Source organism: Pipistrellus hanaki (genome assembly GCF_964339955.1).
Source record: "Pipistrellus hanaki genome assembly, chromosome: 8".
NCBI classification, from domain to species: Eukaryota; Metazoa; Chordata; class Mammalia; order Chiroptera; family Vespertilionidae; genus Pipistrellus; species Pipistrellus hanaki.
This window is the reverse complement of record NC_140510.1, coordinates 34,927,264-35,038,972: the sequence shown is the minus strand read 5'-3', so window position 1 is coordinate 35,038,972 and position 111,709 is coordinate 34,927,264. Positions and strand designations below refer to the sequence as shown.

The following is a 111,709-nucleotide window of genomic DNA, read 5'->3' as shown; positions in this document are numbered from 1 at the left end:
AATTTCCAAACAACCACATCCAAAGATTAGTCATTTTCAAAGTTCAGTTATTACACACACTTATTTGTCTTATTGTTTTGGAATGCTATTCTGCAAATGTATCAGATCTTTTTAATCTCAGGTCCCTATTTTTGATTTCCTTGCTTATGTAAGAGTTACTCACCCAAAATCTGTTCTGCTGATGGGTTATGAACTCCTCGATTATTTGTTGTTGAAGCTTGCTTTTGATTATGAGAATTCAGGAGTCATGATGTATTGTTGCTATGGTAATGAATATGTATAAATAGATGATTAAGGGTGGGGGGAGGTTAAATCTTGTGACACATTAGCATGTAAATTTCTTTTCAGTGAAATAAAAAAGTCTCAAATGTAAATTTTTCCTGTTACATATACAAAATGCAAAAGATGTTATATCACATGCATTGGTATTGTTTATATTAAATAACAGAAGTTAGTCAATATACTCTAAAGAGTATTTTTTAAATAATATTTCATTTAAAATATATTGGATTAAGATTGAGTTAATTTCCATGGATTTATGTGTGTATGTATAAATAAATTATACTTTTAAATAAAAATTGGGGCATGTTATAAGGATGAAGATTTCTTGGTTGCCATAAAGGTGGCCTTAAGGACTCAAGGATATAGAAATATTTATAATTGCCAGATAATGTCTTTTATCTTCCAAGCTTCTGTGGTATTGATGTTGGAAGAAGAACATGCACAAGAGGACAGAGGGAAATTGTTTTTGAAGACCTAGTTTAAAATACTCCTACAAATTAAGAACTTGGATTTTTGACATATTAACCTTTTTTTGTTGTTGTGGTGGTGTCACAGAATTTTGTACCCAGAATTCATGATTTTTTCATTGGCTGGCCATATACTGGCTGTCAAGGCACTTAATGATTCTTTTGGTGTTTTATACTGAGCTTAAGACAAAGATCTTTGCTATCTGATGAGGATTCATTAGACCAGCACTGCCCAATTGAGGTATTATATAAACCACCTATATAATTTAAACTTTTCTAATAGACATATTAAAAGTAAAAAGAAATAGGTGAAATTCATTTTAGTAATATACATTATTTAATCCAATATGTTCAAAACATTTTTATTCAACATGTAAAATATATAAATTATTAATGACATATTTTACATTCTAATTTTGTATTGTGCTTTTAAATTACAGCATGTATTTTATACTTACAGCACATGTCAGTTTGAAATAACATGTTTCTAGTGCTCACTATCCACATGTGGCTACTGAAGACCACACCGTGTGGCCAGCAGATACCGTAGGCACAATGCACCCTTAGACTAAGAGGCAAGTGTTGAATTTGCTAAAATATTGAAGTTTTTCAACAGCAGAATTCTCTGGATAATAACCTTGTTTTCTTGGAAGACCAGAACTTTTCAACTTGCAGGGATGTTATTGTTTTCAAGAGACAAAATAAATATGTGGAGAGTAACTACCTGACATTAGTGTTTATTGATGCCTTTTGGTTTGGCATTGTGGTCACATTCATTCCCCTTGTTAATCCCGGTCATGAGTCTGAGAAAGAGAGGGTGGGGGATGCAGGCTCCATTTACTTTTGAGGAAGCAGGCTCATGGAGGACTCTACCTCCAGCTCTTGGAGCTCCAAACCTCTCCATCCAACCATAGGTTACAATCTGGGGTACAGTTACCAAATAATGAGCAAGCCCAGTCAGACAAAACGTGTCCTAGCAATTTGTTGCCATTTTTTTCCCCTTAAAGCATCTGTTTTGTGGGTGTCTGAAAGGGCTCAGGCTTGTCCCACATCTTTTTTTTTCTTCCCCTTTGTTTACTTGGATCCAGAATAAAATGGATCCAGCAAAGTCTCTTAATGCTTAGGAATGTTTTGACTTAGCCAAGGTGATGGTGGTGGTGGTGGTGGTGGTTGAAATCCTCAGGACTGTCACCATGACTCATCAAAGTCCAACAATTATCCCGCCCCAACACTGTGGGGTCCTTGTATATATACTCCACCATAGGTCTTTCACAGACCTCAGAAAGAGATTATTTCGAGCTGAGCTAGGTGAAGAAGCAAGTAATCTCCCTTACTTCGAAGCAACTCATTTATATGACAATCACTTTTGAAGGTGGCCCGTAACAGTAGAAATAACATCGGTACGGGATTCTTGGCTTTTGGTGGTTGTTGTTGAGGTTAAAATAACACCATTCACGTCAATGTATGTATAGGGTTGAATTTTTAGGCTAATTTTTATTAATTGGTAATATTGCCTTTGTATTTTCAATCAATCCACATGGAAAGCACACCCATCTATACTAATAAAAGGGTAATATGCCAATTAGACTGGGACACCTTTTGGGAGACCTTCTGGACTTCCTTCCGGACTTCTTTCCAGACAAAGCCACGGTGGTGCCCAGGCAGAGGCAGTTAGGGGCAATCAGGCCAGAAGGGGAGGGCAGTTTGGAGCAAGCAGGCTGGGGGGGTGGGGGGGGGAGGGGGGAAGAGCTCGGACAGTTGTTGTTGGTCAGGCTGCGGGGGCGGGAAGGCGGGGGAGAAGGCCGGCGGGCAGGTGAGTGGTTAGAAGCCAGTGGTCCCAGATTGGGAGAAGGTGCAGGCGGGGCTGAGGGACAACCCTCTCCCCCCCTCCCCCCCCACCACACACACGAATTTTGTGCACTGGGCCACTAGTTACATAATAAGCTCTAGAGATTTAAACAGCACTTAAAACAAGTTTCTAATATATTACTTTAAATCATTCTTCTCTTCCCCTTAATCCTTGTGTATGATGTTCCCCCACCCTCATTTTTTTAATTGCTGAAAACTGTAGCTGCTGGAGATTGGTATTCTAGAGTGAGTCCTCAACCTCATCACCTGGCGCAGGAGGTCTAGCTTGAGTGTCGTTTTATTATACAGGGATGGGAGTGTCGCAGGAAATCATCCCACAAGAGATGAAGTTTGTGAAACTAAAGCAAAGGGTGGCCAGTGCAGTGGAACCTTAGGTTATTTCCGGGCCTGAACAGAGAGGGCGCTCTTCCACAGACCTGTGCACAGCCGGACCCGGTGGTGGGACGAGCCCGGCGGGAGTACTCGGGGGGTGTCTCAGGCTCAGTGTAGCTGGAAAACCCCTAGGGTACCGGGCTACCAACAAATGCCCTGAGACCTGGACGGGTGGGCTTTCTGTAGCGAGCTGCAGAGCGGACCACCAGAAAGCAATCGCTGCAGGGCTTAAGTTCTCCTAAAGTCTCAGCAGGGCTTTCCCTCCTGTCCGGACTCCCACCTCCAAGTCCAGGGGGCTCCAGGCCACCCCACTTCCTTGCTTCCCCCTCCCTCCCCCACCAGCTCTGGGCGGTCTCTGCCAGCCCGCCCGCCCCGCAGCGCCAGGCCCCAGGCGGCTCCGAGGGCGCAGGGGGCGGAGGCGCGGCGGGGGCGGGCCCGGCACCTCCTCCCCGCACCTCCCCTCCCCCCCCCCCCCTACTCCCCTCCGCCCGGCCCGGGTCAGTGGCAGGAGCGCCGCGCACCGCCAGCCACGAGGGGCGAGCGATGGGGGAGGCCGCGGAGGGGTGCGCCCTCGCGGAGTAGAGCCAACCGCGCACTTGGGAAGGCGGCGGGGCTGCGCGTCCCTCCGGCGCCCCGGGAACTTCAAAGCGGCGGGCGCTGCCCGGGCGCCAGTCCGCTCCGCCCGGTGGCCATGACCCGCGCGCTGGGCGCCGCGCTCCGCCAGGCTGTGCTGCTGGCCGCGGCCGCCGCGCTCTCCGCAGGTACGGGGGCGCCCCCGCGGGGCGGCCGGGGGGGGGGGTCGGGGAGGGTCCGCGGGTAGAAGTGCCAGGTGCTGGGAGCAGACTGACCTTGCACGGGGCGGACTGGGAAGCGCCTGTTGGATCGAAGGGGCGCTGAGTTGGGCGCGGGCACCTGACGCCTGGCAGGCGTAGGGGCAGACAGGTGTGCTGGGGACGAAGCCACCGGGGGAGGGGAAACGCAACAGGGTCGTGGGGGGGGGGGCGGTTGGGTAGCGCGTGGGGTGTGTGTGTGGGGTTTGGGTAGTGCACTAGGTAGGTGACAGGTGGAGGGGCAGTTCGCAGAGGAGGGAGCGTGTGTTTCTGGGTGCGCGCAGCGCTGGGAGGTGAGTGGCACCACGAGTTCAACCCGCAGGTGCCAGGGGGACGCTCCGTGCTGAGCTCCCGCAGGGCCGAGCTGGGAGGTGGGGGGCTGCGGAGAGGTGGGGGCGATTCAGACCGAGTTTGAGGAGGCCAGGGACACCTCCAAAGCCGCTGCTGCCAAGCTACGTAGGCGGGAGTGGGAGCTTCAATCTGCGTGGTTTGCAACACACATTGCTTTCGAGGTATGATCTTTACCAAGAGTTACAGGGGAGAAAAAAAAATATCTGGCAAGCGTCCCGGCGTTTATAACAGGTCTGTTTCTTGATAGGCTAAGTAACCCCAGCTAGAAACCAAACTATTTCTTTAAAAGGTTTACTAGAAACGGGCACACGCGTCTTTGGTATGATAAAATCGTAGTGTGCTGAGATAAAAAAAACCGCATTTATAATTCAGAAACTATTTTGGTTATAACATTATCCTGGGTTAAGGAGACTAAGAGCAAAGGATTCCTTGCTAACTCATTCTTGAAACATTTCAATCAGACATTTAAGACATTTGCACATAAACACCTGTTGTGTTTCTGTAGAACTGCACTTTGCCTGGAGCTGACTTTGATGCATTGTTGTTTTCCCAGATGACAATGTGTTTTGACGTGAATAGCGATGCTCTAGGGTGGGTGGTTTTCCTCTTAGTGACAATTCAGGAGAATGTTGTGAATAGTATGATTGCTGCATGTACAGATGTCAGTGCTTCAGATGGGCTGAGAGAATCACTACATGCATTTAAGTGAAAATTTGATTATTGGGAGGGATGAATTAGGAAAGCAGTTACCCAGAAGTTATCAGGAAAATGATGAGAGAAAGTGAAATATTTTCCATCAGAGGCAGTAAATTCATCAGTAGGAAAAAAAAAAAACACTGACTGTGGAGTCTTTATAAGAAATGGGTGGGAACTCTGTAACTTGGAAGGAATATTCAAAATACTGATAGAATTTACCAAAAAAAAAAAAAAATAGTCTTCCAGATATTTTGACTAGACACCTGTGAAATTGCCTCCGCAGGCTGTCCATTCAGCTTTATTTATTTAGGGGAGCTAATAGCTTAGCTGAAGAGATTTAAGAAAGACTCAATTATCTTTTTATGTCGCTTGAAAGGTTTGTTTTATTCTATGACAGAATCTTTTAGAAAGTTTCAGGGACCCTGGGTATAGCAGCATGGCAAAACAAGCTCTGTTACGTTCTGGAAACTTTTGACATTGAAATGTACAAAATAGAAAAAAAGAAAAAGAATATCCATTCAAATTTGATTGTTTCCTCAAAGCCTGAAGGCTAAGAAAAATGCCTGATGTGGAGATAATGTGTCACTATAGTAGAAAAGTGCTTACCAAACTTGAATTTTACAATGAACTTTTTAATTATTTTTAAATCTCTTAAAGAAACTTTATCCTTCATTGTATCCCACAGAAATGTGTACAAATCTTTCATTATTTGGTCAGAGGTTCAAGGTTATTTATTTACTTATTTATTTGTTATTGTTGTTAATCCTCACCCGAGGGTATTTTTCCATTGATTTTTAGGGAGAGGGGAAGAGAGAGGGAGAGACAGAGAAACATCAATGTGAGGGAAACACATGGATTGGTTACCTCCTGCAGGAGCCCTCACTAGGGCTTGGGGGGAGGGGAGGTAGAGGAGCGTGCAATCAAGGTATGTGCCCTTGACTGGAATCAAACTTGGGACCCTTTGGTCCACAGGACGACACTGCTGAGCCTAACCGGCTAGGGCTTATTTATTTATTTACCCTTCTAAGTTGTTTTTTTTTTCATGTGGTTACCTGGTCACCTTTACAAATTACATTGTTAATGGTATTGGCCATTTTTGAAAATGTACGTGCCATTATTGGCATGTTATATGAGAAGCTGCTATTGACAAGGTGATATAGCAAAACTGCATGACAGAAAACACCACCTTCCAGTTTGGCTCTGCTGAGCACCAGACGTAGGACCTTAAATATCTAAGGACATTGATAAACCAATAAAACGCTTTTTGCTTTAGCTGTTCTTCGCAGCAGCTCTGTCACCTCAGATCTGTCATGCATCAACAGCATAATAGAAACTATTGCTCCTGGATGAGAATATCAGTGGGTACTCACTGATGAGAATTTAGAGAAAATATTTATTGGTCCGGATTGGCTAAAAACGAGGCTCCTCTGCGTTCCTCTAATTATCTAGTTACTGGGTTTCTTCTGACATGACCTCCCAACAGTTATCCTAGGTACTAAACAAAGAATTGGCAGAAAATATCTCAAATTAAAGTTGTGCTTTGGATATTACATAGATTCACACATTCTCCACTAATTTTATGGAATTCCTTGGTCTTCTGGTTGGGAAAGCATTACTAAACTGAAAACTGTTCCATTTAATAACCAGGATGGAGGTTAAACAACAGATAATTTTTGAGTACATGTATGTTCCAAATGTTACACGGGACATACATATATTCAAAATTAATTGCTGTTTAATTCTGCTTTACTTGGTGTTCTGTACTTTTATATGGCAATCCAACATTAAAGAAATATTGTGGTGAGATGACTAGCTTCTGAGTAGCATAGTATAGTGGTCTTTCAGATAGTGAGATTCTTACCACACACACCACCACCACCCCCTACACACCCACACACACACCCCTCACTACCACCAACAGCTATCCCTTCCCACTATACCCTTTAAGCTTTGCTGGATGTGAAAGTGAACACCTTGGATTGACTGAGTATATAAATGCTAAAGGTATTGTCACCTTTGCCCTTCTTTAAGCACAATCATTTGTTGGTTGATGGACACAAATGTGGCAAGAGGCTCTCTGTTTCCAAGGAACAAACATTTCTAGCCCAGAAGAAACTCTGTGCAGAAGTCCTTGGGGGCAGATTTCTTCACTGACGATAATGCTTCAACCCGTTTTCTAGCCTCAGATGTACAAAGTGTAAAACAGAGAGTCCCCTGATTCACTATAATCATAGAAAATAAAGGATTTGTGGTATGAGAGGAAGAATTTTGACCCAAGCAATGGAAGAATAGACCCTTATGTGGGTTGAGGCCTACTGCAAGAGAATCAGGTCTGGAGACAAGAGAACAGTGCAGATTTGAAGCCCAGTTTTGGTTATGTTGCATTTAAAATGCTTATTAGACATTGAAGTAGAGATATCAAGTAAATAATTGGTTTTATGCACCTAAAGTTAAGGTTATAAAACTGGTCAGAAGATTAAAAAAAAATGGAGCTAAGGGCACTTATAGATAATTTTAAAAGATACATTAAATAGAGTCACAGGTCTAGCAATCACAGAACATCCAGTTAAATTGAATTTCGGATAAACAACAGATAATTTTTGAGTACATGTATGTTCCAAATGTTACACGGGACATACATATATTCAAAATTAATTGCTGTTTAATTCTGCTTTACTTGGTGTTCTGTACTTTTATATGGCAATCCAACATTAAAGAAATATTGTGGTGAGATGACTAGCTTCTGAGTAGCATAGTATAGTATAGAGTAGTATAGTCCTATTTTCTAGTCGTTATCTCTTAAAACTTGTGTTCTAGTTCTGCTACTGCCCCATAAGCATCTCTGAATGGGTCACTGCCAGCTCTTTGTACTATCTCCACTGCTTCTGAGTCAGCCTTTCATGAGTAGCTTATTAGGAAAGGATGAGTGAAAAAGATAAGATTAACTCTATAGACTCCCTGCAAATGATGGTTAGTGAAAGCAGTTGGTTTTGCCCAAATTTATTGTCTCTTGAGTGTGATTGTTATTTTCAAATGCATTTTAAGAATACTTTTCTTTTGAATAAACATTTATGTTTTTCTTATAGAGGAACTGAGATCCAGTTTGTTGACATTCTTTAGGCAGTGCTTGCATCACTTACTGTAAATAAGAGAAGGTTAAGAAGAGAGGTGAATGGATAGAATAGGGCTAGAAAAGGCTTGAGCCCCACAGGACCTGATAATCAGACACAGTTCGAGGTTTAAGAGCCTGTTCCTAAGAAAGCGGTTGCAAGCCCTTTGGGAGAGGGGCAGGGACATTTAAATGTCAGCCAGAGGCTGTTTAGCTCCTGCTGTAGCTCTGTTTTAAGCTGCTACCAAATGACTTGCATTGGCTTTATTTTGCGATTTGTAAGGGAAAGTGTTCTATGAATGAATAACTATAGGCCTGGGTCATTACAAATCTCAAACATATTTATATGTTTAAATATAAAGGGTTTGTTTTAATAAACATTTAAAATGAGAGCTAATTTTTAAGTACAAATAGAAATAAACGGGGGGGGGGGGAAGGGGGGGAAGGGGGGGAGGAATTCCAAGCACAAAGAATATACAAGGAATGTGCCATTCCTTATAATTTATATATGTGAGGTTTCTTCTGGATTTTCCATTGCTTTGGCCTTCTGTGTCTTAAATTTTTCCCAGCTGATATTCAAAATCTCAAGGTTTCTTCTTACATTGCTAACGAAATTTGGATAATATTAGGATATGTTCATAAGTGATATAGAAATGCTACTTTTGCTATGGGACCTAGGAATACCTAAATATGACTTTGGCTCAGTTGTTCCTCACCTCTAGTCTAGAAGAGGTTACTAGGGGATGCCTAGAAAAGGGAGGCAAAATAAGGCAAAGTAATTGTTTTGTTACCTGGTATTTTAATCCTAAATTGCATGGCAGAACTCTACTATACTCCCCTTTTATAAACTTTTTCAATTACTAAAGAGCCTAAGGATAGAGAAAGAAAGTGTGTGATAAATCAGAATCTAGAATCCTGACACTGATACAGTCAAAAAATCTATGCAGTGTGCCTGGCAAAATAAAGCCAGAGTGCCAGAGCACCGAACCTCTGCTTTAATACCTGACCTTAGACCACCCTCCATGTCAGCTCTGAAAAGAGTTCTGGGTGATAAACTCAAGGGTCAGTGAGAAAAGTCATGAGTCTGTGGAGAAAGGTGGTTGGGTCTCTTCTATGAGGAAGAAGGTCCTGTTATTCCCAACTTTCTATAAAAAGATGCAAAAGAAGGCATCATAATCATGAGTCCTGTGCTTTTTACATTCTTTGAAAGCTGTAATTGGATCCCTAAGGCATGTGGACCTCTTGGTTCCCTGGAATCTAAACAATACAAATCATTATTCCTCTCAATTGGGGATCCAATAAAAGTAAAAAGGAAGGATTAGAGAGATTCAAGATGGCAGCAGAGTAGGTGGAAGCTACAGGCACCTCCTTTCAGGATCAACCTGAAATTACAGCTAAGTTACAGAACAATCATACTGAATAACAAACTGAAGACTAGCTGAAGAGAAGTCTTATAGCCAAGGATTTACAGAAGAAGCCACATTGGGTCAAATTCCATTTTATTGTGCCAACATCTACACAGTAGGTTGCTTGCCATGGTAGGGGATGAGCCTCACAGTTAGTCAGCCTGAGGGTCTGACTAACATGAATGGGCCAGGAGCAATCAAGATTCAATTACAATAAGAGGACTCACATAACACACACAAGAAACATTCCTAAAGTATAGCACAGGTGATCAAGGAGACTAAACCACTGGAGCCCAGAGGACTACTACATAAATCCATCCCATGAAACTGGGAGTCATAGCAAATCTAATACATAGAAAGAAACCCAAAGATGTAGCCAAAATGGGGAGACAAAGCAGGCCCCAAATGAATAAGATAAATCTCTATAAAAAGAACTAAATGAAATAGAGGCGAGCAATTTATCTGAGTTCAAAGTAATGATTAAAAGAATGCTGAACAGAATGAAAAGACATAGAAACTATAGAAAAAGAGGACCAGACAGAAATGAAAAATACAATATATGAAATTAAGAAAACACTAGAAGGAATAAATAGGAGGTTGGATAAAGCAGAAGATTGGGTCAGTAGTTTGGAAGACAAGGTAGAAAAAAAAAAAAAACCCACCCAATCAAAGCAGAAAAAGAGATAATAATTTGAGAAAATGAGCATAGTTTAAGGTACCTTTGGGGCAACATGAAGTGTAACAATATCTGTATCATTGGGATACCAGATCTAGAAGAGAGAGAGCAAGGGATTGAGAACCTATTTGAAGAACTAATGACAAAGCTTCACTAATCTGGTGAAGAAAAAAGACATACGAATCCAAGGATCACAGATAGTCCCAAACAAGATGAACCCATAGAAGCCCAGGCCAAAACATATTATAATTAAAATGGCAAAGTTAATGATAAAGAAAGAATTTTAAAAGCTGTAAGAAAAAGAGTTAGTTACCTATAAGGAACCCTAGTAAAACTCTCAGCTGATTTCTCAGCAGAAACATTTAAGGCCAGAAGGCATTGGCATGAAATATTCAAAGTGACGGTAGCTAGAACCTACAACCAAGACCACTTTACCCAGCAAGGTTACCATTTAAAATTGAAAGAAAAATAAAGAGCTTCCTAGACAAGAAAAAGCTAAAGGAGTTCGTTACCACCAAATGAGTATTACAAGAAAAGTTAAAGGGCCTATTTTAATAATAATAAGAAGAGAAACAAAGTAGAGGAACATAGTTAAAAGAATAAAATGGCAATAAATACATACCTATCTGTAATTATTTTAAATATAAATGGCTTAAATACTCCAATTAAAAGACACAGGGCAGCTGAATGGATAAGAAAGCAAGACCCATATATATACTGTCTACAAGAGACCCACTTCGGAACAAAAGATACACACAGACTAAAAGGCATGGAGAAAGATATTTCATGCAAATACAAATTTAAAAAAAAGCTGGAATAGCGATATTATATCTGACTAAATAGACTTTAAAACAAAGGCTAAAGTAAAAGACAAAGAAGGATATTACATTAAGATTAAGGGAGGAATTCAACAAGAGGATAAAGTGAAATAAACCAGTCAGAGAAAGACAGGCATCACATGAACTCACTTATATGTGGAATCTAATAAACAAAATAAACATATGAACAAAAAAGATCCAGAGACATTGGAGTATGGAACAGACTGATGTATTTCAGAGGGAAGGTGGGGTGATAGAAAGACATTAGCCAATGAACTAATATGCACATATGCATAACCCATGGACAGATAATAGTGTGGGAAAGGCCTGGGTAGGGGATGATGGGAGTGGGGTGGAGGAGGTCAAAGGGGGAGAAGAGGGGACATCCATAATACTTTGAATAACTTAAAAAAAGGAAATAAAAAGGTTATAAACCTCAATATTTTTGCACCCAACATAGGAGTACTTATGGGCCAGGAGCAAATGTAAAATTTTGATGGACATAAAGGGAGAGATTGACAGTAATATAGTTATAATAGATTTTAACACCCCACTGACATCAATGGATATATCTTCCAGAGAGAAAATCAACCAGGAAACAGTGGCCTTAAATGACACACTATATAAGATAGATTTAATTTATATCTTCAGATCATTTTACCCCAAAACAGAAGAATATACATGATTTGCAAGTAGTAATGGAACATTTTCTAGGATAGACCACATCTTTATGATACAAAACAAGTTTCAACTTTAAGAAGACTGAAATCACGTCAAGCATCTTTTTTGACCATAATGGTATGAAACTAGAAATCAATAACAAGAAAAAAACGTAAAAAACACACAAAGCATGGAGGCTAATAATATTATTATATTATTATTATAAACAACGAATGGGTTAACTATAAGATCAGGAATGAATAAAAAAAAAATACCCTGAAACAATTGAAAATAAGAAAAAAAACAACCCAAAATTTATGAAACACAGTGAAAGCACTTCTAAGAGGGAAATTCATAGCATTACAGGCCTATTTCAAGGAACAAGAAAAATCTAAAGTAAACAACCTAACTTTACATTTAAAGGAACTTGAAAAAGAACAGCAAACTACACCTTTATAGTCAATATTTGACAAAGGAAGCAAAATTCTACAATGGGTTAAAGATATAGTCTATTCAATAAATAGTGTTAAGAAAAATGGAGAGATATGTGCCAAAAATGAAACTATACCACCTTCTTCCACCATACACAAAATAAACTCAAAATAGATTAAAGACTTAAATGATAGACTCAAAACTATTAATATTATAGAAGAAAAATATGAAGTATTCTTGGACATTTTTCATAGCAATGTTTTTTTCTGATATATCTCCTTGAGTAATGAAAGAAAAAAATAAACAAATGGACTTCATCAAACTACAAAGTTCTTGCACAGCAAAGAAAGCCATCAACAAAATGAAAAAAGACAATCCATTGAAAGAAGATATTTGCTGATACATTTGATAAGGGGTTAAAATCCAAAATTTATAAAGAACTTATAAAACTCATCACTAAAACAAACAATCCAGTTAAAAAAATGGGCAAAGGACCTGAATAGAGATTTCTTCCAAGAAGACATACATATGTCCAGTAAACATGAAAAAATGCTTAATGTCACTAATCATCAGAGAAATGCAAACTAAATTTGCAATGCAGTATCACTTCACACCTGTCAGATTGGCTATCATCAATAAATCATTAAGTGTTGGTGAGAATGTGGAGAAAAAGGAACCCTTCTGCAATGTTGGTGAGAATGCAGACTGGTGCAGCCACTGTGGAAAGCAGTATGGAGCTCTATCCAGAAATTAAAAATAAACTGCCTTGTTACCCAGCAATTCTACTTCTGGAAATATATCTAAACAAACCTGAAATATTAATTCAAAAGAATATATGAACCCCTATGTTCATTGCAGCATTATATACAATAGCCAAGATTTGGAAGCAGCCCAAGTGTTCATCAGTAGATGAGTGGATAAAAAAAGCTGTGGTACATTTACATAAAGAATACTACTTGTTAGTGAATAAGAGGGAAATCTTACCCTTTGCTGCAGCATGGATGGACCTAAGACATTAATCCCTCCATTGTCTCCGTCCATTGCCACTTAGAGTAAGACAAGTACATGATTTCACATATATGTGGAATCCAATAAACAAAATTAAGTAATAATCAAAATATAGACAAACTCATAGAGAGCAGGTTGACAGCTATTGGGGCCAGGTGAGGCTAGGTGTGTGTGTGTGTGACAATGGAAGGATTAATTAAAAAATTAAAAAACAAGAAAACTTATGGACATGTACAACAGTGTGGTGATTGGGGGAAATAGAGGTTTGGGGTAGGTGGAGTTGGGTATAGGAGGGGTAAATCGTGATGGATACTTTACTTAGAGTGGTGAACACACAATACAGAGTACAGATGATTTGTTGTGGAATTGTGCACCTGAAGCCTGTATGACTTTGTTAACCAGTGTCTCATCAATAAATTTAGTAAAACGGGGAGGGGGAAGAAGAAAAGCTAGCAAGAAGGTGGCTAGGAGTGTGAAATAGAGAAGGAATACTTTATCTCCATAGAAGCCAACACTGAGCTATTCTCAGGAGATGCTCCCTTGTCTTATCACATGGCTCTTGACTTCACCCATTTTGATTAGTCAACCAGGCTAACAAGGTTATGCACTGCCCTGATTCTTCCCTTTTTCTCCTCTGGACTAACTCTCTGTTCCTGTTCTCTTTTTCTTCTTTCTTTTTTTGTTTTTGTTTTTGTCTTATTGTTGTTATTGTAAGTATGTGAAGATACAGTTTCTTTGCAACTGTTTTAAATAAATCCCCTTAGGAATTCATGGGTGAATCATTTAGTATGACTCAAGAACTTGGCTTATTATTTTTTAAAACAATTTAAATGTGCCAGGGACTTAAGCATCACAAATTAGATCAATCTACTTTTTCATTAAACTTTTCACATCAAGAAAATTATTAGTATACTAATTAGTATACTTTCTAATTTTGAAAGTGAAACACATTTTCTCTTGATCTGTTTTACCATCCTTATCTCATGACAAGGTAAAATGACAAAGATAGATTCCATATCCCTGTATATTGATTAAGTTTCTTAGACATTTTTGTTCAAAGCCATAATTGCTTGAAATAAATACGCTGTGGTCAAAAACAGGAGTAGAAAACAACCTAATCCATCCAGAACTGGACTATGATCATTTCATCTTATTATTTGAAATTTATCTTTATTGTTGAAAGTATTATAGATGCCCCATTTTATCTTCCCATTGACCCCCTCTCCTCCCCTCTCACCCTGCCTCAGGTCTTCACTGCACTATTGTCTGTCCATAGTTATACACATATACATATCAGTTCTTTGGTTAATGATTATTTTAATATAAAATATTTAGTTTCATAAATGCATGCCTATCCAAGAGATATTAACTCAGAGGGTTATAATCCAGATTAACAACTTTAAAGGTTATTTTAAAACAGAACCACAATATATACTAAAGAGTATTAACTAATCGCATCTCTCAGTTTTATCTGATGACATTTTCCTGACCTGCTCCCTTAAAGGTGGGTGCTTTTTGTTGTCTTCATTCCCATTATTTCTTTTCAGAAGAGTAAAAAGCTAATCTGAACATTTGCCTGCTCTAATCACAGGGAGAGATTGTTCTTAGTCAACTTCTATTTACAATCTGTAGTCTGTATCTCCAGAAAATAGACAATACACTGTAAATCTGAAACACTGAATAAAGAATAATTATGTAATTAACAGGAGATTCCTCCCAGAATAATAAAATGCATAACTTAATGAAGATCTCTCCTTTTTTTTTTTTTTTTTTAACCTTCCTTTCCTATAGTTGTTCTTTAGCTGTATTAGCTATATTATATTAAAAGGCATTGCTTTTTTTGCACAGGGAAGAAAGTTGACTTTGTCAAACAAATAGACCTTTTTAAAAGGAGTAACTGTGCTAAATCAAGAGGAAAACTCTCCTTTAGAATTGCTTTTACTAAACTCTGCTTTTGATGTTGCCATTATCATAAATTTTTTCATAATATTTCTTTATTATATTTTTAATGTCTGTAGTATTTGTAGTGCTATCCCTTCTTATGTTCCTGCCATTGGGAATTTGAATTTTCTCTCTTATTATCTTGATCAGTTTAGCTGGAGGATTATCACTTTTATTGATTTCTTTCAAATAAGTAATGTTGGGATTTATTGGTTTTATTATTTTTTTAAAACTTGTTTTCTGCTCTTATATTTATTATTTCCTTCCCCTACTTACTTTGAATTTAATGTATTTTTTTAACCCAAGCTTCTAAAGTTGCTACCTTAGATTAAGAGTGGCAAAATTTTTTTAAAGGGTCACGTAGTACATATTGTAGGCTTGTGGGCCATACAGTCTATGTTGCAACTACTTAATTCTGCCATCCTAATAAAAGAGTAATATGCAAATTAACCATCACACCGTGACAAAATGGCAGTGCCCATAGCCACAAGATGGTGGCCCCCAGTCCTCTCAGCCATGCCAGAGTCCCCCAGTCTCAGTGAGGGCTGCCACTGAGAGCCGGCAGAGTAAGAAGCCTGGCAGAATGCTGCCCAGAGGCCCGACAGACCCTTCACAAAAAGCAAAAACAAATTCACTCCCCACAGTGCTTCCCCCTCCCAGTGGTGGTGGCCTGGGGTCTCAGCCTCAGATGAGTACACACCCCCATAGTGCGGTCCCCTAGTAGCAGTGCAGCCTGGGCTGGGATTACAGCTTGGGAGGAACACACACCCCCATGGCGCGGTCCCCTCACAGCGAAGGCAGCCTGGGGTCTCAATCACTGGGACACACCAGCCAGGCATATATGGAAAAATCTTAAATGTTCTTTTTAAAAAAAAAATATATATATATTATTGATCTTTTACAGAGAGGAAGGGAAAAGAATAGAGAGCTAGAAACATCTATGAGAGAGAAACATTGATTAGCTGCCTCCTGGACACTCCCCAGTGGGTATGTGCCCCCAACCAATGTAAATGCCCTTGACTGTAATAGAACCTGGGACCCTTGAGTATGCAGGTTGACACTCCATCCACTGAGCCAAACTACTTAGGGCTGTCCAATATGTTAAAGAAAAAAACTTATCTAATAAAGAGGGTATATGCAGGGGAGGGCATTTGGGGTGACTGGGTTGTCAGGGGAGGGCAGTTGGGGAGGATCAGGCCAGCAGGGGAGAAGTTAGGCATCAATCAGGCTGGCAGAGGAGTGGTTAGGGGGTGATCAGGCTGGGAGGCAGAAGCAGTTAGCGGCAACCAGGCAGGCAGGTGAGCAGTTGGGAGCCAGCATCCCGGATTGTGAAAGGGATGTCTGGATGCCTGTTTAGGCCTGATCCCTGTGGGATTAGTGGGACACCCCCCGAGCAGTCTTAGACTGGAGAAAGTGCAGATTGGGCTGAGGGACACTCCCCACCCCAGTGCACAAATTTTCATGCACCGGACCTCTAGTTGTAGTGTAAAAGCAGCCAGAGGTAATACAAAATTAAAGGTGTTTCTGTTTCAATAAAATTTTACTTATAAGTGGACCAGCCAATGAGCTGTAGTTTGCTGACTCTTTCTAAAATCATTTGTTTAAGACCTTTCTTCTTTTCTAATATAACCATTTAAAGCTCTGGATTTTCTTCTTGGTAACTGCTTTAGCCCATTCATAAGTGGTATTATGCCCTAACTGGTTTGGCTCAGTGGATAGATCGTTGGCCTGGGGACTGAAGGGTTCTAGGTGCAATTCCGGTCAAGGGCATGTATCTTGGTAGGGGGCACATCCCCAGTAGGGTGTGTTGCAGGAGGCAATTGATCAATGCTTCCCTTTCATCAATGTTTCTAACTCTATCCCTCTCCCTTCCTCTCTGTAAAAAAATCAATAATATATATATTTTTAAAAAATAAGTGGTGCTATGTTGTGTTTTCAACTTGAAGGTGGATCAATAGAAATTACCTTATAATTATGTAATTATACTATTATAAAATCATTACACTAAAGCGGGCACTGTCAAGAGGTAAAGAGGGAAGAGTGAAAAGAAGCTAGACAGAACATCCAAGAGGTCTGAGACAATATAAAGTGATATAACTATATGTAAATGCAATCCTAGATAGATGTAATAAGAATATTTTAAAAGGTACTGGTCAATATTTCTCCAAATACAATGAAAGATATCAACTTAGTGGAATAGAAATAGACTCATACATATATGATCAATTGTTTTTTTCTTTTTAAAAAGGAATAAAGACAATTTAATAAAGGATAGTCTTTTCACCAAATGATGCTGGAACAGGAAAAAAAAAAACCCTAAAAACATGCCTTGCATGTCTATAATTGTTAATTCAGAATGACTCATAGACAAAAAAATCTAGAAAACTATAAAAACTTTAATAAAAATATAGAAGAAAATCTTTTGATCTTGGGTTAAGAAACATTTTTTAGATGACAGTACCAAAAGCATATTCCATAAAAGTAAATACTGATGTTTTGGACTTCATAAAAATGGAAAGCTTCTATTTCTTGATAGATAATGTTAAGAGAATGAAAAGACAAGCCATTGGCAGGAAGACAGTATATGAAAAATACATATTAGATAAAGCACTGAATCAGAATATATAAAAGATTCTCATAACTCAATGAGAAAAACAAAGAACCCCAAAGAAGAATGCAAAGCAATAGGTATATGAAAAGATGCTTATCATTACTAATCATCAGACAAATGCAGATAAATAACCACAATGAGATATTACCTCATACCTGTATGGCTATTATCAATAAATCAATAAACAACACGTGTTGATGAGAATGTATAGAAAAGCGAACCCTTGTGCACTATTGGGAATGCAGATTGATGAAGCCACTATGCAACACAGTATGGAGTTTCCTAAAAAAATTAAAAATAGAAGTACTTTTTGATTCAGCAATTCCATTTCTGAATATATAGATCCACAGAAATATAACACACTAATTTGAAAATATATATGTTCGTAGATGCATTACATTTAAGAACCAGGCTATGGAAGCAACCCAAGTGTCCATCAATAGACAAGTGAATAAAAAAGATGTATATTTATCCAGTGGAATATTATTCAGCCTTAAAAATGAATGAAATTTCACCATTTACAACAACATGGATGGACCTGGAGAATAGTATGCTAAGTTAAATAAATCAGTCAGAGATAGACAAATAACATATGATTTCACATATGTAGAATCTAAAGAACAAAATGAACAAATAAAACAGAAATTGACTTATAGATACAGAGAACAAATCAAGGTTTGCCAGATGGGAGGGTGGTTGGGGGAATGGGTGAAAAGTGAACAGATTAAGAAATACAAATTGGTGGTTGCAAAATAGTCATGGGGATGTAAGGTGCAACATAGGAAATACAGTCGATAATACTGTAATTACTATGTATGGTGCCATAGAGGTAGTAGAATTATTGGGGGGATCACTTTGTAAATTATATAAATGTCTAAAAACTGTGCTGTACACCTGAAAATAATATTGAATATGAACTATAATTGGAAAACAATAGCACTGATAAAAAGGAGGAGGAGAATTGGGCAAAAGTTTTGAACAGATAAAGAAAATACATGAATGGAAAAAAACACCCAAAATGCTCACTATTATTAGGCATAAAGGAAATGCTTATTAAAACCACAGTGACATGCCACTGCACACCTATTTGAATGGCTAAAACAGAATGCAAATAATCCCCCAGCAACAAACAAGTAAACAAAAAACAAAGTTATAGTAACAATGCCAAGTGCTGACAGGAATGCTAAGTAATAGGAATTTTCATACATAACTGGTGGCCTGTAAAATGGTACAACCACTTTAGAAAACATAAATACACACTTTCTATCAAACCTAGAAATCCCACTTTTAGGTTTTTAATGAAGAGAAATTGAACTTGTTTCATATAAAATCTGTATATTAATATTTATTACAGGTTTATTTTTTTATTCTTTATTGATTAAGGTATCATATTTGTCCTCATCCCCTTATTCCCATCCCCCACTCCTCCCCACTCATGCTCCCATCTCCCTGTTGTCCTTGACCACTGGTTAGGCTCATATGTATGCACACAAGTCCTTTGGTTGATCTCTCCCTTTTATCCCCACCCTCCCTCTGAGGTCAACAGTCTGATCCATGCCTTCTTGCCTCTGGGTCTATTCTTGTTCATCAGTCTATGTTCATCATTTCCCCTAGATGAGTGAGATCATGTCCTACTGGAAATACACTTATAAGGACCAAAAATGAGACAAGCAATAATGGTTATGCTGAAAGGCAAACGAATCAGTCCATAGTGTGTTTCTTTCTGGGCCAATAGTTCTTATGAGACCCAATTTCAATGTCAAACAATATACACATAATGTTTATTCTTAATCTGCAAAGCCTTGGGAAAAGACCAAACATTCTTTAACTAGTGTATGGATTAACAAACTGTAGTACATTCATGCAATGAACTACTGATATGTGCAAAAACATGAATGAATCTCAAATACCTTAAGGCAATGATGGAAGCCAGAATCAACAGGCTGCATTCATTTCTCATTTTGGTAAAGGGAAACCTATGGAAACCAAAAACATCATTTCCTGCCCGGGGCTGGGGTGGCAGGAGGAGTTGTTTAAAAGAGTGTATGAGAAAATTTTGGGGAACAGGTGATTGAACTGCAGCTGTCAAATCTTATTAGACTATACACTGAAAAGGATGAATGTTATCATATGTAAATTATATTTCAACTAGAGGCCTGGTGCATGAAATTTGTGCACTTGGCGGTGTGTGTGTGTGTGTGTGTGTGTGTGTGTGTGTGTGTGTATGTGTGTTCCCTCAGTCTGGCCTGAGGCCTCTTGCAGTCCGGAGCCCTCGGGGGATGTCTGACTGACAGCAAGCTCACTTCTGCCCCTGCTGCTGCTCTCACCAGCCATGAGATGAGCCTGGCTTCTGGCTGAGTGGTGCTCCTCCTGTGAGAGCACACTGACCACCGGGGGACAGCTCCTGTGTTGACTGTCTGCTCCCTAGTGGTCAGTGCACATGATAGCGGACATTCTGCTGTCTGGTAGATTTGCATATTGCACTTTTATAATATAGGATAAACTTGACCTCCTCCCCAAATTGAAGTGCATGTGTGTGAACTAAGTCTTATATAATTCAGGAAGTCAGCAGATAATATTTCAAATTGGTTTAATTAATAACAGCAGTATATTTTTATGTCTTAAAATGAGGAAATGTCTTAAAGTCCTAAAGAACAACAACAAAAATAGTTAAAAGTGGGTGCTTCTAGGAAGTGAGACTTGTGTGTAGATGTGGGTCACTAGGCAGATGCTTTACATTGTCACTCTTTCTATACTATTCTTTTACCATGTGCATTTGTGATACTGATTAAACAACCAAATAGAAGTATTTTTTAAAATTACAAATATTTAATTTACTTTTGTTGTATAAGTTTTAGATAAGTAATTAAGCAAAATCTGTTTTGTGTATATAATCTTCAATCTGTAAAATGGCATCAAGTAGATAGAAATGAAACAAAGTAGAATATTAGACTGTGTTTTGTTCAATGGAGTGGCAGTTTCTTCTCCTAGCAAAGGAAATTACAACTGAGGGACATTATCCATACATAGCTAAAGCCCTTTGCAAATGCAGCATTACTCACCTGCTCTTTTAGGTTAAAGCATTTGGTTAAACTTGAAAGGTCATTTATCACCTCAAAGGGAGCACTTATGGGCTGTTTGGGCCCTTTTAGCTGGTTTACTATAGCATTAAGCTTGCTTATGGAGAGTTTTGCTTGCATCTGCAGTCTATACACGAGCTCATTAATGCATTAAGAAACCTCATTTTGCTGAGTCAGGTTAGAGGTATCCCTTGTTCAGTACAGTGTCATGCACACAGTGGGCAATCAGCACTTTTTTTTATTGTCTTTTTCACAGTCAGGGAAAGTCACTATGCCTGTTTTGACTCAATTCCAAGACAAATTACAAGATGAGATGAAAGGTTATGGGAAGGTCATTAAGCTAGGCTAATCTGTTGGTTTTGGTCTCCAGTGTAGTGTGGAAGTCATACTGTGATACTCATGAATTTTTAGGATCAGCCCTGCTTTCAAATATACTAGCCTCTTTTCGGACTACAAATTACAATTTTAAATTTGAATTTGTGTTAAAGAAGTGACTTTAACACAATAATGTAGCCATTAGTTTTTGATGATTGCATTTATATGCATTCATTATATGAAATTAGGGAAAAGTGTTGAAAAATGTAAAAATCATATTTAGTTTTGTACCTCAGAGATAGCCACTATTAATATTTTGCTATGTTTCCTTCCAGTTTTTATTTCTGTGCATATATATATATATATAAATTGAGATTATATTATGGGGTCTTCTATGATCCTACTCTTTTTCAAATTTACAGTGAACAATTTCCACTCTAATTAATTATTATTAAAAACAGGATATTATGCCATCATATGGATTTTCAAAATTTATTTAAATGTGTTGTTGATTTGGAGACATTTAGGTTATCTCCATTTTTTACTTTTGTAAATAATAACTCTGCAATGGAAATTTGAAATAAAATTTTATCTTTTGATTATTTGATATAGAGGAAGTAGCAATGCAACCCAATGATCATAAATATTTTTAGGACTCTTGAGACAAATACATAACATTGTACTCCTAGAAGTTTATACCAACTGGCACTCCACCAACTGTGCGTAAAGTGAAATTTAATTGATCCTCCCCTGCCATTTCTGGGTGTTACAACTTCCAGTTTGGCAAATGATTTGTATCAATTCTCTGTTTTGATTATTAATAAAGTTAAAGCTTTTCATGCTGATTGACAATTTTCCTCTTTGTTCATCTACTTTGTCCATTTTTCTGTTGACATATTTGTCTTTTCCAAATTTATTTGTCAAACTCAAGAGGTGATTGAGAAGTGAAAAGTGTAGTAACCAATATGAGAGTTAACAGTTTAGATATTCCTACTCTTTGATCATGCTGAAATGCCAAAGTTTTGTTTGTTTTTATTTTTTAAACAAAAATGTTTGTTTTTTTGGAGGTGCTGATTTTATCACTTCAGTGTGGCAGTGTCATTATAGAAGAAAAAGTTAATCGAAGCCAGAAAGGAGAGTCAGAAACACGGAAAGTTATTTTTAAGGAGTGTGGTTTGGGCTTTGAATGTTGAAGTCTCTACAACTCATAATTTGTAATAGCAGGAGCTTAACTTTAGGGGTTTTTTAAATTATTTTTTTATTTTTTTATTATCTACTTGTGTTTAACATATCTTTTTTAAAAAATATATATTTTATTGATTTTTTTACAGAGAGGAAGAGAGAGGGATAGAGAGTTAGAAACATCGATGAGAGAGAGTCATCGATCAGCTGCTTCCTGCACACCTCCTACTGGGGATGTGCCTGCAACCAAGGTACATGCCCTTGACCAGAATCGAATCTGAGACCTTTCAGTCCATAGGCTGACGCTCTATCCACTGAGCCAAACTGGTTTTGGCTAACATATCTTTTAATCACATAAAAATCCTGTGAGGCGGAAACCGGTTTGGCTCAGTGGACAGAGCATTGGCCTGCGGATTGAAGGGTCCTGGGTTCGATTCCGGTCAAGGGCATGTACCTTGGTTGCAGGCACATCCCCAGTGGGGGGTGTGCAGGAGGCAGCTAATCGATGATTCTTCTCTCATCGATGTTTCTAACTCTCTGTCCCTCTCTCTTCCTCTCTGTAAAAAAATCAATAAAATATATTTTAAAAAAAAAATCCTGTGAGATAGGAATTACTATCTGTGCTTCCCCATTGCATAATCGGATTCGGAGTCACTTTCCGGGCCACACAGCTGGTCTAGCAGTGGCTCAGGATTTCAGCTACAGAAGTGAAGTCTCCCAAAGCAACAGGATTCTTGCTGAATTCCACAAGTTTAATCAAGAAGATTAAACTCAGTTCAACAGAGCTACTAAGATAAGGTTGTTTGCTGTTGTTTTTTGTTCTCACCTACCTTTGACTTGCCTTTTGTTCAGTCTAATATGAATCTTTGAGAATTCTCTGAGGTCCTCCAATTTCCTTTTTGTAATTCTTCACTTTTATGTCCTGAAAATTATTAGTGTTGGTGAGGGGAAAAAAAAGCAATTATTTTGTTTAATAATGCTTTGATAAGGAAAAAAAAAGTGCAATTCTAGGAAAACCCTTTAATCCATCTTCTAAAGCAGCTATGATATATAGGGTAATATGCAAATTGTCCAGGACGCCATCACATAATGACCATTCAGCAGGCTGCATCCCTGCCCCCTGCTCAGGCAGCTTCCAGGCCTGGGTTAGGTAGGATAGGATACAATAGGACAGGATAAGAAAGGAGATGGAGAGGAAGGCAGGCCTGCATGCAGACAGGCCGAGAGGAGAAACAGATATACAGAAAGGTAACAAGAAAAAGATGCAGGAATCGAAAAGGGAAGGAAATGCAGGGCTGCACGTGGGAGGGGGTGCCGACCTTGGGTTGAGCATCTGCACCTGGTGAGGGGCAGGGCGCAGGCAGTGTGGAGCGGTGAGGCCCGTCCAGACACAGGAGGAGGGTGGTGATCCCCGGCATGGGCCATTGGAAAGGAGTGGACTGTTTAAGGCCTTCCTCCGGAGGCACTCCTGCTCTGCAGCAGCAACATCCAGGCCATGTGACCTGGGCCACCCTCGCTGGGCCAGGCGCCCTGCGCTGGGAGGGGAGGCACAGCTTCGCTGGGGCAGAGTTGGACACTAAGGAGGATACCGCTTTCGTCCCCAAGGGCTGGACCCCAAAGACATTGGCCAGGATTACGTTGGTGGCACATTAAGTGTACTTTGTTGACTAGAAGTTGGGGCATCCCAGGCAGGGAATGAGAGGAAGATGAAGACGGTGGCAGGGAGGCCAGGGAAGGAGGGACAGCAAAGGCCTGGCCAGGACTGGGACCTGGGCTATGGGTTAATGCCCCCCAATGGAATCTTTAATATCAAAGTGCGCTCAGGAGCGACTGGAAGCAGGTTCCAGAGAGGAAAGGGGAAGGTTTAAAAGAGAAACCAGTGAACATGGAGGGGTGGCGGGGGCAGGGGTGGTAATAATAGGGAAGGAGGAGGGGAGACAGGGTTCAGGCTCACAAGGAAAAGGCGAATAGGGGTAGGGGGGAGGAATGAGAAGGAGACAGATAGGGGAATGGAGGGAGAGAAGGGAGGAGGAAGGGAGAAAGAGGATCTGCAGGAGGTTCAAAGGGAGGGAGGGAAAGAAAGCAGGAAAGAGAAGGATGCTAAAATGTAGTGAGGTCAGGAAAATAGTTAAGTAAAAAGAAGACACAGAATGTGAGCATGAGGGGAGTTTAAAAGGAGTTAGTAAGAAAATTAAGTAAGGGTGATTTTTTTAAAAAAAATGTAGTTGGATATCTCCTGAGAGCTCCTAGATTGTGAAAGGGCACAGGCTTGGCTGAGGACCACCCCCCTCCCGCCCCATCTTGCACAGATTTCGTGCATTGGGCCTCTAGTATATATATAATTTGTGCAAGAGTAGGCCTTCCTTCCCCGGCTGACAGCACTGCAGCTCCCACTGCCACCCATCTTCTCTGAATAGAGGGGGTGGCGATGCTGTCCATTTTAGTTTGCACAGTTAGAGTTCTTCGGAGTATTTAAGCTAAATCTTCTGGGCTCAGTGTTAAGAAGAGCCCCAATTGGAATTAAACTTTAAAAACTTTCCTTTATATCACTTGCTCTCCTCTTCCCCTTTCAACTCTTCACTGCTATTCTATTTTCAGTTACATCAGTTTCTGACTTTGGATAGTTTCCCTTTATTTTAAGATTAATAATTATCTATTCCTTACCATATCTGATTATATAAATGAATAGTTGTGGATTGTGATAGAGATTTCTGACAAGTGAGCCCCTGAGAACTCTTGAGGACTTCAACTTTTCCATTTTCTTTGCTACTTTCATGCTAAATTTGAGACAGTTTTGTGTCTTTTTCTATCTGCCTATTCTTTTTGCCCTGTAGTTTGATGGTTAATTATTCTTTACTGATTTTTTAAATCCTTATTCAAGAATATGTATTTTTTTAAATACATTTTTATTGATTTCAGAGAGGAATGGAGAGGGAGAGAGAAATATCAATGATGAGAGAGAATAATTGATAGGCTGCCTCCTGCATGCCTTACACTGGGGATCGAGCCCACAATCCAGGCATGCTCCCTGACTGGGAATTGAACTGTGACCTCCTGGTTCATAGGTCAATGTTCAACCACTGAGCAATTCAGGCCAGGCAGGATATGTTTATTTATTTTATTTTTTAATTGATTTTTAGAAAGAGGATGGGATAGAGATAGAGAGAAACATGGATCAGTTGTCTCTCGTATGTGCACTGAGAGAGGATTAAGTCCACAACCTAGGCATGTGCCCTGATTGGGAATCGAACCTATGACCTATTGGTGTATGGGATAATGCCCCAACCAACTGAGCCACCTGACCAAGGCTTTCCTGATTGTTTTTTATTTGCCTCCTTTAAACAAGTCAGAGCTTCTTTAGCTTTTAAAACCTTATGTTTTTTAATCATTAAATTTTTGTATTTTCATTTATCTTTCCTGAACAGATCGGCTGTGTAACACTCTGTTTTCACCACCAAACTCTCTGTACTCTCTTCCATTTGGTTTTTATCTCCCCTGTCTCATGAAGATTAAAATATAAAACTAGACTTCTGTGACTTAATACAATAGATCTCCATAGTAGTAACTCAGATTATTTACTTCAGTCTTCACCAAAGTGATACAGTACTGTCCTGAATGGTTTTTATTGTGAACTCTAATTCCAGGCCAGCAGCTTCTTTGTTCACTGGGTGCGCAGTCACTCAGAGTGCTCTTTCAGATACTCCATGGCCATTGATGCACTCATCTCCGAGGGTCCCAGGACTTTAGAACAATTAGAGATCACCTAACTCAGTGGTCAGCAAACTTATTAGTCAACAGTACGATTGAAATTCCTTTTAAGAGCCAAATTTTTTAAACTTCTTCTAACTCCACTTCTTCAAAATAGACTCTCCCAGGGAGTGGTATTTTGTGGAAGAGCCATACTCAAGGGGCCAAAGAGCCGCAGTTTGCCAACCGCTGATCTAATTGAATTCTTTCTTGGACAGGTTAGGACACAGAGGCCTCAAAGCCCACATTCAAGATCCAGGATAAGAACCTTAGGTCTCCCAGGTGGACCCTAAATGCACCAGACTGGATCAGAATTCCTCATGTTTCTTATCTTTACATTGATTCATTTCCTCATCCATAGTAGGAGCTATTTCCCCCCACTGTAGGGGAGTGTGAGGCTGCTGTGTTTTCTTCAGGCTGATGAGGGCTGAAAGGAGGGTCTTTGAGGACTGCTGGGAGAGTGGGAGAAAGGGGCAGTACTTTGCATGGGTGAGGGGAGAGGACTGAAGATGATGAACAGTTGTGCTCCTCAAGACACACCACAAAGAAGCCTTTACTATCGGCCCTGCTCCTAACCCCAGCTGTATTAACCCGTGCTCCACCTCTGTGTCCAAAGACACTATGTAGCCCAGCTGGCATGGCTTAGTGGTTGAACAACTACATATGAACCAGAAGATCACAGGTTTGATTCTCAGTCAGAGCACATGCCCAGGTTGTGGGCTCGATTCCCAGTGGGGTGTGCAGGAGGCAGCCGATCAATGATTCTTTCTCATATTTGATGTTTCTATCTCTCTCTCTCCTTCCCCATTTCTCTATGAAACCAATAAAAATATATTTAAAACAAAACAACAAGAAAACAAAGGCACTATGTACACATCCTGACTTGGTTTATCATACTATCATAATACTGGTGTCCTGGTGCACGAATTCATGCACATTGAAAGGAAATAAATTAGAAGAAATATTTTAATATTGCTGTTTATTCTTTCTCTATAATAGAAGTGTCAACCAAATTCACGATCAACAATGACAGATCTAAACTCATGCGTGCAATTGGTGCCAGTGAGAGCTTTATATGTATCATGCATGCACAAGTCAACTTAGCTTTTTAAATTTATACTAGAGGCCCAGTTCAGTCGATATGTACAGTCAGGGGATTCCCTCATCCTGGCCTATGCCCTCTCAAAGTCCAGGAGCCCTCAGGGGATGTCTGACTGCTGGCTTAGGCTCGTTCCCAACCTAAGCCACCAGTCGGACATCCTTAGCACTGCCAGGGAGGCAGGAGAGGCTCTTGCCACCCCCACTGTGCTCGCCAGCCATAAGACTGGCTTCTGGCTGAGCAGCACTCCCCCTGTGGGAGCACACAGTCATAGAGAGTGGCTGTTCTGCTATTCAGTTGATTTGCATATTAACCTTTTGTTATATAGGATATATGAAAGCCTAAGTGACTGAACGACTGAATACACATCGATCTGTTGCTATGATGTGCGCTGACCACCAGGAGGAGATGCTCAATCTCTTGTGGCCCCTCCCCCTAGCTGGCCAACCTCCCACATCCCCAATTGGTCCTGATCACTGGCCAAGCCGAGGGACACCACTCATGCAAGAATTCATGCATCAGGCCTCTAGGTATATAGATATACTTGCTCAATTAGACCTGCTTTTTGATTTAGCTAAGCTTTTTCCAGCCCAATGAAACGCCTCAACTTCTCTTTCAGGAAATTGCAGCAACACAGCAGTAAATATCGACATGAAGCTGATTATAATTGTAGATCATGCAGGGAGAACAAAGGGTAAAATATATAACTGTAGCAGTGTTTGACTATATTCTGCACAGTGAGAAAACCTGAAATCATCTTCAAGTTCCACCATATTTTACTTCTTTTCAGACAGGTCAAGTTTCTAAATCTTCTTTTTCTGGCTAATGAAATGAAAATAGGATTCTACCGAGTCTCCTATCTACTTATTCTAGGTCTTCTGTAAGGGTTAAATGAGATGAAGCATGGAAAAATGCTTCACAGACATTTGGTTAAATTGTAAAATGTTTGCACCTAGCTATAAAGCAAGTTGGGTTCCTGGGCTAAAGAAACTCCCAGGAAGCTAGTAGCTAGGGAAAGAAAGCCAGGCATTGCTACATGACATCATTAACTAGCACCCACAGCAACCGTTTCTGGGCTGGGTTGGGCGGTGGGCTGCATTTTGCACCATGGGGTCTTGGCAGTGTCAGCTGTGATTTGGTGGGGTATCGCTCTGGGGTGGTGGTGGGGCCTGTGTTCCACTTGGGATAAGCCAAGTGTTGGTTTGTCAGCGCCAGGTCCATGGTGCCATTTATTTTTAAATGGCCAGTGTGCATCATGGTAGCTCCTGCATTGAGCGTCTGCCCCCTGGTAGTCAGTGTGCATCATAGCTACTGGTCAGATGGACTGACACTTAGACTTATATTATATATATAGATTCTTTAATTCAATAACACCTGTAAGAAATGTTCTTTTGGCTTTCCTCCTTCTCTTTCTTTCTTAGCTCTTATAGTATTTGACATGTATTAAATACTTGTGATGATAATTTTTTGTGTCAATTTGGCCACAATCACTAGATATTTAGTCAAACACCAATCTGGATATTGCTGCCAAGTTATTTTTTGGTTTAAATTAACATTTAAATTCAAAGTCTTTGAATGAAACAGATTATACTCCATAATTGGAGGGCCTCATTAAATAAGTTGAAGGCCTTAAGAGAAAAACAAATTGAGGTCCCCTGAAGAAGAGAGAATTCTGCCTCCAAACTGTCTCCTGAGCTGCAACATCAACTGTTCCCTGGGTCTATAGCATGCTGGCCTACCCTTCAGATTTTGGAATTGTCAGCCAGCACAATTCAGTGAGCCAATTCCATAAAACAAAACTCTCTCTAGATATAGAGATAGAGATAAACATATATATGTATCCATGTATATCTTATTCTGTTTCTCTGAAGAACTTTAATACAATATTCATGGTTTAAAAATATTTTATTGATTTCAGAGAGGAAGGGAAAGGGAGACAAGAAATAGAAACATCAATGATGAGAGAGAATCATTGATCACACTCCGTTCCTCCCCTCCCCCCTCCCCCATCTGGGCATCAAGCCCGCAACTCAGGCACATGTCCTGACCAGGAATCAAAATAAACCTGTTACCTCCTGATTCATAAATTGATGCTCAACTACTGAGCAATGCTGGCCAGGCACATTATTCATATTTTTAAATCTAGTTAACATCCATCACCATACATAGTTATAAAAAATTTAAGATTCCACATATAAATGAAATAGTATAGTATTTTTTTTCTCTCTCTAACTAATTTTACTTAGCCTTATTTCATAATGCCTTTAAAACTCATCCATGTTGTTGCAAATGGCAAGATTTCATTCTTTTTTTATGGCTGAATAATAATATTCTAATATATATAAATACAGTAGATTCTCCTTATCTGATTTCACTTTCTGGGATTTCAGTTACTTGCAGTCAACTGTAGTCTGAAAATATTAAGTGGAAATTCCAGAAATTCATAAGTTTTTTTTCTTTAATATATTTTATTGATTTTTTACAGAGAGGAGGAGAGAGGGATAGAGAGCTAGAAACGTCGATGAGAGAGAAACATCGACCAGCTGCCTCTTGCACACCCCCTACCAGGGATGTGCTCATAACCAATGTACATGTCCTTGACCGGAATTGAACCTGGGACCTTTCAGTCTGCAGACTGACGCTCTACCACTGAGCCAAACCGGTTTTAGCAGAAATTCATAAGTTTTAAATCCATGCTGTATATGCTACCGCTTGTTAGTCACTTAGCAGCTGTCTCGATTATCAGAGAGACCACATTTACATCATTTTTATTACAGTACATTGTTATGCTATTTTATTATTAGTTATTGCTGTTACTCTTAATGTACCTAGTTTATAAATTAAACTTTATCATAGGTAAGTATGTATAGGAAAAACATTGCAAATATGAGGTTTGGTCCTACCATTGGGGGCCTTGAAATGTTTTCCTCACACTTTAAGGAGGACTACCCTACCATCCATCCATTGGCAGACACTTAGGTTGTCTCCATATCTTGGATATTGTAAATAATGCTTTAGTGAATATGGGGGTGGATATATCTTTTCAAGTTAATGAGTTTGTTTTCTTCAGATAAATACTCAGAAGAGGAATTGCTGGATCATATGATAGTTCTATTTTTAATTTTGAGGGGAGCCTCGTTACTGTTTTCCATAGTGACTGCCCTAATATAAGTACATTTTCATTAACAGTGCACAAGAGTTCCCTGTTCTCCAGATCCTTGCCAACATTTATTATTTTTTTGTGTTTTTGATAATAGCAATTGAAAAAGGTGTGAAATGATATCTCATTGTGGTTTTGATTTTCATTTCCCTGATGCAAATTCTTTAAATTCTTTAAAATTGAAACATTCTATGAATAATGATTTAAAAATAATTTTTAACATCTGGGACTTCACCATAAAGTAATTCACTTACCACCAATCAAATAGATTGTGTATTATCTCACACCACAATCAAATTCTTTGTGAATTTAAGGGTTAACAGTGAAAGAAAATATTGAACATTTAGAAAATATCTGGGTGCGGGTTTGCCAAGTTTGAAGGCAAGAGAAGAAGGTGCTAACTAAAAGACTGGGAATCAAGAGAAAATATTTGCAAATATATTTTTGTTTTTGTTCCTTTTTCAAAAACAATGAGGGTGGTACGTTAGGAAAAAAATAAATAAATATGAGTGGGATACGTTATATGTAACACATATGACAAAGGACTTATGTCCTTATAAAGAGCTCTTTCAAACTCAGAAGAATAAATTTAAAGTTCATACAAGAGATAAATGGCATGGGTAAAAAATTTATGCAAGAGGAAATCCAAAGGAAATATTTGAAAAACAAAAAGTTCAACCCCATTAGTAGGGAAGTGCAAATTAAAATATGATGCAACTTCCATCTATCATATTAAGATTTTAGTGAGACTAATGCTGACTAGTGTATTATGAAATGGGTACTTTTATACAAGGCCAGTGGAAATCTTAATTGGTACAACTTTTCTGAAAAGCTCTTTGACAATGCCTATCAAGAATGTCTGATGTTATAATTACAGTTCTGGGACTCTAGCCTAGAAAATTAACTTGGTTAAAGATTAATCCACAAAGATATTCAACAGAGTGTTATTTAATTGCAAAAACTGGAAAGAACTGAAGTGCCTAAGAGTAAGGAAATTCTATAAGCCATCAGTTAAGCTAATGTTCTGAACTATAAATGCCATCAAATAACTATAAAGAAGAGCTTATAAAACTCATGATGTAATGCTGACAGAATAAAAAAAAATAACACTTAAAACTGTGTTTATAGGTAGAATTTGACTATGAAAAACTGCTATAGGAAAAATTCACTGAAAGAAAACATAACACAATGAGAAAATTATAGGGTTTTGAGTCATTTTATGAATTTGGCTATTTTTTATTCCTCTGTACTTTGCAATTTTCTACAATTTTTAATTTAATACATGTGTACTGTTTTTTTTTTTTTTTTTCCTTTCCTCATAGGCCATATCCTACTCTAGGTGTTGAGGATATGATGGTAGATAAAACTGGAAAGTTTCCTGTTTTCATTTTAGTGGGGCCAAATAGTAAATATGCTAATTACAGATTGTAATAAAAACCAGAAAGGTTTTTATAAAAAGCAGAAGATCATTTGTCCAGGGGAGTGTGTGAAGGTTTGTCTTAGGTGATGTCATTGGAGCTGAGAACTGAATATTTGGAAAGAAAAGAAGAGCAAGAACTGTGAGGGAGAAAGAACTTGTTATGTAAAGCTACAGAAGAGATCAGTGTGTGTGGGGCCTGAGATATAAGAATTGAGTTTGAGAAGTAGGAAGAACCCAGACTTACCAGCCTATTAGGTCATGATAACAATTATGGATTTTGTTTTATTCTAAATGTAATTGGAATCCATTGAGTATCGCTCTTCTCCCAAGCAGGAGGCAATAAAATGTCTCAAGACTGAGGGAACAGTTTGATGAGAGATCACTTACGCTGCCAATGTAAGAAAAGAAAATACCTTCTCAAATTCCATGAGAATTATACGGGAGGATAGCAGAAGAAATGTGTCCTGTGATAAAGGACACTGTTTTTTTGTTTGTTTGTTTTGTTTTGACATGATGCTCCAGATGGGAGACCCCAAATAGTGTTTTTTTCTTCCTTCCTCACATGACCACAAAGTCTAAAGTTGTGATCATGTGTATATTGTGGTTGAGAGGTTAGGCCAGAGTCTGGATGTGTAACCCAACTAAGAAAGGCTGTGAACTTTCCCTCCATCTCTTCAAAATATCATAGTAGCATTGAAAAGAACATTGGGTTCTCATATGATAAATATAGGGCAAGAGAAATCATTGAAATAACAGTGCACGCATTTGGGTATAAACCTGTCCTTCTTGTTCATATTTGTAAACTCAACTCCCTCTTTTTATCTCTCATGGATAAGATAACCCTAATGTTACTTATATAGAGAATTGGGACGTGAGCTTAGAGCAGCAGAGGGCTATAAAACTGGAGAGGTCTTTAGCAATCTTTTCACCTATTTCCTGACATCGTAATATTTTAGGTGAGGAATCTATTAGTAAGATGTTTGAGGTTGAGAAACTTGTTTGAAGCCTTTCGTGGTTCCTGGTAGAGAGAGGCTGAAAACTCAGGTTTTATTTAGGGCTGCTTTGGGACTGAGGACATTCAGAATGCTAGTACTGTTCTTCAAAACACGCGAGAACCTCTCTAGACAGAGCCCTGTGCCGGAAGTGAAAGTTTTCCTGGGCAGAACCCAGTTAGGGTGGACCCATCGCTTCTCAGCTAGAAATTTGGTGTCTTCTTGAATAGGAAACATAACTGCCACTTTGCTTAAAGGGGCAGTTTACCTTTTTTTGAGTTTATTTCTCCTGTATTTTAGGAATTCTGAATTTCCTTGGGTACAGCCTGGCAAATAGAATTTCTAAAAGTTGATTATCTATTGAAAGCTCATTTAATCCAAAAGTTTGCATTTATATTGCCCATATATTCATTCTTTCTTCCTCTACTCTACTTTTCCTTACTAATAAGGAAGAAAAATGCTTTTAAATATGTGCATGACAAGAAAACAAAGTTCTGAAAAGAAACAGAAAAGGAAAAGAAAATCTTTGCCTGATTTTCTTTGCTCCTTTCTGGCTTTATCTCACAGTCACAATTATTAGTTGTTTTGGCTTCTCTCCTGTTGCCATATTTTCAGATTCAGCACACTGATGAGAATTATATATATATATATATATATATATATATATATATATATATATATATATATTTTAAATTCAGAAGCCTGTAAATGATGAATATTACATATTCATCAGGTCAAACTATAAAGTGTTCTGAAATTTAAAAAATATTTCATGTTCATTAGCCTGTTCTAAAATTAGGAATATTGGCCTGGCCAGTATAGCTCAGTGGTTGAGTGTCATGTGAACTGTGAACCAGGAGGTCACCATTCAATTCCCAGGGTCAGAGCACATGCCTGGGTTGCAGGCTTGATTCACAGTAAGGGTTCATGCAAGAGGCAGCCAATCAATGAATTTCTCTCATCATTGATGTTTCTATCCCTCTCTTCCTTTCCTTTCCTCCCTCTGAAATAAATTTTTAAAATATATATTTAAAAAATAAAAATAAAATTTGGAATATTGAATCAACTAATGACTGGAAAAGAGGAACGGGTATGTGTCAGAAATTTACATAACACACTGGTTAATAGTTATTTTATTATAGAGACCCAAAATGGAGAAACCTAGGAAATATAAAACCAACTTATTGCAAATTGTATCTAATTCAAAACAATGATTATTTCTCAAGAAACATTTGATCACTTTGGTTCACTTTTTGTAGTGTGATAGTTTTCACATTTCTGGATACTAGCATGTGCCTGATCACCTGTAAACATGCACAAAAAGTTATTTTCTGGTTGATTAGAAATGTGCACATCCATTGGTTTCATGCGGGTAACAGATGTCTTGAGGGTAACAGATGTCTTGGCTTTTACAGAATAATTGACAAAAAGGGGGAAAGAGGATAATTAAAGGGATGGGAGGAGACACAGGGAAAGTGCAGTCTTCCTTGTGGAGGAAAATCCAATAGACCTCCTTATTCTTCTTCAATTTCATTTGTACCTCTTTCCATATGACTCAAGGAGAGTATAACGGGAAAGTATACAATAAAGAAACATAGGGCTGGACTAGTCTGCTAGTAACAGGATTTATCCTGTCATGGAATATTCTAGAATAATTGACTCATTTAACAGCAGTTTAAAAAAAATCACAACAACAAACAAACTATGAAAGCATAAGTCTAATCACTAATGGCAACTTATGTTTTTATTGGCCACACAAGGGTTCTATGTGGAGGATGGTTAGCATAGATATGGTTTAATTGTATACCCAATGTGACCATGTTGTGAATTGGTGGGAAAGAAAAATTGCAAGACTGATTGAGCTGTATGTTAGATATACATCTTAGGCTCTTGTAATTTGCTCTTTGTTCTCTGTCAGTGCTACAGTACTGCCAATTGACCTGAAATAAATGAGAACATTTAGCATATGTTTGCTGCTGTTATCATCAACAAATTCTCAATTATGTCAGTGTATTCCATTGTGCAGCATTCAAGTAAGCTGTCATTTACTACCTCTTAACTATATAACCTGGGCCTGTTTTATTCTTCTGATTTATTTCTTTCACTTTAAATGAAGGTAATTTTATAGCCTGTTAGTCAATGAGTATCCATGTTATTCCTTGATGAGAACTATTATGCAATCGTTTTCTAAGGAGCTAGTATTGCTTTGAAGAGAAAGTATCAGGTTAGGTACCTAGCAGCTTATACTTATTACAAACCCAGATAACCTGAACGATAAGGTTCTTTGTGCTTGATGCAAAGCCCATGCTATTGATTTTTATTGGACCACCTGTCTCCTCAGAAAATAGGTAGATAGAATTGTTTTAAATATATTAAATGTTTTAAAAGATAATTGGGACAATGCAGATCAAAATCTCAATTATTAAGTTGATTATTAATTTCCTTCTGCTAAATGGAATTACATTTTATTCACATTCATTAGGAACTGGTGAGATGGGGGAATGGTTTCTGTCCCCATTTTTAAAAAAATCAGCTTTAGTAAAATAGAAGCAATATTGCTTGAGTAGTCTAATGACCACATTAATTCAGTCACTTGATCTTTTTTGAGCCTCATTTCATTACCTATAAAATGGAGATAGTGACAGCTAACACCCACAGTTGCACTGGGAATTACAGGCAGTGATAAACAACCAGCATATGTCTGGTTGTTGAGTGCTTTACGGTTGTGTTCACTCAGTGGGTCCATATTCCTTAATTGCCTTGGTTTCCAGGTTAGGCTTCTCCTGGAAATAGAAAATTCAAGGAAGCTCTGACGAGGTGTCTAGTAACAAATACAATAGATTGAGATTGTATGTCAGGAGATTTATAATCTCAGCTTCAGCCCCTAAAAATATGAGATTGAAGAATAAACAGAGTAGAGTCAGTTTCTTTAAAAAAAAAATGTTCCTTATTTTATATTTGTGAAAATCCATAAATTTTAAATTTATCAAGTCATAATATGCTGGTACCATATGAGACTTCAAGGTTTTTGGATCCACTGCCTCCCCCAGTTTATTTCTCATTTTTAGAGGAAGGCAGTGAGAGCCCATGAAATTAAACATCTTCTCCAAAGTCAATCAGCCTGTGAGTGACAGAGCTGGGACTGCAACCTTCATCTTTTCCTGACCTTTATCTGGACCATCACCAGACACCACCCTGCTCTGGGACTGTCTAGGTTCCAGCCTGAACAAAGAAAAGAATGAGAATATTGAACTCACTGAGCAGAGCAGAAAAAGATATATTTCCTTGTTATGCCTTGGTCTGTGCACCTTAGTTATTTCAGCCATTCCTTTATGGATTACAAATATATTTTGATTATTTGCATAGAACAACTAGCTTCATCTTCTTCAGTAGGAAAAATACATATTCACTAATAATTACGTAATATTTTCTATGTACAAGGCACTGTTCTAAGGATTTTACATAGGTAAACTAATTTATTCTTCGTAACAACACTAGAAAGAAGTATGTTTTTCTTTTCTTTCATATAAAGAAATGGAAGCACAAAGGGGCCAAGTAATGCCCAAGATTACAAAGCTAGTGTAACTAGGATTTGAACGCCTTGAGGTTGGAATTGGAAGATGCTAGAGAGATTTCACTTTCAGAAGACACATGGGTGGATGGATCCTCATTCTATGAGCTCTCTGTTATGCAAAGAAAGTGACTTAAAACTCAAGTTACTTAGATTTTACATATCTAGTTCTACTGAATACCAACAATCTAGATGATAAAATTCCACTGTAGCACACAAATATCAACAACAGAGTACATTTATCTTATTAAAACAGTTAAAAGTATATCCACTTTATTCATGCCCCTTTCTCATCTGCCCTCTTCCCCTCACCATTTTAAAATTTAATTCTTTATTGTTGAAAGTATTACATAAGTCCCCTCCCCTCCCATTGACCCCCTCCAGCTCGCTCCTATCCAACAGAGTACATTTAAATTGATCACCATTGGAATAAATAGAAGAATGAGCCATTATGCTTGGTCCAAAGTTGTTAAAAAAATAGTATTTTATTTTATATTTGTATTTCTCTTAGCACATAGAAATAAAAATACTTATGGGGATGATATTCTACTAGTCAAGAAAATATTATCCAAAGAAGATATAATTTCTATTAATCACTATGTAATTTTTTCTTTCTTACCCTCTTATATAGGAATATTATCTAAATTCTCTTTTATATTGGTAGTTTAAGTTGAGTGCAAGTTCAATACATTAATTACCATTTATGTATTGAATATTGTATAGGTATAAACTCAGCTCCAAATTGACCAATTAGTAATTTAAATGCTTTCATTTGAGTAAAAATGATTTCATTGTAAAAATTTGGATAGTCAGATAATTGTTGGGGGCAGTTATAATTTTTTTAAAAAGTTTATTAAAGTAAAGATACAAAAGGCTTATTCAGTATTGTATTGCTTTAAAACAATGGGACTAATAAAATGTAAATAAATTGCTCACCACTATTACACTTTTTTGGCTGACAGATATTTTACATCAAAACACAAGTACTGCATCACTTGGACCATGTGAGTTAATGTGTGTGTGTGTGTGTGTGTGTGTGTGTCTTGCGCACACATGTGAGTTGGGGAATGTGGAATAAATCTGTGAAGCGAACAAATTAATTTAGCAAAATGTAGATTTTTTGAAAGTTTTATTGCATAGATATATGAAATTCTATAATTGATGTGTTTTGCTTTATTGAATAAATATGTTCATTAAAGAAAATTGCCTGAAGGCCATAGTGCTTGTTCAAATGACTCATTCTAAGGTGTATTCTTTAGTGAAGAAGGGGGGAGTATAATGGCTCATCAGTGCCTTCAAGTTCACTAGGAGAATAACAATAATATTAAATGTTACAAAATATGCTTGTAGAGACTCACACTATTATATTTTTTTCTTTAGTTGTAAATATCGATGGTTAGATTTGTATTTAGCACATTCACTTAAAAGGTTACAGGGGAAAGAGTAAGTGAACAGAATAAACTGTGCTGTTTGGTTACACAGCTGCTGCGATCACACTTGAATGTTCCACAAGTGATGCCAGACAGGCCCCTCGTGGTTGCTGTGTTACTGTATCCTAGTGTTTCAGAGGTGCTATTGATTTAGGGATGAGCTGATTAAGCTTAAGAAGAAGGGATTTAGACAGACCATGGATGAGAAAAATTGTTTTAAAATATAATAGTAATAAATTCCCAAGAATCCAAACAAAGTAAATGATGATTGTGCAACCCGTTTAAACAAAACACCTGACGGAGAGAGCGTTGATGTGTTCGGCACGTGATTATCTGGTGCTGTTTATTAAGACTGGGTTTCTACACTTAGGTTTGATGAAACGAATTTGCATGGTGTCTTTTGTATCCTAAAGCATTGTTGCTTGCCTTACACGTTTCAGGACTGAAGTGTGTTTGTCTTTTGTGTGACTCTTCAAACTTCACCTGCCAAACGGAAGGAGCATGCTGGGCTTCAGTGATGCTAACCAACGGAAAAGAGCAGGTGATCAAGTCCTGTGTCTCTCTCCCAGAATTAAATGCTCAAGTCTTCTGTCATAGTTCCAACAATGTTACCAAAACCGAATGCTGCTTCACAGATTTCTGCAATAACATAACACTGCACCTTCCAACAGGTAAGGGGTTTGTCTTTGTTCATTCCAAGTTTAATTTTACTCCTGGGAAATCACACACATAGTAGACATCAACCTGTTCTGTGTTTCTTTAAATAAAATCTGTTTTACAGTTCTTTCCTTTTTTTTCTTCCTTTGTACTGGTAAAATTGTCTAACGCTTAGGTGAGGTTGATTTTTTTTAATTGTGCAAGACTAAGACTGTCAAAACATTGACAGCACATTATAATTTTGAAGAAATTTGTGTGAATTGCATTTTTGGAAGTGATGAATGGACCTAAAGTAAACGTAAATTTTTATGGATTATTTTAAAGGAAAGACATTCAAATATACATCAAGGAAAGAAGAAAGAAAAAAATAGAGAAAAATAAAATATTGTAGACTTCCAACTTTTATGGAGACAGAAGCTTTTATTATGGGTACTTTCTCGTATAGCTTCTTTACGTGCCCACACACATGTGAAAACATTCAGTAGCAGAAAGATATTATTACTCGGATACATTCCTGCCTTCCCCCAATGCCATGGTGTTTTATCCCAATTTACAAAATACTGAAAGTCTTAATCTCATATTTTATCAGCAATATGGGATCTGAAACTTTGGGGGACATTAACTCAAACCAAAAAATAACTTATGACCTGAGGGTGTCATGTTAGTGAATCTTCTGTATTTATTAATACAGTAAGAAGTAAGTGCTTGTTGTTGTGTTAATGTCTATATACAGATACATACTCTTCCTTATAAATTAACATCTTAAGATACTGTTATCTACTCTTAGGCATTTGTATATCACCATATCAATATTCCACTATAAAAATTAATTTTCTTAAATTTTTCTTAAAAAAATCTACTTTAAAAATTGTATTTTCTTTATTGATTAAGGTATTGCATATGTGTCCTTATCTCCCCATTGCTCCCCCCACATCCCCACTCATGCCCTCACCCCCCTGTTGTCTGTGTCCATTGGTTTGGCTTATATGCATGCATACAAGTCCTTTGGTTGATCTCTCTCCCTTACCCCCACCCTCCCCTACCTTCCCTCTGAAGTTTGACGGTCTGATCAATGCTTTGCTATCTCTGGATCTGTTTTTGTTCATCAGTTTATGTTATTCATTATATTCCACAAATGAGGGAGATTATGTGATATTTATTTTTCTCTTACTGACTTATTTCACTCAGCATAATGCTCTCCAGTTCCATTCATGCTGTTGCAAACTGTAACAATTCCTTCTTTTTTATACCAGCATAGTATTCCATTGCGTATCAGGGGTCCTCAAACTTTTTAAAGTGGGGGCCAGATCACGGTCCCTCAGAGAGCTGGATGGCCGGACTATATGAACTACTAATTCCTACTGTAACACCTCGGCTGCGCTCACTGCCCAAAAAACCTGGTGGGCAGGATCAGACTCCTCTGTGGGCCGCATGTGGCCCGCGGGCTGTAGTTTGAAGACCCCTGCAACCACAGTTTTCTAATCCACTCATCTGCTGATGAGCACTTAGGCTGTTTCCAAATCTTAGCTATGGTGAATTGTGCTGCTATGAACATAGGGGTGCATATATTCTTTCTGATTGGTGTTTCTGATTTCTTGGGATGTATTCCTAGAAGTGCAATTACTGGGTCAAATGGGAGTTCCATTTTTAGTTTTTTGAGGAAACTCCATACTGTTCTTCACAGTGGCTGCTCCAGTTTGCATTCCCATCAGCAGTGCATGAGGGTTCCATTTTCTCCACATCCTCACCAGCACTTGTCCTTTGTTGATTTGTTGATAGTCATTCTGAGATGGTACTGCATTTGTTCTTTTGATTTGCATCTCTCTGATGATTAGGGACTTTGAGCATGTTTTTATATGTCCCTTGGTTTTCCTTATTTCTTTTTTTGAAAAGTATCTATTTAGTACTTTTAACCTATTTTAAAAATAATTGGCTATCCCTCTTTTTTTATTTTATTTTATTTATTACTGAATAACTTATTTAGTACCTTGGGATCACTACCACAAGTGTATTCAGAAACCATCTTCTTTAAAAAAACAATTTTATTATGGTATAATTTAGATATAAGGAAATATATTTTAAGTGGGTATTTTGATAAATTTGACACATATAAGGTGTCCCCAAAATACACTCTTTAACAGCTGATAGCTCAATTTTGAAAATGAAATGTATTATAATAAACACATACTCTGTATGTGAATGGTTTTTAACATCTCAATTTCTAAGTGTTAATTGATAGTATATTAAAATTAATTTTGTATATTCACCATATTTCCTACAAACTTGCCAAGATAACTTATATTATTTCTGGTAGATTTTTCGAGATTTTTGATGTTTTTACATATAGTACAATCATCTGTGAATACAGGAAATTTTAATCTTTCACTCTGATCTGTATGCATTTTATTTCTATCTCTTGCCTTTTCACACTGGCTAACACTGCCAATTAGATGAATAGCAGTGATGAGAGTGAAGTTCTGTGCCTTTTTCCTGTCTGGGAGGAATGTCTTCACTTTTTTTTACCATTAAGTACGATGTTATTTAGTTCTTTTAATAGATGCCTGTCATCAAACTTTTATTCTCACTTCAGGGGAAAGTGTCCTTATCATGAATAAATTTTAAACTTTTGCAAGTATTTTCATGAATTTATTGAGATTATCTCATGATTTTTCTTTTTCAGTCTATTGATAACACGGATTATATTAATTGCTTTTTCAACTATCATTCATAACAGGAAAGTTGTGTGTTATCTATCCAGTAATTATTCCTATGTAATAATTTGTTGAATTCATCTTCTTTTTACTTAAACTAAGAATTTGCTTCTGATCACGGCATTGTGTGATAAATTGACAGGAAATTGAATAGCCCTGTATATGCAGTCATCTGGTGGCAGGTTGTACTCTCTGGGAGGCAGCACTAAATGGTTATTAGCTGTATTGCAGCAGCAGCTGTTGGGAGAGGCATTGGGAATCTCCAGGCTGAGCGCCGACACAGCCGGTGCCAAGAACGCTGCTGCTTCAATGTCATCAGTGAGTGTGATTGATATCCCCTGCTCTGCGTATCAGAGATTTATCACCTTTAAATGCGATCATGTATAGATGATATATATACAAGCATTCTGAAAAAATAGATCGTATGACATTTCTATGGTAATTAATACTCTGCATCACTTCCATGGGCCAAGAAAGCAAAGGCTGGGAGGTGATCAGAGGAAGTTGGAGAGAATCTGAGATCCCTTTGAGGGAAGCCAAGTGGATCCTTGCCTCTTTGGCTCATTCCTTCAGCACTATGACCGTGAGGCCATTTCTGATAGCTGTCTTGATGTAGGGACGGTAACTCAGTCTTGTCATATTTCAGCTGGCCCTCTTGTTCCTTAGACCTTGTGTGTAATACTGGGCTCTTGCTTCATTTCTTTGTGACAAAGTTCCCACCTTGAATACAACTTGTGACATTTTCCTCCTCACTCCTCTCCCTGCTGGTTCTCTAGTATTTGGCAATTGGTAGGAACTCACACTTGCCCTCCTAAAAAGCCTCTTACGTGTCTGACTAATTCCTAAACCTTTGGACTGGTGACTTTCATACATGTTTCCATTGTGATGCACAGGCAGATGTAAATTTTACATAATTTCTCCCAACCCGCATTCACACACAACTGAAACAAGAATTTTATAACATATTCTTACCATTAAAATGTGGGAGATACTCTATGCTCTTTCATTAAGTAAAAATGTTGGTCAACCCCCACTAATAGGTTCTGTTTACACTGTTTTGTTGATATTTAAAATGTGGTGATTTTAAATGAAGCAAGGACATTTATTATTTTAATTTATTAGTAAAATACCTATTAAGAAGCAGATTAGTATTTTAATTTCAAGTGTTTTTTCTTTTTCTTTTAAAAGGCCTTTTTAAAAACCTCCTTCCCCATTCACTTTTAATTCTAAATTGAATTAAATGTAAGTGTGATTAACTCAGATCTTTGTAAGCAGTATTTGCTTTAGATCATATTAAATTCAGTCACTTGCCCTTAAAACATACTTTGTTCTCTGGCATTGCATGTAGATTTAATTTTTATAAGTTAATAATTTTTTTGATAAAAATAATTCCATAGTTGGGTAGAAATAGTTCCTTCCCTGAAATTTATTGAAGTAGAAATGTTTTATGTCACTGGAGTGACTTGCCATGTTCAACTGTTATCACAAACTAGAGGGCCAGTGCATGAATTCATGCATGGGTGGGATTCCTTGTCTAGCCAGCAATCAGGGCTGATTGGGGCTGTCTTGCCCAGTCTGGATCAGGACCAATTGGGGCAGATCTGGCCGGCTGGCCTGGGGGAAGGACAACAAGAGGTTGGCCAACAGTAGGAGGTTGGCTGTGGGAGCACACTGACCACCAGGGGGAAGCTATTGCATTGAGCGTCTGCCCCTGGTGGTCAGTGTGAGTCATAGAGACCAGAAGATCGATTAGGGTCAACTGGTCGTAATCATTGCTTAGGCTTTTATATACATAGAGGATTTTTTTTCTATGTAAAACTTGAGAGAAAACAACCATTTCCAGAAACAGCCATTTATTTGACTAGTGCTTTAAGTTCATGTCCCAACAAATAGGAAATATGTTATTATTTTCAGAAAAGAAATTAGAAAAATTAAAAATAGCCTATGCAAATCAGTTAAATAACAAAAGCATATATATTTTATGTAGTATACCCTGTCTAATATCTTCTTCCTGTTTGTTTTTTAGACCAGGTAAGAAAAGCTATCTTCAATTACAGAACTATCTGTCCATCTTTCTGGGATGCTACTCTTCTTGCTCTTTCTCCAGTGACCTTTGACCTAGTACTCTTAGACACCGTTAATATACAGTAACTCTGCAGATTGTCCACTCTTAGCTTTTTTTGAAATTAGAAGAGGAGCCACGTTGGTGGGAAAAATTCACCTCCAAAAAGTAAATGATGTATTCTGAACTTTTAAGAATATTTATGGTTTTTCCTTACTGGTGTGGCTAAATGGTTAGTGTGTTCCATTCATTGAAAGGTCTCAGGTTCAATTCTTGGTCAGGGCACATATCCAGGTTTTGGGTTTGATCCCTGATCAGGACACATACAGGAGGGAACTGGTAAATGTTCTCTCTCTCTCTCTCTCTCTCTCTCTCTCTCTCTCTCTCTCTCTCTCTCTCCAGATTCAATGAAAACAAAAACATCCTCAGGTGACAAGTATATATATATATATATATATATATATATATATATATATCAGTTTAAAAAATTCAAGACTCATTTATACAAATAATATGCATTTTGGGGGTGGGAGACATCAGGTAGGGTAAACAAATAATAAACAAAAAAGTTTCGTTCACATAGGAAGATGTTTTGGGTGTGTGTTTCCACAATGTGCTCTGTCTGCGAGTCCTCTTATAAGTTCCCCTCGGTTCTCACAATTCCTTCACTGATTTTGCATAAATGTTGCCTTCTGTAGCTATTCCCCAGCCTCTTGAACTCTTTTTCTCATATTTGAATTTCTGATAACTCCAATATCTATAGTTGGTTTGCTGTTTTTTTATTCTACTAACTCATATTCTTGTTGGCTGCTTTCCTTGTGTGTTTTATGATTTTTTTATTATGAGGTCATGTTTTGGGGATCCATCTCTGGAGAAAACGTTTGAAACCTATATTTAAAATGTGTTTCTCCAGAGAAGATTTACGTTAGTTCCTGGCAGGTATTTGGGGGTGATGTTTTGATTACCGTATTTCCCGGCGTATAAGACGACCCCCCTAATTTTACAGTTAAAACATAGGTTTAGGTCTATATTCGCTGTATAAGACTACCGCCCTCTTCCGAGGCAACACCAGTTCTTTTTTTAATAGACCGCCTCTCTGACTCTGGCCAATCTGAGCAGGCTTTTTTTCGTTTCAAAAGTCGTCTTATACGCCGGAAAATATGGTGAGTTTTTTTTGGCCAACATATGGCATGAATTCTGGCTTTAAGCCTGCCTGTATGGGTACATGCTTGTGGGAAGGAACTATTAAAGATATTTTTTTTTCTTCTGTGCCCCAAATCAAGGTTGAGACAAATAGATGAATATGTTTGCTGTCTGAACACCATGTTCTATTTTGTTTTGTTTCCAGTCATAGTTTCCTAATTTATAGAGGGATCTCTAATCTTACCTTTCACTTAAAAAAAAATTGTTTTTTTATTGATTGTTTTCAAGAGAAAGAAAGGAAAAGAGAGAAAAACATATGAACATTGATCATCTGCCTCCTGCACTCCCTCCACCGGCAACCTGGGTTTGTGCCCTGACTGGGAATCAAACCAGCAACCTTTTGGTGCACAGGACCACTCCCAGCTATCTTAGCCACACAGGCTAGGGCAGGAATCAGTTTTGATCTCCTAATCTTGTGAATCAGTCTCCTAAACTAAGCACTTAACCATCAAGAACTGGACAATACTTGTAGGGCAAATGGCAGCACTGGTGCTCAAGCACCGCTCTCATTTTGCATTTCAGTTTTGCCCATTGAACAGTTCTTTTATTTCCCCACCAGCTTAATCATGTAATAGAAAGAAAAAAAAACGTTTTTCATTTATAGTTTATTCAGCATTTTTGTTTGTGCTACACCAAGAAGGACATCTGTGGACATTCAAGTGTAACTTGACAGAAGTGGAAATTCCAGGACAGTTTATTTTTGAAATGATGCTGGCATAATTATCTATCCATATGGAAGAAAACAGGGCCCTACAACAGTGTCACACTCTATACAAAAATAAATTATAGCTCAATTAGATATCTAATTGTGAAATGCAAAAACAATTTAAATGTCAGAGGAAAATTTAGAAAAAAATGATTTTTGTGACTTTATAGTGTGAAGGCTGTTCTTAAATAAGACAGGAAATCCAACTGCTATAAAAGGAAAAGATAAATATAATTGACTCATGCAAACTAAAATAAAAATGAATGGTAAAAGATAACATACATAAAACAAAAGATAAATTAAACATGGAGTGGAAATATTTTTAACATATATGACTGAAAAAATGGTAACTATTATATTGTCTCTATGATTTATTAACAAAGACTCAGGAAAGTCACCAGCCTACTTCCAGATTTCTTGTTATGTGAATCAGCAAACACCCTTATTATTTAAAACCTTATTATCTAACTTTCTGATAATCTTATCTGATACTTTTTTCTCATGGGTATGTTTTATATCTAATAAGAAAAATGTTGGGTTTTGTTATTAGGGATCTCAAGTCCAAAGAAGATAAAAGTTAAGAAACATGGTTTGCTCAGATTGTGTTTTCTAATAGAAACCCCGTGTTTAGCAGAGATATCAAAGGTCTCTTTCCTTATTGAAAGTGTAAACCAGATATAAGCCCATATTCTTGTAATCTCAGAGAGGAACCTTGGGCTTATTATGTTGCAGAGCAGGGGGAAAAATGAAAGAGAAGAATAGAGAGAAAGAGAGAGAGAGAAAAAGAGAGAGAGGTAACATAAAGAAATTATCCAAATATGTCAATAACACTTAAATATAAATAATTTAATATAAATAGACAAAACATTTCAGTTAATAAGCAAAGATTATCATGTAGGATAATCCAATTTAATTTTTTAATGTATAAAAAATGAAAGTTTATAGAAATATTGAAATTATTGTGATGAAAAAAGATATACCATGCACATATTGAACAAACAAAAATTTTGATCTATTTTGATATTAAGAGCAGACAAAATAAACTTTAATACTTAAAAAAAAAGAGTTATAAAAGGTCACTTTATAATGGTTACCAAGATTCTTAATAAATTGAAATTTCTGCGTGCTTAAAGAGCGTGGTCTCGAAAATAAGGAGGATATTTACAAATCTATAAGGAGAAATAGAGAAATCAACAATCTCAGGAGGAGATTTGAATACACTACTATGTTGGCAATTGATAGAAATAGATTAAAAAATTAGAGTAAGACTTATATGATTGAAATAACATGACTAATAGCAACCTAATATTTTAGATAATTATAATTTACCAAAGCCAAATAGTCTTATGACACTAAAAAACTTGAATGAGTAGTTTTTAAAATGGTAGTTAAAATACCCATAAAGAAGATTTTAAAGCCCAAGAGGCTCTAACAGAAAATTTGAAAAACTTCTAGGAACAGGTAATTCTTGTACAAACTCATCTAAAACATAGACAAAGAGGAAACGCTCCTTAACTCATCTTATGCATATCCTTGATATAAAAACCCACCAAAGACATGAAAAAAGAAATTATAACATATTCTCACATATGAATATGTACATAAATATTGCAATTTCAACATGGAACCCTATAGGAAAAGGGGTTCTGGCAAACACAGTAAAAGGGTGAGGAAATGAGTGCTCTCTATATCAGGATAATGGTTACTCTTGAGGAAGGGATAAGGTTGTGATCATGTGAGAGTAAGGGGACTGAGAGATTGGGAGTTTATAATTATTTCTGTACCCAACCTAAATACATATTGTATGGACTGTTTTGTACATTTATTACATTTCACAACAAAAGAACAAAACATCATTTTAAAGTAATTTTTGAATATAGTAACTTTATGGAAGTTACACATTCTAGTAACATCTGGAGATGGTATTGAGAGCTAACTGGCTAAGGACATTATTTAACCTTTTCTTATAAATTCTTATACTGACTTGTTTTGTTGCACATATGTTCTTTTTCTAATGAAAAAAAAATCTAATGGATGGGTCAGAGTTTACTATGACTATAAGTAAGAATTTCAAGATATTTAGTGTCTTTCAATACCCATTGAGTCCAGAGCCTAGACTTTTAGTTGGTTGTGTGGCTGTTCACCTAACAGACAGTATTTTCACTACCCTTAAGGTAAGTGTGGCCATATGACTGAGTTCTGGCGAATGAGATGAGTGGCGTGTTTTGGAGGACTTCTGAGAAGCCTTCAAAGCAGAACTGGCACATTGCCATGCCATCCTCCATCACACTGCCTGGAAGTAAAGGATGGAGTTTTAGCAGCTGCCTCAGACCATGGGGTTAATGGCTACACCACAGGGATGGCAACAAGGGAGATGCAAGGAGCCTGGCTGAACACTTCATGGAGCCACTTGCTAACATTGGATGACCCATCTTCCACTTCCTTTCACATAAAAGAGAAGAGAAAACTTCTATTTGGTTTCCTTTGTTATTTGTAGCAAATCCAGTTCTAATGAACATGGAAACAGCAAAATAGGTCATCCAGAATTTTATCTACTTATTATATCTGGCCCACAGACAAGTTTTGTGTGATCTACACAATTTCTGGAAAATAAAAGTGAATTTTTTATAATGTTAAAATTAAGAGTATTAATATGAAATTCCTAATGTGTGATTTTCCATGAAAAATCAGGAGGTCTGGCATCCTCGATGACTTTCTTTTCTAATCAGTTGGCTGAAGCCAAAGAGACTGACCCTTCCTTATTGGGCATGGGCTTTTCCTCTTCATTCATTCATTCATTCATTCATTCATTCAATATGTATAGCCGATACATATTGAAGTTGGTTACTTATAGGATTCATTTTGATAGGAATTACTATTTAGTTCATGCTTGCACTAATTACTACCCTTCATGTGGAAATAGACTATTCTACAAAAACATTCAAGTCCTTGGCATCTTTTTGTTCCCAAAACAGAGTGCTTGGAAGGATAAGTTTAATAATAATTTCTGATGTTTCCTTTCAGATTTCAATAGACTATTTTAATAAAGCTATTATATTTGACTAACTCAAATAATTAGTTTCAATAAAGGAAATACATGCACAACATTAAAACGTAGGTGCTTTATTAACCTCAGAACAATTTCCACCTTCCTGTTCTGCTCTCAGTGTGTAAAGAGAAAAAGAAAACTGATTATTTGTATCAGTTAAGAGTATGTGAACTATGCATATTGATTAGGCACATGTCTAAATGAGACTTTCAATATAAACCAAACTTTCAATATAATGCCAAAACATTAAAATTTAATTTATAAAAAATTAACAATTTAAAAGCATGTTATAATTATTAAAAATCCAACATTTAGATAGTGAGTAACATTCTTTTGGGAGTTTAAAAGTCTTATTTGCATTTCTTTTCAAATTCATGGTGTTTTTACTTTAAATATACATTCATTGATCTAGTCAGTGTAAGGTGACATCCACAGGCTGAGAAATGCTCATGGGACCCCTTGTGAACTTGTTCTGCTATCACATGAACAATCCATTTATAGCTCATTCTCTGAGAATTCAGTGCACACCTGGCAGGTGTGCCAGATGTTCCCTCCCCTACCCCCATAAAATGAAAGATGCTATGAATTTTATATTTTGGAAAGTGCTGTGAAATGCAAGAATATAAAGAAGTTGAACTTGTGCTTTAAAAGTTTAATGTAGGAAGATAGGAAGCATTTCTTGTCTCCGGAAGCAAGTATACTGATTTCAGTTATGCAATTTTGTTCATAGGGATGTAATGGGACATTGAAAGTAAAATTTGTAACCAATACTAAATTTAGGATTTTACATTATGTAAGCCCCTACTCTCTCAGTTCTAGAAATACTATTACCTATTTACTCAACTATCATTTTGGGTGATTGAACTAGGTCACAATATGATTAGCTTACATCAGTCTTTTCTAAGCGAACAAGCTGCCTCTGTGTGAATGTGTTACCTGTGGGAGAAATGATATTAGCATGAACTTTAGGACAGAAAACTGTAACTTTTCCTTTGTCATCAATATTTTAATGTGCCTTCTCTGAACAAGGCTCTCTGCCGTGAGTTAGCGAGACAGAGATACAACTATGGGTGGGGCTTCAAAGGAAGTTTTCTTTTTCCCATGCAGAAGGTTGGCTTGAGGAAAAATTAAAATATTCTTCTAGTAATTACTGTCTAATGTCTTCACAGAGGATATGCGTTTTGATGACAGATTAAGAAATGAATCTCTGGGTCCATGCCCTGAAATTAAGAAAAATGATAGGGTCCATTTAAATTCTCTTTCCTATGTTGTATTAATCTCACTTCTGCTTGAGTCAAACTTTTTTATTTTATTTTTATTTTATTGATTCTTTACAGAGAGGAAGGGAGAGGGATAGAGAGCTAGAAACATCGATGAGGGAGAAACATCTATCAGCTGCCTCCTGCACACCCCCTACTGGGGATGTGCCTGCAACCAAGGTACATGCTCTTGACCGAAATTGAACCTGGGACCCTTCAATCTGCAGGCCAACGCTCTGTCCACTGAACTAAACTGGTTTTGGCAAGTCAAACTTTTCTCATATCCCTTGTGCCAAAGACTATATTCTTCAGTCTAACATTTCTATTTCCTTAAAATATAAAAATATTATTAAGCTTACTTTCAGATGCTAGTGGATGAAAGAAGATTGGAAGCTTCTCAGTGTTCCTCACATACTCCCAGAAAATCAGCAGCATAAGAACTGTTCATGGAATCTTTTTATGTGTGGTGTTCCCTGCCTGCCATACACTCATTAGATCAGGCCAGATGAAGGCAGTATATGCTTTCCATTTATAGACTGAGCACTGGCCAACAAAATGGTCTGTCAATGGCTCATCTGATACAATTCAAAGGCAGAAATAATTCTCATGTTATTTCTGTCACTGTCATGACTCAGTGATAGAAATATTTTATAATTTATAAGATAAAATATTTTATAATCTCTAAGATTATAAAATATTTTGATGCTCTTCAGTAGTAGAGGTCCATGCTAATCAAAACCAAACTGTTTGACATGATTATTCTTGCTCTGAGAAAAAGGGAGACCATTTGCTCTTCTTTATAGTGGAGCATGTTGGAGGGATCTAACTGAAATAACTTCTAACTGGATTATTCCTGATGACATTTATAAGGGTGACTATGAGGACACAGGAGGCTAAGACAGGCTCAGGGTGTGGAGGGGCTGCCTGCCATAAGCGAGTATAGAATTGCATGGGGATATTAGATAAATAAAATAAATAAAACCAGTGTTTGTGCTCCAAAGACCTCTACTCAGAAAACTACAAGACACTGGAAAAAAGAAATAGAGGAAAATACAAGCAAATGGAAGAATATACTATGTTTATGAATCGGTAGAATTAACATCATTAAAATGTCCATACTACCCAAAGCAATCTATAGTTCAATGCAATCTATACTAATAAAAGAAAGATGCAAATCGACCATACCTTTGTGATACCTACCATCCAATCAGGAGTGAGTATGCAAATCAACCCAAAAGATGGCGGGTTAATTTGCATAATTAGGCCCAAAGCAGCTTGGAGCGGGAAGGTGGAAAGGCAGCTCCAGCGGGAGCAAAGGCAGGGCTGGCAGCCAGGAGGAGGAAGGCCCATTCTTGCATGAATCTTCGTGCATTGGGCCTCTTGTCTCTAATAAAATACCAAAAACATATTTTACTATGCTGTGCACCTGAAACTAATATAATATTGCATGTCACCTATACTTTAATTAAAAAGGTCTTTATACTCCAGAATTAAAATTAGACATGAAAACAAAAAAATAAGGTGTTTGTGACTTAGCTCCTTAGACTCATTAGTTACATATTCTTTTATATTGGACTGATTCATCATGAATGGAGCTCTTCATGATGATTTTTCCCTCCCACCTCCCTTGATATTACATTAGGTTTCCTTCATATTTTTACTTGCGAAGTTGTTTTGGAATTGTCCCCTCGCTGGATCATGTATTCATTAGTAGAGTCTAAATGCCACAAGGGAATGGGTGGTGCCCACCTTCTCTGGCATCCCCTTAGAGAGTCCTCAGTGCAACATTATACAAGCCAATCCATCTGGATCCAGTCTTTGAACCAATTTAGTAAAGCAACAAGAAACCAATGAGAAATGTATTTTCATTACCATCAAGCAAATGTTTGAAATGATGGTACCCACATATAAAGATGCTTTAAAATGGCAGGTTAAAAGATGGTCATCAGGAAGGTTTGGTAGATTTCCCATTGCTTAGTGTGTCACTCTGTTTTGTTGAGGAATAAAATTATAAATTATTCATTTGTTACTACTCCCTTTCTCTGCATTGTCTTGGTTTAATGCATGTGGAACTTACGTAAGGGAGATATTTGTGGGCTAGGCTCTGACTCACCCAGACTAGTGCTTTCCTCTCTTTTGCTCCCCATCCTCTTCTATTTAATTACTAGGGACTCCAGTAACTTTAATTAGCAATGCAGCGTTTCCCAGATCTCACTTTTGGGATTAATATATCTCCCCTCACCCCCATGGAGAATGCATCTCAATTGACAATCTCCAAAATTGGGAATGACCAAATAATGCATGTTCTCTTATGATAAAAAATAAAAAATAAAACCTGCTTGAAAAATTAATATGCTAATCAGAGGTAACTTATCAAAATGCCTTCTTCACTGCACCATTGTCTCCTTCTACCATGACTCATTGTCTCCTTCTACCATGACTCATGTAGACTACAGTTTTCCTTTATTTATCTCCCATGGGGATGACAATCAACATTTGATTTAGAAGACTGTTTTACAAATGTTTGCTTTAAAAAAATTGCTCAGTGTTTCAGGAGGTCTTTCTGGACGGTGTTGCTAGTGTTTTTCTAGCTGAGTAATCTTTTTTTCTTACTAACTTGTATCAGTAAATTTATTCACACAAAAAAGAAACATTACCCTTGTGTAATAAACATTCCTGAAAACAGCAGCCTTCTCTAGAGCATTATTCTATTTTCAGGGTTGCTGACCTTTTGCTTCCTTATTGGTTGCCATAGTGACGATCTGAGCAATGCATTTATTCAAATGAGGAAATCAATAAGCTTTTTAACTGTAATGTTTATATTGATAGTTCCTAATAACAATATCAAAATAAAATTTACCCATATAAATGTATCCAATAGTGGAATTCTATTTAAAAAATGTAAGTGTTTAAATAGATGTTTATGTGAATTGCAAGTGATCAAGTGTATTCTGTGGCTTTCTTAGAATACTTTTGTGAGCACATAAAAATATAGATAAAACTTGAAATGTAAATTTGAAAGATCCATGTGAAATGCTTAATAATGCTTTCATCAGCAAACTTCAGAAATTGCAAGTGCCATAGTTAATGATTTTAACGCAAAGTCAAGTTAGAAAACGCTTACACTTGGTCATAGGAACACTTAAGGCCAAGCTCTCCCCGTATGTGCCTGTGCAACTTCTAATGATTTCACAGGAATCCTGAAACACTCAGGAGAAGGCAAGTTGTTGATCTGCCAAAATGCAGGAGGCAAAGTGGAAGCGCATGAGTTATGTTTGTTTCCAAAGTTCACTTAACAGCTTTAAATCTTTTACTCATTGGTTGTAGCCAGACTACTATTTTTAGGATACTAATGAAACATCTATGAACACAATTTTGAGGATTTTTATTATTTTTCCTTTAGAATTAAGTAATAATTGTTTTTAAATTATATTAATATATTCTGGTTGCAATGGTAAGTAAAAAGTAATTACATTTAACATAACTTATGGTTGTCAGTTGCAAAGAAGGAAGTCTGAGGAGTGACTTACCGTAATTCACAAGGTCCATTATCACCACAATTTGTCTAGACTGTAAGGTGCAGGTGTTATGCGATTAATTCGATGCCTCATGTCTAACTAACCCTCACACTGGCCTTTGTGGAGCAACTGGAGGGGTGCTGGGAGAGGGTGCAGTTTGCTCAAGGCACAATAGCCACATACAACCTGCTTCTCTCTCTCCAAAGCCTGCATTTTTTTTCCTTCTCCTTGATGTTCGAGAATCTAAAATTAGGTTAAGACTCCAGAACTGTGTATCTCTATTCTATTAAATATACCCTAAGGTTTATTGAAAACAAAAATCAACATCCCCTGCTGCTAGGACTAGAGGATAAAATTAAATTGATGCTGAGGCTGTCTGCAGTTTGTGGAAAAAACAAACTATGTACTTATTTCAAGTGTCAAAATAACTTCTTTGAAAAACACAGGCAATATCTGACATCATAGATTTTTCATGTATCACTGTTTTTTCCTAAATTAAAAAGATTTCTTAGATATAGGACGAACTTTAAAAAAAAATTGGCTACATGTATTTTAAAATTAAAGTTTGATTATATCCCCCGATGTTATGCGGTTTCAACTATCATATTTATTTTTCTGAAATGAAAAACTCTTATCCTTTACTTAACAAAAGCACTAAACTAGTAAAACTTTTAGTGACTCTGCTATTCAAGATCTAGTTATTGACCATCTGCCCCTGTAAACATGGGGCGTCGTTGAGAACAAAGCAGGCAAAGTTCTTCCTTCCATGAAGCGCATGCTCTGTGGAGGAAATCAGATAATAGATAAATGAATCTGTGATGTGCCAGGTGGCAGTAAGATCCAGGAATTAAAATAAAACAGGAAAAGGGAGCAAAGAGTGAATGGGGAATGAGAAGGAAGGACTATTTTAGACAGGGTTGTCAGCCAAGACCATCATTTCCTGCCAGGATTATTTCATTAGGTTTCTAATTTGTCTCTTCTTGTGCTCCTAGTGACTTCACATAGCTGCCACACAGAATATTAAGTTGGATCACATTTCACTTGCCTGCTCAAAATCCTGCAAGAGCTTCTATTTAGAATCCAATTCCCAGTCCTTTTAGCCTGTAAGACCCCCCATGTCCTTCCTCTCTTTTTCTTCCCTGGCCCCATTTCTTTCTGTCACCTGATCTACCTCGCTCTAGGCCTAGGTTGTCCTGAACACACCAGTAGGTCTCTATCTCAGAGCACCTTACTCCTGCTGTCCCTCTGACGGAACACACTTCCCTGAGACACCACCCGTGCTGGCTCCCTGACACCTGCCAGAGCAGCCCTCTAGGACCACTCTATCTAAAGTAGCATTGGCCATCACTCTGTCTCTTTCTTCTACTTCCTCTTTCTTCATAGCACTTATCTCCTCTTGCTGGATGTGTGGAACATAAGTGTCACAAGAGCAAGGATTTAGTCTCTCTCACCAACGCATCTCTACACCTGGATTGGTGGCAACATATTATTGCAGGAGCTCAGTAATCACTTGAATGAATCTGAATGAATGTGCTCTAAGAATGGACTGCTGAAAAATGGAGAGAAAATAGGAGAGACATGTCAAATGCTTAGAGGTTTTAAAAAGAAACCTGGCCCAGGCTGGTTTGGCTCAGGGGACAGAGCATTGGCTTGTGGACTGAAGGGTCCCAGGTTATTTCTGATGAAGGGCACATACCTCAATCCCTGGCCCTAGTTGGGGCATGTGTATGAGCCCACCAATCAATATGTTTCTCTCACCTTGATGTTTCTCTTTCTCTTCTACTCTCTCTGAAAAATCAATGGAAAATAGCCTTGGGTGAGGATTAACATAGATAAATAATAAATAAATAAATAAATAAATAAATAAATAAATAGATAAATAAATGAAGGAAGGAAGGAAGGAAGGAAGGAAGGAAGGAAGGAACGAAGGAAGGAAGGAAGGAACGAAGGAAGGAAGGAAGGAAGACAGGGTCCCCTGTGTGAGTGCTTTTCTTGGTCCTAATTCTATCTCCATTGGCACCTGGCATAGCCATTCCTAGCTGCAGCCTGACCTCAGCCTCCTTTCCCATCTTTATTTACAGCACTCTGAGCCTTTGCCAACTGTCATCAGTGTACCCTGCGTAGAAGCACATTATAGATGTGAAATGTTGGTGATCACATTTCCAATTTCTAAAATATGTTAAATGGGTTGATTGATGGTCATGTTTTTTTTTTTCAAACTGCAGCCTCACCAAATGCCCCCAAACTCGGACCCATGGAGCTGACCATTGTTATTACTGTGCCAGTGTGCCTGCTGTCCCTGGTGGCAGTGCTGAGCATCTGGGCATGCCAAGGTCGACAGTGCAGCAACAGGAAGAAAAAGAGGCAGAATGTGGAGGAGCCCCTCTCTGAATGCAACCTGGTAAATGCTGGGAAAACTCTGAAAGATCTGATTTACGATGTGACTGCCTCTGGATCCGGATCTGGTATGTGCCCATAGTCCATGTTTTAAGTAAGGAAACTCTTATTTAAATACTAGAGGCCTGGTACACAGATTTGTGCACTGGAGGGGTCCCTCAGCCTGGCCTGCACTCTTGCAATCCAGGACTCCTTGGGGGATGTTGGACTGCCGTTTTCGGCCCCCCACCCCCGCAGGTCACCTGGGGTGGAAAGAGGCAATCAACATCCCCCAAGGGATATAATAGTACAAGGAGCATCAGGCGGCAGGGGAGGAGCCTGAGCATGGGCCAGGTGCTGCACCACTCCCGCTCATCCCGGCCCTCTGCACCTGCTGCCGCCACTTGGTAGCACTGTCACACAGGCGGGGAGAGGCTCACAACTGCCACAGCTGCACTGGCCAGCCATGAGTCCAGCGTCTGGCACCTGTCCGGTCAGCTGAGTGGTGCTCCCACTGTGGGAGCACACTGACCAGGGGGCAGCTCCTGTGTTGAGTGTCTGGACCCTGGTGGTCAGTGTGCATCATAGCTACCAGTCAACCGGTCGTTCAGTCGTTTGGTCACAGGCTTTTATATATATAGATAAATAAAAGCAGCTCTAGCCAGGTGGCTCAGTAGGTTGGAGCATTGTCCTATACTACAATAGTACACCAAAACGTTGTAGGTTTGATCCTCAGCCGGGGTGTGTATGGGAGGCAACTGATAAATGTTCCTCTCCCTTCTTCTCTCTCAAAAATAAATAAAAACATATTCCTGAGTGAGGATTAAAAAGTAAAGAAAGCAGTAAAAAACATTTTTTAACAAAAAAGGGCCTCAATATGAATTCTTTCCTTTTAAGTGCTTGATCTGGTACATGCTAAGTTCTGACATAAAAGTTTATTTTAGGATTTAAAAGAAGAGAAAAAACCATCATGGCCTAAAGAATTAAGTCCTTTCTGTTGGCTTTTGAGCCTTTAGGTATTCAGATTCGTACTCTGACAGTCCTTCAGAATTCCTGAAGCATGAAAGAGTCTCTCTGCTCTCCCCTCTCCATTATGATCAGAAAGAAAAAGTGTTGCTCTCCCGGTAATGGTTCCCGTGCACAAAGGAGTTACTGTATCTAAGGAGCTGAGCTCTGAGCAAGAGAACTCAGTTAAGCAAAGTAATGTACTTGGAGCACCTTCCCTTGTGGTTTTGAAGGTCTTCCGAATCTGTAGGTGCCCCTGGATGTGTGGGTGAAGTTCCCAGAGAGCTGACCTGAAATTAAAATCAAGAATATGTTCTTAAAGCACAGAAATGAAAGATGAAAGGGAAGAGCAGAGCACTGGTGTGCTGGCTTTTGCTGCGGAGGCTGTGTGATAATTCTCTTCCTCTTCATGGAGCTCCAGGACATGCTGACACAACTCAGGGACAGGACCGTGTTCTGGCCTAAATGAGCCTTTCTCATAGCACAAAGCGTCTGTGGGTTTCTGGTGACAGAGCAGAGTTTCCCCTGTGATACAAACTCCCTAAGGGGCAGCAGGCTCCCTTCTCTCATGTATGCGTCCAGAAATCCTGTCAGCATGCGGTGCTGCCGGAATGTGGACTAGGCCGAGGCTAGGTGAGCCACGTCAGATGCCCCTGCACCCCCCCCTTGCTTTGGGAGGATTATTAAGGATGATGACCCCAAACATATTTCAAGGAGCACACAGACAGGCACAGTTAACAGGGGTTAACAACAGAGGGGCTCGAGCATCTATATGAGCATCATATGTAATATGATATAGCTATGGTCTCAGCACAGAGTCCAGAAAAGACAGGCCCGATCGTATCACCCAGGGAGCCCAGGTAGTTGGCTGCTTCTGGGGCAAGACTGCCTGCTCTCTCACTGACCAACATCTCAGCACTGGCACCCTCACTGCCCAAATTAGGTGGCATGTGTCCAGGGGAGGAGCATTGGCAAAGTGTCTCCAAACTACAAAGTTTATAAAATGAAATCCAAATTACATTATCGGCTAGAAAGATGGTATTCTTTCTTTAAAAGTAAAACATGTTCAGTTCACTACTGTTTTTCTTCCTTGAGTATTGCGTTTTGGGGCCCGTTTTGTGCCCTAACATTTTGAGCGCTGGCAACAATGTAGGCACAGAATAAGTGCACAGAGAGCTCTCTTTGGTGCCAAGTTCCTTGAAACCTTAAATAATTTCTTCAGGAGGTTCAAGTGATTAAAAAGCCATCTACTTAATTACCACCCAGACATTTCAGCTCACCCGTGTTAGGTTGAAATGTGTATTTTGGAGCGACTCTTTGAATATGTTTAATATGACCAAGGATTTTCCTTTCTAATAAACGTTCTAGAGATTTTATAACTGGAGACTGTATATTTAATTTAATAAAGCAGCCATGAGCCAGGACATAAAATGAAAAATTCACATTAAGTTTTTTGGTTTTTTTTTTTTTTTTGCTCCTTCCCTGTGTCTTTAAACCAGAGTCTGGATTTATTGACTGCTGAACTCTCCTCTTTAGATTATCCTAAAAAGAAAGCTGTAAATGTACCCATGCATGGGTGACTTTTGTAATGCACAATTCAAAAGAGCTTTAGGCACTTTTCCCCTAAGCCAGCTGCATATATGTCCTTGGCAGTGACCGCTGCCTTTCATAAGCAGAGCTGGTTTGTCTGCAGCAAGGCTTCTGCCACAAAAGCTCCCCTCCCACTCCCTGCAGAGGGGATCGGGCGGTTCTGCTTCTCTTAATTGTCCGGTGTCCTTAAACGAGAGGCCGCTTTGTCAAATGTTGAGAAACAAAAAATTATGAAGCTTATCCTTGACCTGGCCAGGGACCGATTTCAAAGAGATGTAATGCCCACCAGAGAGGAACACGGACTGCTGTGTTCCTGGGCTGTCTTTGAGAGTGGACAGTATCTCAGTGGCTTCTAGGAGACTGGATAGGCCTCTGCTTTGCTCTCATGATAGAGCACTTTTGACGGACAGTGACAGGAAGTTGCCATTCCATCAGACAGGTATCCATTTCTACAAAGGCCATGAAAAAGAATAAAATGAACCAGGAGGAGAAGCAACATCCATGTATCTTCAAATTAAGTCTCTAAGTGTATAACCCAAGAATTATGTAGGTTATCTTGGGGGCTGCTTTGAATGATACCGAGGCAACTTTCATTGAGTTTTACAGTCTCAACTTGATTGCTGTGCTGAGTACCTTAGGCCACATCTTACTTTGTCCCTGGTGTGTGGCACTGATGGGTGCTTGATCAGTTTTCAGTTTGAAAACATTGGCTTATCTAGCCAAATATTGTTGCGTTTTTGTTGGTAACGATTGTTGGTGGTAATGTTTTTGTGAGTGTGTGGGTGCGTGTCGGGGAAGGGAGGAGAGAGACTGAGGTTGAGATTTGGCTTAATCATTGTTAGTACAACTTTTATTGTGTGCGGTCAAGTGGTAAAACTCACTGTAGCCTACAAAAATAGCCTGAATCGTTTGCTGCTGGAAATCTCCCCAGCAGAGGAGAAATGCATCCTATCCACCAAATGGTGAGAGAGCAAGAGTCTGGACAGAAGACCGGCATTTCAGTTGTAGACCTGCCTCCCCACTAGCAGCTTATTCCTGGGCCACTTCGTGATGACTGCAGCCCACAATTTTCTCTCCCCTAAAATGACCAAGTTGCACCAGATTCTCTAAGAAGAACTTTATGGCTGTGGGGGTGACTAATTGTTGAGACCGTGATAGCAGACATACAGTCTGTGCTCATTTAGCCATGGTGGGTGGTTCTCATGGGGATGAGAACATGCGAATGCACCTTGATTCATCTCAGGGGCAGCGGTGAGTCCTCCAGAGCTTGCACAGTTGTTGCTCTGAGGGTTTCCCCGCTAACAAGAACAGTGACAACAACTACACATGACTTTCCAGATTACATTGTCCTGTGATCTCTTTGTCTGTTTTCCTCTAATTATAAGAATCATACACCCACTATAGCAATTAAGAAAATATATAATATTTTACATTATACCCAGTTCACTTTGATGCCACAAAATAGAAGTAGCATTTAGTATATTTCCTATTTCAGTCTTTTCTCTGTGCATATTTTGAATAGGTAGGTACACTTACTTAAGTGGAAGGAATTTACTGTGCTATTTTGTTTAACACAGCAAAAGCATTGAACCAAATAATTAGGACATACCTCTACATAAGCAGCATCATTATTATTGGTTCTCAGTAATTGACTTAAGACATTAAGGACTAACTATTATTGAGTGTGTAATATGCTAGATACTGTGCTAAGAGCTTAACATGCTTGCTAATGCTCACAGTATACCTACGAGATAAGGGATACTATTATCTCCTACTTTTCAGACAAGGAAGCCAAAGCTTAGAGAAGTTCAATAACTTTGCCTGTGGTTACCATGTGGCACAACTGAAATGTGAAACCAGGTTTTTCTTATTTGTGCTCCTAATCTCTGCACTATCTATGATAATAAGAGCATAATATGCTAATTAGACCATACTGCCAAAGACCTTCTGGGCGGGCGCCATTATGGATGTCCTTCCAGACAAAGCCACTATGGTGGGGGCTGAGACAGAGGTGGTTAGGGGCTCACCAGGTAGTCAGGTGAGCAGTTAAGGGTGATCAGGCAGGAAGGCAGAGTGGTAAGGGGAGATAAGATAGGCAGGCAGGTGAGCTGTTAGGAGCCAGTGGTCCTAGATTGCAAGAGGGTGCAGGCCAGGCTGAGGGGACACACCATGCACAAATTTCATGCAGCAGGCCTCTAGTATTTAATAATTTTCTATTATCAGACACCTTTCCTTATTTTTTTCTATAAATAATAATATATTAAACAATTTAACAGAATTTTTGCAATTATATTGCATCTTTAGGATAGAATTATAGAGATAGAATTATTGATTCAAAGAATCTAAATATTTTGCATGCACTTTGAATATATTTTCTTTGATGTTTTTTATTCTGCAGAAAATATCCTTTTGATATTTTCCATTATTACATCTTTTATTTTGTTTAATTTTTATTTTTTAAATATATTTTATTGATTTTTTACAGAGAGGAAGAGAGAGGGATAGAGAGTTAGAAACATCGATGAAAGAGAAACATCAATCAGCTGTCTCTTGCACACCCCCTACTGGGGATGTGCCCGCAACCAAGGTACGTGCCCTTGACCGGAATCGAACCCGGGACCTTTCAGTCTGCAGGCCGACGCTCTATCCACTGAGCCAAACCGGTTTCAGCTTTTGCATCTTGCTTTTAGATAACATGATTATCTTACTTGATTGTTGAATTTGATTATTCACTTTCCAATTTTAATTTGGTTTAAAAAAATTCTCAAAGAATTCTTCTGCATTCCCAGTTGTACTAGAAGCCAATATATTTTATTTTAAAGGCTAACAGCATTTCTTATACTTTTGTGTACTTAGTAATCTGACTGGCTTTAATGTACAAATCAGGGAATTCGGCAGCAATTCTAGAAAGATCAGCCATCTGCAGCAGCAGGCTATGTCCCAGTAATTTGTATTTGTGAGTATTCATAGCCTGTGAAATACAGGCTATGTCCCAGTATTTGTATTTGTATTTGTGAGAGAATTTGGAACATTTTTTGAGCATGCTTTGACATTAAAGTTTTGGTATAAAGGTGTATATTTCTTCAACATCAGTAAAATTATTAAAATGCTTAAATGTTGGCCTTTTTATGTGAAAATACCGGTCATTCTGACAGTTTTTTCTTGGCACTTACTTTTCTTCACCATCCATCCCATCTTTTCTTCGGTTAGGGTTACCTCTGCTGGTTCAGAGAACAATTGCCAGGACGATTATCCTCCAGGAGATTGTAGGAAAAGGCCGATTTGGTGAGGTCTGGCATGGAAGATGGTGTGGGGAAGACGTGGCTGTGAAAATATTCTCCTCCAGAGATGAAAGATCCTGGTTTCGCGAGGCAGAAATTTACCAGACGGTGATGCTGAGACACGAGAATGTCCTTGGTTTCATTGCTGCTGACAACAAAGGTATTTTCAATCTAATTGGTTTAGAAAAGAAAGGCTTATGTCTATCATCAGATGAGAATGAATCATCTTTTTATTTTAATAAAGTCTACATAAAATTCTAATTTCTTTATTGAGAAAAGAAAAGTCTTTTTTCTTCTCCATAGATACACGTGTGTAACCATCCAATAAAGCAGGGCAAAGGGCAAACCTGTCATAGAAATGATAATGACACTATAGCCAGGCTGACATTTTAAATATTTGATAACTGGTGAACCTCCCTATCAGATCAGAAATTTCAACTGGAACAGACTCTGGAAGAATGCTGCCATGCTGGTTTTTTATCCCTGTGGTTGGTGGAGCATGAAGACATCTGGAGGCATCTTGATGAGGGTAGGGGATGGGATGGGGACAGCTTTGAGTGTCCAGGGAAAAGGAATGTCACTGGGAGTTTTCGGTAGTAGCTCTTAACTAACCAGGACAGAAATACCTCAGTAAAGGTATTTTGATAATTAATATAAATATATCAATAAATGCTAATTGACTATTCACCTTTGCCAGAAATATACTTTTCTTCTGTGCAATAAACTTAAACTCCAGGATGCAAGTTTTCTGTGACCATTATGGGAATGGCGGCAAGCAAGACAATCTTAGTGAAATTTTCTATTACTGTACTTTGAGTATGATTTATATCTTGACGTTTAACATTATCACTTTTTGAGTTTTGTGGAACAAAACAGAGCATCAATTTTCTGGTATTTAAATAATACTTATAAAATATTGTATATATCCCTGAGCAGTCAGGGACTGGATAGAAAGATTGTGGATTACCTGTACTCTCTTTTCTCTTTTTGCATAGCTTTTATTCATTTAACTGTGCGTTAGTTTTCTTAAAGGGGAACAGGGAGCAAAGGTGAGTGTATCTCTGGTCTATTGGTTTTTATTCAAATCAGTAATCCATAAAGAACTTTGGGAGGTAGAAATTGTAACCTCTGGCTAAAAAAAACACAACACCCCACAAATTATTTGTGGATATCAGATAACTACCAATACCTACAAAAATTAAAAATCTATGATTATTTTTATATAGTACAAGAGGCCCAATGCATGGATTCTTACACTGGTGGGGTTTCTCAGCCTGGCCTGTGCCCTCTTGCAATCCAGGACCCTCAGGGGATGTCAGCTGGCCTGTGGGGATTGGGCCAAAAACAGCAGTCCGACATCCCCTGAGGGATGTACAATAGTAGTGCATGAAGCAACAGGCAGCCAGGGAGGAGCCCAAGCCCGGGCTGGGCGCTGCACCTCTCCCCCTCATCCTGGCCCTGCTGCACCTGCCACTGCCACTTGGTAGCACTGTTGCAGAGGTGGGAGAAGCTCACGCTGCCACAGCTGCACTTGCCAGCTGTGAACCTGATGTCTGGTGCCCCTTGGTCAGCTGAGCACATTGACCACCAAGGGGCAGCTCCTGCTGTGAGTGTCTGCCCCCTGGTGGTCAGTATGCATCATAGTGACTGTTCATTCACTCAGTTGTTTAGTAGCTTAGTCTTTTATATATATATATATATATATATATATATATATATATATATATATATATATATATAAAATTGGGATCATGAAAGTATTCATTATTAATTACATGGCAAAAGAGAAACTTAGGGTTATTATACATTTTGGCCATGATTACATTTGCTGATGAATTGTCTTATCTGATTTGCTAGAGAAAAACAGTGTAAAGCCGAGATGAGCTTTAAAGAAAGATTCTTCTAGGAAACTTATATGCATATTAGAGGCCTGATGCATGAAATTCATGCAAGGGGCTTGGCCCTCACAGCTGTGGTGGCTTGCCTTGGCTCTCACAGCCCTGGCTTCATCCAGAATGTCATCCGGAAGAACGGCCATAACGTCATTCGGCTGTCCAGTCTAATTAGCATATTATGCTTTTATTATTATAGGTATGCATAGCCCCTGGGCACAGACAATAATGTGGTGAAGGCCTGGGAAGGGTTGGTGCCAGGAAGAGTGGGTCAATGGGAAAAAAACAAATAAACAAAGGGGACATCTGTAATACCATCCTATATAATAAAAGCCTAATATGCTAAGTGTCCCATGGTCCAGTCAGCTGTTCAACCAATCAAAGTGTAATATGCTAATGATGTGATAAGACTGCTCAACTGTTCACTATGATGTGCACTGACCACCAAGGGGGCAGACAGTTGACCAGTTACTATGACATGTACTTGACCACCAGGAGGCAGATGCTCCAACCGATAGGTTAGCTTGCTGCTGGAGTCTGGCCCTGGAGCTCTCCTGCAGTCCCTCCCCAGTTGGCCAACTTCCCACATCCCTCCCTGACCCCGATCATGCACTAGTGGGGTCCCCTTGCCCTGGCCTTTGCCCTCTGGCAATCTGGGACCCCTCGGGTGATGTCAGAGAGCCGGTTTCAGCCTGATCCCTCAGGCCAGGCTGAGGGATCCCACTGGTGCATGAATTTGTGCACCGGGCCTCTAGTCAACAATAAAGATAAATTAGAAAGAAATAAAAGATTCTTTCCAAATTCTTAACTACATATTCTTTGAAAATATATCCAGCCTATTAAAAATGAAGCATTTCTTGTTAAGCTGTTAAGAAATTCTTTTCCTTCCTAATGTTGAGTTAAACTACCTACTGGTTAGATTAATTAGAATGTGGTGAAAGCAGTAATGACTATAGTTATACGGATCATCTTGATGGGCTAATATATTCATGGCATTTTTTGGATTATAAAACAAAAAAGATCATGTGCACAAGAAAGATCATTATTTTCTCTTCTTTAGTTACTGGTCTACCTCTGTCAGTGGCTTCCTTGTCAGTAGCTTTCTGTCTGATTCTAAATGGTCTCTAACATCACTTTCATCATCATGCATTTTTGTATCTTTGGCAACACTTACAGTTTCACTTTTTAGTCAACTGTCTGACAAAGACATTGGTGTGAGAAGGCAAAGATAGCCACTGGTGCTAAGCTGGGAGAGAGGTGTGAGTAAGGGTTAGTTTTATATAAGGTCAGTTTATTAGTATACTTTATTATGTTATGTTTGTTTGTTTTTCATTGCTAGGAAGTGTTATCACTACTAGCTCTGGAAATTAAATGCTTGGATAAAGAGGAGCTCTTGTATTTAACACTAGGTAGACAAAGTCCTCAGCAAATGTTTTTTATAGTTTTGTTTCTCTAGTCAGGAGAGCCCAGGGCTATTGTAGACACTTGATCCTGAAAGCTAAAGCTAGCTTTAGGAACTACAATACCCAAAGAAGACTTAGGCTATAATAGTTTCTCTTCTGCTAAAAATCTTTTATAAGCTTGATTAGCTTTTGGTTAAATGGGGGAAAACTATTTGAAAATGTCTAGTTATTGTATTTGGCTCTTCATATAAGCTTTTGGGGAAAATTGTCAACTTCATATTTGAAAGGTAAGTATAATAACATGAGCATTCTTAGAATGTTGGAGCTCCCATGGCAGTACAAATACTTTGTGTAAATTTTTTAATTTCTATTTTTTATTGGGACAATGTTTCTTAAAATCTCAAGAGAAATTTATAACACAACACTGAGCCTAAACGCATCTCTCAGCAGTTTTTCCTATAATGTGGTTATCACTGGCAAATATCAAGGGAATAACAAAGTTGTTCAGTTAGAATTACTGCCTCACAGCTTCCGATAGCTATGGTGGGAACATATAACAGGTTGCAATATATCAATATCTTCAGGAACCCATTGAGACTTTTTACTTTATGAATTCGAACCGTCGGCATTGTCCGGATAATATCCATGAAGGAATTAACTTTGCTTTGTTAACAATACAGATTTACTAGAAGCACTGACATTTCATAAAACTTTTGGCTTCTGCCGAAACCAGTTTGGTTCAATGGATAGAGCATCGGCTTGGGGACTGAAGGGTCCCGGGTTCGATTCCGGTCAAGGGCATGTACCTTGGTTGCGGGCATATCCCCAGTGGGGGGTGTGCAAGAGGCAGCTGATCGATGACTCTCTCTCGTCGATGTTTCTGACTCTCTATCTCTCTCCCTTCCTCTCTGTAAAAAAAATCAATAAAATATATTAAAAAACCAAAAAAAAACCAAAAAACTTTTGGCTTCTTTTTCAACATGTATTTACAGCACCCAAATTTTTTCCTGTTAGATAATGGAACTTGGACTCAACTTTGGCTTGTCTTGGAATATCATGAACAGGGCTCCTTGTATGACTATTTGAATAGAAATATAGTGACCGTGGCTGGGATGATCAGACTGGCACTTTCCATAGCTAGTGGTCTGGCCCACCTTCATATGGAGATTGTTGGTACACAAGGTAGGTATTTTATTTCTCAGTTTTTCTCCTTAAATATGAAGATAGGAACACTAAGTTGTATTTTATTTATTTATTTTTGTTAATCATCACCCCAGAATATTTTTTCCATTGTTTTTTTTTTTTTTTTTTTTTTTTTTTTTAGAGAGAGAGTAGGATGGAAGAGGGGGGGAGGAGAGAAACATTGATGTGAGAGAGACATATTGATTGGTTGACCCCATATGCACCCCAACTGGGGACAGGGATCAAACCTGCAAAACAGGTACATGTCCTTGACCAGGAATTGAACCGATGATCCTCCAGTCCACAGGCTGATGCTTTATCCACTGAGCCATACTGCTCATGAAGGAATACTACGTTGTATTTCAGAGTTTAGTTGTATTTTAATTTATTACAGTTATCAATGTAAAGAAACACTAAGGTACTTTATAAAGCTTTTGTCATGATAGAACCAACTGTCATCTACACACTTGCCATTTTGTATACCATCCATAATATTTTTATTTCTAGTGACTCAATATTTGCTATTTAGCTTGTATGTCTGAGAGATCTGGCTTTGATGTCAAGGGCTTCATATTCAGAAAAATACAAATAATTTTTTTGATAGTTAAAATAATTAGAAAGGGTAATGTGATCTTGAAAAAATATCTATATATCATATACTTGAAGGTCAAGTAATACCCATTGTCTTTTCTATTTACTGAATTAATAGAGAATTGGCTCTAGAAAGTTATTAGTTCCATCAGAGTACTGATTCTCCAACTTGGATTCATGATCCTTTTAATTTCTTAAAAATGATTGAGGACTCCCCAAAGTTTTTTTTTTTGCCTGTGAATTATATCATTAATATTTACTATATTAGAACTAAAATGGAGGAATTTAAAAATACTCATTTACCTAAAACAACAATAATGATTTAGCCAATTAAATATTAGCATTAATAACATAATTTTTAAAAATTCACATATTTTTTTAATAATGCAAAAACCAGTTTAGAAAATTATGGTTTTGTTTTACATTTCTGCAAATCTATTTAATATCTGGATTTTCATGCCTGTTCTTCATTCAATCTGCTCCAAAATGTTGCTTTGGTTGAAGTATGGGAAGAAAAGGTGACATTGCACAGACATAGTTGGAAAACAGTCTCGAAGACCCCCAGGGTCTTCAGGCCACATTTGAGAACAGTTCATCTAGGATCGTAGACGTTTGAAACTTGTTTTGCAAGAGAATATTTGCTATGTTTTCATGTGTACATAGCAATACTAATTCTTTCCTTATTCATTCAGCAAACATATGAGAGGCTACTAAATGTGACCTAGTGATCTAAGCATTTGAGGGAATGGTAATGACTAAGACACAATCTCTGCCCTTATGCAGCTTATAGCCTAGTTGGAGAGGCAGATAATTAAACATGTATATGAATAAGTAAGACATATGAAATAGTGATAAGAGCTATAAAGAAGGCAAAATGGGGTACTCTGATGGAGAATGCCTTGGGATGCAGAATGGGTGGTCAGAGAAGCCTCTTTTAGGTGATATTTGAGCCAAGTCTTCCAAATAATTCCTTTTGGGGAGATTCCATCTTCAGTAATGACAAAAGTGAATATGCTTGCTCATCCTTCACAGGCAAACCTGCCATTGCTCATCGAGACATAAAATCAAAGAATATTTTGGTGAAAAAATGTGAAACTTGTGCCATAGCAGACTTCGGATTAGCTGTGAAGCATGATTCTATACTGAACACTATTGACATACCTCAGAATCCTAAAGTGGGAACCAAAAGGTAAGCCAACTTACTCTGGCAGCACGCTAAGACTTACAACTGTCCCCTACGCAGGAATGTCTGGGATGTGTGTAGGGATGGGGGCAGAGGTCCACATGGGAAATCATTAGACCCAAGAAAACAAAAAGTCTCCTCTGGGTCATTGAGAAATCAGTGGCACACTGGTTATAAAGCAAGGGGAGCTGGCATTTGGTCATAAAGGTAGCCATTTGGCCAATGGAGAGGCTTGGTGAAAGAGATGACGGTATATTGTTTTGGTGTGTCACATTCTGAGAACATATTTTCCTATAGAAAAGAGGAAAACAATGTCAGTAGTGTGCAGCTCCTCCAAAGCCTTTATACCTCACAAATGAACTGAAACTCAGGGCTAGTTCTACATGCTCAGATTCTAAACAACAGAAAGGAATCAATATAGTGGGCTAGAGAGGTGAGGACTGCGCATAATGTTTACATAGATGCACTATTGTGTTCTCTCAATATTTGAAAATGTTCTGTGACAACTTCTGCATTTATCCGTAGTTGTATTTAACCTTAAGTCTCCCAAATTGATGATGAGTTCGGACACAGTTTCCACATTCAAGGAACAGAATCTCTGAAAGTTAAGAGCAAGCATGATATTAACGCGTATACCACACACATTCAGACGGCCCCATTTGTAGTGGGACGTCTGGTGTTTTCTTGTTGTGGCCCTGGGGCCAGCATGCTCCATTTCCTTTTATTTGTATTTCAGGCTCTGTGCCCATTTGGCATCATCCCAGGTTTCTTGACCTTGAAATGAGAAACAACCCAAACATTTCCTGGAGTTGTTAAAGGCCCTGGAGAAAGGAGAATTTCTAAGCTGGCAGAGTCGGCCTCCAAGCCATAATTGACAGTCCAGGCCAGTCCCTCTGAGTCCTCCACTCGGTTCCTGGGAGACTTTAATGAGGCCCCAGAAACACTTCAGGACAGTTTATTGAGACTGGGCAGCCCTATGGGGCTTCCTTTTCCTATAAAAAGCAAGCTTTGACTTTTGCCCATCAAACTGTCCCCACATTAGGGACCGTCAGGGGAGCCTTGGCTGCCAGATTCCCTGGGATCTAAAACTTTTAAAAGAGTTAGGGAGTGTGTTGCATCCTCACCTGAAAACTCTGAGAAGTTCTCAAAATCTCCCTAGGACAACTCGCTAGGCTCAGTCAGGTCTCAGCAATTGTAAATTACTTTGGTTTAGTCCTGTTAACATAAGACCGTAATTTTGTTGGAGCCGATATAAAATGTATGTTTCTTGGAGCCAGTGTATCTATTCAGAACAGATATTTCTGGGCCACTGCTGAGCTCTGTGTTGGAGGACTGGGCCCACCACGAATAAAACCTACCCTTTGCCCTCAAGGAGCTTTCCTTGGCAAGGAGCTACTGGTGGAAATTGAGTTTCGTCTCTCCTATTGAGTGCTGTGCTTACTGAATCCCCTCTGGCTTGTGCTTTCCAAGCATTTGGCTCCTGGCACACATGCTTTAATACTGAGGGCGATGACTCCTTGTTCTATTAAAAATATGTTTTAAATGATGGTCGAGTCAATAACTGTATTATTTAATTTTATTCTGTTATAGTACAGTGGTTTAGGTCCACTTGTAAAACTGATGTAAGCTATCTTCACTTATATTTTGCATCCTGTTTTAGTAAGATTATGCTTTACTGGACTGCTTTAAAGCCATACACAGAATCTGACATGTGCATGTTTTGAAGGTATATGGCCCCTGAAATGCTTGATGATACAATGAATGTGAATATCTTTGAGTCCTTCAAACGCGCTGACATATATTCTGTTGGTCTGGTTTACTGGGAAATAGCCCGAAGGTGTTCAGTTGGAGGTAAGATATTGGGCATATTCTTTGTGTCTGTTTTTATTTGATGTTCTGAATACAATATGTGATTTTTTTTCCTAAGCACTATATTAAAATGATTTCTTACTAGTTAAGAGAATACCTATTGGCATATATTTTAAGTGGCAAAAGTAGAGTGTACTGCACATAATGGGAGACTTTATATTATTTCTAGAGGCCCAGTGCACGAAATTTGTCCACAGGGGTGGGGGAACAGATCCCCTCAGCCCAGCCTGCATCCTCTCCAATCTGGGACCCCTCAGGGGATGTCCGACTACATCCCTCTCACAATCCAGGACCATTGGCTCCTAACTGCTCACCTGCCTGCCTTATTGCCCCTAACTCCCCCCCCCCCCCCCGGCCAGCCTGACCACCCTTAACCACCTCTGCCTGCCAGCCTGATCACCCCTAATTTACCCCCCGCCCCTTGCTGGCCTGGTCTCCTCTTACTGCCCCTCCAGCTGTCTCGGTCGCCTCCAAACTGCCCTGCCTGCCAGCCTGCCAGCCTGGTTGCTCCTAACTGCCCCCCCCCCCCCGGCCTGGTCACCCCTTTCTGCCCCCCTGCTGTCCTGGTCACCTCCAACTGCCCCCCATGCCAATGCCAGCCTGGTCACCCCTCATTGCCCCCCTGCTGACCTGGTTGCCCCTGACTGCCCCCTTCCCCCTGCCAGCCTGGTCACCCCTCATTGCCCTCCCCCCTGCTGGCCTGGTCACCCCAACTGCTCCCCCGTCAGCCTGTTTGCCCCCAACTACCCCTCCTGCCAGATTGGTTGCCCCCAATTGCCCATCTGCCAGCCGGGTAACCCCAACCGCCCCTCCCCCCACCGATCTAGTTGCCCCCAACTGTCCCCCTGCCGGCCTGGTCACCCCAGGCATGCTGCTGTTCAGTCGTTTGGTTGTCTCTCACTAACCCCCTGCTTGCCTGGTCACCTCCTGCAGCCTGTTGTTCAGTTGTTTGGTTATTCCTCACTAACCCCCCTGCCAGCCTTGTCCACCCATGCAGCATGTGTTCGATTGTCCATCCGGTTGTTTGGATTGTTTCGGTTGTGACAGCCCCTGGCTTTTTATATATTAGGATTACGGCTTATGTGGGGGTGACAGTTCTACTGATAATTCTGATTTTCATAATGATACTTAGTGAAGCACTTGAAAATTTTACTTGAGCTTGTATGCCATTAGCTATATCCCTATTTTATACCAGAAATGAAATCCCAAGAAGTGAAATAGCTTGCCAAGGCCACAGGACTTGAACTGAAGTCTTCTGATTCTCAGACTTTTCTTGTTCTTTTCTTTCCTGTGATGAGAAATGTGTGGGGTATCAAGTGGAGGTTGGAGGTGAGCCAAGACTAACTTCCTGATTCTACTGCTCCTAGCAGTTTAGAGATGAATAATGAGAGGAAGAACTTGAGAGAATGAAACCCTACAATGCAGTCTGATGGTACTCTTTCATCAGTGGGAGAAAATAAATACTGGGATTAAATAATTTAGAGTTTTATCTTTCAAGTGAGATAGATTAAGGGCTAAATCCTTGATTTAACAACTTCCTGAACATCTGACTTCAGGCAAGTTACTTGGTATCACTTTCCCCAAGTGAAATGAAGAAATGATAAAACAGACCCTGCTGGCTTTGAGGATGTAATGGATTAATTCAATTAATTCAGGTGAAGCTTTTAGCACAGAGCAAACTCAGATAAACATTCAATGAAAGAGCTGTCCTTATTTAATGACTATAAACTTTTTGTATTTTGTATTTGTCTCATTTTACCTTACATCAATCTAATTTTTTTTAAAAAAAGAAAAACTTAAAATTGTGTTTGAATGAGGAAACATACTTTCCCCCTGTATTCACTGATGAGATAATAAAACATTCAGAAAGAAGGAACTACCCTGTTTTTCCCAAAATAAGACAGTGTCTTATATTAATTTTTGCTCCCAAAGATGCACTAGGTCTTATTTTCAGGGGATGTCTTATTTTTCCATGAAGAAGAATACGGTACACATTTATTGTTAAATGAAAATAAAGGAAATTTATTACCTGTATACGGTACGGTAGTATGGTAGTTGTCAACACAAACCAGACAAACTGTGAATCCTACAGTATCAAGAATTGACTCATTTATTCAATGACAATCATGTCATCATCTTCTGGAGCATCATCATAACAATCCAATTCCTGAATTTCCTGGTGAATTTCTTGTGACTCCATTTCTTTCAGAATCAGTGGACCAAATCTCAAATGTTTAGCAATAGCACTGTCTTTAAATAAGTACCTCTTGTCAAGGTAGCCTGCTCGCAGTGCATTTGCAATGCAACTGTCAGTGATTTTCTCCCATGAATTCTTCACCCAAGTCAAGTCACATCTTCTTGCAGTTTAGGTTTCACAAAGTTTCCACACTGATTTCTCTCCATTCTATTTTCAATGTAGTCACTAATTTCCATGCGCAAATTGTCTTTGAACGGCTTGTTTATTGCAATATCAAGAGTCTGGAGATAGGCCGTCATTCCTGCGGGAATCATTATCTGATCTATTTTTCTTTCGTGAAGAACTGTCTTCATGTCTTTAGCACGGTGAGTGCTGGCTGCATCCCAGACTAGCAGACCTCTTTGGCTCCAGCGACAGCATTAAATCGACCCACTTCCTTATAACTGCTTGTGTGGCCCAGGCTTTTTCAGTTTCAAGAATAAAAATGCCCAAAACACATTCAATCTTTTCCTTCTTGCCCTTAGAAATGATTAAATGTGGGATTTTAGTGCCATCCAGACGAATAGCCAAAATACAGGAAACACGTGCACTTTCGTAAGCAGTGGAGGGAATGGAGCCTAGGGGGGCCTTATTTTCGGGGGGATGCCTTATATTTCACTCAGAAGGAAACCTGTAAGTAGGTTTTATTTTCGGAGGATGTCTTATTTTCGGGGAAACATGGGTATTTCTAGAAGCAATATAAATACAGTAATATATAACATGGACACTGGAAACCCTGAGCCTGGGGCTGAGTTCCAGATCTACCGCTGATAGCTGTGTGACTTTCAGCAATATCACAACTCTCTTTGTGCCTCAGTTTCCTTGTTCTGTAAAATAGGAATAATATAGTACTTTCTTTAGTCAGTAGTTTTGGGGAATGATTAGTTAAAACATCTAAAGGGCTTAGAACCATGCTTGTTAAATATCAAGATTCAAACATATTTGCCATTATTTATATTGATATTTGTCTAGCTTTGCTTTTTTGGTTTTTGTCCTTAAATTTTCTTTAACTGTCAGAATAGTAATGTACTATTAACGTGTTTTGAAGTTCATTTTCCAATATTATGACACATCTTAAATGTTATTTTTTCTTTTTTTAAATAAATCTTTATTGTTCATATTATTACAAATGTTCCTCTTCCCCCCCTCCATTGCTCCCCTCCACCAGGTCCCCACCCCACCCTCTGCCCTTTCCCCACCCTCCATTGTCCTCATCCATAGGTGCACAGTTTATGTTCAGTCTCTTCCCACATCCCCCTCTTCTCTTTTCCCCAAGAATTGTCAGTTCACTCCCCTTCCATACTTCTGATTCTATTATATTCAACAGTTAATATTGTTCATCAGTTCTTTTTTTAATTTCCTTGGTTTTTAGATTCACTTGTTGATAGTTACGTATTTGTTGTTCATAATTTTTATCTTTATTTACTTTCTCTTCCGAAAGAACCCCCTTCAGCAATTCATATAATTCTGGTTTGGTGGTGATGAACTCCTTTAGCTTTTTTTTTTTATTAGTGAAGCTCTTTATCTGGCCTTCGATTCTGAGTGATAGCTTTGCTGGGTAGATTATTTTTGGCTGTATGTTCTTACTATTCATCACCTTGAATATTTCTTGCCATTCCCGTCTGGCCTGCATGGTTTCTGTTGAGAAATCAGCTGACAATTGTATATGTGCTCCTTTATAGGTAACTACCTGCTTTGCTCTTGCTGCTTTTAATATTCTCTCTTTGTCTTTTGCTCTTGGAATTTTAATTATGATTTGTCTTGGTTTGGCCTTCTTTGGATTCCTTTTGTTTGGAGTTCTGTGCGCTTCCTGGACTTGTAAGTCTAATTCTTTCACCAGGTGGGGGAAGTTTTCTGTCACTATTTCTTTCAGTATGTTTTCAATATCTTGCTCTCTTTCATCTTCTGGGACCCCCATAATTCTGATGTTGGTTCGCTTCAAGTTGACCCAGAGGTTTCTTACATTATCTTCAATTTTCTGGATTCTCTTGCCTTCTTGCTTCTGCAGAGGAGTGTCTTCTGGCTCTTTATGTTCCAAATCTTTGACTTGATTCTTGCAATCTTCCATTCTGTTTTTAGGACTCTGTATAATATTTTTTATTTCAGACAATGTATTCTTTATTTCTTATTGATCCCTTATTATTTCTTGTTGATTCCTTATTAATTCTAGTTGATACCTTTTCATATCCTCATAGGTCTTATCGGCCTTTTCTAGGAAATTCTTGAAAAACCTTATAAGCGTAGATTTGAACTCTATATCCAGTTGCTTTTTGTCCTCCATTGCTTTCATTTGTGATCTATTTCATCTCTGCATTTTCGCAGCTTCCCTGATGGGGTGGGGTTTCAGGGTGGAGCCTACAGCCTTGGCTTCCCTCAGCCATGCTCTATGCGGCTCCTGAGTCTCAGTATTCCTCAGGGTCCTTTAGTACTCACTGCAAGCACCTCTGAGAGAAAGGTGCCCTCGATTTTTGCCTGCTACCAAACAGTCTAGGCTCTCCCCCAATGAGCCTGGAACTGGGGTTCAGTTCATTTGGAAGTGTAGTTGAAGGTGACGTTCAGAGCAGTCTGGAGCTTTTGTCTCCTTCCCGCCAGGGCAATCCCGCGGCACAGCCAACCGTTCTTCTCTGCACGCAATGTGCGCGCCTCCAGGACCTCCTTTCGCCGCTCCCCCGGGGTTCCACCTTACAGCCCAGCTCTCTCTGTTTGAGCCTGGGTCCCTGGGGTCTGGCCTAGAACTGGGGTTCAGAACAGTCAGAACTGGGGCCCAGCACAGTCCGGAGCCTTTGTCTCCTTCCCGCTAGGGCAATCTAGGAGGAGAGTCAACAGTCCATCCTCTGCGCACAATGTGCGCGCCTCTGGGGGCTCTGCCTTTCGCTGCTCCCCTGGGATTCTGCCACACAGTCCCAGCTCCCTCTGTTTGAGCCTGGGTCCCCAGGGTCTGGCCTAGAACTGGGGCCCAGCGCCGCCGGGTCTGGGGTTCAGCACAGTCGGAGCTTTTATCTCCTTCCTGCTAGGGAACACCAGCCAGGCACTCAGCCGCTCCTCCTCTCCGGCTCCGTCCTCTCCTTGCGCGTCACGTGTCTCCGTACCTTAGGCTTTTACAGCTCCTCCGCTCTTCCTTCTGGTTTTCTCCTTGCTTCTCGTTGTAGAATTTCCAGTCAGTCGACTTTCCTGTAGTTCTGGGTAATGTCCATTTTATATTTTAGTTGTATTTTATTGAAATTGTTGTGTGCTGCTGAGGCTAAGTGTTTACCTGTGCAGCCATCTTGGATTCTCCCCCACATCTTAAATGTTTTAAATTAAAAGGATTGTGGTTAATTCAAATTATTTTATTAGGAAATTCTTGAATTCAAGTACTAATCTGGTAATTAAGGTTTAGTTTTTGTCGAAGTATTTGAGACTCTTTACATATTAACCTTCATGTTAAACCATCCATCTTCAAATACTTTGGTTGCTTCTTTGGAACATTCTTAGTTATAGAAGTTCTAAAATTCAAATGTAACAAATTCAGCTCTTAAAAGATTGCCTAACAATTTTTTTTAAAAAAAGATAGCTATTTTATTTTGAAAAAGTTATTTAATAGAGAAATATACTTCACTCATAGCAATAAGGCCATGCTATGAATTTTATAATTAGGTGTTATTTTTTTCTGAATTGCACAGTGAAATGACATGTAAATAAAAATTTATATCCTTTTCACTGAAACCGGTTTGGCTCAATGGATAGAGCGTCGGTGTGGGGACTGAAAGATCCCGGGTTCGATTCCGGTCAAGGGCATGTACCTTGGTTGCAGGCATATCCCCAGTAGGAGGTGTGTAAGAGACCGCTGATCGATGACTATCTCTCATCGATGTTTCTAACTCTTTATCTCTCTCCCTTCCTCTCTGTACAAAATCAATAAAATATATTTTAAAAATTTATATGCTTTTCATATTATAAATTATATGGACACAGACAATAGTGTGGTGAGGGCCAAGGAAGGAGAGTGGGGGTTGGGTGCAGGTGGGCAGAAGGGTGGAAATGGTGGACATCTGCAATAGTGACAACAACAAAAATTTAAATAAAAACTATTCAACTGTATATAATAGCTCTTCAACTGAACACTTTAAACTTATATATTTAATTTAAAAAATATTTTTATTTATTTCAGAAAACAAAGGAGAGAGAGAGAAAGAAATATCAATGATGAGAGAGAATCATTGATTGGCTGCCTCCTACATGCCCAATCCTGGGGATCGAGCCCACAACCGGGGCATGTGCCCTGATCGGGAATCGAGCTGTGACCTCCTGGTTCATGGGTTGACACTCAACCACTGAACCATGCCAGCTTATATATTTAATTTTATAGTGGTGCATAATTTTAATAGACCTGACTTTCTAGTTTCCCATGCTACCATTCCATGGTGCCTAGAAGACTTAGTTGATAAATTATTTCAAAGTAAGCATCTTTGTTTATTATTTGTTTATTATTCACACTGGGAAATTTAATGTGCAAATTTCTTATAGGAATTGTTGAGGAATACCAGTTGCCTTATTATGACATGGTGCCTTCAGATCCCTCAATGGAGGAAATGCGGAAGGTTGTTTGTGATCAGAAGTTTCGACCAAGCATCCCAAACCAGTGGCAAAGCTGTGAAGTAAGGCTAAAATCTTATGTATATTTTTCCTATTGTAATTGTGAGGTAAGTCTCAGGGAGAATTTTCACAGACCACTTAGTTCTTCTCTATTAATCTAGGCATCTAATTCATTTCATATATGTAGGTATATATCTTTGATGTTACTCCCTTTAATTGTAATATATACACCAAATGCATGTAGGAGGCAGCCAATCAATGATTCTCTATACACCAAATGCTAAGTTATGGGGCAGTAACAAATTGAGGTTAGGCAACTTTCAACAACATCTGTGCTCCCTGTGGTGATTCAGAAATCCAGGTGACTTTGATCTTGAGATGCTATCTCAATGCATAATTTTTAGGTGTCTAGGCCACAAAAAGAGAGGCGCTAGGGAGTCACACACTGGCTCTTCAATGATTTGGCTCCAGCAACTCACATCCCTTCCACTCCCGATTCCTAGACCAGAACTGGTCTCCTGGTCCCTTCTAACAGCAAGGGGCCAGGAACTGTGGGGAGAAAGACATATGGGGGATACTCAATGTCTATGCCACACAGAGTATTACAGTTTTAGTCATCCTTTTATTCAATAAATTATCCCTAATCCCAAACCCTGCAGAAGCTTGAGTTTATTCTCTTTCCTCGGAAAAGCTTCCTTTTCTTAATCCCCAGCAACACATGTACGGTAAGTGTTTATTTCAATGCTTGCACTGCCTTACCTGAAGATACTTTTCTGGCTCATATATATATATATATATATATATATATATATATATATATATTTCAGAAAATTCAGAAATATTTATTTCAAAATATATATATATTGAGTGGCCAGATTATTATGCATTCAGAGATCATAATAATCTGGTATATTGTTGATATGTACATTTTTTAAATCTATTTTTGCCCAGCATTTTAGTTCTACCTTATTTTGTTTTTACCCCATGTATTATATATTGGTGTGATTTTATACCATTATTGTTTGTTTAGACTTATGAACATGTTTATAATTTTTTTGTTCAACATTCCTTCTTGGCTCTCAGAGCTTTCTCTAAAGATCATTTTCTTACTTTCTAATGTGGATCCTTTAACCATATTTTATTTAAGTTGTTTTTTGTTAGTGAGGATCTAGTGGTTGTAAGCTCTTTCAGCATTTGGATGCCTGAGAAAGTCTTTATTTTGTCCACAATCTTAAACAAATAGTTTATCTGAGCATAAAAATTTAGGTTCAGAATTGTTTTCCCTAAGCACTTTAAAGGTATTATTTCACTGTCTTCTGGCTTCCTTTATTGGTATTGAGAAGGTATCTAATTTGTATCTCTTTTGAGTTAATTTTTATTTTCTTCCTAACTATTTTAGTATTCTGCAGTTTCCTTATGGTGCATTTGGTGTTGATGTCTCTTGATTAGTCTTGGTTGGAATTTTTGGACTTTCTCATTCTGAAGATTTGTAACTTTCCTTGATTCTGCAAAATTCTGAGCCATTATCTCTTCAAATAATTCCTCCTCTCATCGTCTCTATTACTTCTTTTTAGAAAACTCATTGGTACATGTTAGACCTTTTATTTTACTTTGCTATTTTCTTATTCTCCCCTATTTTCCATATTTGTGTCTTCATACAAGCAACTCTCACATTTATCTTCCAGTTCATTAATTCTGTCTTAAGATGTATCAAATTTGCCATTTAGCTCACCCATTTAGTTATTTTTCTTTAATTGTTTTGGAGAGAGAGAGAGAGAGGAGAGAGAGACATTGATTGGTTGCCTCCCACACATGCCCCAACCAGGGATTAAATCCTAAACCCTTTGGTGAATAGATGATGCTCCAACTAACTAAGCCACAGGGGCCAGGACTTAATGGTTATATTTTGTATGCCAAAAAGTTTTATTGAGACTTTTCTTTTTAAACTATCTATGCTTTTATTTTATACTTATAGTTTGAATTTTTTATTTGCTTTAAGCAAATTATTTTATATATTTACTAGAGGCCCGATGCACGAAATTCGTGCATGGGGGGTGGAGGGGGTGGTAGTGTCCCTCAGCCCAGCCTGCACCCTCTCCAATCTGGGATCCCTCGAGGGATGTCTGACTGCCCATTTAGGGGATCAGGCCTAAACGGGCAGTCGGACATCTCTCTCACAATCCAGGTCTGCTGGCTCCCATCTGCTAGCCTGCCTGCCTTCCTGATTGCCCCTAACTGCTTCTGCCTGCCAGCCTGATCACCTCCTAACCATTCTCCTGCCAGCCTGATTGATGTCTAACTGCTCCCCTGCCAGCCTGTTTGCCCCCAACTTCCCTCCTCTGCTGGCCTGGTCACCCCTAACTGCCCTCCCTTGCTTGCCTGATCACCCACAACTGCCCTCCCTTGCAGGCCTGGTCCCTCCCAACTGCCCTCCCCTGCTGGCCATCTTGTGGTGGCCATCTTATGTTCATATGGGGGCAGGATCTTTGACCATATGGGAGCAGCCATCTTGTGTGTTGGAACAATGGTCAATCTACATATTATTCTTTTATTGGATAGGATAAAGGCCTGGTGCACCAGGGTGGAGGCCAGCTGGTTTGTCCTGAAAGGTGTCCTGGATCAGGGTGGGGGTTCCCTTGGGGCATGGGCAGCCTGAGCGAGGGACCTATGGTGGTTTGCAGGCTGGCCACGCCCTCCGGCGACCCAAGTGGAGGCCCTGGTATCAGGAATTTATTTACCTTCTCCAATTGAAACTTTGTAGCCTGGAGTGGAGCCAAGCATTCTGCTTGCTCCGTGGCTGCCGCCATTTCGGTTTGGATTTGTTTACCTTCTATCATTGAAACTTTGTAGCCCTGAGTGGAGGCTTAGGCTGGCTAGGGCAGGTGGAAAGCTTGGCTTCCTCCATTGCCTGGGAAACCCAAGCCTCCCTCCTGCTCTCTGTGGCCACAGCCATCATAGTTGGGGTTAATTTGCATACTCCCTCTGATTGGCTGGTGGGCATGGCTGGTGGGCATGGCTTGTGGGTGTAGTGGAGGTATGGTCAATTTGCATATTACTCTTTTATTAAATAATATTTTACATGTTATATCATTTAGTTCTAGCATCTAATATTTTGACGGGTCTCATTTTACTGCATCTTGTTTGAAATGACTCTTGCTTATGTAACATTTCCTCACCTGCTTGTGAATTTTCATTATGAGCTCAAGCTTACTGCAACAGTTTAAGACTTGGGTTTGATTTAAAACAAAAACAAAAATGAGAGCTAAGAATTAGACAATTTTCTTTACAAAATTCCTTTTAAGTCTGATTTGATTTATCCTTACACTCAGAACTTTGCAAACATCTTGCTCTGACACCTTCTGGGTGCTTCAGGCTGTGTTTCCTCTTTCACATGTGGTCCATCAGTTCTGAAATTCTGCAGTGAGTTCAGCAGATGCCAACAGAACAGCCACTAGGCTTTAGTGACTTCTTATATCTCTCTGGATTCATGCAGTCTCTTTATCTTCTACTCAGAGTATTTATTTTACTTATTTACCAATTCACTTAAACTGATTTACTAAATTCAGAATTTTCAATATTTCTATTTAGATCATTATTTTATTGTGGCATAATTTACATATGCACAAATCTTGATATATAATTTGGTGAAGTTTTAAAAAATGTATGCATGTGTGTGCTTACCATCCAGATAAATATATGCTAAATTTCTAAGCCATCCCATTTCATTATTTTTTCATGTCCCTTCTTAGAATATTTTAAATGATAGACATTCTACCGTATCCCCAGGAATCAATAGATGAATTTTCAATAAAAAGTTAGCCTCTGCCCTAACTGATTTGGCTCAGTGGGTAGAGCATCAGCCTGTGGACTAAAGGATCTCAGGTTCAATTCCGGTCAAGGGTGTGTATGCCAGGGTTGTGCATTCAATCCCCAGTGGGGGCCTTGCAGGAGGCAGACAATCAATGATTCTCTCTCATCATTGATGTTTCTCCCTCTCCCTCTCCCTTCCTCTCTAAAATCAATAAAAAAATATATTTTAAAAAATAGCCTCTGTAAGGTAAATACACACGTGTGTGTGTTGACAGGATTTTTGAAGAGGTTTGGTCCTAATCTCCTTTTCATATTATTGTTTATTTACTATTTGTTCATCAGAGCTTAGCATCAATTTCTGGGTTTGTTGTTTTGCTTCTCATGTATGTGTTTTGTGTGAGTAAAGTCTTTGATGTCTTTCTCTCTTAAAGGCACTCCGAGTCATGGGGAGAATAATGCGAGAGTGTTGGTATGCCAATGGGGCAGCCCGCCTCACTGCCCTTCGTATTAAGAAGACTATTTCTCAACTTTGTGTCAAAGAAGACTGCAAAGCCCAACGATGATAATCATGTTGAAAATCTCTCGCAGCTTTTTTTTTTTTTCTCATTTTCCCTCTTTATGTGAATGTGTTTGGCCTTTGTTGTTGTTGTCTACCTCAATGATAATGCAGTACAGTATTTAAGTGTGCAAAGGCAGCATGAAAAAAAATAACTCACATCAAGCAGGAGTTGACTTTATCCAATCTTCATGTTTAATTTTATTTTGAAAAGCAAATGTATCAGCTCATGTATTTAATAAGAAAGATACTGTAAAGGTGAAAAATAAGCTATGTAAAATAATAAGCGTCCTTAAGGTTTTATTTTACTTGAACCAAAAGTGCATGAATGAATGGAAAAAAATGTGTTGGAAAAAAGTGAGATAAAATATTCATTAAAAATGTGAACTAGATTATGTTACATCTAATCAAAATGTAACATCATGCAGTCTATGGTGTTCTCCATTTTTTAAATTAAACAGGATCTTTAAAAAAATAAATGTTGCTCCAAATTTCGTATACAAAACATGGAAAAGCGGAGCTCCTCAGTTGGAAGGTGGAAGTGAGGTCTAGATCCCAGTTACTTGGTCCCTCAAACCCTACCTTTCCCTACTCTTCATAATCCATCACCACAGCAGCCCCTGAAGCAAACAGTTTGAAAGCCACTGGAATTGTTACTTCCTCTTATTTACAAAAGAGATGCTTGACATTTGGAGACATGGAGAAATGTCTCAAAGTCACACCACTAGGGGTAGAGCTGGCTCAAGTCTGAGCCTTGTGACCATCCACACTGTAGAGTTAGCTAGCTTCTTACTACTCTTTTAATTCCAACGTTATTTTTCTTCCTGTGCCGAAACATCTTTCATGACGATATTTGTGGTTTAGTAACACAAGATAAATTGAGGGTTTTTTGTTTGTTTGTTTGTAGAATCATAATGGGCCTACATGAATTCTTAGGACAATATCCATTGATTTTTTTTTTTCATAGAGTTGTCATAGTCTCACCCTATTTGTTATACAAGTATGAATGTTTTCTAAAAACTTGCAGAGGTAAATCAAACAAAGATCCATTTTCAGAAGATGTCTTCAAGATGCATTTCAGACGTCCTTATTACTTTTGTGCATACACATTTAGAAGGAAAAGAACAGAAAAGGAAGAGGAAACTAGGAAATATCTTGAAAAAAACTAAGAAAACCTTAAATGAAGTATAACAACCAAATTCTACAGAGGGTATCCGTAAGTATAAATAGACATTTCCTACCCTTTCAAAATGAGTAAGTGGGTGCAGAAGAAGGCTCATGATAATATTGCCTGTATTCTACTTCCTATGGAGATAGAAGTGATGAATTCTGAAAAATACATAGAACATGAAATATTTCCTACAAATCTACAATTCTGTTTTCATTGTATCTTCTATTGTTCTAAAATATTATTTTCTAAACTATGTTTCTTAGAACACTCTTCTACTGAGATGATCCAAGACCAAAAGAATTATTTGATAAATTCTTAGAATGTGACACCGCACATTAGTGTGTCGTGTGCGTTGATGGGTCTAGCAGGCAGGAAAGAAATGCTACTTGGATTTCTTTAGACTGGATTTCCCAAATTATTTGACCATGGAGCCCTTTTATTAAGAGGAATGGAAACCTTTTACTACCCCACTTTTCAATGTTCTACAAAGCACAATTTTGGTAACAGTGTTCTGAAAAATACACATTTTTTTTTTTTCCCATATAGATCGAACTGCAGTGCTTATAATTTACTTATCTGTGGACATGTGTTACTGAACCCTTCTTCATTTGACTGGGATGATAACATCAAAGCCAAAAACCTTGAAGCTGTAGTTTGTATATACTTTTCATTCTTAGTCACCCATTCTTTAAATAATGTGGGGCACCCCATATCTTCCTCACCACAATATTGGGCCCAATAGGGAAATTAAAAGATAGGTAGGTTCTGCCCGCAGGGATTTTAAACTCTAACTTGGGAATGGCAACAGACATGTAGGAGTGTGGGGGAAGAAAGCAAATTGGCAAATAAAATATAACACAAAGTAGTATATTTTGAGTTCTATATGACAAATTAAGATGATTTGACTTCTGTATGACAAATTAGGATGTTTTGAGTTCTCTATGACAAGTTACTTTCAATTTGCAATACATTTAGAAACTTCTTTATTTGGCTATTCCAGACGATCTAAATAATATGTGGGATATTTTTAAAATTGCATATGTGAAGGATTTTTTTAAAAAGCTTATGTGAAGGGAGTAACTTTGCTCATGCTTGTTACCTTCATTTCTCATAGGTTGTTTCTGCACATATGAGAATGAAGTTATTTATTTACTATGGTTGTACTATAGTTTCAAATAAATGAGGATAACATTTTCTGTTTTACTCACTTATGTTGGGTGAATATACTTACTTAATTTTTAAGACAGGCTGTTTAAATCTCTCCATTTTCCTATGTTTATAATTTATTTGAGTATGTCCAAATATAATTCCATGTTTTTATTGGTTCAACTTTCAATCCAGAGAAATTTGTACATTTTGAGATTTTTGTTTTGTTTTTATGTTGGTTAACTATAACTCCTAACTCAATAGTTTTATATTTCAGTTACCAAGTATATTATTTTTAAGAAAGGGGGTAAGTTAACAAAAACAATTAGAAAAATTAAAAGTTCTAATTTTTCTTAATTATCAAAATTATAAACATAAAATGCTCACTTAAAAATAAGATAAAGTTTAAAACATTAAGCCAATTTACTGTATATATTTATGCTGTAAAACTTTATGTTTTTGTTTTTGATGGAGTCTTATTGTGTAATATTTATTTATTTTGAATTGTGTTAAAAACAAAAAAATATTGTTCTTTGACTCAAAGTGTCATTATTCTTTGCTCCTTTTAAATATTATGTCTTTGAGTATAATATAAAGCTTGGGAAAATTCTATTTATGAAATTTCAGTACTGTATAAAATAATGAAGGAATATATATATGTAGCGTCACTTTGTTAAAATAAGGGAAACAATATTTGTTGACAATTATTTGAGCATGAATTCGTTATCTTATAATCTTTGCATGTAACTGCGTACAGATTTTGCCGTGTGCTTTCTTCTATGTCTAACATATTTGGCATGTAACATAAAAAATTCTTAATTTTTGTTCTGACTTGAAAGTTAAGTGAAATATGACTGTGTCATGCACTATTTTAGGTGTAGCACTTGCTTTTCCTCCTTACACTTTCAGTTAACTTTGCATTTTTAATTCCATGATTGTATGAAAATAGTATCCTGATTGCAGTGTCTGAAGATTTAAAAATTGGGTTTTAATTTAAAATGAAGATCTTCAATAGATTCATTAGAAGTCCCATAATAATTTAGTGCTGCTTTTACTTTAATAGAATGATTAAACAAAACAAAAGAAAACTGCTATGCTGGGATTTTACCGCCATGTGACTTATTGGGGGCAGCGAGAACTCAGGGCTATTTTTGAGTTTACACAACAGGATGAGGGCACCTACTAACAAATCATCTGAGAGCAGGGAGCCCACATTTGCCATTATTCAAAATCCAACATAAAATTGCCTGGCAGAGAATAGTTTATGATTAATTATTTAAAATAAATATGGAAATGTATTTTGTTTAAATAAATGTATTTAAAATATGGATATTTTATTTCCCATTGGGAAGTTAAGTAAAAGTAGAGTATCAAATGAATACAGTTGATAGCAATTGATGTTTTCAGTATTCATTCCTTTAAAGAAATTTACAAATATGCCATTTTAATTTACTTGGAATGTTTGAGAATTCGTATCTTAAAATGTTATTGCTATGGACTTTGGAGATATCATTTCTTTTGGGAAACATACTACTTTTATGTGTGACAATGCTTTGTGTTAGTCCTCCATAAACTAAGACCTAATGTGGACTTCATGCACTATTTAGTGAAGAGGATAATCTTTCTGCTCCTGAGGGCTTCTACTAAACAGAAAAAATGTCAGTTGGAAAATAAGAAAATTAATCCAAGAGCTAATGTTAAAAATTTTTTTTATAATACAGGCAGTTTTATGAAAGATTTCAATGCAAAGTTTCAGATATTTGATTTTTTTTTCCTCTCTAGATTTTCTTTTACATTTCATTCTTTTTCTCACCTCCTTTTTCCCCTCACTGTCTTCCAAAATTAGGTTTAATCTCTAATTAAAAAAAATAAAACGAAACAACAACACTAGTTATTATTTAATTTAATCATCTCAGTACTTATTCTAATGACATAATATATTGCTGGTTTAAATTATTACAGATGTGTCACAGACAAAAACAAAATCAGAACTTGGGAATCATAAAGGATGTAAAATATTTTATAATTCAATTCCCATATTTTATAGATAAAGAAACCAAGGATCAGAGATGCTATTTATTAGCAGAACTGATATCAGAACCCATGGGGCCAACCACCATGGTGCCCTATTATATCCAACTTTTATTAATGAAAAAATAATGAACATGCATCTAACCCTACCTTGAATGTGCCATTTGATGGTGATGATCAAATCCTACTCTTTATTTCTGCTGAAATAATTTGCTCACTCATGGTGAGGTCAGTGAAAAAAACAAAAATGAGCTAAGGAAGAGTTTTAAATAGCTAGGTAGTGCTGAATAAATTTTAGGAATTATGAGAACATAGAGTTTCTTAATGCAAGAAATGATAAGAGATGCTTCATAACTCTTTTTCTCTCCTTTTTCTAGGATTGCTGTTTCTCTTTATGCATTAGAATGGGGGTGAAAGATGATTTGGTAGTTGAATTTGAGACAATGTTGATAGCATATTATCTTCTCTCCTACTTTCTCATTAGTTTATTTTCGGCACTCATCTTTTTTGTTACATTAAAAATTTGTATTTCCTCAATTCTAAGCATTCTGTAATTCCTGTTCTAGTAGTTCTAGCCCCTGTCAAATTACTACACACCAAACTTCTCCACAAGATTTTACTTTCCCACACCCACATGTGAGAGGTTGCATCTCATGCTTTCTCTAGTTATGTTTCACTCGGCCTGATGAAGAGGGTGTTTGTTAAAGGTAGAGTGGTTTTCTTTCACACTTTAAAGAAGACTATCAGTCTACTTATATTCTAGCTTTAGCTAACATATAAGGAATGTGTCTACATTTGCCTTAATGCTGAAGTCCACTTAAGAAATAGTGACTTGAGCAGAGAATGTGAAATGTATGTCCCATAAAGTGATTGCTAATGCTATTTCTGCATACTACTGCTTGTTTTGCTTTGGCCATCTTTTAAAATTAAGGTATTATCACATATGGTTTAAATACAATATTATATTGAAATTAGGTAACAATTCCCCATTTTAATATCTTTCTAATGAGGGCTGCCAGGGTACTGCTTAATTTAGTTGGGAGAGTATCTCATCCTAGGTTTTTAATATTTTCAGATATGACTATATTTTCTTATTATTGGTCCATGTTATCCTACACACCGTTCTTCTCCCCAGATCTAATAGTTCTGACTGTAAGATGCTTACTTACCCTGGGTTACATGCACCTGAGCGGTAAAAGAGCTAGTATGAATCTGAGTGTATTGAGAAATTACCCTATACTGGGTGCCACCGGACCCAGCTGGGCCTGTGTGTACTGCACACACATGCTCAGGGGCAGATAGGGGCTGAAATCCCACCTGTAACTGGTTCCTCAACTCAGAAATAGTTTTCTATTTTTTCAGAAAAGGGCCCTGCTTATACTTCAGAAAATGAAAATTTCAAAGTGATGTTGGCATCTGCAAACACAATAGAGAACTGAGAGGGGGAAAAAGATATTAGATTTTCATCATAATATTGCCAAAACAGCAAAAGAGAGTGTATGATTTACCCTGTTGATTAAAATTTTCAACTCAAGACATTCTGCACCAAAACACATGGACCCTAATTTTGGTATCTCTGAGTTTTCATTCCATGTACAAACATATTCATTGACTTTGCCTATAAAGGGGCAATTACATGTCTAAGTTCTGATTAATGCAGGTATAGAATGAGACTTACCAAACTCCCCATTTCTTCCAGTAGGCTAAATACAAGTAATTAGAAAATTTTAAAATAATCCAACTATTTTTTGCCTTTATGTAAAGTAAGGACATCTGAGCCAAAATATTAAATTCCAGTTCATTTCCACAATGACTAGTGTCAAGCTCTTCTACTCTTTTGATTCTAGACTGGAGAAAATTATTCAAACTTAATCTGATTTTCAGGTTTTAAAATGTCCTAAAAACAGAAAATGAGATTCAGATCTCAGAAAAAGGGGGGATTTTGGATTGCCTTTCAGAGTACTAATACTAATTATACTTTTGGTAGTGTGACTTTTCTTGTACCTGAGAGCACATTACAAATGTCAAAACCATTGCAGTTTGACATTGTGAAACATGCCTTGAACTCTTGAACTACTGTGAAAAAAAAAAAAGCACTGTTGTAAAGACTTATTGTAAGCTAGCTGATGTTCTTAAGTGTGTAACGTATAGTATCTTTCGATAGGCCCAAGTGGCTGTATATAAGGAATATGAAGAAATAGGCCTTGAAATGAAAGTTGGGCAATAAATGATAGCAAAAAGTATGCAAGTAGCAATTTTAATAATTGTAATTAACTGTTGAAGCTGAAGAGAATTCCAAATTCCAAAGAGAAATGAATGATATTCATGTGTTTCATTGATTTCTGGTTGGTGGAAATATGCATTCTATAGTACATATAAAATATTATACTATTATTTTTGTTTAGAAATAATATTATTTTAAATTTAAAGAACTCAGTGATAGCCTTCATACCAAAATGTTTAGCTTTACTAACAGCAAGTCATAAAGTATTTATTTTAAAGCTTTTCAAATATAACTTTTAGCTGCTTCCTGATGTAAATACTTATTGTCCTAAATGTTATATTTTTATGTATGCATTTTCTGAAAATGTATTGTTTTGTAAAGTGGCAAAGATAATAAATTAAGCACTCCTTGCACTTGTTTCTGTGAATCATATAGAACTCTATTTTAAATAAAATGAAAATGTGTCATCTTTTGGTTTCTATGAAATTATGTTCTATTATTTAAAAATTATGTTTACATTTGAATGCATTATATGGAACGGGTTTTGGAAATTGAAATGTTGGCCCTTGAACTTTGCTTCCTTCCTTTCTGCCAGGGACACTTTCTTCTTCAACAGCCCCTTCTCTACAGGGCACACGGGATAATAGTCTTTGATTTTTCTTGAATAGTAACCATTCTTTGCATTTATTTAAGCATTTATTCAAAGACTCCTGGGATGGTCTGCTCTCAAGCCTAAAATAGCTTCTTGAACCCTTAAATCTCCTTAGCCACAGGGAACCTCCCTGACCACCACCTCTCTGCCTTCATTCCAGGTATCCCCGTACCTCCAGCCCCAACTGTTTTCCTGCTTCTTTCTGCCACTGAACTTGCCATGCATGTGCCTGGCCCAGGGGATTTGCTCTATTTCCGCGGCCTGGAATATTCTTCCTCTGGATATTTGTATGGTATCTCTTGTCACGCTTACTAGATAGAGTAGCACCCTTTGTCATTCACTATCCATTAATCTCCTTTCTTTTCCTTTATAGCACTTTTCGTTAACTATTTATATCATATATCTTTTAGTATATATTATCACAGTGACTAAATCCTTGAGCACTAGAATTAGGAGTTTTGCACAGAGAAACACTCTGTGCTACTCATGGCCCACCACCTCTCCCTGCAAAAGTCTATAATAAACCTTAAGAGATAATTATAAAGCCAACCAAGAATAGCTTAGCCAAATTCATAGTGGCTTTTCCAGAATAATATTATGAGAAAATTAGGTTGCTTGGTTTATATTTTCAACCCTACAATGATGCCTCCTCCAAGCCCCCAACTTCCCCCAACCTCCCCCCCCCCCCCCCCCGCCCCCGGGACTTAGCATGAAAGATGCAGAACACAGTGTTGGTTTTACTTTTGGTATTGATTCTTATGTTCTTTCCTCCTACCCCCAACCCCCATTTGGGTGCAGTTCTGTTATTATGTTCTCATAATTTTGCATTAAGTGGGTACTAACCAGATTCACAAGCCACATATTCTTGCTCAACATTCATGAGGTCAGGTTCTCATCTGGCTTCATTTAGCTTCTTGGGGTAGTAGGGAAAGGAGAAATGTTTCTTTCACATCAATCTAGATTGTGAAATTTATGTATGAAATAAAACAAATGCCGTAGACTCAGCAGTGCCGCAAGTAGTATTTTCTTCCTTCAGTTGTAATAACTTTTCAGTGTTTTGATTTTTAACACTAAAGTGCAGAGTTGGTGAACATCACATTGCTGACATAGTTTACCTGTGAGTGAAGTTGAAATTGAAGTTACTTTTGTCCCCTTAGGATAACTCCTAGAGATTGAGGGAATCACTAAGTCCAAGCTGTTTAATGTGGTGTCCTAAAGTGAGATTTTTAAGAATACTTAAAAGAATAAGAATTGAAGGGGTCAATGGGGGAAATAGAGAGACATGTATAATACTTTCAACAATAAAGATTTAATGAAAAAAAAAAAAAAGAACACTGACTTTTTGAGGAAATATACATATGCTGTGGTTAAGGATAGTTATTAAAACTTTTATTTGGCTTCTTTTTTAAAATTTATTTAATGAGAAACATTTTTCTATAGAGAATTTTTTGTTAGCACTATATCTAACAAAATTGTAATTACAATCACTTATTGTACATTGTTAAAACAGATGAAAATTCTTTTCCCCTCAAATATTAGCCAACAGATCTTTATCAAACATTGCTACTAAGTGCATAGCATAACCATCATTGCCAGGGGTGCTAACAATAAGGTCCTGCATTTAAGAAGATAATTTATTTAGGAAGACATGTCATAGGGAAGAAATTATTAAGGCTGATTGTGAGTACAGATATTGGGGCCCTAAGGGGACAAGATATTATCCTAAGGGGACAAGAGTTAGGTTGAAAGATTCAACAAAATGAACAAGTTGAAAATGTAGGTTAGGAAAGATTTTTATACGTGTTATGTAGACAGAAAGGAAGTCCCTGGTAAGAAAAATGTAAGAATGCTCATGGCAGTGAGTAACCTATAGGACTAGAATGGAAGGTTTTTATAAGGTTCAGATTATAGCATTTGAACTTGATTTGCTTTGAGAGAGACTAAAGATTTTACTGTAGCAATGATAATGTGAATTGGGTGTTTAATAAAGGCAGTAAAAGTTACCTTCTTAGAAGATTTATTAAGAACCCTGAAGAGTCTACCCTTACTTCCCACCCCTCCCCTACTCCCCATTGGTGAAAATTTGGAGATAGATAGCAGGTAAGGAATTTCAAGATGAGCTGTATAGTTGGTGTGAAGTAGGTGTCTTTCTATGGTGCTTTCCCCCTACATTCTAGTGTGTCTCAAAAGCAAAGCAAAACATATTCACAAGAAAGAGAAAAAAGAAATGAAAGATTATTAAAGATATGACCCAGGGATTTTTAAAGCACACACACATAAAGAAAAATAATCATTTAAAAAGGTCTACCTCGTAATTCCATCTCCGCCTGAAGAAATTCCCAGTGCCACTGAACTGTGTGCAGTAAATCTTAAATATAATCAAATTGGATTTAGAAATACTAATGGTGATTTCATAGAAGAACCCTTGCTTCAGCAACTTAGGAAATTACACTTGATTTTCTTTTGAGTGTTACTCAATTGTGCTTGAAATTGTTCATTTGAACCCTTCTAAACAAGAAGCAGGTGGTTCAATGTGGGTGCTATTTAACATTTACACAAAACATTCCAAACACAATGCACTTTTGCCCTTTGAATGTCATCCAGCTTTTGCTGTCCCTTTTTTGACGGTCGATTTGACCTCACTGCATCCCTGAAAGGAAAATCTGTTCAAAAGTAGTTACCTGCTAGAGAGCATTAGACTATTTTTATAATCTTCCAGCTAAAGCTTTTAATGTGGCAACTGCTGGTTACTGAAGCATTTTAAGAAAAAGGAACTGCTGAGTTTGCCTTTAACTTTTAAATGGAGAAACACAAGGTGACACAATCACATGAGATATAAATGAACCAGAACAGGGAAATACAGCTTAGTTTTCTGCACAAGAGCGAAAGCAAGACTTTGCAAAAACACATTTCAATTCTATAACGCAATCTGGATCTTTGCTTTTACATAATACATGAACTAGTTCATGAAATCCACTTTTCTCTAAGTCAGCTTTTTAAAAAAACACACCAGAAACACATGAATGATATTATGAACCTCTTACTGAGAATCCACTTGCTGCTAAGTAACTATTAAATACACCAAATTTACAAACAGGTAGGAAGATGAATTTCAGAAATACACAGGTGTGGTTATTTCTTTGTTTTCTGTTTCCTTTCTGGAATAAGCTTTTGTGGAAGTGGGGTACATTCTCTGTCCCTATCTCCTCTCTGCCCACTCACTCCTTTCTTACTTAGTCCCTCTAGGGCAGTAGTTCTCAACCTTTCTAATGCCACAACCTTACTTTTTTTTTTTATATATATATTTTATTGATTTTACACAGAGAGGAATTGAGAGGGACAAAGAGTTAGAAACGTCGATGAGAGAGAAACATTGACCAGCTGCCTCTTGCACACCCCCCACTGGGGATGTGCCCACAACCAAGGTACATGCCCTTGACCGGAATCGAACCTGGGACCTTTCAGTCCGCAGGCCGACTCTCTATCCACTGAGCCAAACCGGTCCTGGCATAATGCTGCAACCTTTTATTACAGTTCCTCATGTTGTGGTGACGCCCAACCATAAAATTATTTTCGTTGCTACTTCTTAACTGTAATTTCGCTACTGTTTAATGAATCGTAATGTAAATATCTGTGTTTTCTGATGGTCGTGACCCACAGGTTGAGAACCGCTAGCAGAATTGCCTAAGACCATCAGAAAACACAGATATTTGCATTACAATTCATAACAGTAGCAAAATTACAGTTATGAAGTAGCAACGAAAATAATTTTATGGTTGAGGATCACTACAACATGAGGAACTGTAGTAAAGGGTTGCGGCATTACAAAAGTTGAGAACCACAGCTCTAGGATTTTTGACACAGAATGTCCTCTCCCAGAATTTTTCTTATTTCTTATTACTTTCTTCTGGCTTTCCTCCTTATTCTCTTCCCTTTTCTCAGTGCTCTTCACCTATTCCCTCCCTCCCCTCCCCTCCCCTCCCCTCCCCTCCCCTCCCCTCCCCTCCCCTCCCCTCCCCTCCCCTCCCCTCCCCTTTCCTTTCCTTCCCTTTCCTTCCTTTCCCTTCCCTTCCCTTCCTGTTCCTAAAATGCTAATCTTTACTCAGGATTCTGTCTTTGGTTTTCTTCATCCTAAACCTCCCTACATATTTGATTCTGAGTTCTCTTCTAAGATCCAGTCTTAATTTTCAATTGCTTCTTGATGTATCCACTTGAATGTATTATAGTTTTACTTCAGACTCGAATGTCAAAATGTACTTTTGTGTGTATCTGACTTCTTTTGCTTAGATAATATTTTTGAGATTTATTCATGTTGTTGGATGTGTCTGCAGCTTGTTTTTGTTTTTTTGGTTTTTTTTTTTTGTATTGCTGAATAAAATTCTAATGTACTAATATGTTACAATTATTAGATTTTTCACTTGTTAGATTTTTCCAGTTGAAGCTATTTTGAATAAACCTGTCATGACTATTCATGTACTAGTATAGGTCTTTTGTGGTTATACATTTTCATTTCTCTTGAGTAAACAATTAACAGTGCAATTTCTAGGTCAAATGGTAAGTGGAAAATCATTGTCCAGAGTATTTGTACCTTTTTACACTCTTGCCATCAATGAGAGTAATAGTTGCTCCATTTTTTTTTATTTGAGCCTTTCTAGTGGGTATGTTATTTTAATTCCACTTTTGTGATGGCTAATGATATTTAGCTTCTTTCCCTGTGAATATTGACTCCTATACTGTGAGGTATATTAAAATATTTTGTCCATTTTTATTTGGTTTGTTTTCTTATTATTGAGTTGTAAGTGTTCTTTATATATTCAATAATTTTGTCAAATGAACACATTAACTTATGTCCTTTAAGACTAATCTATGCTCATGCCTATGATCCCCCTTGTTCCACCCCCAAATCAGGTTGTTCTGTTTCTAGCACTTCCTTAAGATATCTATCTCTCCTCTCCAACTTTATACCACCACTGTTTTAATTCATTTCCACTCCTACATGTTTTCTCTCTTTCAGATAACATTAGCAATTGTTCTCAATAATAAATATGATGGTTTAAATAATAATAAAAAATAGCATGGGACAAGACCCATTCTCCTTCTTTCCACTTATCAAATAGGAATGAGCAAGTTCCAAATACTTTGACCAATAGATTCCTAGAAAAAAAGAGTATCTTCCCAGTGTTTTGCAGTATTTCTCCTTTGCAGATATGTTGTCCTGGCTATGGAATCAGTATCCTGAGCCCAAATCTAGTTCTACCTACTCATAGTTTTGTTCTTAGTTGTCCATACTCCAAATGTTTCTGTCTTCTTCTATTTATTGAGATTTGATTTATGGAGCTGAATATGGTTTATCTTGGTGAGTGGCTTTCTGTGTGCACTTGAAAATATATGTATTCTGTAGTGTTTGTGTATTGTGTTCTATAAATAAAAATAAAGTCAAGTGGCTTAGTAGACTTTTTAAAAACATATTTTTATTAATTTCAGAGAGGAAGGGAGAGAGAGAGATAGAAACATCAATGATGAGACAGAATCATTGATGGGCTGCCTCCTATACGTCCTCTACTGGAATTCAACCAGGGACCCTTTGGTCCATAGACTGACACTCTACCCACTGAGCCAAACCAGCTAGAGCATTAGTAGACTTTTTAAGCTATTTTTTGCATGCATTTCATCTGTTCTTTCCTTTTTGCTAATTTCTTATGTTGGATGGGTTCAGTAATTTTAGTATTCTATTTCTTCTATAACTTAATAGTGATATCTCTTTTCCTAGGGATTGTTCTAGGGTTTACAATATGATTTTTTAATGATAAATGTTAATTTATCATAATCTACCTTTAAATACTATGTGTCAGCTTATATATAATATAAGTATTTTAGGATATATATTTTTATTTTCTTCCTCCTGTCCCTTGTGCTTTTGTTATCATAAAATTTACTTTTATATATGTGTAATTTCACAAAATATTGATTTAATTTTACAATAAACTGTCAATTATATTTTAAGCTAGAGGACCGGTGCATGAAAATTCATGCACTGGAGGGGGGGTCCCTCAGCCCCGCCTGCCCCCTCTCACAGTTTGGGAGCCCTTAGGGGTGGGAGATGACCTGGTGATCAGGGGAAGGTGACTCCCTCATCACACCTCTGCTGCTGCCACTGCCAGCAGCACAAGCCTCGGCCAGCCCTGGAGGGTTGGGCAGCCATCATCCAAGTCTTGTCTGTACCTCAGGTGTTGGCTGGGCAGCTGCCATCCCACGCTTACCTGTGCCTTGGGCCCATACTGGTTGGCTGGGAAGCCACCATTCGAGACTTGCCTGTGCCTTGGACTGGCCCTGGGTGGCTGGGGGGCTGAGGGTGGGGCTGCCTGCACCATGTGCCTGCTGCCTCCCTGACTGTTGGACTCCAGCAGGGCTGAGGAGACTGGGCACAGCCATCTTGTGGCTATGGGCACTGCCACATTTGTGATAACGTGACAGTCAATTTGCATATTCCCTCTTTATTAGATAGTAATTTAATTAAATTAATTAAATTAAATTAAACATTTTATATGAGGACTATTCCCCCATTATATTTACTATATACAATTCTCTTTATTTGTGAGTTTTTGAGATTTAATCTGATACTATTTTCTTCAGTCAGAAGATTTTACTTTAATATTTCTTATATGCTGCAACCTTTGCAGTGGGGTTTAGGGTCTGAAGGAGGGGGAAATGCACAAATGATAATACTATACAAGAAATACGAATTTAGAAGGTATTAGTGGTCAGGTGGAGCCTCTTTCTTGAAGAGACACATCGACTTCCAGCCTGGTCCGCTATTTATTTACTTGAATATACATTTTTCCTTTAGCAATGCATACAAGCATATCAAAGGTAAAGTTTGGTAAACAGTCAGAGGGTTATTGGGTTAGGGAATTGCCTTGAGCCACCACTTACCTCAACACTAACAATTGGTGCTTAGTGTCAACCCTGCTAACGCCCAAGGTCCACCAGCCTTCTGCATTCCTTTGTGCAAGTGGTGGCTTCCCACACTTATATAGTACTCAATTTTCTCAGCTTTTGTTAATATGAAAATACTTTCATTTTTGAAGAATAGGACATAGAACTCTAAATTAACAAGATTTTGGTTTTTTATCAACACTTTAAAGGTGTTGTTTCATCATCTTCTAGCTTGTATTATTTCTGATAGGGTCAATGGTAATTCACATCTTCCTTTGTTTGTATTGTGCCCTCCTAAGATTTCCCCTTTTTACAGGTTTTTAGCCATCTGATTATGATGGACCTAGTGATTTTCCTTGTTTTTATTTTACTTTTGTCTTTATTGAACTTCTTGGATTGTTGTTTGTATAATTTTCATCAAATGTAGATATTTTCTCTGGCCTATAAAATTTTTTCAGATTTTTTTTCTACCCCATGCACTATCTTCTCTTTTAAAGGGGCTACAAATACATGTATTAGACAACTTGATAGTGTTATATTGGTAAGTGAGATTTTATCCATTTTTAATACTTCTTTTCTCTCTGTGCTTCAATTTGATTCATCTAGATTATGACTTCAAGTTCACTACTCCTTTCTTTTGCATTTTCCAATCACCCGATATACACTTATTCTGAAGTTTTTATTTCAAATATTGTACTTTTTAGTTATAGAAGTATCATTTGGATTCCTTTTGCATTTCTCTAGGTCTTTCTTTTAATTTCCTTTTCTCTTGTTTATAGATTATATTTTACTTCTTATATGCATGACTAGTAATCTTTAATTAGATAGTGGAAATTTCAGATTACCTTATTAAGTTTCTAGATCTTATTTGTCATCCTTTCTGGAGTGTTAAAGTTAGGTTTGGAAGGCATTTAAGTGGCTTGAAGAATAGTTTTATCACTTCAAGTCTTATTTTAAAAACTTTGTTAGGGTAGGCCTAAAGTAGCTCAACTCTAAGGCTAATTTAATCACATTATAAAATATGGTCTTCATGAGATTTCAACTGAACACCCCAGATTTTTAATGAGCTATCTACACTCTGCCTGGTCAGCACTCAAACATCTCCTAGTCCTGTGAGAACTCTGGGATTTTTCCAGTTTCCAGTTACTCAAAAATTGTTCTTTATCTTGTTTCATCAAGATTCACCTAAGTAACACTACTTATCATTTAGCAAAAGACTCAAAGGTATCTCCATGCAAACTTTGGAGCCATTTCTCTGTAAAACTTGCTCCTATTATGTGAATATGAGTTATCTTAACTTTCACAATCCCAATCTCTGTCTCCTCAACTCACTGAGACTATCATGCTTACCTTGGTTCCACCTTTTGTCTTACAATCCTCCAGGAAGTGCTTTCAATAAAAGATTCTGGACCAATGGAGGGATGCTTGTTTTATATTTCCCTTGCTTTAGGAATTATACTCCTATGTTTCCTATGGTTGTATGTCTGGAGATTATCATCTATCTATTTATCATCTAAATATCTATCTATCTACCTATTTATCTATCTAACTAACTTATCTAACTATTATCATCTAACTATCTATCTAACTATCATCTATCTATCACCTATCTATCTAATGTTATATGTAATATAAAATGTATAACATCTCATGTATATTTCACATATCTATTTCACACTTAACCTGCATCGTTGCACATATATTTTGTTTATTTCAGATTTTTAACTATTTATGGCAAGAGGACAATTACTGTATTGAAAGTCTGTCATGGATGAAAACAGAAATTTGTTTTTATTGTTAAAGCTTTTACTACACTATATTTGTTTTTTCCAACTATTTATAAAAAAAAACTTTGCTATTTATGTACTAGGTTTCTAAGACTCAATCAAGTTGAATGCATTAGCACAAGTACCTAAAATAAAATATTGGACACATTTAACTCATTATAATTTACTAATAATGTAAAAAGTTCCATGTATTTTCCTTGAAACTCTTTACAGGGAAACAGGCAATGAAAAAAAACATCAGAAGAGCTACAAAATCATTTGCTCATATTGAGGAGTTGGTGTAGACTAGTGATTTTCAACCTTTTTCATCTAATGGCATACATAAACTAATTACTAAAATTCTGTGGCACACCAAAAAAATATATATTTTTTGAACAAATAGGTATAATTTTGATTGATTTACAACAACAACAAAATAATAACAATGATAGTAATTAGCTACCCTTTTTGTTCTAAAGTTACTTTTAAAAAAAATCAGGTATCTATACTTCCATATAAAGATTTTAGGTACCAAGAATTAATCAATCAGATGCAACCTTATTATGCAGTGTGACCAATAAGATGCATCTCCACTCTGACCTATATCTTTATGATTTAATATAGGGCATTCACACCAGATCCTATTGTTGTGTTGGCTATTGTCATTTAAAAAAAATATATATATTTTATTGACTTTTTACAGAGAGGAAGGGAGAGAGATAGAGAGCTAGAAACGTCGATGAGAGAGAAACATCGACCAGCTGCCTCTTGCACACCCCCTACCGGGAATGTGCCCGCAACCAAGGTACATGCCCTTGGCTAACCCGGGACCTTTCAGTCCGCAGACGGACGCTCTGCCGCTGAGCCAAACCGGTTTCAGCAATTGTCATTTTTTTTTATTTGACAATTTAAGGGAAAAGAGGTCAGTGCCCCTGACTAAATCATCAGGTACTAAATGTTTTAAAAATTCTTGTGTCACACTTGTCCAAAATCGCTGATATAGACAGATGGTGGGAGATGTTGAATGATAATAGCTTTCGAGGGATGGATTACTTCTTAGCAGAGCAAAATCTCCAAAATTGCTTCTGAAATGTTAAGTTTCATTATAGGCATAGTATGAACATAATATTTTGTATGGCATCTATTATTTGCATCTTTAGTGTTAGTTCTCTATGAATTTTACAATTTTTACAAAACTCTAGAACAAAATCATTATTATTCTAAATGAATGTAGGTAATTATGCATACTTTTGACAGTCCTATCTTATTTCTAACAGTTACTTATTTTTCTCCTCTGGAATAGTTGGGATTGGAGTGCTAGGTGATGAACATGCTTCCTAATATGACATTAATGCTCCCCTTTATAACTATTACTTTTTCTTCTTTTCCTGATTGTATGTATTCTTCCATTTCCCACTCTTTGTACTCAAAAAGCAATAGATAATGAGAATTGATTTAGAAGCAGAAACATTTTTTGCTTCATTACTTTCTCCAAGGCTTGATCACCTAGGTTCTCTGGCCAAAACAATCTAGCACAATTGACCTGCAGCATTACAGGAAATAAGTCCATTTTCTAATATTTTTAAAGCATTATACTCTATGATATATACTATAGCACTAGTTCTTAATCAGATTTTTTCTAGTATTTTAAGAATCAGATAGGTTCTCTTCACATAAGAAAAATTATACACACATATATAATATACTCATGAGATTTTTCATTCAATTTAAGGCATCTTCAAAAATCATGAATTTACCCTTTGCTAAGGTACTACTGTGGATGAGGATAGAAGACAAATGTATGTTTTTCTTGAGGCAGGGAGCTGACATGTATTAAGCCTCTTTTTTGTATTTATTTATTTATTTATTTATTTATTTATTTATTTATTGTTTTACTTTAGCACCACTTATTAAGTAATCTCAGCTGTTACAGCTGTTCTGTGTCAGCATGTTTTTAAACATAAAATGCCCTTCTAATTCCTCCTGTCCAGAAAGAAGGATTTTTAAGGTAGCACACCAGCAGAACAAGAGACTTCGATAATGACAACTTCAATGATGGTGCCATTCTGAGAGGGAGAGGGTCATTGGCAGATTCAACTGTGGCTTCCTGAGGTTTTGTCAAAGAATTCATTTAACTCTTTTGAGGTAGACTGTATTTTCTAAATACGGAGGCAATAATATTTTTAGTCTGACAAGCTCTTCTAGAAACTTGCTATTGCCCCATCTGTGAAATATATATTCTCCTGCACTTGATCTTATGGGTCCTGTATGACTGTATCAATGAAAAGAATGTGGCAAAAGTGACATACCTGCCTTCTTAGGCTAAGTCACAAAAGGCAATACATCATATCATGGCTCACTATTTCCCCCAAAATGTTCACTCTTGGCATTTAGCCACAGGTTGGAAGCCTGGGACACATGGAAAGATGATGCGTAGGTGCTCTGGCCGACAGCCCCAGCAAAAATCTCAGCCAACAGCCAGGGTCAACCATCAGGCATGTGAGTTAAGAGGCCCTCAGATGATTCTGGGCTCCAGCCTGAGAGTCGTACTTAGGTTTTAATTCTACCAACCAAGGTCCCAAACACACCATGGAGCAGAGACAAAATGTGAATTCAGTCCTCTGTCTGTGAGTTGTCCCTGATAAGGCTAAGTTAAGCAGAGATAAGCATCACCCAGCGTCTTCCTCAAATTGTGGATTTCTGAGCAAAAGAAATATCAATCTTTTAGGTCATTAAGTTTTAGGGTGGTTTATGGGCAGCTGTAGGTAGCTGGAACACATTTTGATTTCAGGAAGTAAGTGCAGCCAAACTCAACCTGATAGAGTAGGTAGCAGCTTTAGGACCAGAAGGTAGGTGGAAACGAAAAGCATCTTTACAAGATGGTTATTGAAATCTTAAAGGGGTCAAAGAGACTATTATAGGAAACCTCATGGACCCTGAGAAGTTGTTGGTGAGGACTTTAAGGGAATAAAATGGTATTGAAAGCTAGAGGAGAGGGGACTCTTTTACATAGTGATGGACAGTTTAGCAACAATGTGTCCTGCAATAAGGTAGGAAATGAAAAATATACCTATTTCCGAGCTTAAAAGATTTGCAGAAAGAGGATTGAAGGCACGTTGCCTCCTATCTGCTTCTACTTCCTGTAGTAAAATATAAGGAAGGGATATGAGCTAAAGAAGGAAATGTTATATATAAATTCTCCAAGACTTGCTGGGTTGGAAAAGAAAACTGTTTCTCATTCCCAGTCTCTCCAGATGGCAAATGATGCTAAAATTAAGATATGGCTTCTGAGTAGAGATCAAATCCAGGGTGCTGTCAGGAAAACACGACTAAATATAAAACCTTTTGTTAAGGCCTCATAAAGTTTTAAAATAGTGCCTTATAGACCATTTCAAACAGACAAAAGGCCCTTCAAGGATCTTAAGGGGTGCTTCACAGATTCCTTCCATAAAACAATCAAATTTCTAGGAATCTTAAGGTAGGTATTCTTAAATCTCAAGTTAGAAAGAGGCTTATCTCAATAGGATTTGGATATACTGCAGTTGTTTAATGGGGTGGATTTTACGTTGATTCATAAGAAATCCACAGAGTGTTTAAAGGAATTTTTCTCACCTACTGAAAAGGATAGAAGAGAGAGCATAAAACACAAAAGATAAAGAAAACCACTCAACTGCAAAGATTGCCTACATTTTATGGAATAAGAGAGATAAGTTAAGGGGTTGAAAGTAGCCAAAAAGCAAAGAATTATGGAGAATCCCTAGATAGTAGGGATGAACCCTAATCAAGAACTGGTAATATGTACCTGTCTGTATTTCAGAATTGTTATGGGCCAGTGATGGCTAGTTTAATCAGTTTTCCCTTTTTGAATGTGAGTACATTTGATGATTATCCTCCATCTATCATATCTTTACTTGTCAGGGGTTTGTGAAATATTTGAAAAATCTTCTTTAGTTCACAGATCTATAGATCAAGAGGAACCACACCCAAAGAATTTAATCTGATTTAGATAACAATTTCCTAAATCTCAATCCTATGCCTGTAGAGCTTGGGAGATGGGTGATGAGGAAGAAATTAGTCTATTTTGCATGTGGAGTAAATGTGAATTCATGTGACCCAAAAGTGGATCGTGGCAGATTTTAGTTCTAAGAATAGTGGGAGCAATACTTTAGGTCCCAAATGCTCTTCCAGAATGTTGCCACCCCTCTATTAATAGAATATATATCTCATCCCCTAAAACAGTGGTTCTCAACCTTTCTAATGCCGTGACCCTTTAATACAGTTCCTCCTGTTGTGGTGACCCCCAACCATAAAATTATTTTCATTGCTACTTCATAACTGTAATTTTGCTATTCCAGATTCTCTTAGGCTCTACAGCAGTAGTTCTCAACCTGTGGATGTCAACCCACAGGTTGAGAACCGCTAGCAGAATTTCCTAAGATCATCGGAAAACACAGATATATTTACATTATGATTCATAACAGTAGCCAAATTACAGTTATGAAGTAGCAACAAAAATAATTTTATGGTTGGGGGTCACCACAACATGAGGAACTATATTAAAGGTTCATGGCATTAAAAAGGTTGAGAACCACTGCCCTAAAATCTGTATAGTCCATTGTGACTGCCTCAAAGAATAGAATGCTGCAAAATCAATGCTGTGTGGCTTCTGAGGCAAAGAGCATATAATGAAATAGAGCTTCCAACTATGCATTCTCTTAGAAGCTTACCTTTGGAATCCCATATGTGAGGAAGCCCAAGATACAGGGAGAGATCATGTATAACTTTTGGATGACAGTACCAGCTCAGGTATCAGACAACACCCAGAAAAATCCCACACTTGTGAGTAAGCCTTTACATGATTCTCCCCCAGCCTTCAAGCTGCCCTGGTAACACTGAGTGGAACAGACAAGAGCTCTCCCTACCAGTCTTTGATGAGATTATAGAATCAAGAATAAAATCCAGAAGCACATTTTTAAGCCATTATATTTATGAGTACATGACTCAAACAACCACCAAGAATATTATAAGATAGGTATGCTTGTCTATTGCACAGATGATGAAATATGCTGATGGCACATAGCATATAAGTGGCAGAGCTGAGCTGTGGATGTGAAGGTCTCTGAGTCCATAGTTTGAATTCTTTCCACTCCTTGACTCACTCCTGAGAGAGGGCTTAGGTGGACCAGAAAGACCACTAAGCTCTACCCTGAGAAGGAAGATGAGATTGTAGGTTGCCAGATATAGAGGCCTTTTTTTAAAAAAAAAAAAAAAAAAAAAAAAAAAACAAAAAAAACACACAACAACAAGACACACTTTGCAGTAAAAAAAAAAAAAAATACGGTCAAATTCTGTCTTTATATTTGTGAGCTTTGGTACAACCTTGAGCAAGCTATATAATTTCTCTGTGTGCAAGTTTCCTTAATCGGGAAGTAATAATATATTATGTCTTGCAAAAATAGTTGTATTTTAATTTTTAGGTTATAAGTTTAAAAGGAAATTAGAGAAACTATTATTATTATTAGTCTGAAAATCTTAATGTGGTCATGTGAAAGTCCTGCTAAATTATGAGTGGCACACATCCATTGCTCTCTGACCTCTGATCAGATGTCAACACCAAATTTGACCATTGTCCCTTTCTCTTTTGAAATCCTGCTGCCATCTTTTCCCCTAGTTTCACACACTCACTGCCCTCAGGACCTCTAGCCACCAGTTTCTCTATTCCTCAGAAAAGTGCTTGACATCTCCTTCCCCTTCCACACTATTCTGCCTTGTCTTTCAGCTAAAATTGATTATTTGTTTAATGACATCCAAGTGCAAATGTGCTTTACCCTGTAAGAACTTTGACTTTAAAATAACAGCTTATTAACTACCATGAAATCTCTAATTGATAGAATTAGTGGGAGAGACACTTTTGTTCAGAGAGTTCTTTGCCTACTCTTTCTTTCCTCCCACAATAAGCAAAAAATAGGCCTGAAAGCTACTTTGTAACCTCTCTGCACCCATTTTAGAAAACACTATATAGGGTGGGGCAAAAGTAGGTTTGTAATTGTTCATATGGAAAATGATACAATAATAATAATACAAGAATAAATTGTGTTTTGTGTACTCACAACTGTAAACCAATTTTACCCCACCTTGTATATCCCAACAGGACCCAATAAAAATAAATTAATTGCCTTGGGAGAGAACTAAGGTTGACATCAAAACACAAATCAACTTTATTTTAAAACTAGAGGCCCAGTGCATGGATTCATGCATCAGTGGGGTCCCTTGGCCTGGCCTGTGGGGATTGGGCTGAAACTGGCTCTCTGATATCCCTTGAGGGGTCCCAGATTGCGAGAGGGCAGGTCTTGGGTGACACACCCCAAAATCAGGCTCCCTCCTCTCTGGTTCCAGATGCATCACCTGCGAACTACAGCTGCCAAGTCACCTCAGCAGCTCCTGTATTGAGCATTTGCTCCCTGGTGGTAAGTGTGCGTCATAGCTACTGGTTGGAGCAACTACCCCCTGATGGTCTTTGTGCATCATAGCTACCAGTTGGCTGGTCAAATGGCCGGCTGGTCAGCTGGTTGCTTAGGCTTTTATATATAGATAGATTATGACTCTTTTTCTACCTCTTACCCTCCTCAAATAGTGGATAGAGTTGGGTGGACAGAGTTGACACCCTTACATAGCAAGTGCTTGATGTAGCTCTCATTTAATGCCATCAACTGCTTGTGTTTAACTGTCTGTATTAGCCAAAGTTTATTTTCTTAAAGATATACTCACTATTAGGGATTATTTGGATCCAAGCAGATAGAGGAAAATAAAAGGGTAATCATGTTGGTTTTTTGACTATGGGTGAGTTCATTCCATTTTGACTGACATTGAAGCATTTCTCTGTGCTGTGCTGTGGAAGCTCAAGAGGTAGAAATTACAGAGAATAAAGAGTATAACTATAAGATATTTTGAACAGGCATTTTATTAACTCTTTAGGAAATATGCAAGGGAGATTTTTATAGCTCAGGATAAGAAGGGAAATGAAAAGAAATAGGAGTAGATAGACTTGTATCACATATATTTGTATCCATCCATACACCCTCCCCAAATACATAAAATAAAAGTTAAAGAGCATAATTTAATAAATATAAAGTGTTTTATAATAAACAATATTAAACAGCCTCCATTAAAACTTCTGGCTCTGTTTCTAGTCAATTAGAATTGTCCATTTTATCACAGTCTTTTTGGGTTTATTATTTTGAAATTTTCTTTGTTCAAATGCTTTGTCTTATACTAACTAAACCTGCAATTTTGCCATGGTAGCCTTCCATTTTCCTTAGTCTCAATCTAGTTTCCTTTAAATACTAATTTCTATGTCCAGGGCTCATGTCTTTATTAATGTCACTATATGGTTCCAGTACCCATTCTAGTCTTAGAGTTCCTATGTCTGGTTCTGTTTGAAATTTTCTGGGGAGTTTTTAAAAATTATACATTTCTAAAGTCTATCTAGTGCTGCTATATCATAATGCTTTTTATATCTGTCTCTTTCCATTCTCATTACTTCCACAAAGTCCAGCCTCTTTTAGCTGGCTTGTTGAAATGATGTATTAATTGGTGTCTCTAACTAGTCTCTTGTCTCTTCAAGAAGGCCTTTGCCAGATTAATCTTCTTAAAATAGTACATCACACAAGTTGTTTCAATGTTTGATAAACATTAATGGATCCTTATCACCCTCAGGAAAACAATCAGTTATCTTTAGTCTGACATTTAAGGCTTCTACAATTTATCTTCTACACACCTGGTCAACATACTTCAGTACTTATAGCAAATAAGTCTATGAATCTTTCCGTTTTAGTTTGGGCTGCTAACAAAATGCCTTGGGCTTAAAAAATAAAGAAGTATTTTCAGTTTGGAGTGATGAGAAGTCCAAGATTAAGGTGCTGGAGGATTCAATATCTGGTCAGGGTCCTCTCTCTGGCTTGCAGATCCAGCCTTCTTGCAGCATCCTTGTCTGATAAGGGCATTAATCCCATCATGGGGCTCTACTCGCATGATGTCACCTACACCCAATCATATTCCAAAGACCCTATCTCCTAGTACTATCACATTGGGTGTTAGGGCTTTGAGGGAGACATAAACAGTTGGCCCATAATGCCTTTCTTCTTATTAAAAGGCATTCTTCCTATGATTTCTTTGGGATCATAAATTCTTTTAAATTTATGTTGAAATAATTTCTGACTTACAGAAAAGTTGCTAGTATAAACAATTCCTGATTACCCTTCACTCAGCTTCCTTGTTAACCGTTTACCACATTTCTCTAAATAATTCTCTCTCTCTCTGCCATATATAATATTTACATTCTCGAAATACAAGGATATGCTCTTAGATAACCAAAATAGAAAATTAACATGGATACAATACTACCCTCTAATCTACAGAAAATGAAAAGATAAGACACTAAATGGAAGAAAATATTGGCAAAATATTGTATTGACAATATGAAAAGAACTTTTATAATTTGACTAGAAGAAGATAAATCCTCCCCTCCCCTCCCCACTGAGCCAAAAACTTGGATACCTCACAAAGAAGAGTGACAAATAGTCAATAAGCATAGGATAAGGTATTCAATATTAAAAATACAAGTTAAAACCACAGGCAGATAATATTACACACTCAGTAAAATACTTAAAAATACAAAATAAATATAACAACTTCAAATGATACAAAAACATGCACGATTGGAGCTCTCATGCTTATGGGTTATAAAATCATTCAAACACTTTGAAACTGTTTGGCAATTTATTACAAATATAAAGTAGATTTTCCCTATGATTTATCAATTCCCCTCCTCTTTACTTATCTGAGAAAGATGAAAACATATGGCCACAAAAAAGATGGTACAAAAACACTCATAATATTTTTATGTAGAAAACCCAATTACTAGAAACCCCCCAAATGCTCATGAATAGAAGAGTTCAATTGTAGTACAGTTATACAATGGCATACTATTCACAATAAAAGGAGGCACGATTATATAAGGAATCTCATAGACATGATATTGAGAGCAAAAAGCAAGACACAAAAGAATAAAAGCTCTGTGGTTTCATTTATAGTTTGAAATAAGCAAAAGTAATCTGCAGTGCCAGATAGCAGTGCTTGCCATGGCTGAGAGTGTACTGACTAGAAAGGGTCATGAGAAAATATTCTGATGTGATGAAAATGTTCTAATTCTTCATTTGAATGTGGGATTTTCAAGTATATACATTTGTCAGAGTTGCTTGGCTTGTGTGTATTTCACTGCATCAATTATACCTTAATAATAAGTGTAAAAAAAATGATGTGGGTGGGACCTGGCTGGTAGCTCATTTGTTTAGAACATCATCCAGGTAAGCCAAGTTTGCAAGTTTGGTCCCTATCAGAGCTCATATAAGAATGAACCAATGAATGCATAAATAAGTGGAACAACAAATCTATTTCTCTCTGTTTCTGTTCCCCCAGCCCCACTTTCTCTCTTTCTCTCTTTAAAATCAATTCTTAAAAAGTTGTGGGTGGGTACAATGGAACACAGGTCCACTGACAGTGAAACTACTAATATCTCTAGATACGAAGACTTGAATGGGAACAGAAATTTCCAACATTTAGGAAGGAGAGTGAGTCCCCTACAGCAGGCCAGTGAGCTGAGTTCAACAAGAGACACAGATAAACTTTGGAGTATTTGTAGGGATGGAGTCAGTGAAATAACTAGAACTCAATTATCCTCTGTCCCTTCTATTTCACACCAGGGCTTGCCATTGAATGAACCATCTAAAAAGCCAGAGGGCATGAAACTTGGCCTATGTATTCCTTATAGGTCAGCTTCTCAGGACACAGAGTGGGGAGGAGACGGAAGGAGATTGGGTCCAAAGGGGAAAACAGAAGATATTTGGCATACACTTTACTTTTTACACAACTCCAAAGGGCACCACTTATTTGTATAATGGTAGCTTTTCCAATATATTATATACAATGAGCACAAATGGGTTGAAGGTATATGAAACAGAATTAAATCTCTTTAGAAGTAAAAGTGAGCATATGATGGGATGAGGGACCGTGCAAGAGTGGTAAGATGAATAGAATGTAGGGCCTGATAGAATCAAAGGATGATTGGCATTGGAGTATTAGAAGGGGTTTTTACAAATGAGACTATGGAGCGATTTCAGTTAATAGTAATAAAAGGTCAAGTATCTGTCCATGGGAATTAGTGGCTAAGGTGACATAAGAATACAAAATGATTGAAGGAGAGGAAACTGAGTAACTAAGCAACAGGGATAATGGGAGGATTATCTGTACAGATATTGAGAGCATCGAGAATTATTGCAGGATATAGAGAGCAACAGAAAGCTACGAGTTAAAAGTGCTAAAAATGATGAGAAATGGTGAGGGGGAGGGCCACAGATGACTGCACAAAGGAGAAAAAGTGGGTGGCATAGTCTCTTAAGTTGAGTCATCCTTGATACCTTTCTCTCAGCCTCCTGAGTCAACCAACCATGAAGTCCTGTCAGTCTATTGTTTTTCTCCATATTATCAACACTCCAGTCACCAGCCATTTAAAATATATATATTTCTCACTGTTTCAAGACATTTGTTTTCTAATTGGTCTTCCAGTAGCTACTCTTGCCAGTCTGCTTTCTTTGCTGCAGACATAGTGAACTCTTCTCAGTAAATTTGATTATGTCATGCCATCCCCCTTATCTTCCTCTAATTTAGCACTTATTTTTTTTCCCCAGTGGATCTCCACTGCTTTTAAGATTAGGAGCAAAATCCTTCAGGCCTAAAAGGACCCAGATGTTTAGTCTTATCTAGCAATATGTTCCCCTACCACCTCTCTGTGCACCAGTCACACAATTTCTTATCCTATCCTCCTTCAGGGTCCTTTCATGTGTCGCTTGCTTGGTCTGGGATGTGCCTTCCTTTACCTCCGGGTGTTTCGTAAAGTTAATTAGTATAATCAGTGAAAACTCAGTTCAAATATCACCTGCCTAAGGAAACCATTCCCAACACTGCCCAGACTGAGCCTATCCTCTCTAGGCTCTTCATTTATGGAACAGTATGAGTGCTTCTTAAGGGAGACATTCAAAGGACAATCTTGTAGGAGTCATGTTTAAAATTTATGTTGCTTCCCCTTTGTCTGGGGTTATGCTCAGCTGGTTGCTAGGATTCAAGGGACTAATTCACATCAACAAGAGAATACCCTTAAAAAAAGGTCACCCATGAAGGCAGGTTAAATGACACGGTTTCAGCAGGAGAGTCTAGTGGAGAAGAGCTAGTTTGGACAAGTGTGTAAGGTTAGCTGGAACTCCCTCCGATGCAGCCTTTAGAGCCCAATGCTGATTCCACTTTGAAAAATAAGGACTGGATTTTGAGCTGCATGTTTTGCTTCAAAGTGAAGCACGTTCCCCTGGATCTAAACCTGCAGGGGTGCTGCGGTGTAGGAAAAGTGCAGTGACTTCAAGTAATGACCCCACGTGGTAGCAAAAGCACCAACAATCATGGGCCAGTTAGAGCTTGAAAACACACTGATTCTGGTCATGTTTGCACAACTCCATAAATATCTTTAAAAATTATTGCATAGTACACTTAGAGTGTGTGGATGTATACCCGGGTAAAGGAATAGAAGGTATAAAAAATAATATCAATTCTCATCCAGACTCTTCAGCCAATTATGTTAGAACTTTGGGGGTAGGGCATTAGAAGCTCCCTAGGAAAATTTAGCAATAACTAACAAAGTTACATATGCATTTGCCTTCTGACCAAGTAATCCTGTTTCTAGGAAGATGTTCCGATGAAAAAACACAATGTTTTTTTATTGGAACATTGTAAATGCAAAATACAGAAACCCATCTGAACACCCATACACAGGAGAGTGGTTGAATAACCATTGTATGTCCACACAATAAAGAGTATATGTGGTTAATAAAAAAAAAATGAGGAAAACCATTCCAAACCAACATATAGGGGTATCCAAGATATATTTTGATGTAAAAAAAAGAGCAACACAAAGTGCCAAAATATATCTATAGCATGGCGTTCTTCAAGTATAAATGAAGGTGATATAAGAAAATATGCATATATATGCTAATTTATGGAAAAAGGGATATGGCAAAGATAAATTAGAAATGAATGTAATTGGTTATCCACACAGGTGGGTGGAAATGAGTGGAAAAAATGAAGAAGCGAGAATAGGTAGAAGGCATGAGTGAAGGCACTTCTTCAAGCACATTCTCTTGTACAGTTCTGAGTTTTAGAATCAAGAACTATTTCAGATATTAAAAAACGGATCATTAATATTAACCAGGATGTGTGGGAATCTAAATAGAATACAAGTGGTAACCAATGAATCTAACTGTACCTTACCCACCATACAGCTTCACCACCAGGCAGCTTCAAAAGCAAAACTTTTCCTGACATCTCCCAGGACATGCCCCACACCCTGATTCTCAGCTCAAGCCCGCATTTTTTCTCTGATCCAGGGGGAAAGGATGACTGCGGTAAAGTCAGAGCACTCCACCAGGTAGTCGCTCCGGTTGGGCTGGCAGCACCAGCCAGCCGGTTGTTGGTGGGAGCATCCTGCCCTCTGCTGGATTTGGCAGGAAAAAGATTTTGCATTGCCTGCTAAGGAATTAATGAAGGTTGAACGTTTGAGATTTTATCTGAAAATAAACATTTGCTTGCATGTGGATCAGGTCTAATTAAGCAGGGAATGCATCCCCTGAATGACACGTTGATTCTTAGGGGATTACCAGTATACCGGAAACAACATTGTTGTGGATCATACGTTTACTTCCTGCTCAATAAGTGGGTCAAAATATACAGAGCCAGCATTTTTTTTTTTTTAAAGAAATGCAATGAATCAAAGCTGCATCTCTAATAACTGTTAAATTAGCCACATAGTATGATGTGATAGAAAAAACCTTGGGGGTACTATTAGCTTGTGTCTATATGTTAATTCTGCAAGATACTAAGTTTTTCTGAAACTTGGTTTCTTCATTTGTATGGTACCTTACCCACCATCACAGGCTACTGTGAAGGTCAAATGAGCTAATAATACATGTGAAAGAACTTCACTATGCCCATTGAAAGTGTGAGGTTTAGCCCTAACCAGTTTGGCTCGGTGGATAGAGCGTTGGCCTGTGGACTGAAGGTTCTATTCCAGTCAAGGGCATGTACCTTGGTTTCGGGCACATCCCCAGCAGGAGGTGTGCAGGAGGCAGCTGATCAATGTTTCTCTCTTATCGATGTTTCTAACTCTCTATCCCTTTCACTTCATCTCTGTAAAAAAAAATCAATAAAAAAATATATTTTAAAAGTGTGAGGTTTAAACATATGATCTGTGCAAGAAGACCCATATATATGGTGTACACAAGTTCATAAAAAGTACAGAGCAACATTGTTCAATTACTGACTTTCTGAAATTTTGGGGGGTAAATTTAGGAAACATATCAATATTTCAACTTTGGAGAATGAAAGGAACCTTCCTAGACACATTGAAAGAAAGCAGGATGCCCTTAAAATAATTTTTGTAAGAGGCTCTAGGGACAGAACAACTTTTTTATTAGGTAATGTTTATCTTCCACTGCCTATCACTATGCTCTGTACAACCTATAAGAACGTCAATATTTTTCAGTTTCCAAAATATAAAAATGGCAAACATGGATTCTAAGGATAATCTTTTACAGCAATCCAGTCCCTACCTTTCCTCCTCTCCGCTTTGTTCTGGGCCCTTACCTAACCCTCCCATCTGTTCTCCTCTTGTTTGATTTGAAAGCAGAAACAAGTAGTCTCAATTAGCATTGCCACTGCTATCAAGCTTAACTATTTCTTATCTCCTTTACCCATTCAGGAAGTCTACTGTTTTTTAATGCTGTTATTACATCTGGAGTAGAATATGGTCCCAGCTCTTGAGCTATTGACCATCCTAAAGGTGAAGAGCTGAATGACAATGCTGCTGATATTAATGTAATAGTCCTTTAATTTAAAAACAGATGTTTTTAACTTAATACTTTATTGAGTTGCTTTTATTCTCCTCTCTCTCTCTCTCTCTCTCTCTCTCTCTCTCTCTCTCTCTCTCAGCTCTGCTTAATAAAGAGGTTTTAATCATCCTATTTGTGCTTCCATCTACAGAGTAAACCCAAGTGCAACCCATCCCCTTGCCAGCCTCAGTAAGTGCTTTATTGATGCTCTGTAGAAAAGTCAACTTCAACAAAGATTTGAAACTAGGCACTGAAGATACAAAGGAATAAAATGTGATGGCTTTACATGAAATATTCAGGCTTTAGTTAGATACCTATATAAATAAATAAATGTGATAAGCTAGTAGTGTGGGAAATGGGAAGATGTCATCTCATCTTGAAGAATGAATACTTTTCCAGATGGACAAACTGTGTGTGTGTGTGTGTGTGTGTGTGTGCTCGCGCGCGTGTAAAGGAGCAGCCTTCAAGGCAGAGGGTATAAGATAAGCTTGATATAGTAAAAATTATAAAAATATGTGGTGGCTAGAGTACTGGGGAGGTGCTGAGGCTAGCAAGGTAGTTTGGGGCCTAATGAAGATGTTTAACTGATAAGATATGGAGCTTGAATTTCACTGAGTATGTGTGTTAACCAATAAGTACACTTGAGTAGTGAATCAATATAATACTTCTATTTAGTTCAGTCAGGGATGTGTTTATTAAAGAGGGAAGTTGAACTTTTAGGACTTTTAAAATATGTGCAAATTTCTGAGTGAAAACTGTAGCAGCCTGGGTTGGGTTAGTGATTCCCAGAACATACTAGAATCCTTATCTAACATCTTTAAAACATAACAGCTTAAATCCCTTTTGATTCATCAGAAAGTCATGCATTTTTAAAAAGCAGTCAGCAGCCTGGTCCAGTTAATGTTAGATAAAATGTCTGGAGTCTGTTGCCTAAGGAGAAAGGTGGAGAAATGGCATAAGTCATTTCTGCACCTGACCTGTCATTTTGTCACAGAAAATTAAAAAGAGGCCAGAGGGAAAAAAAATCTCATGGATAAAGGCTCTCCACTTCACCAGACATAAGCATGTCTGATTAATCATTTTTAAAAGCCAGGTTATTTACATAAACAGCTTGGCATGTTTTTTCTGATCTTAACTCTCCTTGTCCAGTCTAGTAATTCCACAAACATTTCAAAGGAACAGGATTGCTCACAATCAAGCTTTGTTTGTAGCATCTTAAAAGAAAGCACTTTCAAAATATTTTTTCTTCTGTGTATTTGCTCAGCACTTAGCACATTATGGACATTCTAAAGAATAGGGCACATTCCATTAAACAATTTGGACCAAAATAAAGTGTAAATGAGTGTAGAAAGTAGTGTTGCCAAGTGCTTAATTCTCTGTCTAAGGGGTGAGCAAGTGGACATGGCCTACTGTGAGAGCCTGTAGGAGTACCGCCCTGACTGTCATACCCCCTCTTTTTACTGCAGTATCCAGCACATAGTAGGAGCTCAATAATTATTGGAGGAATTACAAAACAATGATCAGACTTGCTTTCCTAGTGACTTTGCTTGCAATGGT

General features: G+C 37.9%; 1 protein-coding gene across 1 annotated transcript; it reads left to right on the top strand.

The window, feature by feature from the left end:
- Positions 1-3,330: 3,330 nt before the first annotated feature.
- On the top strand, positions 3,331-87,273 carry ACVR1C (activin A receptor type 1C). Its single transcript, XM_084891469.1, has 9 exons — positions 3,331-3,751; positions 37,965-38,195; positions 54,915-55,154; positions 60,871-61,101; positions 65,251-65,418; positions 67,042-67,198; positions 68,919-69,043; positions 75,804-75,934; positions 80,114-87,273. Exons 1-9 carry the CDS (start codon positions 3,682-3,684, stop codon positions 80,243-80,245), a joined length of 1,485 nt encoding a protein of 494 aa, XP_084747595.1. The 5' UTR covers positions 3,331-3,681; the 3' UTR covers positions 80,246-87,273.
- Positions 87,274-111,709: the final 24,436 nt, after the last annotated feature.

What these genes read in the sequence shown, in the direction of transcription:
- ACVR1C (XM_084891469.1), top strand. Translation starts at nt 3,682, where the DNA reads ATGACCCGCGCGCTGGGCGCCGCGCTCCGCCAGGCTGTGCTGCTGGCC. An exon ending in CATTGCTGCTGACAACAAAG is followed by an intron (nt 61,102 to 65,250) that starts GTATTTTCAATC and finishes TTTTCCTGTTAG; the next exon opens with ATAATGGAACTTGGACTCAA. An exon ending in CCTAAAGTGGGAACCAAAAG is followed by an intron (nt 67,199 to 68,918) that starts GTAAGCCAACTT and finishes CATGTTTTGAAG; the next exon opens with GTATATGGCCCCTGAAATGC.